The sequence below is a fragment of the Carassius auratus genome, chromosome 45 (assembly GCF_003368295.1).
Source record: "Carassius auratus strain Wakin chromosome 45, ASM336829v1, whole genome shotgun sequence".
Classification (NCBI taxonomy): domain Eukaryota; kingdom Metazoa; phylum Chordata; class Actinopteri; order Cypriniformes; family Cyprinidae; genus Carassius; species Carassius auratus.
The window spans coordinates 2,032,676-2,161,660 of NC_039287.1; the positions used below are offsets into that span (position 1 = coordinate 2,032,676).

Below are 128,985 nucleotides of genomic sequence, written 5' to 3' on the forward strand. Positions count from 1 at the left end.
GTTATGGAAGAAATCATATATATATATTTAAAAAAAAAAAAAAAATCTTTGTGATATGCAGCTCTTACTAAATCTTTAATGAAGCAGAAAGTGTTGACTGCAGTCTGGTGGATCACAGATTGTTGCACCATTATAAGATCTACTGCATGTTACTTTGCAGTACACTACAAACTAAATTAAACTAAACTAACTAAACTTACCTGAAATAAATTTCAGATGAAGTAATAAAGTTACTAACTAAAATAAAACTAAGTAAACTAATAAATCTATGAAAACATTTGTGTTAATTTTGCTGGGAAAAAAGTAAGTATTTAATGAAAAGCTTATATAAATGACAGAAGCACAGAACTAAATGACTAAACATTCAAATTAAAACGAAAACAAAAAATAATCATAATATATAAATATTACTGAAATAACACTGATGTATGGAGGTCAATATAACTCAAACCTCTGGGCTCTTTCAACTACATCTCGCATTATGATAAATTTAATCACAGCAAAGTAATCTCTGAGAAAGTTAAGAACAAGGTTTAGAACAAAATAACTCTTAAATGCAAAAAAAGAGGATCATAACACAGTATAATTTGTATTAATGAAACCTTCTGTTAGTGCAACCTACAGGCTCTGCTAATGCACGATATGTGGGAGTCAGATAATTGCAGATTTGCAACTTAATATACTAAACATAAAGGCTAAAAGTTCCACATATTTTACCAGAAGCTTCCAAATACTGAATTATTGCATTTAAGTACAAACACAGGGTAAAATATACTTCTATAATTGGTTCTTTGTAACTGTGTCTGTGTTCTAGTTTTTGCTGTTTAGTGGAATATTGAACTGTAGATATATTATAGATAAGTGATGAATACCAAGCCTCTCTGTAGGAATGTGCACAGGCTTTTTGAGGAAATTAGTAGTTAATGTGAGTGTCTACAAGCCAGATGTGTCCATGTCATTTCTCATAAAAAGCTATCAATTATAGCTGTGGGTCTCAGCATTGAGACATTAAGCTTCAACAAACATTCACTATCGCCAACACTACAGCAATATACAGGAAACCTCCCTTTATATATTAACCTTATGTGTTTTAATTTCATTTTGTCTTTCATTTTAAGTTTGATTTGTCTATATTTGTGTTTGAATGATATCAGCTCTGCACATAAATCCCAGATGTGTCATCTGGCATTATCAGATGCAGTTTATCTCAGGGAAGAACCTCTCAAACACACCATTCATTCAATCACAAATTGATGCAGTAATGATTCGAAAGCAATTCTAAGCTGCTGAACCACCTGGAGGGATTTCTCTGAAAACAATCAGACATTGTAATAGATCATTTTAATGTATCTGGCTCTGTTGCAGTTTTAGCTGTATCTAATAAATGTAATAGCGAAAAGGTAGAGGCACAGAGACTGATTAAATTAAATTTTAAACCTTGTTGTCAGACATGAGAAAACAACAGAGGGTCAGATAAAACGCGTGGTGATATCTGGCTTTGGGACAGGAGCATGTTCCTTTGTGAGAATTTATTTTGAGTTACGAATTATTTAGAATTTATTATGATTATGAATATCGTTTATTACATTATATCAACCACAAAAAACTAGGTATTATGAAAAATCAGAAAATCTTTCATTCAAAAACACTCAAATGCATAAAACACACGCACATTTACATACATGTATATGTATATATATATATATATATATATATAGTGTTTGCTTAGTCCAGCTGCATCAATGCCTACATAAGTTCCACAATTTGAGCAAAAATAAAGACAACAACCAGTAAAAGATAATAACACAGGCTCATCTGGGTAACAGCAGGTGGAATCTTTGCATTTGTTGCCTTAATTATTTTTGTGGTGAAATGTTGTGTAATATGTGATTTGACTGCACCGCCTCCCTTAAATGTCTGTGTAGTTTGAACTTCCCGCTTGTTCACGGAAGCTTTGCGTTCAAATTTTTCAACTCAAATCAATATTTAGTGTCTAATTATTTATGTATGTGGCAGGCAGCCGTGTAATAATAAGCAGGATAATGTACATCCAGCCGGTTGTTCTCTCAGAATAAACCCCTACAGACTGATACAAGACTGGTTCTCGTCGGGGTCCTGATCACCCTTTTGGGGTTTATTCTGAGAGAACAACTGGCTGGATATGCATTATCCTTTACTTTTTAATGTTAATCATCTCTAGCTGTGTACTTAAATGTTATAGGTGGGGCATGTTGTGTACCATGTGCATTCATTAATGAAGGCAGGACTGCTGAGAATGTATATTGATCTGTATGAGATTCAAATCCCCCACAAATCCTGTTTCACTGTGTAATGCTGTCTTCAAGATTTACTCTCCTGTCAACAGCACAAAATGATCTGGAATGAAATGGCTGTAGAAATATACAATACAGTGACTTGTTGCTATATTTAAGTAGCTGGTTTTAACCCAGAGGGAATTGGTATACTTTTTTAATCAAAACATTCAGCAATGGTGGTCAGTACATGGTGTTCCTGACAGTTGGTTGTTATACAAATGTTGTACAAGTGCAAATTAATGTATTTACTCATATTTCATAAAAACTGGTATTTAATTATTTAATAACTTTAAACAACTCACAATATTATAGATTTCTGAGGGCTAAAGGGGTCATTTACTACTGGCAAAAAGGGGTTTTAATAAAATAAGCTGTCTATGCAGTAGAATCTTTTTTTATGTGCTTTTAATCGAAAACAGAGAAAAAAGGCTGTGGCAAAAAACAAAAACAAACAAAAAAAAAAAGGCAGGAAAACTTTAACAACCACAATTACATGGGCTCAATTAGACCATCCGTGAGTGGGGTTACAGAATGTGGAAGTACGATCTGTAGTTTTCACAAAAGCTTTCAAAAGCCCCGGAGATAAATTCAAGCCGCTGACTTTTTCTGACAAATAAACTGTGATCTTGACTGTGTGATCTTGATCCTAAAATATTGTTACAGACTGACAGAGATGAGAGATATGCAGATCCATAACAGGCATGGGTCAAACAGTGGCAAACAGGTACATATAAGGCAAAACAACGTGTAAACTAGGGTAAGGCAATGTCAACGATCGGCAAACATAATCCAGTGAGCAAGACAAGGAGGTATCCAGATAAATAAGAAATAGTTCAGATGAGGAGCAAACAATTTCCAAACAAGGGGGAGACAAACAAGAGAGGTAATCCATAGCAGGCAATAGAGTCCAGGGCAGGCAGAGATCAGACAAGGTGAGGAAAACAGGCAATAATCAAGACATGAGTAATAAAGGCAAAGAACAAAACTAAACTATGAATTAGGGCAAAAAAGGAATGGCTCCATAAAGTGTTATCGGCTAACTAGCAAGAAATACAAACAATACTTTGCAGTGAGAGGGAAGTCCAGGGATTATGTAGGGTGTGTGATTGGCTGCAGCCATGTGTGTAATCAAAGTTAAATGGATTGTGGGAACTGAAGTATAAATATATTGGCAGCTATATAATTTAAGTATTTTAATTCTTTACTGTAGGAGAAAGATAGTATACATAATATTATAAAAATACCATCCATCCATTTTCCATACTGCTGAACTTCTGCAGGGATGCGCGGGGCTGGAGCCTCTCGGTCTTGGTCCACAGACAGGGTACACCTGAACGGATGCCACACTGTTCCCCAAAAAAATTATAATTGGGTTTATATTGTCACTGTGCTAAAGTCAATGAATATTAACATAATATTACCTGGAGAATATTTTCTTTGCACATTTACATAAAGTTTACCTTACCTTTTTTCATTTACGTCAGATGTAAAAACCTGTTAGATGAATAAACATATTTTTTACTTTTTAGATTTATCCAGGATGCATGAATTAATGTCTAATGTAATCCTTTTTATTTTTATATATTTTATTTTTTGCCAAAACTCCATGTGGTGACACACATGTGGAATATGTCTGGAATTAAGCCAACAAAATTAATATATTATGAGGGAAATCTTGACAAATCATCTTAATGCCTACACTGTTTGTCACTAATATGCAAGAATACAATAATTATGTTGTCATAAAGAAAAATACAACAATAAAATTTAATAATGCAAAATCCTTTGTCAGTGAATATATATTTTTATTAATTTAATCAACATTGGCAGGTTACATTTAAATTACATTTAAATTTAATTAAACAAAAGTACTGTGCAACAAATACAAACAACTAGACAAAATAAAAAAAATATAACAGTAAAAAGGGAAAAAACATGAACTTTTAATTTAGCCTCAGATTAAATCAAAATGTGTTTTGAAAACTTGTTATTTAAAGTAGCAATGATTGACTGACGAATGCTCTCCATTTTTACCCCTCTGTTTAAGGAAGGTAGCAAAGCAAAGCCTCAAATGTAAGACTCATCATTTATATAAAAAAACAACAACATGCAGGCACTTTTAGCATATGTTTGTTATACCCAGAGTTCTGCGGTTTCTGTCTAAATCAGTTGAGGCAAACTGAACATTTCAGGCTTCAGGAAAAAGCCAGAGCAGGAAAGCATTGACTTGTTTTGTGACCTCAGTGGGTTGGGGTCAAATTGTTGATGCACGCTGCATGTCAATGCTTTCTGCACTTTCTTTCTGTATGCCAGCAACCATCTGGGGATGAAGATAAAAACTCAGGTTCATCATGCTGGGCAGCTCATCAACCATAAAAATCGCATAAAAACTAACGAAAAGATGAATAGTTAAGCTTCTAGTGAAAAATAAAATGATACATTAACTATCCTTTTAATTACATTCTAGTCAAATTACTTGATTATGTCCTTCTCTCATAAATCACGACTAAAAACAGGTTTGATGGGGTTTGAGCCTTAGAGAGTCAGGGGTATATCTGATAAACATAAGCTCCTGAGCTGTGATAGTCAAGGATTGGAGAGGAGCATTAGACCAAATATCACACGCACACATAGAAACATTTTTATCCAGTTGTCTAGTGTGGACTGAGTGAAGGCCTATTGCTATGGTAACAGACTATGCATCACATTCTATGAAACCATTTGCTTACTTATTTGCGCTGTCACACCGGTGCTGTCAGGGAACAAGGGCTGACCCATGAATATGCATGAGACGCCACCTGTCCACACTACCAACTGAGCGCTATGGCTGCAATATCCTGTGGATGCATCACACTCATAATTAGCTTCATCATTCCCCTCGCAACAAACATGACTGACAGAGAGACCAGGACTCTGTCACAGCGAGGCCAGAGAAGGGGTTCTTGCTTTACTATTAATGGGGTAATTAAATGGATCAACTCAAGGCAGATGTAAGAGTGTTTTAGCATACCAAGGAGCTGGAAAAGAAATCTAAAGAGTGAGAATGCTTTTATCTGTTCATCTTTTGATCTCTTCTCTGATGGTACATGATATTATTGGTTAACTGTGGGCCCTGAGGCCAAGCCTCTCCTCTAGCAGAAGACAGAAATAAACTTCACAGTTTCAGCAAAGAGCTTGACTGAGTTGAACTCCAACAAATCAATCCTGCTCAGATTAAATCAGAAACAAGTGTGAAAGCAAAAGGTGCTCAAACTGGTTTAGTAAACTGTTCACTCAACACGTTTCATGAGAATAAACTGCTGACATGAAAAGCACAAAATGCAAAATGGCAAGTTTTGTGTGGTACATTGTTGGCTGCGAAGAGCACTGAAATGCAAGAGACATTAAAAAGCTTAAATCTCTAATAACAACAACAGGTGTGTTTTTTAGCTGTTTTCAGGTGTTGTGTGTTTTAATTTTTTTTTTACATTTTAAATATGAATACTAATAAACCAACATGAATTTATAAGTACTTATGAACTTAATAAAAAAAATGAATTAAAAGCAAATAAATATATAGAAATACATATATTTAATTTAATGTTCTGCGTTATGTCAGTTTCGCATACATTGTGTTGAAAGCATATAATTTTTATTAGTAATTTTACCTGGAATCTAGCCTATGATATTGGCATCCACATGCTCTACTGCTGTTCTTCAAGAGAGCACATAGTTTGTTTAAAATGTTAGCACCTTTGCTTAAAATGTAAAAATGCTTTAAAAATAAATAAATAAAAAGTACTGTTAATAATATTCAAAAATTGTAAAGATTAAATTTCTTTGTGAGAGAAGTATTTGTTTTTACCTCATTTAAAAAAAAAAAAATGTTTATGTGTTTGAATTAGATAAATGTATTGTATCCAATCATAAAAAAAATCATACTCAGAATTTTGAACCTAATAGGTGGGCTAGACACATCTAGATCTGGAGCTAGTGAAGAATGTGTAGTACACCAATGATGTTACCCTTTCCGGTGATGAGTGACAGCTGTGACACTCACACACACACACACACACACAAGGGAAAACACCATCAGTCAGTCTTCACCTTCACAGCCCTGGAAGATAGTCATCATCATGCAGAGCATTAAGCCTTTATTCAACTTTTAGCTCATTCCAGTCTCAGAGTCATGCTGGGACAGATTGGGCTAAAATACTGAAAGTGGACAAGGGTTTACACTTAGTGCCAATCAATTTGTGATCAGAAGCCAAGCCTAAGACTGCTCAGTCTTCACATAAGAGGGGTTTAATTTAAATTTTACAGTGTAATTCCATAATGATTTTGGTTCTTCAGGGGGCGCAACCTAGTCTTAAGACTTATGAAGTCGTGGCCTAGTGGTTAGAGGGTTTGAGTCTCGGGCTGTTAATACAACCACTGAGGTGCACAAACCCCCAACTGCTCCCCAGGCGCCGTAGCATAAATGGCTGCCCACTGCTCTGGGTGTGTGTGTGTGTGTGTGCACTTTGATGGGTTAAATCTAGAGCACAAATTCTGAGTATGGGTCACCCATACTTGGCTGTATATCATGTCACTTTTGTATACAATTATAAGACTTTCCTTTGAGGCTACTGGAGGAAATGCTGACAGCTTTTACTGCAGTAACTTATGCTCTCCATTCTGTAAGCTCCTCAGAGAACTGACCTGACATGATGCCTACATTTTCTCTAGAGTGTTTCAACTTCAAATGATTAGTCTCTTTTCATTTTACAAAGCAGGGCCACATGTACCCTGTCAGTGTTGTGCCAGTGTACCATTTTTAACTCATTGCGTGTTTTTTGTGGACCTCCAAATCAAAATAAGAGCTATTCATTTCATCTTATTTCAAAGACCTAGCTACAAATATATATATATATATATATATATATATATATATATATATATATATATATATATATATATATTCATAACACAACATATATGAGATGACAAGTGCATAAATAATATTCCATAAAAAGATGAATTAGTCCAACTTATGCTATCATTTAAACTGTCTATAAGCAGCATAACGTGTCATTATTAAACTTGCAGGTTCTTTCCCAACACTTAGAGTGAAGTTAAGAGTGTTTCACACTCTCAGCAGAGCCTTTTAAAAAACATCACATAATGTATATCTGCCCACACTTAAAGGAATTGAAAAGTGTATTAGCAGCACCCTGGTCTCGTGAAATTTTTTCAGATGTATACTACATACAATACATCCATGGTTTCCATTCTCCACTGAAAAAGTGAATAATTTGTCCATGTTTTGCATTTTTCTCGCCCTATAAATGCTAACAGCAGATGGCTGATCTGATGGCATTAAAATCTGTCCACTCATTACCCATTCTGTGGCATTTATCAAGCAATTGCAGTCAGCCCACAACCAACAGCCTTGCACAAAACATGACGTATGTGGAGTCTTCCACAAGGACAAACCAGGGGCAATCCCGTATATGCTCCACTGTAGCCATGGAAACAAAACACTTGCAGTTAATAATTTCAAATGCCAGGAGAGACTGTCAAATGGCATTCACATCAGTGACTATGCATGACTAGAAATACGTTTGGATGGCTCCCACAACACAACCCTACTCTCCGAGGATATTTTGTGTGGCTGGTGTCAATAGGAAGGTTAATGCTTTCATTAAACAGCAGAATGAAGTGAAGTTTACACATCATCATCACTCAAAAAGGTCACATCACATAAATGCATCCTTAAAATATATCTACTGTACTACTTAATTTCAACCACAAAACATATAAAATGCAGACGTTTCCTGAACACTAAACAGATAAACATGGTCTCGTCCAAAATTCATGGGATTCACAAGCAAATAGTGTTGTTTTGATATTGTCACAATGCTTGTAGTATATTACGTGGGGAAATAGTGTTTTGACAGCATCTTCTTTAAGTCATTTTATTTAATTTAGCTCTTTGAAAAACAATGACAGTCACAAACATTAAAGCATCATTGCTATGGAGCATATGGCATCGAAAACATTTTCTCCATCAAAATTGCAACAGAAATAGACATACGAATGCACTCCAGGTAGAAATTTTCCAATCCATCCTTAGGTCTTTAAGAATATCACAGAACACCCACAATTTACAGTGAAAAATAACGGAATAAAATGTATATACAGTACAGACCAAAAGTTTGGAAACATTACTATTTTTAATGTTTTGGAAAGACGTTTCTTCTGAAGCCTGCATTTATTTGATCAAAAATACAGAAAAAAAATGTAACATTGTGATATATTATTACAATTTAAAATAATTGTTTTTAAATTGATTATACTTTAAATTATCATTTATTTCTGTGATGCAAAGCTGAATTTTTAGGATCATTATCACTTGATCCTTTAGAAATCATTCTAATATGATGATTCATTATCAAAGTTGGAAACCGTTCTGCTGCTTAATATTTTTTCAGAACATGTGATACTTTTTAGGATACTTTGATGAATAAAAAAAAAAAAAAAAAAAAGAAGCTATGTTTTTAAAATAACAATATACACTGGTCAGTAATTTGGGGTCAGTAATTTTTTCTTTCTTTCTTTTTTAAAAATAAAATCAATACTTTTATTGATAAAAAGTGATAGTAAAGAGAATATATTATTAGAATATATATTATTATATTTTTTTCTTTGAATAAATGCAGTTCTTTTGAACCTTTTATTCATCAAATATATTAGACAGCAGAACTGTTTCCAACACTCATAATAAATCAGAATATTAGAATGATTTCTAAATGATCATGTGATAGATGTTACATGTGACACTGAAGGCTGGAGTAATGATACTGAAAATTCAGCTTTGCATCACAGGAATAAATTATTTTTTTTAAGTATATTCAAATAGAAAACTATTATTTTAAGTTGTAATAATATTTCACAATATCACAGTTTTTCCTGTATTTTTGATCAAATAAATGCAGGCTTGATGAGCAGAAGAAACTTCTTTCAAAAACATTAAAAATAGTAATGTTCCCAAACTTTTGTTCTGTACTGTATATATTAGATACTGTATATATATATATATATATATATATATATATATATATATATATATATATATATATATATATATATGACATCTTTCCATGTTTCCATGTAAAATGCATCAAAGCATTTGTACAGCTATTGTGTGAAAGTCGTTTGAGTTCAGTTCACTAGGCAATATCTGCCAAATGCTATTTCTGAGATACAGCCAAATGGTATTGGGGAAGAGCTCTATTAATATCTATGCAAAGCATTCTCTATTCAATTCCCCAGCTGTGCGGCCATGGTCCTGGTCATTATTATGGGATGACAATACCCCCGGAGTGCCATGGCAAGTCCTACAATAATTCTCACTTTACATGTGGATAGCTGCAGTTTGTCCTTTTCTTCCACTTTGTCCTAATGTTCACTCTTTGTCTAACAGCTTTTACTGACTACACACTTACTACACATTTTTACTGCAGCAATGTGTGAGATAAAAATGTTAGTTAAAGAAATAATTCACCCAAAAATGAAAATTTCCTGCAAATTTACTCATCTTTAGGCCATCTAATATGTAGATGAGTTTGTTTCTTCATCAAAATAGATTTGGAGAAATTTCATCATTTGCTCACCAATGGATCATCTGCAGTGAATGGGTGCCATCAGAATAAGAGTCCAAAGAGCTGATAAAAGCATCACAATAATCCACAAGTAATCCACAAGACTCCAGTTCATCAGTTAATATCTTGAGAAGCAAAACGTTGAATGTCTGTAATAAACAAATCCATCATTATGGCATTTTAACCATTGCTTCTATGCAAAATACAAATGCATAATCCATAATAATGCTTCCTCCAGTTGTAAAGTATATCCCCTCACATTAAAATAAAATATTTTATCAGCTCATTTTCTCTCATTCTGACTGCACCTATTCACTGGATCCATTGGTGAGTAATTAATGTAATGCTAAATTTCTAAATCTGTTCTGATTAAGAAACAAACTCATCTTCATCTTGAATGGTCTGAAGGTTGGTACATTTTCAGCAAATGTTCATATTTGGGTGAATAATCCCTTTAATTAACAATGGCAGCTTACTATAAAATCAGTTTTCTTTCAAAAGGAAGTCACTAGAGATGTTATTTAATTAGGATTATAAATCCAAATTCAATACTGCTCATGATAGTTGCTTTAAGGTATTTACAAGTGAATTATATTATATTTTATTAAATGTATTACAAACCTCCTTAGTACAGTAGATTGTCACTGGTTCTGAGGAGAGATAAATGCCAGATGTCACTGTATTTTTTTAATTATTATGGAGATATTTATGCAAATACTCTGATTTCATTAGACTGCTGACTCTTTAGTCTGATGTCAACGTCAAATTTCTGCTCTGGCAATTTGTGAAGCACTGAACTTTTGAAGGTGCAATGTAACAAACGAAACCACTACATGTCAAGCATTTCAGTGCACGTGAACCACTCTGCTCTCACTCTCGCTCTCTGCATGTGAAGTCACGTGTTGATGCAGTAGCTGTGGTCTGAGAGAGCAGGCGTACTGCGAAAAAGAAACATTTTATTGGCTTGCATGTCATTAAACCCCTTTCAAGTCAACACTTACAGAGTAAAATGTGCACAAATTGTAATGTAACAGTTTATGATTCCAATACAAATAATGTACAGAGGTGCATCTCTGAGAGCACTTTCCCAGTGACAAGATAAAGAGCCATTATACAAGTAAAAAAAAAAAAAACAGTATACTGTGTGATCCTACAGTACTTATAATGCCTCTGATGTCAACTTCAGTCCCAGTTACTGCCTTTTGAGTACTCAAACAAAACCAGCTTAAGTTTCTCTGATTTAAACTTTAGATTTACAATTTTTCCCTTTTTGCTAGAAAAAAAAGAGCAAAAGGCTGATCAAAGAAAAGATGAGAAGGAACTTTTAATGAGAATGGATTTTATATAATTTAACAAGACAGAGTGCCAATAATGAGCACCACAAGATTAACTGTCTATACACACACATAAACATCCTATGCAAGTTTTATTTTTATTTTTTTTATGGCTCACACATATTTTATGATTAAGGAAATCAAGCTTCCCATTGGTCCAAGTCCATAAAGTAGTGTACATGGGCTCTGCAATGAATTTTGATGAGATGGATATTAAGGGTGTGACTGTTTGTGTATTATAATAAAGGAAAAACATTCCAGTCATGGCAACAAATCATGTCACATATAGTTTTTACAGCATACCTGTCTACTGACCCATCGGCAAGATGTTTGCAAAAGCACGCACTAAATTGCCTATAAAAATTTTATTGGTAAAGTATGCCTGGAATACAAGGTGTGTTCATTCTGTTTTAAAGGCAACAATTGCTATTAACAAAAAAAAAAAAAAAAAAAAAAAAAACATGGGTCAAATTCACTAAAAAGCTGGACACTAATAAACCACACTATCAGTCAGCACAATTCATCCATCAGTGACCAATTCTCTACACCGCAGACTGAGGATAACTTCACAATGACCGACGCACACTCTCTCTCCTCCTCCTGTTCAACCAGCTCTCTATGATCCTTGTACAGAACAACATCCTGGACAGAAACCAATCTGGCTTCAAAAGTGCCCACTCAACTGAGACTGCTCTGCTCTCGGTTACTGAAGCCCTGCGACTAGCAAGAGCAGCTTCAAAATCCTCAGTACTCATCTTACTGGACCTGTCTGCTGCTTTTGACACCATTTATCACCAGATTCTCCTCTCCACCCTCAGAAAGATAGGCATCTCTGGAACCGCACTCCTGTGGTTGAAGTCCTACCTCTCCGATCTCCTTCAGGGTGTCTTGGAGGGGTGAAGTTTCTAAGTTACAACAACTTGCTACTGGGGTTCCTCAAGGCTCAGTACTTGGACCACTTCTCTTCTCCATCTACATGACGCCATTAGGATCTGTCATTCAGAAGCATGGCTTTTCTTATCACTGCTACGCTGATGACACCCAACTCTACTTATCATTCCAGCCTGATGACCCGACGGCAGCTGCTCGCATTTCAACCTGTCTGAGTAACTTTTCTAGCTGGATGAATGACCATCACCTTCAGCTCAGCCTTACTAAAACAGAACTCCAGGTGGTCCAAGGCTAACACATTGTTTAATCACAACTTCTCTATACAGCTGGGTTCGTCAACCATAACTTCTTCAAGGAGAGCCAGAAACCTTGGAGTTGTGATGGATCATCAGTTAAGCTTCACAGTCCATATTGCTACAACGACCCGGTCCTGCAGATTTGCCTTATACAATATTAGGAAGATTAGACCCTTCCTGTCAGAGCAAGCCACCCAACTTCTTGTCCAAGCTCTTGTTCTCTCCAGACTGGACTATTGTGATGCTCTCCTTGCGGGCCCTCCTGCATGTACTATCAAGCCTATGCAACTGCTCCAGAATGCAGCAGCGAGGGTTGTCTTCAATGAGCTCAAAAAGCTCACATTACTCCTCTACTCATCAGGTTACACTGGCTACCTGTTGCCGCTTGCATCAAATTCAAGGTACTGATGCTTGCCTACAAGACAACCACTGGCACGGCACCAACATACCTAAACTCACTGGTTAAATCTTATGTGCCCTCCAGAAGTTTGCACGCTGCAAGTGAACGATGCCTTGTGGTGCCATCCCAAAGAAGTTCAAAACCACTCTCACAGACCTTTTCCTGGACTGTGCCCAGTTTGTGGAATGACCTCCCAATCTCAATTCGTACAGCTGAGTCTTTACTCATTTTCAAGAAACATCTAAAGACTCATATTTTTCACCAGAACTTAACCAACTAATATGAGGACTTTTCTTGTCTTTCATACAATGTATATATTAAAAAAAAAAAAAAAATGTGACTATGCGTTCTGTACTAAACTACCTGAGACTTGTCATGACACTTATAAGCTGTTGTTGTTCTCTTGTTGATCTGGTTACTTCTATTGTTCTCATTTGTATGTCCCTTTGGATAAAAGCGTCTGCTAAATGATTAAATGTAAATGTAAAATGTAAATCCATTCTTTCTATGGTTTAAGCAAATTATTTGTTCCTTCATTTCAAACTTGAAAATTGCAATTTATTTTTTGGCTTTAGAAACATGCCGGTTTAATCTACTGCTCTACTGGTTGGGTACATTAAGCTCTTGGCTTCACTAAAGGTGTTTGTAATTGTAGCTTAATTTCACCTTCAGAATCCCTGACAGGGTTTGTTAAGCTCCACCACAAGAGAGAAGGACTATAAAACAGTTAAAAAAAAAAAAAACTAAATTAAATTTTCAAAGTATTTTAGTAACAATTTACAATCACATTAAAATAATTACCATTAGTTAATGTATCAGGTATCATCAACTTCCAATGAATGTTACATTATAATAATACATGCTATTTACACGTTTTTTTTTTTTTTTTTTTACACAAACTCATATTTTTAACAAGGTGCATGACCTACAAATGAAAAAATAATATTTTATTTATTTTAAATAGTGAGCGGTTAAAAAAATGTTAGTTGTTAGTTATTAGTTTACCTATAATGCAAAAACCCTTATTATAAAGTGTTACTGTATTTTCAAAAGCAAATAATCACATCTATACTTCACTACTTCACTATACATTGCATTTGGAGGAATCCCACAGCAATTGTATTATTTTCACACTCTTCACTAGAAGCCACTATAAGCACTCACTATACGGCTCACTAAATAAGATTCTATGGGCCTCTGAATGACTGAAATAGACATGGCCGCAGTGGCAGGGCAGTTTTTCCAGATCCTGCACTTGGAGATATTTTGGGATCATGATGAGATATTGATTGTTGGCAGGGTGAGAGCTGATTGGTTGATGGGCTGGACACTCATTGATCTATGGGTCTTGTTTGGGTGCTTGAGTTATGGGCAACGGACAGTCCTGAGGCTCTGGGTTTTTCACACAGATGGGGAACCCCCCTCTAATGGAGTACATGCTCCATAAATTTTAAAATCATTCTTTTTTTTTCCTTTTTTTTTTTTGGAAGAGTAATGGATTCAAGATAATGAAAACTGAAAAAAATGGTTGACTGAACAGAATTACATGTAGGTAAAATACAGGGAAGAAAAATAAGATATTCATGAAGGACCGCATTATGTTTCTACTTAAAACGGTTTTTAAAATAGCAACAAAGCAAAAGCGAATTTAAGAACAATTCTGTTTTCTAGCATTTAAAGCAATAGCGGAGTCAGCTGTGAATCTTTAGCATTAACAGTGCAGACCTACTCCAAACCACTACAGAGCCTGAATGTTGGATAAAAGACCCAGATGGCTAAGCCCTCGCTCTGTGGAGGCCAGGGGCCAATCATCCAGCGTTTGTCAGGGTCAAACAGTGTTAATTTTGACAGCAAATTTGGATTTAGTCTTAGTCTTAGTCTTTTGAATAACACACTATTTAGTTTTAGTCACATTTTAGTCATCTGAAATGTTTTAGTCTTAGTCTAGTTTTAGTCGACTAAATATCATAAGAGTTTTAGTCTTAGTCTAGTCTTAAGTCTTTTAGTCTTAGTCTAGTTTTTTTTTAGTAGAACAAAGTAAACATAGTTGACTTGACTAAATGTTTCTATCAGTCTGTTATGGAATGGTATTTATAAAATAAACATAAGGCCTGCTCTCAATGAAAAATATACATGCTCTCTGAAAAAGATATGCATTCGTCCTGAATGATATGCAATGCATATGACATTCTTTCAAGATGAAGTACAGTATTATTGAAACAGACAACCACCTATATTATATTTGTATTGTATGTTCATTCTATTTCTTTATTTGTGCTATTTACACAAAGTTTACATTTTTTTAAGTTTGCTTTTGTTCATTTAAAATAGCACTGCATAGTCTTCACTGTTAAAATAAAATACACAATCAAACAAAAATGTTTTCAGACACCTTCAACGTTTCTTAAAATATCACAGTTTATTTGCTGTAGTTTAGAAATTGGTAATAAAATATGACAATAACTCAGGATTAAACTGTGTCAGAACAACAAATTCATCTTGATAATGTCTGATGCAATGCTTAATTTGGTTCAGTCTGTGGTGTGAAAAGGTTGCATTAGAAATTAAAGAAAGAAACACTTAAGCAAAACATGCTCAGGTCCCTAATAATTTTTATTATTTTTTTATTTTTTAGTCACTAGTAAAACAATATAATCTATTCTATCTGATTTTCGGATTGACTTTGGATAAATTCTTGTTAAAACTACAAAGTAATTCAATCAAGAGCAGTGAGTGATTTACTTTCATTTTCATACATTAAAGACACTGACAGCAGAGCTAGTAAATTAGGCGCGGTCACTTTAAGAGACAAATGCATCCATTATAAAGATACACATCCGATTTCTTTCCAACGCTTTACTTTCACTGAAGACATAACTACAGACTTTTTCGAACACACTTTCCAAGACGGGTATTTCGACATATTTAGTATGTATTTGTTGTCGGTACAAAAGCAAGAAGACTTTGAGACGCGTCTCTGCTTGCTCCCTGAACACCAGAACACCGCGCTGCTGAATTGAGCTCTTTCACTTTTCGCTCTTTTTCTTGTGTTTATTTAAAATGCGATTTGTATTTTTTCGTTCAGGGTGCAGGAGGACGCAAACGTCCTGAAAGAGAGCTCAGTTCAGTGTTGCGCGAGTAACCAGCTGCTCAGTTCAACTTTCCCGCAGCGCGGGGCTGAAGCCAACTTGATGTGTTGAATGCTTGGAGCACGTTATAAAACGTATTCTTAAAATACACATTTCTGTTTTAATAAATGCTCATATTAAAACATAGCATTACACATAAGTAGGTACAAAAATAATCAGTGATACATTTACGACCCCATAAAAATTTGGGTCGTAATGGCATTTCAAAAGGTTGCAGTGTTGTTCCCTGTGTAAACAACTTAACTGTTATGAAAACGTCCTCGAAACTGTGCCAATTTCTGCAAACTCAACTTTGTTATCTGTTCTGTGTAGCTGCTGCTGCGTTTGTTTAGCTGTTGCGCTTGCATTTGCCGCGGCTTTTTAAAATGGCTCGGCTGCTTCTGCATAGATCAACCTACCCTGAAAGATTCGCTCTGATTGGATCTCTTCTCCATTCGTCCCTCCCATATATTTTCGTCTCATTTTTATTCGTTGACTAAAGTGTCAGTTATATTTCGTCACGTTTTTCGTCATCATATCTGACTTTTTATTTAGTTTTTATTTAGTTTTCGTCCGTGAAAAAGGTTAGTTGACGAATATTTTTCGTCATAGTCTTCGTCAACGAAATTAACACTGGGGTCAAAGAAACAGACTGTGCCCATGACAGCAGCCAGGGTCAGCGTCTCCCCCTCTCCTCCGTTATTGCGCTCTGACATTCTCTGAATTATCTGGGCAGGACGCTCATGGCAAAACAAGTTTTGGCCTTAGTCTGGAGACACAAAACAACTCGCAAACAATAATTTGATGGTCATCTCAGGATACTTTGCTATTTATAGAACTTCCGTTGCCCTGAGCCATCCTGTAATCATTCTGATTTCTATACAGTATGTCTGTCATGTAGATATAATTCCAATTCCAAGTTAAGGCCTCTGAACAAGATGTTATTTATTCTTTTAATTATGTAAACAGGTTGTCTGTAAAATCTTAGAACATAACTGATGGAGCTCAAATTAGATTTTTTTTTTAGTAGTAATGAAGTAATGAATAAATAATTTTGGAATGAATATAGAAACATAATTTATGGTCTAATAGCATTGCAAACTATATGAATTTATATATGAAGGTAAAAAATTATCTAGTTCTAAAAAATATCTAGTTCTCTTGGGGTGGGATTATTAAATAAACCTGTAAACTTCATCTATAAATAAGGTAGCAATAAAATCTAATGACAGTGTCAAAAATGTCAGGGCTTACATAGCTCACACTACGAGATTTAAAATGTGAGGCCATGCCATTTTTTTGATTACAGTGAGAAAAAGCAGCTTTTATTCTACTATCCAGAGACATTTCTGTCTTGAATAAAATAATAAACCAAGGAAAAAACTGAGAGTTAACGTATATAACCCAGGTTCTGGGATCGATACAAACCTTCTCATTTAGGATCGATTTTAAAATTCTTTTTTTAGTTTAGTGCCTTAGGATGTGTCAGAGTGTCACAGTAATTCTCTTCCTAGATACACCTTTAGATCTTAAAATGAAAGACGACAAAATGTTCTAAAAAGAAAGTATGGTGAAGAATGTTTTATATTTCTATTTTATTCGAAATCTGATGTTCGTCCTTTGTGTTTGGAGTTAATTTATTTCTCCAGTATGGCTTTTATTATAATTTATTAAGGGATCTTTGTTATCGTTTTGTTATTACTGATGATTTTTATGATGTTCATAACTGTTATGCTTTATTCAAATAAAAACTACACTCATTTGAATTCCAATTAAGCATGTTGGGTTGCTTACAATGTAGAAAATGTGCTTTTTAAATCATGTTTGTCCTAATCAAGATTTTTCTTTATTTTCATAACTATGAAAATTGTAGAGTCACACTGAAGGCATCAAAACTATGAATTAACATGTGACTCTACAATTATCATAGTCATGAAAATAAAGAAAACTATTTGAATGAGAAGGTGTGTCCAAACTTTTGGTCTGTACTGTATATATAAAAAAGATCAGGCCAGTAGTATTAATTGGTATTTTGCTTCTCCTGTGTATTTATTCATTCACTTATTTAAGTACTTATTTTTTTTTCCTAATAAAACCTCAAAATTCAAAGCGACAAATGAAAATATATATTTTTCTGGCACACCAACCACAAAACTCCATCTGAACACAAACAGTATCTCAAAAAAGTTAAGAGTTACAGTGTGAGTGTAATTATGACCTTCGACTGCTATTACAGAAACCAAACACACATAGTAAATATGGTTTGAAAGCTCAGGTGTTTTCCTTACAGATGGGGAAAAATTTCAAAAAGAAGAAAAAAATTCACGACTGACCTTGCCCTTGTTCAAAAATGTACGGAAACACAACATCAGTACAACAGTAATCCGTTCACTGAAACCTCAAGGTCCTGCTCCTGTCTGAGAGGATTTGATCAGGATTTTTCCACTCTGCTCAGAGAGTTGCTCAGGGAAACGATTAGAAATCCTAAAGACAGAGGAACACGATGAAACCACTGCAGAGCAAAGAGGATAATTAGAGAGACAGCTTAATAATAAAGTTTTGACCACAATCTATCCAGGATAATTTCACTGTTTCATAAATGGTTTAAAGCAGATGACTTACAGATATTTAACAATAATTTCATAATTAACAGTTACTCTACGTACAGCAGGGTAGAATGTTATTCAGCGAACTTATAGTAGATTAGAATACTGAAGTTACGGTCAAAATTCTAAAGATCAACTCCTGTGTCCTGCAAATTACTGTACAAAAATAACCATCACAAAATATTAGAGTGTAATTTTTTTCTCTCATTTGAAGTCACCACTCGGGTGATTAGTGTTGGGAATTGTCTGGGAATTCGGCTCTTATTTACTTTTAATTCAATTACTTTCTTTCCAGCCAGTGTAATACTGTTACAGAACACAACTGATTGTTACATGGGAAAAAATTATCTTAGTGATTGATTCTAGTCCAATCATAACCTGCAATCTAAATGGTATGTGCCAATATTATGTTACAGAACAGAAATAATGAAATAAAACAAATAAAATACAAAATATGATCAACAGAGGACTGAGCTGTGAAATTTATGCTTGTCCGTGACTATGGTACATTAGTCAAGATTAAACTCTTTCAAATACTCTGTGGGCAAGCTCAGCTGGGCCTGGTTCATGGTTGTCATTAATGAGACAGCCTAATACTTCAAACAGAATTAATGTAGAATTTTCTTGCAAGAGAAATGCATGGACTACTCTGACGATATTTATGTGGCATTCTTTATGCGCACACCCTGCCAGTAGTACTAAATCAAATGGTGCAGTTATTCCAGCGAAGCGTAATTTTTCTTAATTTAAAGGTTGGAATAGTAAGCACATTTCATATATCAATTAATAGACAAAAACTGGACAACAACTCTGTCCTATCACATCATATCCAACTTTATAATAACTTACTTTGTGGAACACACACACACAAAAAGATATATTAAAAATGTCTTACTGTTTTTTGTTTAGTTTTTTTTGTCCAAAGTTGTTTAAACCTCAGCAATTTTCAAAAAAGGTTTCAGATGACTTGAGACTTGACTAGAACTTCAAATCAAATAATCATAGACCGCTCACTTGATTCAATTTAACATTCTGCCATTTAATTTTGTGAGTAATCAGCAGTATGAGCCTTCATGGGTCTGTTACAAACAGCAATCTTAATTTCCATATGTCAGGTTTTAAGATGCAGCATGTTGTCATTAAGAATCACCTGCTTTTGAACATTTAGCGGTCAGTCTGTCTGACTCAACAGGACTCATGCGATAACATCTATTATCAGTGTTGCTGAGAAAGCAGCAACACTGCTCCGGGTTGAACCTGTCCTTGTCCATTCTGCTGCTCAGTTCATTAAAACCCTGACAATCTGGCAGTTCCCACTCTCCCATCAGGTATCAGCGAACCAAGCCAGGGCCATGCTGAGAACAACAAAACACAACACCAACGGGTGCCCACTAATACACACACAACCGTATGAGGACAGCGCCCATACCATCTGTTCGCAAAAGAATTAGAGCCTCCATAGTTCCAAACTACACTCAAGAGCTTTTCATAAATATTCTTGATGCCGGCTACCTGTCTAGCATAGATTGCAGTGGTAGAAAGATGTAGAAGTTCACAGGGAAAGATACATGACACGCTGTTCAGTTTATGACCATTAATAGATACATACACATACACCTACATGCATATATAACACTAAGGCTACATTCACATTAATCTTGATAAACTTGAATATGTCTTTTTCTCTGTTTTGGCATTTGGTCCACACTGAGACTGTGTTTTTGTGCAACTGATTTTTGTAGACACTCTCCCAAGTAGATCAATTTGAAAACTAATTTTTGCATTGTAGTGTGGATTGTGAAGACTGAGTTATTAGAAAATTATGACAGGTTTAGTCGTGATGAATATTGCACCCACATATATGTGGTTGTTCCACCACTGTTGCGGCTGCAATTCACTTTAATAATGTTGCTAAAGATAAATGTCATTTTGTACAATCTTCATGTTACATTCCTACAAAGATGATAACTTATACACTCAAAAGTGCTGTCCTATACAGATTATCCTATCCTATCCTATGTAACCTATCAAAAAGTAAAGAAACGTACCATGGTATTATTTCGAGAACACTGCAGTACAATGTAAATGCCATGGTACATGAACAAAATCATCATTCATTAAAGTATCTGATATCACTTTAGTACCAATATAGTGTTGCAATGGAAAAAATAAAATCATAGTGCAAAAACAAACTAAACCGTAAGGCATGGTACTCAACTTTTTATTGCCAAGTGCACATGGGAGCCTGAATTCCCACTGTTGCACAATTCATCTAACAGCTTGCTTGCTGAGTCGTGCCCACAGGTTTGATATTAATGTTTAATTTGTAAACAGAGACCAAAAAAAAACCCATGTTACATTTTCAGAGGGTTATGTAAGGTACTGTTGTAAGGTACTAAGGTAATTAATCAGAGGTTAATATTATACCAACATTGCATGGTGATCATACGAGTGAATCAAAGTTGATGTTAATTAATTCTGTACAAATGTATCACACATTACTCAGTGCAGTCTCAACATGTATCAATTATCCATTGTTGGTGTGTAAGCATGGAGGCATATATTCGATATACACATATATTTGTGTTAATACATCATACACACCCCAGTCTTCAACAATCATCTTCTGTCCTCATCTCAGCACACCGGATCAGACACAAGCTGCAAAGGAACGCCACCGTGACTGTTCAGCTAAGTCTCTGCACAAGATTATCAGCTCATTATCTCACCTGTGATCATTGCTTGCTCCGCTCCTGAAACATTTAATAAAACTCTGCGAGACTGTCATTTACCTGGGTTGTCTCTTTCTGTTTGCTGACAACTACAGGACTTTTATAATCTTTCAGATTTTTCAAAACAGATATGAAAACATTAAGCCTGTGTTATATTTTGTGTGATATTTCTGGTGGTTTTGATACCACGGCTCAAACTCATGATCACTACACTCGGGTTATAAATGACATTATCAGCGCAAGATGATAGCAGCTATTTCTGGGGCATTTTGGCTTCATTTTTCTACAGTGCAAGGAAATATAGAAGAGTTGTCCATCTTTTTTACAGTCTATGATCTATCTTGAAAGGTTTCTACTTTATCATTTAAAAGAGTCTCTCTCTTTTGGGTTTTATGGTTCTGCTGAGGTCGGGCTGGCTAAAGGATCATGCTAAATGTCCCTTGATGTTCCTGGGTTCCTTATGTCCTCGGGTGCTGGAGCTACACAGGCTAGTAAAATGAGAAGAGACAGAATAGAGGGAGGGTAAGAGGAGTGGGGAGGGAGAGAGCTGCTGTCAGGAGAGCAAAAAGAAGAGCTGTGAGGAAGAAGCTAAAGATAGTGAGAGGAGGAAGGGAGGGAGGAGAGTGACTGAAGAAGAGATAGGATGCTGCAAGAGAGGAGATGGAAAGCTATGAAAGGGGAGGAGGAATAGGGATCAAAAGAAGAGAGCAAATGTGTGTAGGGCACAGTAGAAAGACACAGTAGAACAGAACCCTCAACAGAGTGAACAAATACACCCCAACCAAAAAAAAAAAGAGTGAGGGGGAAGCCCTGCAAGTCTACTGGGGAAATTACAGTGGTGAGGATTTATTGCTTCGAGATTAATTGGGTTCAACCCATACTCAGAGAAAATCCATTAAAGTCAGCAGTGTGAGGCTACAGCAGCCATTCAGTGTGCATTGTGCAGGCATGAGGGAGGGATGTTTCAGACAAATACCAGCTCTTAGAAAACAAGAAAGTTAATTCATGCTAATTTGGAAGACATTTCAGACCAGAGTATTGTTAACTTGGAATTGTCATAAAAGCATAGAAAGTAACATTAGATAAAAAGTCCAAACTATGATATAAAAAGCAATAATTATAACATAAAAGTAAAAATGATGACAAAATTAAATTTTTAATCTCAGATCATTTATATTTTTATCTCATAATGATGACTTAGTATCCCAATTTTGACTTTTCATAATTTACTCTTTTTTTGTTGTAATTATGACGTGTCTTATTTTGACTTTATTTTTTCATAATTATAATTTATCATATTTTTCCCCTTTTTTTAATCTTCTAAACATATGCATTAACCTGACAAATTTGGCCTCGAACATATCTTATTCTATATTAAATGTATGTATGTTGCTACATTTTCATAATTTTTGGGGTAAAAATGTCATTTAAATTTATATCAAGCTTTCTTAATATATTTAACGGGTTTACACATATATTGCAAGAGACAAACAAGTCCAGCCCTCATGCAAATATACACTGGCCTTTCAATGCAGCTGTCGGAGCAAAATGATTTTTAAAGTGTACTCTCATGGTAAGACAGACAGATGACTTGGATCATTTCAGACAGGGATTCCCGGCACAGAGCTGTGTGTGTGTGTTTCATGGTATTCCCCTCAACAACTACACACACATACACACACTACTTCTGCCGTATTGCAGTGCCTCTCCCTGACACACACCAGCATTCAGAAACCCACACTGCAGAACATGAACATATGGTGCTGCATACCAATCACAGAGAACTCTGGGATACGGCTGGGAGGCCCATCCCTTCCCACTGCAGTCAGCTGCATGGTGCAGGCCTGACCAGGATCACACTGCAGGGACTTAAACGCCCAGCAGAGACCGCAGTTTACAGATGAATCCATTCCGTCGGATTGTACTGTTGAGATGTGGATAACAAAAAAATGTAGCATGCCCCGTTACGCTATAATGGGCATAATATAGCTATTATGTTTGAAAAATATAATCAATTCAACATGAGAAATATGACAAATTCCCTATGCATCTGAAAAATGATGCGTCATTCCCCTCAGGAAACAGACATGATGGGACCAAAGCCATTGTTAGAGAAAAAATAAGGGATCTGGTTTGTGTCTTAGAAGAGACTGACAAGTGCAGCTAGAAACTGACCTTGATTCAGACAGCGATCTTGGAGGCGGTTGACGTTGTACATCAATAAAATGCTCCCACACATTTCACATGTGCCTACAGTTATAATCTGTCCTTTTGCACGGTTCACTGACAGAGCTGAAATGTAAAGGCAACATCAAAGCTCCAAAAGTATCAAAACATGTATTAAATTGAATAATTAAATTAAAAACCAATTATTTTAAAGCTTAATAGGTTATTAAAATATACAAAACTTGATGTTGGAGATGCCTTTTCTGTAGCTGGTCCTAGATTATATTTAAATCTCGGCTGAAAACATATTTGTATTACTTGGCTTTTGGATGAATGGCATTTTACATATTGTGTACTTTTGTTATGGATTTTTGTCATTCTCTTTGATATTCTTACTTTTTTATAGTATAGTATCCATGTTATTTGTTTATGGACAGCACTTTGGTAGAGACTAGATCCTTTTAAATGTGCTATATAAATAAACTGACTTTGACCAAATTGACCTTGCCCAAAACAATCATCCTACAGAAATGAAAAAATGAACAATGAAAACGCAAAATTGTGAAAATGGTGACGACATGCGCACAAGGCCCAAGCCGTCCTAAGTCCAAAGTATACTTTGTTTTTGTATGCATATGCACTAGAAAGCTTCACCTTTGTCCCATTTACATGCCCTCGAAACACTGTTGTCCAATCAATTAATGGTTAAAACGCATAACATTTTCCATTTTTAGTTGAAAACAGTGTAGTGTAAAGCCTCTTAAAAGTCATAGTGTGAACACTGAGTGTTATGATTGACCGATCAAAATTTAGTAATCTAGAGCTTGATTAATTTGCCACACAAACATTGTTATTCTCTTTTGAGTCTTTAAAAAGTAATTGGTTATGGATACATGCCAAGCATTCACGTGACCTGTATAAGCACATTTAACTAATTTTAGAAAACAAACATCATCTGGAATCAAAATAATTAAACCTGATGCAATTTTCTACACACCTACAGCTAAACGGCGTTTCCATGCAATTAAAATAAATCACTCTACTCAGTGTAATTTAGATTGTTGCAACATGGTCCTTTCTATAAAATAGTATTTTCACACAAACGCCGTGCACCATGTAATTGAGTGATTACGTGGCTGTTACTTCTTTAGAAAACAAATGCAAATCAGCGTGGCCTTACTTTGCCAACCACACAGGGAGCAAGAACTCCAATTATCCGGCATTACGTGACGTTCGGCAGCTGTGGTATGAAAAATCACAGGAATGTGTGGTAGCAGAATGAAAAAAATAAAAGCTGTTTGTTTTAATCAAAGGCAAAGGAGGCCCCAAGGTCTCCGTATAGATCTTGCCAGTTATGCAACATAATTCAAGATGAAATTGGGTATGTATCATTCATCAAGTCACGGCTTACGCAATACACCACACTTCAGATAGAACGCACAATGAACCCTTTCATGTATATTTCAGAAAAAGGAATCTATTATTCAGGAGACGGAGAGAGTTTGTGATCAAGTTCTTCCAAGTTTGTTTCATTGCACAAAGAGCTTTAAGCTTTTTTATAAACTCTTTAAAATAAACAAACCACTTGACTTGAGAAGAAATAAAACGGAATGAGACAAGGACTCCAACTCCAACTAGTCAAGCAGCATGCAGTTCTGATCTTACTGCAGTGCAGATGCTTGTAACATACTATTTTTAGAGTGTACATGTAACAACATACTACAAAAACACAGGCACCAATTCAAATCATACACGGCATAAAGTACACAATAGGAGCTACTTTGCATGAACTGGATTATAGGAGTTTATTTTGCAGTTGTGGGCAGGAACGGATGGATTGAAAATGTATGTGGCTTACGCCCAGAGACCAAAGCTCTAAGCAATGTGCTCTTCCATCCATGGAGAAAACATTTGATCAGCTATTCATGTTGTTTCTATAATCCATATCCCCAGCGGTCGATCATGTGCTGTGAATACTTAAACATTGTATTCAAAACACTCAGAAAGCTCTTCTTTTTTTCCCCCAATTTCTGCACCGTCACGCCCAGCTGCTTTTGCATCAGTTAACTCCCTACAGGCTAAACACGGCATTTGAAACACACACACGGTGTCTTGTTTTGAGTGAAGAGCAGTCCAGTTTCTGCTTATAAAGGGCATTATACACTTGTAGAAGGGGTCCCAAAAGGTTTTTTTTTTTTTTCTCTCAATGATGCTATAAAAGAATCATTTTGGGTTCCCCAAAGAACCTTTCAGTGAACGGTTACATTTTTTTTTTCATCGTACATTTTAATCATCTACAGAACATTCTTCACTATAAAGACACTTTGTGCCAGTGCTCAAGGCCTGCATTACTGTCATCTCTGCTAGAGCACAATGCCAATAATTACATTCTGCCCCGCTGATTGATTGGAACACAAAAGGAAATTGTATTGCCATCAATAACCCTGAAATTCTTTAAGCCTGCAACCTAGGCCATAAATAAATGTTTCTTGCCTTTTTTGAGGCACTAATATGTTCCACTGACATTTAGTAAGGCTCATTTCACTTTCATTTTATTCATATCTCGAGGCTCGTAATCAGGGAAAGATTTTACACATCGCTATAAATATTCGATAAACACATACCACTGGACACACATTACACACTCGCTCGCATTAAACCGTCCTCGTGACAGGATAGTTAACGCCTCTTCACCACAGCCTGGACTGTATTTGAGAGACGGTTATAAAACTGAGTACTTCTAATTGTTCCAGTGGAAGGAAGGTTTTCAGACCGGATCTAAAAGACCAGATAGAGAAACCACTAAGAAAGATGGGATTTCCCATTTCCTGTAGTGATGCATAGAGGACCTGTTTTCATGGCTCTCAGCTCACCCTCTAGTGGCTCAGAGCGACAGTTAGAAAAACACATTAGCACTTCAACTGGTTAGTTATCCAATACATGATGAGTTTCAAAACAAGAATGTGAATCATGCAGATATCATGTAGGCTGAATCTTGTGTAGTGGGATATGTCACGATATTGATGTAACCTATATAAAACAATCAAATCAAATATTACATTTATGCTAAGAAATTTTAGTGATTTTCAGTAATGTTGCTAATGCAGGTATATATATATATATATATATAAGTTACGTTCACTGACTAGGGCTGGGCTGGAGTAATGCTTGCAGCTTTAAAGTACGAGAAGTGAAACACTGCCATCCGGTGCTGAAATCATGGCAATTGCAGTTTATAGTTAAACCACTCAGGAATTGGTATTTTAAATTGAGCTCACACAGCCTTTTGGTTCTCTAGGCAAATACATTACCTTAGTTTTTTTTAAATATATTTTTTCAGTATTCGCTGATGAATAGAATGTTAAGAAGAACAGAATTCTTTTGAAAGTAACTTGTTACTGCCTTTACGGCTCAATTGATCAATTCAGTGCATCCTTGCTTAATTAAAGTAATTTCTCGAAAAATAAAATAAAATAAATCTCTCTTGAATGATATGCATTTTTGTACAACAGACACTGAAGGTGTAAAAACCCACACTTGATTAACCTTACCTGAAATATTACTGTAAGAGTTCTTGGCGAACATTAATCAAAAATATAAAATCACAAATATAATCAAAATGTCAATTTTATTTGAGATTTTAAAGCTGTATTCGATACTCATCAATGTGTTAGAAACAAAGAGGCACAAAGACATGAACAACACACATCACATAATAACAAAAAAGCTGATATCTCCACCTTTAGCCAAACCACAGATTTTTTAAAACAACAGAAAAAGGAAAAGAAAATGGTTACATCACATTATGTTCTTTTTTTTTTTTTTTTAAAGCTGTCTTTTCTCATCATTACCTTATTACAAATACAACAGCACAACTATCCCAACACACTTTACTCATTCAATATTGACTGAATTTCACTGTAACTCGCAACCAGTGCATCAGCTCTTTTGGTTAACATGATGATGGTTATTCATTTGAAAAAAGGATTTCATAAGGATGCTTGGTTTTTATTAATTTATGCTTCTGTCGACAGTATAGGCAATTTGTTTAGAATAAAGGTCTGCTTTCTTTACATTGCAGCAACTTGGAGGGAATGATTATGTAAATAATATTAACATTTACGTCCTTAAATAAATGTAAACATATACATCTTTTGAGGTCAGAATATTGACCCATTTCACTTAAAACCATTACTGGAGCATCGTTCTGATATTTTTTGGAGTGGACTCATCATTCAGGTGTTTTGTGGTGAACCTTTGGAGGACAACAGAAAGATTAAATAACTTCTGAAACTCATTACACAATCTACAGCATCTTTTTTTAAGAACAGGAAGGGGAACTTACTTGAGGGCATTAAGAAGACCTTCAACATTATCTGCTGGCTGATCTTTTAAGACTTTAATGCATCCTTTCATCTAGAGAAAGTGTGTTACATCACATTACATGGGGATAAAAAGTCATTTTAAACTCAAGTCAAAAAAAGATTTGGTTGATTGAGAAAATATGAGAATGTAACCTTACATCAATTTTGGAGGATTTGTTGAAGGCACCGTTTGGATGCACATGGTCATAGAGGATAATAACCCCCACCATCACCCTCATACAGAACAGAAGTGTGTCTTCACTGTTGAATCGACTTGTGTATTCTCTGTTAGCAGAGGAAAAAGATTCAGCATAATGCCACAAAGATGCACTTCAACACAGGCACTCCACAGCTTTTGACAAATTCATTTCCATGATTTTTCCAGTCATCAATAATAAGTTGCAGTGGCGGAGCCAGGGGAGGGGCCATGGGGGCACTGGCCCCTCCTGAAAACTGATTGGCCCCCCAGTGTGCCCCCAACCTTCTACTTGTCTGTCACTCACAAATTCAAATTATAATCTTTCAGTTTAGTAAATAACTCATGATTGCGTCGCGATGCTTCTCAACGAGGACCAAGAATAGCGAGCTGCTGTTTTCCAACGAAAAAAGCACCTATTTTAAATAGCTTATGTTTTTCGATTAGCGAGTTGTTGCAGTGCAAGAAGTGTTTGGTACGAACGTTAACATCTTTCGGTGTTAGACAGTCCAGGTTCGATGACGATGTTATCTCCTAGAGCAGACCAAGATGCTAATCATTATATTTACTATGCTCCTCTGATGCTGAATGTAAAAGGGTTTACTGCGTTACGATTTACTTTTTTTTTTTTTCGGCCGAACGCGCCGATATAGGCAACAACGCAATTTAAAGCAATGGTTTAAAAAAAACTATAATAGCAATTCTAATAAAGTCATTATTAAATCATACAGTCGATTAGCGACTTTTTTCACTCAAGTGAGGTAACGAAACAAATCGTGTAATGCTTATCTAACGTTCCACACTTGAGACTTTTTTTTACAGTCTATGGGTGAGACACATGCAAAAACATCGTTTTTTTTACTGGTCAATTTTGAGATTTGGGGCTGTTTTTCTTCAGTAACATGTCTTCTTTCAGACTTGTGGTGAAAAAAAAGTCCAAAATACACATATAGGTCTTTATTTTTCTACACCTTTAGTCTATTTGCGTCTGTAGATTCCTCATAAATTCAGTTGGTGTTCTAAATCACCATGGTGCTCCGCGATTGCTGTCTGCACCCTGGAAAGCTCTCTCTCTAGCTCTCTCTCCCTCCCTTCACAGAAGTTATTGACAAAACGTCATTTGATGACACCCAGAAACATTCTCAAAAAAATCATACATAATTATTTAATGCATGATTAAATAGCAAAATAAATAACTAATACTAAAATAACACTGGACTAATTAAGCTATTCTAAACTGTTTTATAGGATCCACATATTTTACATGTTAAACTAAAGCTACCTTTTTGAACAAGTAGCTTTCTAACAAAGTATGGATATATGATATTTTTAAATCAATATTCTCAAGATTAATTAGCCTTGACATAAGTTGATTTTGTTTATTCATCAATGCAAATTTATTGCAACTGCTGCTATGCAAATGAATGGGATGTGGATAATAAACAAAAAAATATAATGAAATTATATTAAATTTATATTAGTTATATTAATTAATTAATTGTGTATTTATTTCTATGAATTATTAATGTTATTCTGCATGTATATAAATAAGGCTATTATATATATATATATATATATATATATATATATATATATATATATATATATATATATATATATATATATATATATATATTATATAAGGCTATTATAAATAAATTATATTATTATTTGTGAGTTGTACACTATTCATACATTGGATTATTTTATTTATTACAGTTTTTCTTTCCCTTTTGTAAAGTGAAAAGTTAATACAAATTGTATTTGATTTTTTTTTTTTAGAGCAGTGAATAACTGCTATTAAAATATAATAGGGTATCACTGTTTATTACTGATTTTAAAGGTTACTGAACTCTTGAAATGATTTGGATATACAGTTCAAACAACACAAGATTGGCCCCTCTGTATTAATCGTGGCCCCTCTTGTGCCCCCCAGTTGAAAAAATCCTAGAATCGCCCCTGATTAGTTGATAAAAAGCATACTTGACTGCGTAACAATTAGTGTACAAATGTCTCCATTGAGTCAAAAACATTCTGAAATTTCGGTTAGTTTAGCCCCCATGAGGAAGACCCATGTCCCATAGGAAACCGTTATTACGCTAAGACTCACACGAGTGGTTTCTTTCAGCACACAGACTAATGTTATCGGCCTGTTATTACTGTACACAAGAATGCCCAAATAGCAATGTCTAGCCGTTGAAACACAAATTAAACTACAACATTTCAGAGTAGATTTCCCGTGATTGTTTTTAAGGCATATGTTAAGGCATATATAAAATGATATGTTAATTAAAGCAGTAATACTTAAAAAAAATCAAACAAAAACAAAAACCAGAGTACTTACGGTGTCTCAAGCATGACCTTGCATACACTTGCCATAGTGCTCAGGCAGTCTGTGGTGTTCTCAAGAGGCAATGTCTTATTCTACAGGGAAAGAATTAAAGGAAGAAATCACCTGAAAATTACAATGTATCTACAGTTTATTGATCATTACACACTAGCATTCAAAAGTTTGGGATTGGTAAGATTGTTAATGTTTTTGACATTTCTAATCTTTACTGTTACTTCTGATCATCAATTTAGAGCATTTGCTGTCCCCAAACTTTTTGACCGTAGTGTTGTACAGTATTTGTGATGGGAATTCAACTGCTAAAATTGCGACTGTAGAAAAAAGCATTACTTCTGTCACAAAGTTTGTCGTTGCTGTGCTCAGGGTCTTCAGCATAGGCGTGGCTTCAGCGTAGAACAGAGACATTCGATTTGCCATTTCATTATTGACCTCATTTTCAATATCAAGCTTGACAGAAGAAAAAAAAATATATATACACACACATGAGTATAGTCATTAACACAGCAGTGTACAAAATATTATTTTATCTCATGTCTTCTGCACATTCCTGCACTTACATTCATGTTGTTTAATCGGTTTCGACTGATTGTTCTTCTGTAGTAGCTGAAGTCATTCTGGATAGCTGGAATCCTCATCTAAATAAATAAATAATTAAATGAGGAATTTACCATAACAGTGGCAATCAATGCTTTTCCCTTTATTTTTTTAATTCTCCTAATATGAAATTTGGTGCATGATTTTGTAATCAGTAAAGCAGCTGGCACCTTCAGCTCATCGAAGCGGAGGGTGAAATGCAGGATTTCAGCGAACTGTTTAGCGAGGGCCTGCTCCCTCTCCAGGTGCTGAGTGGGGGTGTATGGTGGACATGTCAGAGACTCCAAAAGGCTCTTCAGTGCTTCCTCTACAAGGAAGACAGAAAGAAGGATCTGATACAGAGCTGACATTATGTGCTAATTAAGGAGAAGTATGTGGATATAGGTAATTATATATGAATAGTGTACCTAGTTTCAATGAAAAAGCATAGAACTTCTTTAGGCGGATGACAAGGGGACACACAGAGTTCCACGCCTTCTCCTGAAGGAGCATGTCACTAGGATTCTGTATTGCCTAAAATGAAAACAAGTCACATGATTTCATCTGGCATGGGAAATATAATCCACAAAATGTGGTTAAATACAACTAATTGACCCACAAAGCCAAATCCGAACTATTAATCAGACGTACATCTCGTATTTCCTGGCCCGCCCCCTTGTAGGCTTGCAGGCCGGACAGGATGCTCTCGGACTCCTGGAGAACAGCATTCACCTGGTTCCACACCTCTCTCTCACAGTCTGTTGGCTGTGCGTCTGATACAAATAAATGACATTATGCACTGCCAAGTACTAGCTTTTACATGCAATTCATTTTACAACATTAGATATCATATCAAACCAAGTGCTTTAGAAGCTTTAGAAAACCAAATTAACTTCCATTTTTCCAAATTAAAGCCTTTTTAACGCCAATCTAATTTTTTGTAGTGAAGTAAAATGCATATATGATGTCATAATTTTAATTAGTTATTCGCCAGTTCACCACCCAACTGCCATCACAACCAGAAAGTGGCCAAGCACTTCAATTTTGATCAGTACATCAGCAATTGTTTTGCGGTTTAAAACCACATGAACCTTGTTTGGTGAAGTGTTTTGCTTCCAACATGTGTTAATGGTATTTTGCTTTAAAATAAATGCCACTTGATTTGATATTTTGTTATCTAATGTAATGTAATGACATGACATTTATAAATTAAATTAAAGTTTAAGAACCCAAATATTTTTAAGAGTAAATCTATAAATCACAAACAAACAGATAAATATATTATTATTTTCTTTCTTTAAACCAGAGGTTCCCTAATATTACAACATTTCATAGAGATGCCCATATCAAAAGAAAAGATTTACTGATTATGAGTTATGGTTGAAATGCCAACAATCAAGCAGTAAAGGAACTACTCAGGAAATGTTGAACATTTTGGGTAAAGCTCTCTTTAAAGTTTCTAGACGAAAAAACTAAGTCCAATGTTTAGTGTAATATAACTGGTATTTAAGTATAAGGTCACAAAGGATTTCTGAGTTTACTGGATACAGAGGTAAAGGATTGAAAGAGCTGAGAATTCAGAATGAGACACACAGAGATCAGAAAATCACAAAACAAGCAGAAGCTGCAAAGAGTAAGGAGATCATTTCCAGAAAAAGTATCATGCTACATAGATATACATAGCCATATTGGACATGTGGTTAGTTATAAACTGAGAAGGTGATATATAAACTGATATACAGACTCATAAGTCATGCACATTTGCCAACAACAAATCAGATTTTCAGGGTTTTACTTCTTTTCTTTCTTTCTTTAGATTTTCAAGAAAAGATTTAAATATCTTTGTATTTGCAATTTCTTAGAATTCGAATTTGCAAGTTCTTAGAATTAAAGATTGCATGTAAAAAAGATCAAATATGCTAACTCAAACTTATTTGCACATGCAAAAGCATTGTGAAGCTCTGTTTTGCTGTTGCGTTGTGACAGGTAGATTTGCAAGGACAATTCTGACAATGATACTTGCAAAATGTTAGTAGTTGGAAAAAAAGTGATAGACACCAGGGCCAGCCAAAAGCTCTGCTCACTTTCAAAGTCAAGGAAAAAGTTTGGCCCCTGATCAAGCTCTGTGCAAGTGAGCACTTTTAACAGATTCCCCATTTGGTTTCTGAAACAGAAAAGCAAGAAGAGAACGAGAAGAAAAAAAAAGGTAGAAAGACACACACAAAAAAAAACACAGGATGTCACACTGAGCGCTAAAGAGTGATTCTGCAAAGTCTAATGCTCCTACACACAGAATTCCCTCAACTTCTCATGGTGAAAATGGTAATCATTTAAAATTTAATCAGATTTTTTTTGCTTTGCTTTTCCCTTTTACTTAAAGAAATCACTGAGAAATCAGCAATTTTCTTCTACTTGATTCACAGGACACACTTTAGACAAAGCGTCAGCTCTGGACAACAAGAAGCATAAACTTTCACCACAAGAAGGCAAAGAGGGAAAGCTGTCTTATAAGAGCTTTGAGACTGTCAGTCTAGCTCCTCCTGCCACTACTGGGGAAAAAACAGCTGGTTATAGAGTCTCGCCAACCCTAGACTCCAACTCTTCTCAAAACTTACTTTCAAAGTCCAGGAAAAAATGTGGATAGTTCTCTATTTCCCTTGTAAGGACTTTTAGAAGATTACCCATTCCAGCAAAACCTAATCAAGATATAATAATAAAAAACAATTGCATGAAATAAAACTCAGAAATGTAAAATCTCTAATAAACAGTGACTTCATTAAGAGTATAGCAAGAATGGTGAGCGCTGCAATTAGAACTGTAATATATTACATGTTTAACAATAACTGATGTGAAAGTTTCAGTAACATGTTCTAGAGAATCTAGGTAATCTAAATTGGCACATAACTAGAAGAGAAAAAGAATATGCTGGTACTCTGAACTACTTTAAAAACAGGTACTCACACAGGAGACACTGGTTCTCTTTGTAGGTCAATTTTACTTATCTCTGCTCATATGCACTTCAGAGAGATAATTGTTGAAATGCTCTAATATACTCTTATTTCAAATGAGATTATAACAGCTGTTTTAAAACACACAGCACAATTGTTACTGAGTAACTGAGCTGCTTTATCTTTATTCTACCAACTGGCTATGCCAAATAATAATTTCAAGTTATAACTGCACTCTATCATCGACTTGATTTTAGGACAGATTGAATTGTTGTATCCCAGAGTGAATTTACATGCACATCGTTAAACAGATTAAACCAATCATTATTTTTAATATGGCAACATTGCATGTGATCATGTAAACATGTTAAACCATAAACTCATCAGAAACAACAAAGTGCAGATGTGTGTACAGTGCAAGACATTAATTTCACAGTGTAAGCAGCTTCAGTGATTTATAATAAGAGTTTTTGAAAGTGAACTCTGGCTAGACTGAAGTCAATGATAAAGTTCTTTGATAATGTAAATGATCTTTGCTCTTTCTTTACATTGGAAGTGTTATAATTAGTAACTTACGTTTTTATTAAATTCACATCATGACACCCATATCAGGTACAAATATGTGTAGTTAATAGATTACACTGACATTAGGCTACTTTGCACATTGCCCATTACAGATCACCTAACATGATCTATAAAGATGCAAAATGCATTTACTTACACTTATTTGAGAATCTATATATTTCATAATATAGTTTCATGATATATGACAGGCAGGTAGGACAGTTTATCATAATCTTCAGACCAAACAATCTGATTGGATGAATATTTTATTACCTACGCCTTCCACAGATGATATAAATACATATAAATACATTTTGATGACATAACTTAGTGACTGATATTTGGATTTGAAGAGACTTTCAACCAGCATAACAAAAATTGTTTTAAACTAAATCACCTACTGTGCCTTTAAGCATAAACTGTTCAACATAGTTCGATTTTTGTCAATTACCCTGATTTTGCTCAGCATGTAAATACCTGTGTAATATACCAGAGGAATCACATCTAACCACGGCAAATGTTTCACGGTACGGGAGGTGGAAATGTACTGCAAACTCCGACTTTATTTATTTTTATTTTTTACCCAAGAAATTGAATAAAAAATGTTCTCATCTCATGCAGCCATAAGACAAGTGGTTCGGGAAGTGGTTAGAAACTTCCAATATGAGAGGAGAATGAGTCTCCCCTGACATTTTTCAATACTTTGAGTTTGTTAATGATTAATGTAACCATCAACAGGAAATAAACAGATTTTTAATAAAGTCTTGCAAACACGGTTTAATCACATTGCTGGGTTATTCATGTAAACCAGTAAAACTGATTATTTCAATGAATAGTTTTTTGGTACTTAGCATATATAAATGTGTGCATGCAAATGTGCCAATTGCTGTTTGCTTATTTCTGCAACCTCATGTGGCAGATGGGCTGAAGAGGAGGGATTTTTTATTTTGGTAAAAAGAATCATGTGCATGGATATTATTATTTATTATAAACACTGCATATTCCACACAAAAAAGGTCAAATTTTGATTTCATGGTGACTTTAAAATACTTGCAGTGCATTGACTCTTCATTGCTCCAGCAGAGGGAGCAAGTGCACACTATAATAATAACACCATCTGGCATTAGCTTTCAACAGCAGCATATATATATATATATATATATATATATATATATATATATATATATATATATATATATATATATATATACTAACAAACTACTACAAACTACTTACTAACAAATTTCACACATTCAATTGTTAAAGACAAGTAAAGAGTCAGTAATAAAATAGGAACAAACAAATCAATTAGCAATATCATAAATAAATACAACTGAACAAATTTCAGATAGGTCTACAGAAATTGAAAACATAAGTCTAAAAACCCTGCAGCTTTCTTTTCATAAATATAGATTAATCCTAATTAAAGTAAGTGAATGATTTTCTTTTGTTCTTTCATTAAAATTCACGACAGGCAGCACGTATATTAGGCTGCTGTCTCTTTTAACACGGAATGCACATGGATCTAAAGTACTGTTAAACGTGTTTTCTTTCTCACCTGTTTACGTTCACCTTAAGGGCCAAAAACGGCTGTGTTTACAAGGATATACTGATGTAATTTTGTACATATTGATTGCAAGGTGTGAAAGAAGTCAATTCCGGCCTGAACTACCTCTTCTGCAGTGGAAAAGCATAGAACGGTTTGAGAATGAGCACAGGCCGAGAACACGCACGGGACTGTGGTTTTCTGTGCTCGCACTTTTCGCGCATACAAAACAGTGTGCAAGTTCTTTACCTTACTGCACTTAAAACAATTAAAATCACATTAAAATGTGAACTCGGGAATAGTTACGTGAAATCGAATTGCACGTGTCTCATCGAATATACAGTTATGGGAAATTTGGAACTGTTTCTCGATGTCCAACCCTATAAAACAGCAACGCAAGGTTACATCCACAAGTCAGTTTGATCCTCCTGATGCTCTTATGTGCAAGAGGATGTGAAGACAATACCGTTTCTGCTGTATGTGGTTAACCGCCACACATGAGTGCAGGCGATTCAAATGAGCTTCCTGTCAAACATAAAGTGCTTCAATCATTGGAACAACTGCACTTTCAAAAGCATGAGAAACTGTCACGCTGGTGGCTGAGAAACAAAGTGGGCACAGGACATTCTGCCCATTTCTAAGCCCAGCTTGTGAGCGTGCATGTGTGTGTCCTTCACTATTAACTCTATTCATTACACAGAATGAATCATCACACCACAGCATGCACAAATCCAGCACACTGCCCACATATTACATATAAAAAAAAAACATTACAAATGCATCTAAAAACACATGAGTACACACAGGCCTTGACCTGCATTTGTAATGAGGTGACCTTATGGTGTAAAAATGCTGGAGGGGCCTTGGCAGTGTGTTTGTGCAGTGTAATGAAAACCTACTTCCTTCACAAACCTTTCACAAGTGCTCTTACATGTTTTTGAGAGCTAGCACGAAAGAAAGTGAAGTGTGATGAGGGACACGAGTTTAAACCAGAGTAACCAGGAAAGTTGGTGAGGGAGTGTCACACAGACCAACTTCCTGTTTAAAGAGACTACAGTAAGACCTAACACAAATTCTTATCATTGGTGCAGGGATTTTTTTTTAGTGATATTAGTACTAGCTGCATGTGTTATATGGTTTTAAAATGTAAACTAACAATACTACTATGAATTAACAAACCATTTTAAATACTTAAGAGGTCCCACTTTATATTAGGTGGCCTTAACTACTATGTACTTACATAAAAAAAATAAGGACAATGTACTTATTGTGTTGATATTGTATTGTAAAACTTTTTTGCTGCTATTGAGGTGGGATAGGGGTAAGGTTAGGGAGAGGGTTGGAGGTATGGGTAAGTTTAAGGGTGGGTTAAGGTGTAAAGTATGGGTCAACAGTGTAATTATAAATGTTATTACAGAAATTAAATACATATGTAGTTTTTTTTTTATATATATATAAGTACAATGTAAAAACAATGTGGATTCTCCCTTTAAGTTAAGCCCTACCCTGGATGGACGTACACTACCATTAAGACCCCCACAGCTTCTGGAATTAGATCAAATCAAAAGCTTCTGTGCTTTGCAATTAAACCATGTATGCTGCAATAAAGGCTATGTGAGCCAAACAATAATCCACTTCATCTGTGGCTGAAAAGACCTCTGTTAGCCTCTGCCTGCTGAGCAGCTCATAAACACAGCAGTCAATGAACTTTTGCATCTCGGCCGGGCTTAAACAGAGATTGTTCTTGCTCAGGTTTTGCATTCAGCCGCAATATTTACAACTTCACAAATTACTGGTTTATTCACTTCCTAATGAGGTTCCCATGGTGACCGTGTTTTTTGTTTATCAAATCCTCATGTTAGGAGAGGCACCGGCCAACACTACAACACTTCCTGCTTTGTGGAATCAGAGTTTACAGAGTCTGGCTGTGTTTCTAAACTCATCTGCTTACACATAAAGGAAATGTTACATACTGTGGCAAGAGGAGCAACGTTACATGGCAAACAAGCCTAATCAAAGGGAGTGATGTAAATGTAAATCTGAATTTATTACCAGGAAATAATTACCAGGATGTCTAAGTGTTACCTTTTCTGGAGGAGAACGAATGCTTCCTTTCAGATCATCCACTTGTTCTTGGTTCTGAAAAATAGAACGCAGAGCCACTAATAAGTTGGGATGGATGAGAAAATCAAACCAACTGAATGGGATTGTAGCCAGTTTCCTAAAAAAAAAATGTCATTAAGAACAATATAAAAAAGCTTAACTGTATCAGTTTTTATTGCTGAAACAAATCACTTTGACAAAAATTGCAAATTGAACTATATGCTTTCAAAAATAGGTTTTGAACAATATTTTGTTTCCCTTCTTACCATATAAATATGGTTATTACTAATGAGTATACACATATAAACAATGACATAGGAAAAAGAGGTTTCAAAGTATTACATTATGGATAAGCTGCGATCAGATTTAAAACGCACTTCACAGCTGTTTCATTTTAACTGAGGTATTAAATATCTAGAGACATTCCAGCCAAATGCAACTAATGGCAACCCAAAAACAAACTGGAGGGCAAGAACCAGAAAATCATACACACATCTATTAACAAATCATAGAGTTCTTACGCCTTCAACCAGACAGACAAGGGGAAAAAAATTCTAACACAGACTAGGCATTCATGCAAGGAATGATCATGACGAAAGCAAAAAACTTGTCACACATGTTGTGAAACACCCTGAAGCTGTCAAACTAAAGATCCATTTGTCAAGGAAAAGCTGCCTTCATAAGAAATTATTCCACAAAGCAGTTCTCTATAGAGCTGTCCTGACAAAAAAAAAGGGCTGATATCAACATGTTGACCTTTATTCCTAAAAGGATTAAAATGAGCTTTCCCCCTTTTTCATCTCACATCCACGGTCCCATCATACAGTGTTCCAGTTACAAACTCTTTCCTTGATTTCCCACCCCACACCCCTTCCCCCTCCAAACCTGAGGACAGGGCATGAACAGACCCCACAGGGACTGTCACGGAGTCACACGCCCTAATATGGGCATACGACTGCTCGTCTTATGCCAGATGAGTGGTCTTCGCTTCCCTCCTCAGTCTCTGCACCTTTCCATCTCTAAAGAAGTCATCACTGTATGCACGTCTTCTCCACGCTCTGCAAAACCAGAGGAATTTAGCTTCCGAATCAACTGCAGATTGGCACTAAGAAGTGCACAGTATCTTTGCAGGATCTCCTTTAGCATGCAATGATCTGGGCCAAAGCAGTATGATGATATTTTATCTGTGGAATCAGGAAAAGAGAATTCCCAGAGAATAAACATGTTTTTCAGAAATCGCAGTGGAATTTTCCAGTGACCCCAATAACACAAGCTGCTCCATGCTGAATAGCAGTTATCATTTGAGATTAAATTAAAAAGGATGAAGAAGTGCCGACACTCTGATTATTTGCATTTAAATGCAATATTTCCTCTCAGTTAATGAAATATGAGAATCTCTGCAACATGCAAAAATCCAAAAATTGCAGAAACTGAAATAACAATATATAAAACTTTTTCCACAAAAGCTGGTCATGTCAAGATGACAATTATCTCCATGAAAACTCAGTTTATTGCACAGCAAAGCACAGATATGAGTAACAGCCTTCCTCCAAGGCAATGACAGTATGGATGATGAACACTACGACCTGACCTAGAATCAAGGAGGGAGCAAAGTCTACAGAGAAGTCACGTCATATTTGGCTGAACCTAGCATGGAAGGTTTTAAGATGATCAAAACTAGATCATACTTTTGGATAAGTACATCATAAATTACATCACATGCTTGGCATTCGTTTTTAGAAAGTAGAAAGTTTCCCATGTACTCAGGAAAAGAAGTTGAAATCTCTATGAAATCAGCTTGGCAGTTTGTTGCTTTTAATTAAGGCTGTCACTTTTGTGAAAAAATCATTTTTGATTTTTAAGACATAAGTGTTCACTGAATCGATTGTAAAATCGATTTTCCATGTCAAAAAAAAAAAAGACGTTTCCTTTTTCAACATCAAATAACGAACGAACGTAAAGAGAGCGCTGGAAATGCACAAGTCAGCAATATTTCTTATTTATTGGCATGAAGTTTCGTGCAGAATAACAAACAGTAACAGGAGTGCAACATTCTCGAAAAAATATATATGCAGAGGGGACGGCTGCCATAACAAGAGAAAAACATCACTACAGGCTTCAACCCGGCTGCATTTATGATTTAGGCAATTCGAAAATCTCCAAGATTATTTTAAATAATGATACAATCCATTTCAAACAACTGTTCAAAAAAATAAAACTTTAAATGGACTTGAGAACAGGCCATGTGTGCTTTTTTATTGAACGTAAGACACTTAGGCTAGGCGGCACTAGGCAGGCATAATTAAAGGCTAGGGACATTACAAATTTATTGGACAGGAAAACAAGTCGATCAACATTTTCGGGGTCCAGAGCAGAGCGTAGATGCGCGAATTAAGCGAATTCGCATCTACCACGCCGCGAGACCTCCAGACGCGCGTAAACGCGTCTTTACATTGACTTAATATTGAAATCATTCGCGCCAGATGCTCTATTAGCATTTGTTGTGAATAATGCATAAGAGGTCGCTTTTGACAGTCACTGGGTCTTATAGGTGCGTAAAATTGCTGGTATTTTCTGTCTAGCTTTCGCAAGGCATACTGCACTTTCGGAATTCTTTATTTTCTTTTTCTGCTTGTTTGTGAGATTTTCTTACATCTATGTTTTTTTTATTGTTTAATTATTTTAAAATTAATCGTGTACATATTTGGTTTAAATTGATTCCCTATTTTCATTTTCGAAACTTTTTTTGGTTAGTCCGATCGATTGTGCAATCGATTTTCGAACTTAAAGTGACAGCCCTACTTTTAATCCACGTCTATTAACTTTGAGGTCTTTTATATGGTAATATAATCTCATTCATCAGATGTACACATCAAAAACATTCAGGTAAAATGATTCAAAAATAGTGATGACTCCCTCAACACCAGACAACAATACACAAATAATGTTTATTCAACTGTAATTGTTAACTAAAACTATTAAAAATGTTTTGATTATTTGAAACAAATAATAATAAAATAAAACATTAAGATTCTTTTTTGATAATAATAGATAAATATATATTAGATGAAAAACCTAAACTTGAAAAAGTTGTCTTGGCAGTGAACTAAAAATCTAATTTGAAGTACTAAAATTACTAAATAGCTAATATTGAAATAACACTGGTATATCCTTTCAAAAGCAGTATATACACCACAAGAGATATATAAAGGAAACCACGCATTTTCAAAAGATCTTTTAAATTAGCTAACTCAGTTCTTGCCATATTTTGTCACAAATAAAAATGCTCAGATATACTCCAAATGACTAAATATCAAGTATTCTGAGGAGAATCTGAGCCCATTTTTTAAAAGTATTAGAGTCTGACCAGCTGCTAACTTCCAGGACAAAACTGTTTGACTGTGAGAGGCAGATGGGCTCTTCAAACGACCCAGGCCAAATACCCGACAGCATGAAATATTCAAGCGATCAACTCCAGTTCCCATTCTCACTTGGCTGGCACACATAACAGTCTAACTACACAAATAAAAGTGTGATTTGTTTAATAGTGTCACAGCAATCATATCAGTGCAAGAACATAACATGACATCTGTTGACAAACTGTGGCTGCTGCCTAAAAGATATATTACTTGACTTGATCATTCTAGTTCGGTTTAGCAGCCGTCAGAAGCAATTGAAACAGATGGTGATTCTCAAAGGCAAAGTCCACTTACATTATTCTGTATGCTTGTGTTTTTCCCCTACAGGTTATTCTTTAATTAAAGAAACCAAAATGTATGGTTGGCATCTGAGGCTTAATGCTATAGAAAAGCCATACATTTTTCAGAAAGAGTGTTTTCAGCTTATTTTCAAATAAAACTATCTTCAAACAATGGTATAAGGCTATTCAAAACATCATTCAATGTAAATTGTGATAAATGTAATTAATATTTGCAATTACAGTTTCAAGGGAATAATCAACAATTATGATTTTTGTCAATCATCCAGTCCTAATTGGTCTAAAAGTTCGGCTTGTAATCCTGAAGCAAGATTATATTTATATAACAATTTCAGATATCCATTCTGCACATGATTAGAGCCGTGGCAAAATGTTTTAACGCAGCCATAAAGGCAACATATCAGCCATTCAAGAAGATCTTAAAGGGGGGGTGAAATGCTCGTTTTCACTCAATATCCTGTTAATCTGGAGTACCTATAGAGTAGTACTGCATCCTTCATAACTCCAAAAAGTCTTTAGTTTTATTATATTCATAAGAGAAACATAGTTTGTACCAATTGTACCGCTAAAGAATCACGAGCTCGTAGGCTTTTGCGTTGAGAGCGTTTGGAAGCTGTGACATTACCGTGAGGAAAAAAACATCCAAAACAAACCATGGCTAACAGTCATATTCAGCGTATATTTATGATCCAGAATCAGATCCAGAGGCTGAAATTTAACAAGAGCAGCATCAGCAACGACGTCTCTATGTGGTATGTACTGAAACTGTATATATTTGCTTAGCGGTTTTGGAAAATGACTAAGTTCCACTTTATGTTGTCTTTTTTTTTTTTTTTAAGCTGTACATGTGGAAAGTGCAGTTTGATGACAACATCGCATGTTGTTTACTTGATGTGCTTAAACGCCGATAGCTAAGTTAACAACACAGAGATATTTGAAGCAATTTTACTCAACGCCTGCGGTTCCAACACACGATCGTGACCCTTTTTCATTGGGACTGCATTATCCTTAAGAAATAAACGATGTGCAAATCCGGCGTCAAACTGGGCCTTGTTTGTAAAACAAGCATCTTCGAAATGCAGGGAACAAACACAAACACTTGCACAACTCCGTTGATGCTCTGTCAAAATAAACTCCATCCACTGGTCCCTTAATGCTGTTTCTCTTTTGGTAATCTGTGTAGGGTTGTCTTGCCCTGGCAACCAAAAACACACTCCTTTTTTGACATTTCGCTCTCGCTCTGATCAGTAAATGTCTCTGCTCTGCTCTGCGGGAGCGGACGCTCTTCCGGGAGAAGTGCCCTCAGGACCCATATAAGGAAATTCCGCTCCATCTAACGTCACACAGAGCCATACTCGAAAAAAACTTTCCGAAACTTGTGACAAACCGGAAGGAGTACTTTTGGAACAAAAATACTCCTTCAAACGTACAACTTAATTTTTGAAACTTTGTCCATGTTTAGCATGGGAATCCAACTCTTTAACAGTGTAAAAAACTCAGTATGCATGAAATAGCATTTCACCCCCACTTTAAGAGCCAGTCCTCTCAGCTCATCCAGAGGTTAAGATGCATGAAGAGTCAACGAAGTGGAAAACTTCAATACCACCATGGAAAACAAATGGAAGAGAAGCTGAAGGAAAGTCAGGGAAATGCAATGGCTTCAGTACAGCAAGAGCAAATATAAACTAGGCCGAAGTCTAATTCCTGCTGTATATATATGTAACGGGTCTTTTCTTCTGTCGAACTAGTAACAAGCCAATGATAACATTTTGAAAACACTGTAAGCACTGCAGTAACAAAACTAGATGTGATGGCTAATGTTGAATATCTCAAGATAATATTACATTAAACACTTTATAAATGAAGTATTTAAATAAATTACAACATGGCTATTTACAATAGAAACAGTTTATACAATATGAATTGTTCTGTGACATATTTCTGTCATACTTGCCATGATTTAATTACCATGATAACGCTTATCCTTTCAACAAACAAAAATGCAAAGTTTAGTGACTTAATGACGTGTCCACAGCAACATTCATTAGAGAGGCCATAAATCACTCTGTCCATCTGCACTTTTGTGAAAATCAAAACAAGTTGCTTCTCTTGTTTTATTTTATTAGTAGAAACAGCTTACAGACAGCAACAAGATGTTGATTTATGACAAGAGTTGGTAGATTAAGACATAAAACCGATCCAGTGTCTAAATATTGTGGTACTTACTGAAACCAATGCCTCAGCTTCACATACACAGACACACTCACACAGCCATGTAATGCTACAGAATATCTGGTGAGAAAGAGAGTTTCTTCTGTGATAACATCCATGGAGAAATGTAGCAAAGTGACCGTACTGCACAATGTGTGGGAGTTCATGACGCTCAGTGCGGTCTTTGACAAACACCGGAGCAGTGCAGAAAACACAGTGAAAGAACACCACACAAAAAGCCTAGCCTAACCAATACCAGTGTAGTAAAAACAACTATTTCCTGTCTGTCTCCACAACAACTCTATTAGCTGTGCAAGTTGCTCATTTCTAGTGTTTTTCTCCATTCTGCCATTGCTGAGATAGCACTGATAATGGAAAAATATCACAGTACTTACTGACCTCATATGGGGGCATCTAAACATAGGCAAAGAAAAATATCAGATAGTGTACCAGTTACGTTGTGAATAAGCATAATACCACCCATCTCAATTCATTACATCAGCAACTTGCTTGCACAATTTCTGAAATAAAAAGATATGCTTATGAGTAATAAATAAATCAAAAGTAGGGCTGTATCTGTAGTATCTAGTGTCTGTAATTATTAATGCATAAAAAGTTTGCCATTTAAATATGAAGTCACATGTCTCTGTGTGAATGAGTGGCATATTTTCATATACCCAAAGAAACTCAGGTCTTGACAAATACTTGTCAAAAGTTATTAAAATATTTTTTTTTTTTTAGGAAATATCACACAATCTTTCACCCATATTTTAATTTTAACAGGAAACCTCTTATGTTCAACATTTTGCATGGCAAAAAATGAAAGGAATCAGTGCATTTTAATTTGATTATCTATTTTAAATGACATATTAAATTTTATGCCTCCATTTGATTACGACCATTAAACTGGAATCCAGAAAAATGTAAATACAATTTTTGGGGGGCGGGGGGAGGGGGATTATATAGATTTTATAGGGCTGTATCTTACTCCTTGTCAAGGACGGTGTGTCTTTAACTTTGCCAGACATGTCTGTTTTAGTTAATTACACACTACACCCTCATACTGTTTGTCAGAACACCTACACAATCTAGACTCCTAAATTAAACAGCATATATATCTTCACATACTGTTAACAAATTGTATCATGTTTTTAAATGATGCTTTTCAACAATTCTGCTCTGTAAGGTAATAAAATACTTAGTTTCAGTACAGTATGCTTAAAACTGCTTCTTAAATGAACGCACCATCAGATCTAATTTTCAGATCATCTGACTAAAAGTCCTGTCATAATTAAAGGCTTTGATTTCTTAGGTAAAAGGCACAAGGGCTGCTCCACCCTATATATCATAACAGAGACACCACAGGGTGAGACCTAATGGTTTCATCCATTTTTAAAGACCTCTGTTTTGACTGTGGAGGATGGCAAACCTAAAATTGGGTTAAGAGAACTGTGCCTCCCTCGGGCTGCAGGAAATGTGACTGAGACTTGAAGGAGGCTGGTTGATTTTTGCCCCTACATGGGCAAAGGTGGGCCTTTATATATATATATAAAAAACACATACCAGTACACATGCCCAAGCAATGTGCATCGTGAATTGATAGGGGACCCCTGTTGGTGGCTTCAATTTATTGTTTCACATTCACAGCACTTTAAATCATCCCACTCTAACTTGATCTGGACAAACTGTGCATCATTAGAAAGATTTATGACTCCAGCTTCGGACGCGAAAGTTGTCGTGTGGTGCTGCGCCACATCAGCTTCTGTCTACACTGGACGCGACAAAGGGACTGTTGAAAATTATTCGAAATTTGTGTCAGGGATTTGTGGGGTCATGTCATGCTACATCCAGTGTAGACAGCATCGCTGATTATAATACGTTCTATAGAATTATCTATATATAATGAATCTCTATTATAGATCAGTGGTTCTATAGTATTTTGTCACACCATGCCGCTTGCATCCAGTGTAGACACGGTGTTAGAAATCGTTAGTTGTTTTCCCTTATAAGGATTCACACATCGGGCACACCTCTCCAAATACCCCCGCCACCCCACGCTCTCCCCCACTGATGTCATTGTCCATCGCGATGTTTAACTGTAGACGTTGTCTGATGCCAAATTTGAAAACGTCGCCCAACCTCAAGTCTCAGTATGTTTTCTCTTTTGCAATCGGTATTCTGACTCATTCGGTGCTCACAAAAGCCAGATAATGACAGAATAATGGCTGAAATAAAACAAAAGAAAAATTCTAAAAGAAAAATGAGGATTATGTTTCATACCTGGCAGAGGTCACAACACAAAAAGGAGAAAATACTGTAGCAATAAGAGCAAGCTCACTGTTCACGATGTGCGAATTATTGGATGAACATTCTAAATACTGAATTGAGGATGGGGTTCTATATCTCCGATTGGCACTGACGGTCTTTAGAAAAGTTACAATTTTCTTTTCATCTTACCTCCAAATTATGCATATTAAAAGTAGAGTTAATAAGCATAGCACTGCTTTGTTTACAGCGGTATCCAAGGAAACACTATGCTTATTCACAGCTGTTACTTAAGTGTCACCTGCTGTCAGAGAGTGAATTTTTCTCATTCCGCCCATCTGCCGCTTTAATTTCATTCAGATGTTTTATGTAGCATAATTTCACAAAACTAAAGTCAGACCATTATGTTAAATTAAAATTAAATAAAATGTATGCATTTAGCAGACGCTTTTATCCAAAGCGACTTACAGTGTATTCAGGATATAAATTTTTACATGTTATGTTATGTAACATTATGTTTTTACTTTAAACTGTGAAATTAAATGATACAATCTAATTTAAATAAAAAACTGCACATGCTACTATACTTGTATTATCTTTGTTTGGATCGTGATTGATCGTGGTTTCATGCATTTTGATTCATATGAAGTCTCAGTTAGGGTAAAAAGAGGGTTAAATCATGAATACACTAGAATCACAAAAAAAAAAAAAAAAAAAAAAAGAAATGCAGATTTTTGGTCAAACCGTACAGCACTAACTGTGCTCAATAGGGTTATGAGGGGTGGAGCAACACAAAACAAAACATCCCATTCAAATACCATATATAAACCTTGAGTCCTAACAGTATGAATGTTTAAACTTTATAGTATCTCAAGACATTTAGATCATTCAGATAATGGCTTCTCTTCACTTAAGTAGGAAAAACATTTTGGATTATCATTCACAGGAAAAGAGCGTAGAAAACACAACAGCCTCAGTGCGTAAACTGATGGGGGTTTGGTATTCCGAGACATTCTCCGCAGCTCGTCAGAAAACTGTGTAGGACTCGGAGCATACAATTCTTCTTACAGCCTGCTTTTGGTCTGAATAGCACTTCTGTTCTGTGATCTCAGCACCCAAGATGCAAAGATCAATGTTGCAGAGTGCAGGGTCTTCACTGCCCATCAAACATTATTTAAGCCTGTACTGACGGTTTGCACTGGTTGCCCTGGTTACACTTTTTTCTTAGGTGCACCAGCACAAAAGTTAGGTGCACCCAAATTTTCGACCGCATCGCAATTAACACAGTTTTACAAGTTTTACATACAGTACAGACCAAAAGTTTGGACACACCTTCTTATTCAAAGAGTTTTCTTTATTTTCATGACTATGAAAATTGTAGAGTCACACTGAAGGCATCAAGGGCTATTTGAGCAAGAAGGAGAGTGATGGGGTGCTGCGCCAGATGACCTGGCCTCCACAGTCACCGGACCTGAACCCAATCGAGATGGTTTAGGGGTGAGCTGGACCGCAGACTGAAGGCAAAAGGGCCAACAAGTGCTAAGCATCTCTTGGGGAACTCCTTCAAGACTGATGGAAGAGCATTTCAGGTGACTACCTCTTGAAGATATATATATATATATATATCTTCTATATATAAGCTGTAAGTTTGGACAAATACATAAACTTTTTGAGCTCATCTTTATTATATATATCTTTATTATAATAAAATCGCTATCCATATAGGCAATATTGACTTATTATACAATATTGTATACAATATATATATACAATATTGATATTAGCCTAAACGATTAACAATCTGGTCAACAAATTCTTTATTTGAAGCACAATTCTACAAGAAAGGTAACTTACTGAAAAAGGGTACTTAAAGTGCTTCACTGAGCTGAAATTTAAACTTAAAACATCTCAAGATAAGTGAAGAAAAATTAAATTGAAGTGTTTTAAGGGCTTCAAACGGAACATCTCAGGGCTCAAAGTCTTATGGACTATCCTCAATTGCAGTCACATGCCCCTCGGATGGCCAACTCCTGTAGTTTGGCCTTCTTGATCTTGAATCTTTATTTTATAAAATAAGGAAAACATACATGATGCACTTTCTGCCATCTCGCCTTTAACAGGACTACAAAAATGAACCGAAACTCAGTGAAAGCATTCCTCACAGACATGATAAATATATCTTTAGAAAGCTTTAAAAATGTCTATTTAACGAAGTAAAACAAAATAAAAAACAAAAACTCTTCATTATAATTATAATCCATAAAGATGCACTTCTCTCTAAAGGCACGTCTAACGAGATGGCGAGTCAGGATCGGAAACTTCATCCTTGTGACACAGACTCAGAAAACACTAGTTTATTAGTAAATAATTAAAGTATCTGCTTACTATTTCCCCCTGTCACAATAATGGTAATTCATTTTGTTGGTGCTTTTTGGCAAATTTTAGCCTATTGCGCGCATTTAAACGCATAACTTTGCAGCTGCCCCAATGGCACGTACAATAAACACTGTCGAGTTGCTCTTGACAGTCGTGGTAGCAGGGTCTTGTGTTGTTTCCACCATTGTGCCCTGTGTAGAACTGATTAAATCAAAATAAAACCAAAAAATTTCAATTTCTTTTAACATGATGATAAATCGCAGAGGCTATTATTTCAAGAAATATATGTGAAGTGTGTTTAAGATGAAAGTATGAAAGTATGTTTTTTTTCACACGAGCAGCTTATAATCCAGTGTCTTCAGTGTCTCAGAGCAGCTCAGTTCACAGTAAATGCCACATAAATTCATCTCTGCATCTACTCTTAGTTTGGGTTTTTTATAATGTTTATTTTAAGAATAATTAATGAGAAGTACTTATTATAAAGCACTTATAAACCAGCTGTTGTCAACCAAAATAAAAGCGTGATGGCTTGAAAAAACAAAACATCATAATCATCATTATTGTTGTTATTTTATGGTTATATTGACATAATCACAAATTTCTAGGCCAAATTCTGCAGCCCTAAATAGCATTTTATTTTTCTCCCAAATTGTGCAGCCCAACTTACAAGGAAAAGCTGTAAGTTTGGACAAATACATAAACTTTTTGAGCTCATTATGGGCCCATATCTAATTGTCATAGCTCTATGGTAGGTTAAAAAAGCACTAGCTTAACAAAAAAATACTAATAATAATTTTACCCTAGTGCACCAGCATTTGTTGCAAAAAACAAAAAAAAAACAAAGATTCAATCCTGCCATTAGCTTTGTATTTATTTTTGGATTCCTCACTGAATATCAGAAGAAGAAAAAAAGCATTTGTTATTTGGCTAAATTCCTGTCCAGATAAATAGATAGCAAAAAATAAACAGTGTATCAAAGACCAGGTTACATACATTTTAAACAAGTGAGTCCAAATGAAAGACAGAAAGAGAAAAAAAATATCTAGGCTATAATTCATTTTATTCACAGTGCTTTCACTGACTGTTACCATGGACAAAAACACCATCAATCTAAATTCCAAGCAGCTGTTCAATTGAATGAAAAAGTAGCATCACTTGAGAAGAGCCAGACAACTCAGGCGGCCAAGGATACAGTCAAGTTCAAATGCCAGCTGAGGAGTCAGGTCTGGTACCACTCCAACTCACAGTACGCAGCTCGACACAAGAGTTATCACCTACACGATCGCCTGCAGCTAGTAAAACCATGCTTCAGTTCTCAGGCACAACAGTAAGAATACAAACTTTCACAAACATCCTACTTAATATATTATGTAAAAATATTACCAGTGGTTTATTCAATCATTGCATTTCAAATAAGCTACTTCCCTCGTGATCATCCTCAGCATTGTTGACTCTCAGACACAAGGAGAAAGTAAAAGTGTAAAACTAGCAGGAAGTTTGTCGTAAGTGAACAACAGAAAACATCACAATGGTGTTGCACAATATAGCATATTTCAGAACATCAAAGAACCAGGCAAGCAATTCATCTACTTGCATACCGAACTACAGAAGTGCAAATCAGGAATTTTATTTTTTTTGAATTAGTTAAATCTCCCAGCTGCAATTTGCTGATTAATACACAGAAATACTTATTAAAGCTCGGTTACTAAGCACATTAATTTATGAGTCTAAGAGTCCGTCTGTTTCAACCCAACAAATCCAGTAATTGAACTGCAGATCCAGCTGTACAAAAACAATTAGTCAGATGATACCAAACTCAGTTGGTCTCATATTTGATTATAAGTGCTTTTAAAGAATTAAGTGACATTTTTTAGAGAGCAGCAAATGTAATCTAAATGTAAAAACATAGGAAATGAGGCCCTCCTTAAAAATATTCTTGTTTGCCGTAACCCGACCAGCTCGACACCGCTTTAACTTGGCATGAAGTTCTGGAAAAACTGTGCCCAGAACTTTCCCCATCCCTTCTCCCGTCGAGTCTAAAACCTTGACCGTGTCGAATGTCACTTTATGTTCGAAAATCTATTGCACGAATCGACTGGACCAACCAAAACAAGTAAATAGGTTTTTAACTACCTTTTTGAGGTTTGCAATGGTGTGTGCCCGAAGGCACGGGTTGAAGACCCAGTCAGTGACGTCACAATATGCTAATTTGTTTGAATCCATATCTACTCAATCACCATCACCAAAATTTACTTTTTTTTTTTACATTGAAAAAAAAAGACCTACCTACCGACCCTTTTTAAAAAAAACAATTTATTGTTAGCTGCAAACCAAAATATTTTTGCGAATGGCCCGAGCAAGGAAAATTAAACGCCTAATACATCCAATTACAAAATCTCTTACAATAACCAATATGATATAGTGATAACAATGTACTGTTATAATAGTGTAATCAGCTTTGAAAGCTTGACAAATCATGAGTAGACTAATCCCATCAAACGTAGAAAACCCTGGACAGCTAAAACAACTGAAAGTGTGTCCTGTTCTGCTGTAACACATGTATTATACTGAACAGACAAACAACCTCTGTGGATTAACAAGTGATTTTACACATGCCTTGTTGCCAGCTGGATGAGGCAGCGGAGGCCTTTTGGACTACACAGAATGCATTTACAAACTGTCAAAATGCTCCACATTCACTACAACCATTTGCACGCCCTTTTCGCGATCTTTCACATGCTTTGCCATCATGCTCGTCATGGCATGAGATGCCTATCCAAGCCTGAAAAACAAAAATGACTCAGACCAATCAATTAGCTACTCAGCACGGATGGGCTTGAAAACAGAGGCAGTGGAATGCACACTAATTTAGGCCTGAAATATTGTTCTGTTCAGTTCAGAATCAGATGCAGACTGATCAATCTAAGGGCAAAATGCTTCAGCCAACAGTCTATATAAAAAAAGGAATTTCATGCAGTTTTGCATGTGTAATATTACTGAAAGAGGAAGAACTTGTCCACATTGTCATTATCAATCTCCAGGTGCTTTTGTGCTTTTCTAACCACAACGAAAACTCGCCAGGATGGGAGCCTAATCAAACTATCCTGAAATAAGATCCTTGTCATTTCAAAAGATATCATGCAAAGCCATACCCAGAGGCAGAGCACCGCAGCTGTCGCCATCCGTCTGGCAGCAGGCAGCATTTCACAATTGATCTGGGAAAACAATAATAACATCTAGAAACCATCTGGCTGTCCAGAGAAGCACAAAAAACTGAAGCACTGAAGAAAATGTGAGAAGTATCTCAACAATTCAGAGATACACTTCAAACTATGGGGGTGTCCTCATAACTGGCGCTCCATCCATCCCTGTACAGGATCCAATGAGTGGGATTTAAGTTTCCCAGCTCTCCTGAGTGTCAGTAAAGGAACAGCTGTTGTGGCCTGAGGTTGACAATAACAAACTGGAACCTCTCTTCCCCAGCTTAACACTTTCAAAGAAGCTTTATCCTGAGAAATGCAATTGTATAGACTTACATTTAGTGGATGACTGGAACGCTATTTTAAATGTCCAAAAACAGAGGAAATGAAAACCATGCAAAGTAAAACAATCTTCCATTTAGCAAACTCATTTAGTTTAAAGTAACCTAAGATAACGTTAAGTGCTTTACTGTACGATGATATTACTGCTCATTTAACTCAACTGTGACGTTAGTTCGATTATTAGCGGTCTATATCCTACTACATCCTTGACAAAACACACATGAATTATATATTACTTTTAGATGTAACGCTTTTGAAATCCCAATTTCCATTTAAAAGCATTTGAGATGTAAAATCAGATAACATACAAACGTGCTTCTGAATAAACAGCAAGCAGACAAACCGTTGACAGTTAAACACCGTTGTTTGCATGAGACTACCAACTGACAACTCGGGTGGACTTCACTGTAAAACACCATCAAGCTCGTCAACCAAACCGACGAAAAAGTACACAAAGTTAGTACAGGTAAAGTACATAATAAATCTGTGACGTTTGAACGTCCTTTAAAACTTGTGGTTTTCATAACAGTTGTCGCAGAAACAAGCACCGAATAAGTAACTGAAAACTACTAACGTTACTAACGCTTTTTCTCTTCGATAAAAATTGTTGTTACTGAGGTTTGCTGAAACAAGGCTAAGAGTTTGAGACGTACTTTTTCTACAGTAAACTGGAGTCACACTTCCTGCGGATTGGGGAATATCGAGACGTTTGACAGAGAGCTAGAGCGCGAGCTAACGCAACCTTTTGGCTCACGCGCTGATTATTGTGAACACAAGCTTATAAACGAATTATAGAGTTCCCCCACTATGTTAAATAAGCTAGAAACCATTAAATAGTCGAGGTATGCTTACCAGTATTATATAGCAAAGGTTTTTTTCCAGGGAGTTTACTCCTTTCAATTCTGCCGACTCAGTCAGTCAACGGAGTCTAACGTTACTAGATATTACAGCCAGAGCGAGCCCCCGCGTGAACACAGCGACAGGCGCTCCCATTCAAACTGACAACCTGAGAGGCAAGTCTTCATAATAAAGGTCCTGGTCCAACACCGTTTATGCACAAGCAGGATTTTTTAAATTATACTTATTTAAAAATATGTTTTGTTTACCACAACTGAGAATGATTATTCAAAAACAAATTTGAGATAATAATATACAAATTAAGTACAGCCAGATGAGTACAGGTTTATGTCTCATATATTAATATGAATTAAATGTCATATAATTGTTTAACATATTCATATTATTTTCCATAAAACGCATAAACAGGTTATATTTGAGAATACAGAGAAAGCAAGATGATAAACGATAAAAAATACATTTAAATCATTTGCTCACTCAGACATTCTGAGCAGACAGGGACATCTAGTGGACAATAAGACATGTAAGGGACTCGGGGAAAAAATAATCATATAAAACAGTATGAATGTACAATAATGTGCTTTTCCTGTCAACATAATGTTATTACGTTATTACATTATTATTAATTAAAGACATTATAATAAATTAACTTTGTATGAATCACTTCAAGTCGTTCATGTTGCTATCACAACATCATCCAGAAGATGGCCTTGTGTGTCAAGCTTCAGACATTTGATTCTTCATACGTTCTCCTTCACCGGCTGTCCTTCGAAAAGAGACACAGCTGGAACAGAATAATGTTTATTAAACCAGTTCATATAACAAATTGTGTTACACTGTATCATGTTATTAATAGTTAATTAGGATGATTAAATCTTTTCTGCTGCAACTTCACAGAGAGTATTTTAGTTTCTTGGTCAGGTTAGTTTATTATAAAAGCACAATATCTTACTTAAGATTGAACATGTGGGCTTACTTGGTGTGCTTCTATGGGATCTCTGTGATGCACGGAGCCCCTCCTTACTCAGTCTGGGCACTGGAGGCCTTACAGGACCAGGACGTATCCCTGCATTCCATTGGGAGGTCTGGGAAAGTCTCTTTATGGAGTCCTTGTTAGACGGAAGTGCTTCTAAGTTCTGTGCTGCCCATTGCGGCCTGTTTTGGTTTTGCTTTGCTGCTGCACTGAGATCCAAGGATAAAAACATCTGGGAAAATATACAAATGAAAGCCTTGATTTCTCTTATATTTTTAAACAGAGAAAGTACATATGTTTTGTTCAATAAAATCGCTGTTTTCTTCCCCCAGCAACACAGTGCCCTCCTTTTGCTCTGCAGTACATGTCTATGATATCCCACATACACAGTCTGATCAGTATTCATGATGCCTCTGGGTTATGACGGCTCTGGAGAATTCTTAGCATGCTGCTGCTGCTGATTTGTATAAGAATCAACAGCACAGTCACATGACAATTATATTAGCTTACCAAAGATTTGGCCTTGCGCAGCTTGTATGTTGAGCGAGATGGTGCTTTCATAGTGTCTTCCTGTCTTATTGTAGCACTTTTCCCCTTTATGAGTCTGCAGAGATAAAGATAGCAGAGCATTTTCTGCTGAAGTTGCACTTATACTTTCAACGTGCACAATTTCAGATCACAAATTGCCCTAAATAATGCAGCATATCTGTTTTTTGTAATTTTGGGATATTTTATATAATCTAAGGACTCAAGAGTAATACATACTGTGTATATATGTTTACAATTTTGGAGTTGGTAAAAAAAAAAATGTTTTTGGAAGGTTAATGATAACTGTTTTATGCTCACCAAGGGTGGATTTATTTCAAAACAGTAGAGAATAGTAAAATAGTAAAAAAGTTTAAATTTCTTTAAAAAAAAAAGTTTTACTGACATGTATTTATGTGTGTGCAAAACAAAATAAGTTGTTTACTTACACTTTTCTTGCATGCTCAATGTGGTCAAGGTTATCCAAGTAGTTAAAGCGTATTATGTCAGTGGGATGCCTGTCTGAGTCTCTCCAAGGTGGAAGACCTTTGGCTGATTTCACCAAGCTATTCCCATCTTTACTCTTCCCATGAAGACTTGAGAGGACAGGAAGTGAACCCTCTATCCCACTGCCAATTACGTTCACCTCAGGGATAATAAACTCTTCTTTCACAGGCGCCTGGAGAATGTGGAAAATGTGCATCACAAAAAATTACATTTATTCCAGTAGATTGGACTCTAAAACAGACTTTCAGTGACATCTTACCCTGGGCCTGCTAACGTGAAGCTCCTGCACTGTCTCTATGTAATGCCTCTTCCATACACCTTGTTCAAATGGTGTTGGAGTAAAGGTTATGCACCAGCCTAGTTTCAGACATTTAGGCATCCACAGCTGGTCAAGCTCACCCAGGTTTTTCCAGTGCCAGCTTACCTGCAAATGAATTAATTACTGTGACCAGAGAATACACAAATGTTATACACATAGTACTGTTTAAAAGTTTAGGGTCAGTATCAGTAAGATGCTTACTTGAATACGCTAAATTTATATTTTAATTCAGCATCAGCACAGATGCAGTAAACTGATCAAAAGTGACAGTAAAGACATGCATGATTTTACCAAAATAATTTTTTTGTTCAAATTAATGCTTTCTGTCAGTCAAAGAATTATGAAAAATATGCATTCGAACATAAGTGATATTTGCACACAGTATGTATATAATATATTTGAGTGAATTAAAATATTCAGGCAATTCCAATAATGTTTTACTTATTTGGTCAATTTAACAATAACACATACCTGAGCACATCTACAGAGGCTTCGGGGGTCAAGGAATGAAAATATATAAAGTGATATGACCCTGGGAAGGACCCTAGTGAAGTCGAGTGCTTCCTCTGGTACCCAGCTGCTCAGAGTTTGTCTGAGATGTTTCAGCTGGCTAGCAGAGCATCTAGAGAAAAAATCTTGCAGCACCTGCTTCCGCTGACTATCTGTCCACTTCTCAAACTGGGGTAAAGAGGAAGAGGGTTCGAGCATATAATCAACAGAGCAAAGAACAAAAACAAGAAACTGTAAACATTGTTACAGTAAGTGCATTACTTACCCACTTTCTAAGCAAATTTCTTCTCTCTTCAAAAACCTGCAAAAGTGTTTACATTTGACATGAAACATTGTACGCTGTAATATCACTAATATCACTGTTTTGGTAGCTGAAAAAATACACCTGAAGTCAACATACTGAAACTGCGATTCTCATGTTAGACAAAGCAGAAGATCATATACTATATTTTTGTTGCACGTACATGAGCATTGGAGAGCTGATGATTTAGAGGTGTCCAGGTACTCAGTTTGGTCTGCATTTTTGTTCTGCCAGTATGGGGCATCTTTCCGTGAAGTTCAGACGTTTGAGTTCCAGCTCCTGCATAAACCTCAATCATATTAGGCACCACAACATTAAGAGCACTTTATCAAAATTACATTCCCATGTTAAGGCCAACGAATGTGCTGTGATTTTCATACTAGCAACAACAAAACGGCCTAGTCGTACAGTGCAATTCAGTACAAAAGAGAAAAAAAAATCTAACCTAAAATTTGTAGTAATGTCAACCGGAAATGTTAGCTATCATAACGAAACCATTAAATGTTTAATTGTCCGATATAGATTGTTTTGCTCATCCTGCTCTGTACAGTTTACCAGTCTCCATAGCAATCACACTCCCTTCTCCCTCTGTCCCGCCTCTTTCCAAACGCTGGCTGTGTTCGATTCGCAAACGGTTCGTTCTTTTGAATCGGATCTTTTAAATGAATCGGTTTAAAATGAAACGATTCAGAAAACCGACGCTGTAGTCTAAGTGGACATAATATTTCACTGATGGGACAAAAGTAAATTAATTTAACCGAATAGAACAAATTTATTATTAAATAAAATATTTATTATTTTGTAGTATACAGTTTTACTTTAATTTGGTTGTATGAAAGTTTTATCAACATATGTGTTGACTTTATTAAACATAATTTTATTAATATGTGCAAACACTTTTTTATTTGAGAGATGTAAATTAATTTTAGTATTGTTTAATATAAATGCTAATTAAATGTAGGTTATAATTGAATTCATATTTTTATTAGCAGCATTGTGGCGGCAACAAACTGGTTTGGGACTGGTGAACATACTATTATAATTAATCGGGGAAATAAATGCATCAAACAACTTTTACAACATATTGTAAATATTCCACGCTTCCAGAAGCGACCGCGATATGACGTAATAATGTCGTCACGTAAAGGAATTAATGACTCGTTTCGAACCGATTCTTCTAAATAAAATGCCCAAAAGAACCGAATCGCAACTTCAAACCACTAAACACACCGCCCCTTATTCGTCATTCCGGGCAAACACAAATCAACAGCACTGACTTCATTTCATTAAAGTGCGGAGACGCTCCTCGTTCCCAGAGGACCCCTGGTCATTGCAGCTATGATGTCCGTGGATAAACCCAAGCCATTCTATGTTTGCATACTAAATGTGTTTTTTTTTCACCTTCAATCCAGTGACAGAAGTTCTAATGTGCTTTAATATTGAGTGAGAGCAATATTCGTCGGCGCATCGTCGTGAAATGCGCGCGCCCGTGCGAAATCCTCAAAACCCGCAGAAAGACACACAAGGCTCTTATTGTTACAGAAACAGAGTGGAGTGCCAAACGTGAATGATCTCCACTGGAGAGGTAAAAAGGACTTCTTATCATTATCAAAATAAATTTCGTCTTTTAGCATGAGAAAAATAGCAGCAGAAAACCTATTTTGAAGGTAGTTTAATTACAGCAAAGCTGTACGATAGACAGGGTCTCGTGTTAATAAAGGAAAGGGTTATCTGTTCGCTTTTATTTTGAAAAAAAAAAACGAGTTTTTAAATGTTATCGCATTTAAGTTAAAATCAATAAAAAAATATCAAATAAAAAATCTGTAATTTTAACGTAGGACGTTTGTAATAGCAAAATCCTCGTTCTGCATGATTCCGGTTTTTCTTTATGTTCTGAGGTAGGTGTCAATCATATAAACCGGACCAAGAACATAATTAAAATGATTTTGTGTAAACCGCGTCTCTTGCTGTGAACATCACTGAGAACATGTTCTGTGTTGACAGACATTCTTGAAATAATCACAGCTGTGACAATCACATGTGTCCACACATGGACTACAAAATATGTTAAAACTAAAACAATGATTGTCTGTTTTAAAGTTATCGTATTCCAGTTATTAATCAATATTAAAATTTTTCATATTTTTTTAAATGATCATTTATGGTTCAGTTTAGTCTGAAATCATGGAACATAATTTGGTTCTGAATAGGTTAATACTGTGTTCCTGAGATTGTTCAGTTTTCTTTGCACTGAATACATAGTTACATTGAAGTTTCCCCTAGGTAATACGCTTATAAAGCATCTTTTATTTACTGGCAGTATAATATGGCAGTGCTTTTGATCATACATTGTCCGCTTTGAAAACATTTCCTTCACCTTGAGTGATCTCCAGCCAGATTTTTCATGTTTGAATAAAATGTTGCCCCATTCATTTATAATTCATATTAGCCTGTTCACTTCAAATGTGACATTTCATGCACTTTCTCCCACAGATGTAACCACAGTCACACCTACACTGGATACTGGAAATGCATTGAAAAGTCCTGGAATCTGGCACAGCAAAATGGAGAAGCTCAGATTTTCTTGATACAACCCATCCTTTGCGGGTCACAGCACAGACGGACACACCATGGATCTCCTTTGGGTTCTGTACTCCACGCTGACTGTATGTATGGCCATCAATATGGAAGCTACTGGAAGCCATAGCCTGTTTACCTGTGAGCCTATCACATTAAGGATGTGCCAGGGTCTCTCCTACAATACCACCTTCATGCCCAACCTTCTAAACCACTATGATCAGCAGACCGCTGCTCTCGCCATGGAGGTAAACCACATTACACAGGCTTACTGCTCAAACGATGTGATCAAACTGCATTACGTTAACCTAGGACTAGTTCTAATCATCATGCTCTATTAACGGCATGACCTCAACAGGAGTCTCATATATATATACCATTTTTTGGTTCTCTTTCGCATGTGGCCGTGATGAAATAAGCATCATGTAACTATTCATCTAACAATGTTGCTTTACAGCGGCTTGCTAGTGTATTTCACAGTGGTTGCTGTTATGAGCAGTTAATGGTGCTCGGACGCATTGTTTATTTTGATTGCTCTGTAATCTTTGTATCTTCAGCTATAACGCCTGGATTGATTCGAGCCGTTGGTTAATCCTCTTTTCCCGGGCCACAGTATTCAGCTGAGCCCAACTGAAAACAGCTGCATTGGCTTGTTACAGCAGCCAGTCTATCTGTTGAACACACACAGTAAACGTTATCTAAAACCCACTGTCCTCAGTCACAAGGTTTGATTGAACTTGTTCACTCCAGTCCTGCCTTAGTATAAAAGAGGGATGGGACAGGAAATTAAAGAGATAAAAAGAAGAAAGAATGGATGGAGTTGAGCTGAGGCAACCCATCTGCTCATCCTCTTGTACGTTTGTGTAGAAATGTGGAGTTACATAACCTTTTGCACTGTAGCCAGCACAAACACACACATAAAGTGATGATACTTTTTAAACCCACTACTGAACGAAGGATTACAAGATCAGTGTTGAAATATATTCAGATGCATTTGAACAATAATCACAATTCACGTGTAATACTGCAGATATATTGTCTTAGCATTATATATACAAAAAATTATTAAAATATTTATTTTGTAATATATATATATATTATATATTATTATTTAATTTTATAATTATTTTAAACTATTGTTCTTTGCATTTACTTAATAGGTCTGAACCTCTTTTGCATTTAAGCATAAAACAAACAGAAAAAGAAAAGCCAAGTGAAGATTTACATGTGATTTTCAAAGGGAATGAAGTCTGCTGAATAACCAGAATTTGGTTGATGAATAGATTTTACTATTTTTGCAAACAACTGACATCAGTGATTAGAAGTTGACAGTTTAAGCACCAATTAGTCTACTCAAGATGATAAAAAAAAAGGACTAAATCTTTCATATCATCAGCTCCATACAATTTATTTCATTCTTAAGGGACACATTAATCGTCCTTGCTTTCAGATTCAAGAACACTGTGGGGCAGTGATCTGAACTCTTGGCAACCTCAGTTGTGAAGTGGGACAGTTGCCTAAAGGGATGATTTCTGGGATTTGTTTTGGTTGCATACAGTAATGGGAAGGTTCAGGGAGCATTTGAACTGAGCATACAAAGAGAATGCTGGGTAACGCTAACAATATGAGGCATTGCAGGTGCACTGATTGATGTAGCTTGACATCTAGTTAATTTAAACTTCGTCCCCAATATGCCAGACATGTGAAGATACATGACCTTGTCCTCATGTTATTTCTACCCTGGCGTGATTATTAAGGACATCCTGAAGTTGTAATGCAATCTGGCAACTCAAAATTATATCAGTTATATAATTGCTTGAAAATATATATTTTTTTAGATATTTATGAGGGGGCTGTGACTTTTTTGATCTGACAAAAAAATAAATAAAAAATCATAGATATTAATTTGCATGTATGAAAGGGTTAAACAGGATTGTTTATACTCTAAATTTAAATATATATGTTAGCATGTAGCAGTTATGGAGATTTATTAATGCATAACCATTAGGACAGTCGATATCGGAATGGAAGGGTTAACCATTATTTTCAATGCAATCCAGATCTTCTTCTTCTTTGTCCCCTCCTCTTCTGTCTGTTTCTCTTCTCTTCTTCACTCCCTCCTCTCTTTTCATCCCTCCCCCCACACAAGGTACTGTGGTTGCCGGGGTAACGGATCCCAATTGTATTGTAACAAAAGAGCAGGCTTTCTCTCTCAGGAGGTGTTCGTCACTCGCACTCTGACCTCTCTCCCCATTACACCCCTCCCTCAAACCGGCCCGTTTATGCATCACTGGTCACCATGGTAGTGCAGTTGAATTCACTGGACACTGCCTTAAGTTAAATAGTGACCGGTGGAAAGGGGAAAATTATATATTTGTGTGTTTGCCCTGTACTTAACACATTGTCACATTCTTTACTTTCATAAAAAAAAAAAAAAATAATAACTAGAAGGGAATATGAGAATTCATCAAAATTATGTACTCTGGTTTTACGGGTGACGGAAGGAACTAAACCTATTTACTTGTGAATGGACACAGATTTGTAGACTTTCTTCAGTATGCCTTGTTTTTTTTTAATTTTCTTTATCTTTATGCAACTCTTTTTGCTGCACAAGTGTCTTGGAGTTTTAAAATCATTTAATTATAACCATATATATATCTATTTTGTTGGTTTTGATTGCTTCCATTGTCTTCATTTGTAAGTCGCTTTGGATAAAAGCGTCTGCTAAATGACTAAATGTAAATATATGTGAAGCACACAGATCCAGCCATATTACAAAAGACTTTATCACGTTAACTTCCTGTATTTGCTGTCAGATTGTACAGAGTGCTTCCACATCTCTCTTATATAGCATATCAGCTGTATGGAGTATTTAGTCATATTATATCATGCTTTGAATCACATGCTCACTGCCCAAACAAGAAGAAACAGCCATCGTGCCTCTTCTGTCTTCTGCATGTTTACATGCCTGCCATCACAGTATGTTTTGAATACCCCTAAATAACCTTCCTGAATGCCCTTAAGAGCCTCCAAGGCACTGGAATGGAAGTGTATGTTTGGAAGTGTATGTTTGCCCTTAGGACAGTAGTGAACGAGATAAACACATTTGAGTTCCTCAGATCACACCATTGATGTAATGTAGCCTGACAGATAATGTTTTTCACCAGATCAGCAAATAATGGAACTAGCTTTATTTTTATCTTGCTTAAAAGCCAGAGTGTGTCCACTCAATTGAGCTCAGAATCGTGTAAGGCATGTCATAAGACCTTCTGGACCCACTACAGCCACAGATGCCACCCTCACCAGCCACAAAGCTGCAACGAGAAGTCAGGCACATTTAGGTTTTATATAATTTTCTATAACCTTTTATAATCTTTATAAACAAAAGTTCATTTGGCCAGTATATGTTTAGAAGCTACAGGCATTTTTTCACCTGTTTTTATGGTCTGATGGTTAAAGCCAGTGCTCTTTCTCATGTCATGTTAGCGACACATCTCAGTGGTATGCATTATGCTGCGTTAAATATGGATTAGGTACTTGGAAATGATTCCTGGATTTAGATGCTTTGTGTCAAAATGGGCAAGCATAATATCCATCCTAATCCCTTTTTACAGACCTTTTGGGTGGTAGCCTAGTGTGCTGGCAGTGGCTGAATGCTCTCATTATGGATATGTATTATACAGCCAGTATATCATATATGTGTTGGACCATTGCTATAGGCTGGATGGTTTTGTTTGCAATAGTAAATAATGGTAATACTGTGATTAGCGCATTAGATCATCTCATTGGATTTAGCCTGAACGCTTGGTTAATTTTCTACATATTAAGTGAATTATTGGCTGTTTAGGAACATAATTAAAGTCAACATTGCTTGTAGCTTTTTGAATAGCCAAACATATTTGTATATAATAATCAGTAATTTTAGCATTTTTAACAACCAAACACTAGGAGTTATATTTTTAATGATGTAATTTATTTCAACATTTTAAGTCACTAAGCAATATTATTATTTTGTAGTATTATTAGCATTTTTTTACAGCCAAACAGTAGGAGTTCTATTTCTTTATATAACAATTATCTACATTATTATAGCATTTTAATCACCAAACCTAGGAGCAATGTTGTAACATTTGTTTTTAAAATTTTTTTATAATTTATTAGCTATTTTTAACAGCTATTTATTTAATATATTTTATAATCATTTCAATTATTATAGGATTTTAATAGCCAACCAATAGGAGCAATTGTATTACTTTTTATATAGTAATTGGTTAAACTGGTAACATTTTTAAACTACCAAAAAATTGAGTTATATTTCTTTCTACTGCAATTATATATATTATTATAGAATTTTTAATAACCAACCCCTAGGAGGGAAATTAATTAATTTAAATCTTTTAACATTGACATGAACATTTTTTTGGCATTATTTTCTTCTCACCGTTAGTAATTGCATAAAATGCTTAAAAAATACATAGCATGTACATAGCATGTATATATATATATATATATATATATATATATATATATATATATGTATATGTATATATTTATTTATTTATATTTATTTATTTATTTAATTAAATTTTTTTTTTTTTTTTTTTTTTTTTTTTAGGCTGTGTTTGTGTGTTTTGGTTCATTTTTCAACACAAGGGATGTCAGAACCCCCACCCGACCATCACAAAGGCCCTTACTCTGCAGGGGTGGAGGCTTTATTGTCTGTCAGGTCCTGGGTGGAGGCTTTTTTCTTTCTCCCCCATGGGATTTGCATATTTATGTCCGACCCTAAAGCTGGTACTACTCCTAGACTGCCTCATTGAGTAAGTGGGCCTCAGCAATAAACAGCATGTCTCCTGCCCCAAAATAAAGGCCTCCTCAGAGAGGTTTCATTACAGATCCAATTTAATTTTCATTTTACATAAGGGTGACCAAATGACTGTGATTCAAAATGGGGAAGGGTCCATTTAAAATTTTTTTTAAATGGCATTAGCATATGTGAGTTTATTATTATTATTATTATTATTATTATTATTAATAACACTGTTTTTCTTGTCTGAAAGCCCTTTCATCCCATGGTGAACTTGGAGTGTTCTACTGAAATACGTCCGTTCCTGTGTGCCCTGTATGCACCCGTGTGCACCGAGTACGGCCGCGTGACACTGCCATGTCGGCGCCTGTGCCAGCATGCCAAGAGCGATTGCTACAAGCTGATGGACATGTTTGGGGTCACCTGGCCAGATGAGATGGATTGTAGCAGGTACAGGATCACATTCATTAAGTTCAACAATACATCTTTAATATTAATATGATATCATATTCTGAAAATAAACTCTGTCTCTTAGGTTTCCAGACTGTGATGAGTCTTACCCCAGAGCAATAGACCTGCTCCCGAGCCGTGACGAGACGGAGGAATCTCCCACATCAGTTCAGCGCGACTACGGCTTCTGGTGCCCACGAGAGCTGAAGATTGAACCTGACTTGGGCTACTCGTTCATGGGCGTGCGTGACTGCTCGCCTCCCTGCCCGAACATGTACTTCCGCAAAGACGAGCTCATCTTCGCCCGCTATTTCATTGGCGTTGTCTCCATAGTCTGCCTGTCGGCGACGCTCTTCACTTTCCTGACCTTCCTCATCGACGTCGGGCGCTTCCGTTACCCAGAACGGCCCATCATTTTCTACGCGGTCTGCTACATGATGGTATCCCTGGTCTTCTTCCTGGGCTTCCTGCTGGAGGATCGCGTGTCATGCAACGCAGCAAGCCCGGGTCGTTTCCGCGCCTCCACCATCACCCAGGGCTCCCACAACAAGGCCTGCACGCTGCTCTTCATGACGCTCTACTTCTTCACCATGGCTGGAAGCGTTTGGTGGGTCATCCTCACCATCACCTGGTTCCTGGCGGCCGTTCCCAAATGGGGAAGTGAAGCTATCGAGAAGAAGGCTTTGCTGTTCCACGCGGTGGCTTGGGGCATCCCGGGAGCCCTTACCATCACCCTCATGGCTATGAACAAAATAGAAGGCGACAGCATTAGCGGCGTTTGTTTTGTAGGGCTCTATGACCTCATGGCCTTGCGCTGGTTTCTCTTGGTGCCGCTGGCATTAGATGTGGTCGTAGGCGTAGTGCTGCTGTTAGCGGGTATTGCAGCGCTGAATAGGGTCCGGATGGAGATTCCCCTGGAGAAGGAGAACCAGGACAAACTGGTGAAGTTCATGATCCGGATCGGGGTGTTCTCCGTCCTGTATCTGGTGCCTCTGCTGACAGTCATTGGGTGCTATCTGTATGAGCAGAGCCACAGATCAGTTTGGGAGACCACCTGGGTACAGGAGCGCTGTAGAGAGTATCACATCCCTTGCCCGTTTAAGGTGAGAAGAAATGACGTGAAATAATTTCACAACCATTGAAAAATGTTTGGGGTTAGTTAGAATTTTTTTTTATGTTTTTGAAAGTATCTTATGTTCACCAAGACTGCATTTTTGGAAAGAAAAATACAGATAACTGTAAATGCAGATAACCGTTTTCTATTTTAATATATTGTAAAATGAAATTTATTCCTGTGATGGCAAAGCTGAATTTTCAGCATTGCTACTCCAGTCTTCGGTGTCACATGATTCTTCAGAAATCTTTCTAATATGTTGATTTGTTGCAAAAAATTTTTTTAAATTTAATCAGTTCATACTTTCCTAAAAATAAGCAATTGTTTTGGCATTTGTAATGACAGATTTTTAGTGTGACCTTATTATGGTGTTAATAATCAAAGGCCTCCACAGTATCCTGCCAATTCTGTCATCACTCTATATTAGAAAAAGGTTAAGTGTTTAAAAGTGTATTGTTGTAACTAAGTGGTCACTGTAAGATGCAAAAAAACGAAACAAAAAAAAGTCACTCCTGCTGATGTGAGCTTCATCCAGGGTTCGAAATGAATGGAAGCTCTGGGTAAAAATGCCCTCTCAGATGTGACAAATGCAAGAGAAATCGAAATATTTCATTTTAGTTTTGTGGTGACGTAATGTTTTCCTTATTTACACTTATTCATATTATTTCGATTTATTTATTTGAATGAAATTACTAAATTGAAGCGTTTGACATAAAAGAATGTCATGAGGGTATAAAATGTCCCTGATATGCATATTTTTTGCATTTTCTGACACTGGGTTCATTCGACATTTTTCAGCTGCATATACAGTATCAGTAAAACCTACAGCAACAGCTGCCTGTGAATATATCTGGTGTCTAATATGATGCAAACTGAAGCATAACTAAAAACTAAAGACTGTCATGGAAAGTTTCAGCGTCAGCTCAGTAAAAATCTCAGTAATGATGTTTATCCATATGTGTGTGTGTGTGTGTGTGTACATGCCTGAGGCAGCATGGGATTGCAGGATTGGTTTTAATGAGGCCTTGTTTACTGCCGCAACTTCTGTTCTGTCGTGGTAGAGCGAAAAGGACAGTCATGTGTCATTTTAACTCTATAGCTGTACTTCATGAAGTGCATTGCTATAAATAGCAGATCTCTAGTCACATGGCAGTAAGTCATGATGACATATAATGGAAAAGTGTTTGGATACAATAAAAATGTCACTATATAAACCTATATGCATTATATAAAATACCAAGACAAAAATGTATATGGATATGTAAAGGCAGACTGACAGCATTCAGAGCAGAAGAAACGCTCTATTTAAAGCAGTGAGAGAGAGAGAGAAGGGTGTGCATTAGGTAAAGAAGAGGACAGACATTTGTGTTGACTGCAGCTATGTTTATGCCGTTGGCAATTGTGCAGTGAGCTGAGATAAAGCACTTCCCATCCACACAATCGCATACACACAACCCAGGGCTAAACCAACATACAGAAATGCACTCACGCACACACTGCATGAGGTTATGAGCAAACGCCGAGATCCACAAGGGAGGAATGTTCCTACATGTTCTGATTACAAATCAGGTTTCACCTGTTCTTATGTTGCATACTAAGCAAATGTGTGAAAAACACCCAATTGCTGTTGTCTTCACAGGTGGAACAGACAAGCAGGCCAGATATCGCCTTGTTCCTCATCAAGTACCTGATGATGCTGGTGGTGGGAATCCCGTCAGTGTTTTGGGTCGGTAGTAAAAAGACCTGCTTCGAGTGGGCCAGTTTCTTCAATGGGCATCGCAGAAAAGAGTGAGTTCCGATTAATGCTTGGAGAATTTATCCCATTATGGTTTATATTGTTATAGCTGTTGAACATTCTATTCCTCAAAGAATCCATGACAAAAAATATGATTTTACCATTGATAAGAAATGTTTCTTGAGCACCAAATTAACATATTAGAAGGATTCTTTTAGGCTCATGTGAAATTGAAGACTGGAGTAATGGCTGCTGAAAATTCAGCTTTGCCATCACAGGAATAAATTACATTTTAAAATATATTGATATAGAAAATATATATATTTTAATATTTAACAATTTAACTGTTTTTTTTATGTATTATTATGAAATAAATGCAGCCATTATGAGACTTCTTATAAAACATTTGAAAATCTTTCTGACCTTAAATTTGTGAATGGTAGTATACTTATTTTATTTATTAGTTATGGCCAATATTAAAATTCTAAATTGTCAACAACAAAAAAATCGTTAAAATGGTACAAGTGACTTTAGGCATCAGAGCATTACCATTTATAGTATGAAAAGCTGATATTCATTTTGAGAATTGTTTAAGGTTACATTTAATAAATTACTTATGTTTTTAAATGATGGCAAAGGTAATCTAAAATTAACAGAAATGGTACAGATATGTTGTGCATCTGCCACATGATTAAAGACAGTCGTTGTGCATTTTGATACATTTCTAACATTTGTGCATAGAACTGGAGTGCAACAAAGATATTTAATGAGGACATGAGGTAGCCACAGGAAATAATTCAGTAAGTGTGTGTTGTCTCATAGGAGTTAGTGTAAAGACTTCCTCTCTGCACAACCCGTCCCTTATTTCAGAGCATTAACCTCCTCTCCCTCCCCTTGTCCCACCCCCTCTTCTTTTGTTGATTTTGACTCCTTTATGCCCTCTGTCTTCCCCCTCTCTCTTCCTTCGCTCCTCTGTCACTCCCTCCCCACTTTGCCGTCCTCTTCCCCCGTCTCTGCCACCCTCAGCAGCGCAGTGCACGAAAGCAGGCAGGTGCTGCAGGAGCCCGACTTCACCCAGCTCCTCCTCAGGGATCCCAACACCCCAGTGGTGAGGAAGTCTAGAGGCACCTCAACGCAGGGCACCTCCACCCATGCCTCCTCCACGCACCTCGCCATGTTGGACGAGCCCCCCAGTGCCAGCACCAGCCGCGCAGGCAGCATGCGAAGCAAATCAAGCAGCTTCCACGGCAGCCTGCACCGCTCCAGAGATGGCAGGTGAGGAATCCGAATTATAGTTCAATCTCTGGGAAAAATGTTTAGCATATTTTTGGGGGATTTGCGAAACGTCAGTTAGAGTATTTAATAAACAGACATGCAAAACATTTTGCAAATGAAAGTTGTTTTAAAAAATAAAATATTCCAATAATGTCTACAATTGTTTTGCTTGGTGGGCTTTGAACCCACAACCTAGCCAAGAGACCCAATATCTGGGTTGCCATGAAATAACAGATCTTTGTTACTTTATTGCGACATACATCCCAATGATATTGTGGAGACTTGGTTTCTTTCCATCAGTTGTTGATTGGACTTTGAGATGTGGGCATTGCACTCAAAAAAAAAAAACCCCACTATTGATTGAATTTTGCACTGATTTCTGCGATATGCCAGTAAATGTTAATTCGACTTTTTTTTTAAAAAAGTCAAACAAAAAATGGGTGATGCGTAATCATTTGTGAAAGAAAGTTGTTCCACGAATACCTATACAAAAAAAGTACACCGTGATCATGCACCGTGGGCTTTGAACCTATAACCTTTCAATTACAAGCCTATAAGTTGCGGTGAAAAAGAAATCATGACAAACATTTGAGTGAAACAGTTTTTTTGAAAAAAAAAGAAAAAACTGTGGGGCAAAGACTTGATTCTATGCATCGGTTGTAAAAAAAAAAAAATGCGAACAGAATAAATTGTGAAGTGGCAGTTAAAATACAGTTTAAACATTATAAGTTCAAAACCAAATTTAAAATAAAATATAAGTTCATGAATCATTCAAAATTATATCTATACAATAATTTTCACATATTTTGCATTCTGCACAGCTGGCCGAAACCTACATCTGCCTCCCTGATCAAAGATCTAAACATCACTGAATCTATTTAATTCTCTGTCCCATCAGGTACACAGCTTGCAGTTATCGTGGTGTCGAGGAACGCACCCTGCGCCTTGATGATCCGCTCCAGCACTGCGGCGTCAACCGTCTCAACAGCCATTCACGGCACGGCAGTCTGCAGCGCCTGGAGAGCCAATCACGGCACAGTAGTGTGCGAGACCTCACCATCACAGCACAGGCCATCCAAAGCAGCCCTGGCAATGGCATTCACCGCGTTGTAGGGGAGGATGCGACCATGGCATGAACTTTAACGTGGCAGCAAATAAGAGCCCAAATGAGTAAAGAGAACATGGACTCTTGGAACAAACTCCTCATGATGGATGGCACAAATACGAGAGAGTTCAAACAGAGAGCCATGTGTGTTCCCGGGGAATTGAACCTTGCAGATAGTTGAGCTACATGAACAAAATGGACTTATTGAATTCAGAGGTTGTAAAGTTGAGTTATGGATTATACCAAACACTTGAAATCTTTTGACGTACACTACCATTCAAAGGTTTGGGGTCAGTACTTTGTATGTACCGTTATCTTTTCTCAAGTAATGTTTGTGTGGAACCTCATAATCAAGGGTTCCTACTTTAACAGGGTCAAGCGTAAGGGCTTTTGATACGTTATCATTCTGTGATGTTTAGGCTCTTGCTGTTTTATACTCACATGATATAATGAGTTGTTCCACTGCGGATGTGGTTTTGAATGTTTCTTTCCATTGTTTATTGCACTTTTGACCATTTTGTAGAACAGAACTAGTGATGAATGCTGACATATCTGCTCATTGGGGTTAAATTTAAATGGACGGTTCACCCAAAAATGAAAATTTGGTCAGATTTACTCACCATTGTGACATTTCAAACATGTATAATTTTCTTTTTTTCCTGTGGAAGACAAAATTAGAAGTTTAGCAGAATGTGCAAGCTTCTCTTTTCCATACAGTGATAGTGAATAGTGGCCAAAAGCTACTAAAAAATTATACATAAAAATATAAACAACTTATGTGAATTTTTTTCCAAGTCATCTGATATGTGTGGAGGGGGGGGGGGGATGAAAGAAAAAATATAAGTCATTAGTTAATCAATAATCATTTCCAGTGCCAGTGTCCTGAAGCATAAAGAGCTGAATTTAAAAAGCATAAAACTAAAAAAAACTTTTAAAAAAATAACGTAGAATAGATATTGTAGGCATTTTACGAATGGAAATTGGCTTCTCTTTTCCAACCAATCTCTTCTCTGTTGAGTTTTAGCACTAATAATAATAGTCAAGTCATTTTCGTGACATTTACCGAAAACTGTGAAAAGCTTTTTGTTAACATGCTGAGATCCTGAGTGCTTTATGTAGAAAATAAAACATCACTCTCAAAACTTTCATATCTGTGTGTCCTTTCCCTCCATTTATTGAATTACATCAGCATCAGGTTACTAGAGTAACGTCTCCATATATGCATAGTGGCCAGTTTATCCAGTCTTTGATCGGCCTTCCAGCTTAAATACATCTGTGTAAAATGATTCCTCATTGCTTGAAGTGATTTCCACCTTTGTCAAGTGAGTGAGTAACATACAGGTGCATCTCATTAAATTAGAATGTCCTGGAAAAGTTCATTTATTTCAGTAATTCAACTCAAGAGACTCGTGTATTAAATAAATTCAATGCACACAGACTGAAGTAGTTTAGTTATTTTAATTGTGATGATTTTGGCTCACATTTAACAAAATCAGTCAGCTAATCAACTCAAAACACCTGCAAAGGTTTTCTGACCCTTCAAAATGGTCTCTCAGTTTGGTTCACTAGGCTACACAATCATGGGGAAGACATCTGATCTGAAAGTTGTCCAGAATACATTCATTGACATCTTTCACAAGGAGGGTAAGCTACAAACATTCATTGCCAAAGAAGTTGGCTGTTCACAGAGTGCTGTATCCAAACATGTTAACAGAAAGTTGAGTGGAAGGAAAAAGTGTTGAAAAAAAGATGCACAACCAACCTGCAGCCTTATGAGGATTGTCAAGCAAATTCGATTCAAGAATTTGAGTGAACTTCACAAGGAATGGACTGAGGCTGGGGTCAAGGCATCAAGAGCCACCAAACACAGATGTGTCAAGGAATTTGCTCAGTGCCCAGTGGTCTAAAGTCCTCTTTTCAGATGAGAACAAGTTTTGTATTTCATTTGGAAACCAAGGTCCTATAGTCTGGAGGAAGGGTGGAGAAGTTCATAGCCCAAGTTGCTTGAAGTACAGTGTAAAGTTTCCAGTCTGTGATGATTTGGGATGCAATGTCATCTGCTAGTGTTGGTCCATTGTGTTTTTTAAAAACCAAAGTCACTGCAACCGTTTACCAAGTAATTTTGGAGCACTTCATGCTTGCTTCTTCTGCTGACCAACTTTTGAAGATGCTGATTTCATTTTCCAGCAGGATTTGGCACCTGCCCACACTGCCAAAATCACGACCATGGTGTTGGTGTGCTTGACTGGCCAGCAAACTCACCAGACCTGAACCCAAGAGGGAATCTATGCGCTATTGTCAAGAGGAAAGTGAGAAAAAGGAGACCAAAAAATGCAGTTGAGCTGAAGGCCACTGTCAAAGAAACCTTGGCTTTCATACCACCTCAGCAGTGCACCTCCATGCCATGCTGAATTGAGGCAGTAATTAAAGCAAAAGGAGCCCCTACCAAGTATTGAGTACATGTACAGTAAACTAACATACTTTCCAAAAGGCCAACAATTCACTAAAAATTTATATTCACAATACTTATGAAGTATTCTAATTTGTTGAGATAGTAAATTGGTGGGGTTTTGTATAATGTGAGCTAAAATCATCACAATTAAAAGAACCAAAGACTTACGTCAGTCTATGTGCACTGAATTTATTTAATACACGAGTTTCACAATTTGAGTTGAATTATTGAAAACTTTTCCACAACATTCTTATTTATTGAGATGCACCTGTAATACAACCATGAAACACGGAATTATCATTTATGAGATGCAAAACTGTTCAAATGATATTTTCATCCTGAAAAAAAATAAAGAACTGAGATGAGAATGAGCACATATAAATGTAAAGTCGAAGGTTTCTGTCCAAATGTCTTTTTTCCATTGCGGTTGCTTACTACAGACTGGAACGATAATACAAAATGAAGACCCAAATTTCTGGAAAACCTTTAATGAATTAATCAAATTAAAAGTTTCCCGACTTTATGGAATTTAAGGAACAGAATCTGAGCACCAAACAGAAGCCTGCATGAGGTGGGCGACTCACTTTTTTGTGTAACTAATGATTAAATCAGCTGCAAAGTGAATATGGAACAGAGTGAAGCCTGTGTCGCTTATTAGACGTGTAACTTCTGAGGAGTTTTAAACATTTATTTTTCCTCGGATGGGCTAAATGCCTTTGAAACCAAAAGAAATGCAATCTGACAACTAAGTAATGACAAATACATGCTGGCATTGTGGGAGCAGATTCTTGTTATAGATTTTAATGGCACATTTAATTATGGTGTGAACGTTTTAACACTTAACGGGATTATGTTACGGAATTATCCAATGAAAAGATAGAAAGAGCCAAACTATATGGGTGAAGCGATTTCCCATACTGATACATTAAGATGAAACCATCCAGGAACAAAACACATTATCATTTGTCTGTCTGCAAATCTCAAATTACACGTTGGACCAGTTCCACAATTTGGATTTAAAGGTTCCAGATTGCAGAAATATGATATTTGTATGCCACCTTGCTGATATTTGTACAGTTTTGGTCAAGTCAATGCATGTATTGTCATCTAATAAAGCACAACTTAACCCAGACATGATGCAAATTTTATAGTTTAAGCACATTTGTAGTGTCTCACAAAAATCTTTAAAAAAAAAAAGAAACAACAAAGAAATAAAAATACACAAGGCAATATTTATCATAAACAAAAAAAAAAAAAATTAAGTCTAAAGGAACTGACAGAACTTTTTAATTGGTCTCAGCACGAGTATATTAAAATAATTTTTAAAAAATAAAAGCAATGAGGTTTTTTTCACATAGTTTATCTCTTCAATATTTCCTTATTATATATTATACTATACTTTTAACCTATGTACATTAATGTGGTGTTTTCACAGGTCATGTTGGTTCACGGAAGGTTTGGATTATGTGGAGATTGGCGAAGATGACAGTAACAGATTCCACGTCATCGCCTCTATAAATTCCTACAAATCTAGGACAGGAAGCGATAGATGAGGTCGTCTCTCATCCATTTAGCCAAAGTAACAAACGAATCACAGCACACATCACTTTTAAAAGCAAAAAATATATATATACATCATTGCATTTTTTCCCCCAGGTAAATTAGAGAGATTCTATAATGGAATCATCATTCCATTACATGAGAGGGACGGGACAGTATTTTCCACTTTGAAATGGCTAAATGATAAATAAATAAAAGTTTAACCCTAACCCATTCTATGTACAAACACCAGTCACATTAAAATCCAGAACCGAACTTCGACTTTTTCCTCCAATCAGCTTTTGCAGGTCATGCGCGTCCTGGTCGCTCAAACATACACACGCTTGTGTTGGTGTGGTTTCTCCTTTGTACGTTCCCCAGTGGTGATGCTTTATGCAAATTAATTGGAAGGGGCCTGTAGTGCCTGGATGCGACTGGATGGAAGGGGACGGAGCACTGTGACTGGCAGACTCAAAGTTTGTTGTGATTGGCTCGTTGTTGAGTCCATCATGTGTCCCACACTGTGCGGTCTGTGCTCTCCAGGGAGAGGGACTTTGTTTTGTGCGGGGAGGCGGGGCTCGGCGGGCTGCTGAAGGTGGAGCTGTTGGAGGCGGTGGAGTGCCGAGGTGAATCAGAGTCCTGACAAACAGAAAAACAAATAATATTGTAACAACAGAGGCGCTACCAACAGAATTTGTGGATCATAGAAAGTAGCCATTATGATTATCTAGCCCAAGGTTTTCCTTTAAAAGCACACATGAACAAGACAAGTAATGATGGACATATATCATTCACAGGTTTGGGCTCAGTAAAATTTTTATGTTTAACTAAAATAGTTCAAACCGTTATATTACAATATATTATTACAATTTAATTGTTTTCTGTTTAAATTATAATAATTTATTTATATGTCTCTGCTGTCATTTTTTTTTAAAAATAAATCAATTACTGACCCCAAACTTTTGTACGATAGTGGACACATGCAATGATACAAAATACTGTGCAAAAAATTATTAGAATATTGAATCTAACTTTTAGCAAGTTTGTAACAGAAGTTGGCATGTAAACATGGAACATGAACAGAAAAGTCGCTGTTCCACATGATGATCTTAACGGAATAGTAATCAGGATAGTTCACCCAAATATTACAATTTAAATTTACTCACCTTCATTCCAAACCTTTAAAACTAACTTACTCCCATGGAACCCAAAAGAAGGTATTCTGGAAAATGTCGTTTTGGGGAATATATATATATATATATATATATATATTTTTTTTTTTTTTTATGAACAAGGTTAAAACATTCTTCTGCAAAAGAAAGAAACTTACAGGTTTGGAATGACATGAGTAAATGATGACCGAATATTAACTAACCATTTAACTTGTGCAAAATGTAGAAACTACAAAATTGCAGATATGCTAAACTACTCAAATTTAGCATTTTGTTTTGAATGTTTTCGTTCTAGAATATTGCACTGGTCTTCCTGATTGGGCTCTGCCATGTCTACAAAGCATAAAACCGATGAAGGTCCTTTAATCAAGCTGCATTTTTGAAAACAAAGCACTGCAAAGTAAATAAAATGAATTACATAGACATACAACACACAAAGACAAGTACTCATCCTCAAAACACTCATAGCCAATGGTTCGCAGCTAGCAAATCAATAGAGTCGCTTCAAAGCTGATTCCACACTCTAAATGTTAGAATCACACTCTTTGCAAGTATGTGAACGCAAACGCTTTGACCTAAACAAGCTTGTAAACTTTGCCACAAGGGGCTCTACAGCACATCAGTGTAGTCTTATTCCACAACTTGATATGTTTATCAATGATTACCTGAAAAAACATACATTTTACTCTAGCGCCCCCTTGAGTACATTTGTTTACTTGCACAGAGCATTTTTCTAGTCCAACTCTCTTTTCTTCACATAAAGGCCTTTGTTTTCTCTAGTGGACACAGGGGGTGGCCAGCAAGAGCGGTATGAAGGCGAGACATGCGGATGGATGCTTGCTATTCCTAATCGAAGCTCCCTGCTTCCCCACAATCACTTGTGGGTTGTGAGCTTCAAAAATGGGCAGTGGATACTTGAGAAGCGCTCTGCAGGGCTGCCTGAGTGTGCAGATGACAGCAGTCGTGTGTGTGGGTGTGTATGTTTCACTGCAAATGTATGACGTTTACCTTCATCTTACTAAGCAGGGTCCTTAAAGCCCTTTTCAGATCAGGGGTCTTCTCCGAGGGCGATACTGCTTGCCACTGAGAAGGAAAGGGCAGACTGAGTGCCAGAATGGCTTCCAAACTTGCTGTAGGAGAATGAAGCAGCCGGGAGGTACGAAGCGCAGCTTTATGGGGTGATGACGGGTGAGATAAGGGCACGGGTGGGTGGGTTGCTAAGGATTCTGTTGGATGTAGTGGAATGGGGCGGCAGGCATAAAGTGGCGTAAGCATTGACAAAGCTAGGAGGGGGCGAACAGAGGGCTAAGGCTCAATTGCATTCAAGTGCTTTGGGGCAAATTAAATTATAGGTGTTCCACCTTTACAGGCCTAATGGGAAGGGATGGGACAAGCTGATTTTATAAGTCAGAAGATGTGTAGAAGAATCATACGGGTTTTAGAACGACATGAATGTGAATACATTTTTTTTGTTTGTTTTTTGGAGTAACATCATCACTAAGAATACACCTTGAGAGGCTATTAATATCCAATTTCTAACTAGGAATCGCATATTTACAATAATTCTGATAGCACATGAAGACAGCATAAGGCTCAAATTTAATCATCATGAATACCGAGGCTTGCTGGTCATGTGCCTTGATGTCCCTGCATAGTGCAAATTTGGCTTCGATGTGATGAGGTGATATAGATACCACTGTCCCGATTCCTCCTACATCACGACTCACCTCTCTATCGAACTGAGAGAGCGGCGCTTCGCCCACGTCCATCCCGCCTCCTGACGACAGCGAGCTCTCGGAGGGTGACGTCATGGTCTGGCGTTTAGAGCTGTAGCTTCCACCCGAAAACTCCCTCCTCAGAGCGCTGCCATTCTGGGAGGACGATCCTGATAGAGAGGAGAAGCAAGAAACTGGTTGGGAATGAAATCCACGGAATATGATAAATATAAGAGCAGACAACTTGTGTGTACGTACGCATTCCTAGGCTACTGCTGGCGCTCATGGATCGCCCAGGTTCGGCACGGTTTTTGGTGATTGATGGGATGCTGATGGAACCGCTGAATACGGCTCGATTGTCCTGAGCACGTACATTCTACAGGTTACGCAGAGAAACACCACACACACACACAGAGCAGGGACACAAAAACATGCAATGAATGCGACAAACATGACACAAACCAAGCAGTGGCTTTGATAAATAACCAGAAAAATACAAATCAAAACGAGGTTGTAAAGCATTAGAGGGATATTCTGAGTTCGACAAAAGTTAAGCTCAATCGACAGCATTTGTGTAGCAGAATGTACCATCAAGAAAAAAAAGAAGACTCCCTCATTTCCTCCTTTTCTTATAAAGAAAGTAAAAACCAAGGTTACAGTGAGGCACTTACAGTATAAGTGAAGGGGGACAATATTTGGAGGATTTAAAAGCTAAAGATACTTTTTTGTTTTGTTTTACACTTTCTATTCACTATTCTACTAAAACATATGTATTAATAGTTACATATTAAATGTAACCTTCCATTCAAAAGATTAGTGAGCAATTTTTTTGCACACTCAAATCATGTTAACAAGCATATTGTTTACGTCTTGTGGTAATACTATTAACACAATAATCCACATTTTGACTGAACTTGTGTGCACTGAACACAGAATATTCTTTTAAAGATGAGCCTCTCACCATTGGCAGATCTCTGAGGATCTGCTTTCCATCTCCAGGACCCATATGAGCCACGTGGTTAAAATTCATAGGACTGGAGATCAACTTGTTCCTTTTCTCTGGATCTTTCAACATGTCTCTGCAATCACACACACCAGTATGTTAATATAATAACACAATAATGACTAAGTTCCAAAAAGTGCATAATAAATCCAGACCTAACAAAGTGTGCTTTGAAAATGCTCAGCTTGTCTTTTTAGCATGGTAGTACACAAATGTGAGAATGCATGTGTGTGTGTGTGAGAGAGAGAGAGAGAGAGAGAGAGAGAGACATTCACCTCCTCTGCTGCAGTCTCTCCTCCTCAGGAATACGGAACGAGAATCGTCTCTTGTTGCTCATGCTGCGTACCATCTGCTTCCTGCTGTTATCACACACCTCAGGCACCACCAGTTCGTCCCCCTCTAAAACACACACATTATGCATTATCAGACAAATTATTCAAATCTGAATGATTCATTATTTCAAACAGCACTACTAATCAAAAAACGTAAGCGACTTGAGCTATGATCATTGCATTTCAATGAATTACAGAGACAGCGCCGTTACCTGCAGTCTTGTTTCTAAAGTAGATGAGTCTGACCGTCTCCAGGCCCAAGAGATTCAAAGAACCCTCCATGTTCAGCGGCCGGACCTGCACAGAGCCAGTGAAAGTTTATTTATTCATTTATAAGATGATTCACGTACTGGTCGTTTTACAATAGTGTGTGGATGTGCAAGAGTTAGTTATTTATTATAATTACTAGGGATGCACCGAAATGAAAATTCTTGGCCGAAACCGAAAACCGAAAAAGAGAAAACCAAGGCCGAAAACCGAAACCGAAACACCGAAATAAATTATCCCAATTATTAGTACCATTGCATTTATTGCTATGACCGTGTACTAACTTTACTAAAATTAAGACATTGCAATTGCATAAATTAATATTAAAGTTTCAAAGATAATTACAATTACATAACTTATTAAAAAAAACATAAAAATACATAATTACAAATGATGTAAATATTTATTAAGCACATTGCAACAATGCACAGTATAAAATAAAATTCAAACTAAAAATTTATCCCACTCATGTGTATATTTAATAATAATGTACAGGCCTACTGGCCTGCAGAAAGGTTTTAAAATGAACAGTTCTCTCATAAAAACAAAGTGCATTTAGGTGAAGTGCATTTGAAATTTTTCTGTGTAGGACTAGAAAGTGCATTACTTCTCCAGTTGGCAAGACTGTTATCACTTCTGGGGATGGGGACTTCAGACAGATAACCATCTAGCTGTTGAGCAGTTGAGCTTGTCATCTGCCTGACATTTGAGAAATATTTGAGAGAGTGTATTTAAATAGGGCCAGGGCATAAATAAACATTTTTATCAAATTAAAGCAGAAATCTAGCAGAAAATCTAGCATAAATATGGCTACAATCTGATATTGTGTATGTATATATGTTTGTGTGTGTGTATAAGAACAAAATAGCCAACGTATTATTATTATTTGAGGCACTTTCTTGCAGAATTCCACTGAACATATCAGACAACGATGATGGTGCAGAGACGAGTCTTTTTTTTTTTTCTGCGCTCTGATCTGTCTCCTGCGCTTGGCGCTTCTCCGTCTCCACCCGGGTTCTCCGCATCCAGCGCGGCCTGGATCATTTCTCGTGCGCGCTGCCTTATTTCCGCATCCAAGTAATGGTCTTTATAACGCGGATCAAGCACATTCGCGATGAAGTGCAGAGGATCCGAAAATATCTCAGTGAGACGTGTGCTAAGAGACTCTATAAGACTGTACTTTTCTTTGTTTTCACTTCGTGGTCCGTCTTAATCTCTTTGTTAGGAGACGCTTTAGTGCTGCGAATAAAGGAATACGAAGAGAGAGAATGTTCTCACTGGTGTTAAGTGTATGTCGCGGGGAGCTCGTGGTCTTTGCTATGCAGGTGCACGTGCAGGTCGCGGTTTCTGTTTGCGTCATCACAACATTTCGGCCGTGTTGTTTCGGTGATAAAAGTCTATCGGCCGGAAACCGGAAAGGCCATTTTCGGCCGAAAATTTTCGGTGGCCGAAATTTCGGTGCATCCCTAATAATTACGTTTTCGAAAGACTTCTGAAACTGAAATAAGCAAACCTTTTTGAGAGGAATGGTCTGTATCCATTCCATAGTGTTCACATCAAACACATCCACTGCATTTTCACTGTAGACCGACAGGTAGGGGGCGTTGTAGCCTGCGAGGTATAAAACATCCACAAGGTCAAAATAACAAATCTTTTTCACAGCCACACCTCGACCCTTGTCTTTAACCTTTAAGTGTAAAAAGACGGTTAACTTGTCTCTACTCACAGCAGGCGGTGGGCGTCGCGGGCCACATTAGCTCTTGCTGGCGCGAGCGTCTCCCGTGTGTGTCTACATACACTGCAATTTTGCTGAAGCAGAGCAGCAGTTCTTTATTGGAGATATCCACTGCACAAAGGGCATCCAAGTTCTCTGCCTTAATAAACGCCAATGTTGGGTCATCTGGGTGGAGCATGCTGACCGGAGGGGTATCTTCATGCAAACTGTAGCGCATAAAGCACGCTTGGTATCCTACACATAACTGTTGGCCAAAGAACGCCATCCACTGGACAGTTCCTGGAGCCTGAGACACAGAAAGGGCTGTTGATGTTGCTGATCTTTGTGATCTAATGAGGATGTTCACTAATTACATTTAGACTGCATTTACTTGATTTGAAAAAAAATGACAAGAGGTTTTGAATACTGTACTTGTATGTCCACCAGATGGCAATAGCGAGACTTGCTCTTGTTAATTTCGTAGCAGGAGATCTGCCGTTTAATGGCGAGGCAGAAGCAGGTGTTATTGCGCACCACACCAGACACCAGTGCCTGGCAGTTTTTAGTATCTGCCACCTTATTCTTGTCAATCTCTCTCCCATCAAACCCAGCCATGGGGATCAGACACACTTGTCGGTTCCTGCCCGAGATCACGGCCATTAGATGCTCTTTGGGCATCAGTTCTATGTGATGGACCTTCTTAATGTCACCCACACGAACAATTTCTATTAGACAGAACAAAAATGTTTAATGAATGTTGGTCTTGCATTAGTTATTTCAGATTTAATGGGCACATGGTTCAGCAATGGTAGTGCACTTTTTAAAGTAAAAAAAAAAAAGGAACTGTTAAATCTTACAAACCATAAACATTTGAGTTTGAGTTTACAACCTTTAATTGATTTGTAATATGTCTGCTCTGATAAACAGGAAAAACAAAACATTGATTTAGCTGCTTTTATGCAAAGAAAAGTAATTTACAATCAGAGATTGTACTAACAATAACCATTTTTTATGGTTTTCCATCATGCTTTTTTTTTATCAATCGTTCTTTTCATTTTCCTGAAAATTTAATAAACGTCCGGTATTCCAATGCAATAGACCCATTTTTAGACAGATGGAGAGCATGTCAGTGTTTTTAACATTTGGGAATTACAGAAATTTTACCTCAACTACCCTGAAGTGCCCTGGTAGCTCATACATCAGACTTTCCAAGGTTTAAACCAACAAACTTTAAGTTACCAGTTACCAGTCTAGTTTTCTGACCAACAAGCCACAAACCTTAATGCTTATTTACCAATGAAGAAATAGGAGGATTAATGAAGGAAATTTACCATCTTTGGTGACGTGGATTACAAACAGGCCTTCCTCGTTCCCCAAAGCAACCCGTTCATGGTCTAAACAGAAATTGTGACAATCAAACATCTTGGTAAGGGTATAAGTATTTGCTCTTTCTTTTTTGTGTGTGTCTCTGTACCAATAATAGCAGCAGTCTGGGTGGTTTTGATGAGAGGAAGGCTGCTGTCATACGCTTCTTTAGGCACATACACGAAACGCTCCTTCAGCTTGTTTTTCCTCAGAATGCGGTGCAGTTCATTCAGTGCAGACACCCACTTTGTCCTCTCGTGCTCATTGTCGGCCAGCATCAGGATGCACGTCTTCTGACTGGAGGAGGTGGACAGCTGAGATGCTGTTACCTGTGGAATGAATTAAAGAACAATGTATAAAAAGCAATTCAATAATGTCTTGAAATGAATTGAGTAATGACTGCCTAAAGCTATAGTTAGTTCAGTCATGATTATCACATAATGGCCTGATCGCTATTATTTGATCTGTGATATTGTGATGGTTTTTCATTACAGAAAGTTAATCAAAAACAAGTTTTGTAATAACAATTATTTCGGACCTCCTCTACAGTATGAAGTTACAAATCGCCTGTATGTTCTTACCCTAAAAATACAGGGGATATCCCTCCTGTTAGCATGGATGACATCAGACTCCAGAACAAAGCTGGCGGAAAACTCTTCATCCCTGCTCAGGATAAAACCGAGTCAAGCACGATATATGAAATATTTGACTTCAATATTTGAGCATCACTTTTGAACGAAGATGTCCTTCACCTCATGGCGATGACCTGGTTAACTATGACACCAGGCTGGGCACCCTTCCCTTCTCCAAGCTCATACAGGAAAAGTTTGAAGTCACATACCACTGCCCAGACCCTCTGCCAACCCTTTTTCACCCCTGTGGGCTTTGGTATCTGGAGAAGACAGTCAAAGCCCCATTACAAGACAACTAGCATAGTTTGTAGCCAAAAAATGTGGAAAAGACATAGTATGAAGACAGACTGTGCAATAGTGAACTAAATATGAAAAGCAGAACATATTTGGCAAATCTTACCCTAAGATGGCCCTCATATGCAGTCCCTATGCCTCTCTGAGTGTCGATTCCCAATTTGCCCTTGGTTTGGTCTGGTGCAACGGGGCACACAGAGGGTGCTTTATCAGCACAGGTGACATGACAGGAGAAGTTGCAGACTGTAGGAAGAGATGGAGGAAAACGGCATTGAGTATTACTGAGGATTCTACAAATAAGGCATCCTTGGATTTAATAAAGTTTCACCCTTATTTTGTTCCAAACTGACATGACTTTATTTCTTTTGTGGAACATACTGGTAAAAAAAAACCAAGTATAGCCTGAATGCACTGTAAGTCGCTTTGGATAAAAGCGTCTGCCCAATGCATAAATGTAAATGTACAGTAAATGGAACACAATAAAGAAAATAATTAAGATTCATGCTGGTTGTCCTTGTGTGTTCCTAAGAAGAAATAAAGTCATACAGGTTTGATCATCTTGAAAACTATATCATATTCACTGTTGTCTCAAATACTTCAACCACACAGATTCCTTTCTCTTCTGCTGTCTCACCTTCACAGGCGCAGCCCTGACGGATAAGTCCCACCATCAGAGAGGTGCACTGGTTACATTTGGTGGGAACGCTGAAGGTCTTCACACTAAGCTGGTGCGCCTTGGGCTGTGCAGCAGAGAACATCAGCAACATTATTAAACACAACCATTTCCATAATTAAGACAATAAGAGTACTGGACAAAATTCGTACAGCACAATACAATATTATAGCACTATACTGATTTTTTATAGAAATTCATAAAAGATGGTTCAAGAAAACAACCACATGGTAGATATATAAATTTATTAAAAAAAATATATAGAAATGTTCAGCACAGTACAGCAATATACTTCAGTAAAAAAATCTTTATTTTATTCAGCAAGGAAGCAAATAATCTGCATAAAATGCATGTATAGAAAGCTATGCAAGTAAATACTGTTTATTAATAAAATACATATTTACAAGAGACAAGAGACATATTTCTATTTCTTCAGCTTAGTTGAATGATTTCTGAAGGATCACGTGACACTTAATACTGGAGTAATGACTACTGAAAATTCAGGTTTGCTCTAACAGAAATAAATTACATTTAAAATTTTCACAATATTGTTTTACTGTATTTTGTGACCCTAGGGCCTAGACCACAAAACCAGTCATAAGTGTCAATTTCCCGAAATTGAGATTTATACATCATCTGAAAGCTGAATAAATATGCTTTGTGATGGATGATTTGTTATGATAGGACAATATTTGTCCGAGATACAACAATTTTTGAAAATCTGGAAAATACTGAGAAAATCACCTTTAAATGAATATTTTAGCACTGTATATTACTAATCAAAAATTTGGTTTTAATATATTTACAGTAGGTAATTTACAAAATATCTTCATGGAACATGCTCTGTACTTAAAACCTTAATGGTTTTTGGCATAAAATAAAAATCTATCATTTTGACCCATACAATGTTTTTTTGGCTATTGCTAAAAATATACCCCAGTGACTTAAGACTGGTTTTGTGGTCTAGGGTCACTTTTTATGAAATAAATGCAGCCTTCTTTCAAAAACATTTCCAAATCTTACATATTTGAATGGCAGTGTAATCTCTACAGATTGAAACATTCCTACAGTTATGATGTAAATAGTTACCTTCGGTGAAGAGTGTCCCAAGCTCCCATAGCCTGATCTTCCTGTTGGCGTCTGCAGACTACGTGACGTGTGGTCAATCAACTAGGAGGCGGACACACCAACACAAGTACATTTTATTACATTTCATTTAACTCTTGGTAAGAGCTAAAGGAAAAACGGAATCAAAATGAAAATTCTGCAATTATTTTAAACCTGGTTTTCTTTCTTCTGTGAAACACAAAAACAAAAAATCTGAAATGATGGACCCAAGCTGGATCACTTTAATTATATGGAAAAGAGTGGTCAGTACATCTGCTTTTGTGCTTCATTGAAAAAAAAAATGCATATGAGATGGAAATAATATATGGGTGATTAAATAGTAACACTATTTTCATTTCTAGGTGGACTTATCCTTTAAGAGTCCAAAGGATACCTCTATAGGCTCCATGTCACTGGCAGATGACGGAGAGCGCGAGCGTGATATACGACGAGATCTTGCATCTTCATCTCGTGATGGAGTGTTAGAGGGAGTGAAATCTGCCGAGTCAAGCTAAGAAACAAAAAGATGGTAATTATTTTTTCAAAATGTGTCATGCGGCCAGACTGTGATGCATCCATGCAGAGTGAAACGCACTCACAGCGAAATATATCAAGACCATAAAGCTTATCATGACAATAATATTTTTACTGGAATTACACCCTCTAAGCAGAACAAAGCATGTGCTCCCAGGCACTGAGCCAATAAGTAAAGGCACAATACATCCACTACACAGAGACCACACACCACATGCAAGACGAAATGAATGTTAGGAACCGCATGAAAAAAAAAAAAAAAAAAACACCATGGACCTACTTGGAAAACAATAAAGTGAAGTATATCCACAATTTATGAGGCTCTTACATTGAAGTGATCTGTAAAGGATTAGTTTACTTAAACATGAAAATTCTGTCACCATTTGCTCACCGTCATGTCTTTCCATACCTGTCCTGTAAGACTTCTGTATAACTTTTCATCAAATAACTACACTACTGTTAAAAAATTTGGGGTCGGTAAGATTTTTTTAATGATTTAAAATGAAGCCTGCATTTAGTTGATCAAAAATACAACAAAATCAGTAATATTGTAAAACATTATTACAATGCAAAATCATATATATTTATATATTTTCAAATGTAATTTATTCCTGTGATGGTAAAACTGAATTTTCAGCAGCCATTACGCCAGTCTTCAGTGTCACATGATCCTTCAGAAATCATTCGTTTTGCTGCTCAAGAAACATTTCTCATTATTTTGTGGTTAAACTGTTACGGTTAAATATTTTTGTGGAAACCATGCTAAGTTTTTTCAGCATTCTTTCGTGAACAGAAAGATCCAAAGAACAACATTTGTTTGAAATAGAAATCTACTGCACCATAATAAATGTCTATGAAAGTTGACCGTCTTTGATCGAAAAAGAAGAGAGTTCCAATTCTTCCCAACTTATTCTGTGCACCATGCGGGAATACAAGACATTTAGGTTTGGATCGACATAAGGGTCTGTAAATGATGAGAAAGTGTTCAGTTAAAACAAACAACTTATTTTCATCCTTTTAACCTAAGCAAAAGTTCAAATTAGATCCAAATATTAAGGCAAGAATTTTATATCTTTCCATTTAAATGGTCTTTTAAAATGTATCATAAAAGCAGATAGTATGGAAAGTAAACCACCAATTTTAATTAGCTAAGCCATATATGGTTCATATGCTTTTCAATAGATGAAAAAGGTTCCCAAATACATTTCAGATGCATTTCAGCAATGAAGGTATCATGCACTACAGATATCGCCACAATCTGAGCTGCCACTCATGCAATTTGCAAAACAGGCCGTCACAACCAAAGCAAAAAAATATGATGGTGGGGGGATTTTACTGTTACACAGGACAAAAGCGGATCTTACACGTCTGGTTTTGCTGCCGGGACCAAAAGAGGGTGACCGCTTCATAAGAAGAGAGAGAACAAAGATGAGAGTTGTACTTTGTACTTAATGTACAAATGTCAGCTGGATACGATCATGTTGGAGAAAGAGGGGAAGGGAATGAGGTTGGATCTCTGGGCATAATTTACACGCACAAAGGATTCACTACTACTAGGACACTGGAGTGGATGTAGGATCAGAAAAGTAAAATGTAACCATGAACTATATTGCTGGTAGAATGTAAAACCAATTCAATATTGAATTCAATACAGAAAAGGGTAACACTTTAGAATAAGGTTCCATTAGTTAATGTTAGTTAATGTATTAATTAACATGAACAAACAATGAATAATACATTTATTACTGTATTTATTCATCTTTGTTAATGTTAGTTAATGAAAATACAGTTATTCATTGTTAGTTCATGGTAATTCACAGTGCATTAACTAATGTTAACAAGCACAACTTTTGATTTAAATAATGCATTAGTAAATGTTGAAATTAACATGAACTAAGACTTATAAATGCTGTAGAAGGATTGTTCTTGCTTAGTTCATGTTAACGAAAGTAGTTAACTAACATTAAATAATGGAACCTTATTCTAAAGTGTTACCCAGAAAAGTATGAATAGAAAGGATTAGTGTAGTGAAAATGTATTTTGTTACCCTTTATTTGTCTGTGGTATATATTTTTATACTTATTTGAATGTTGTGCTATTAGCTTAGCAACATGCTAACATCAAACTGTATTAGAATCAATTGCGAGTTGAGATTCCTTTGGTATTCTGTTAAATGTGTAAAATGAGTGATGCAAAAAGACATTCCATTACAACATGGCTGAAGAAGAACTTACATCTTCCCAAAATTCTACTAAAGAAGACGAAGAGGAAGAAAATGAGTCCTGATGGACAACAGAATGAAAAAACAAAACAATAACCAAATACATTATGACAGGAACAAAATAACAGAATACTAAAAATAAAACGGATTAGGATGTATCAGAAGAATACAGAAAACAAGTTAAAAAATAAAAATGTAAATAAGAATGATGAAAAATCGTTCTTTGGGAATCAGGGTGAACCTATGTGCAGATGTCTGGGATCGTACACTTACATCAAACTGATCCAGAGCAGAAGTGGGGGCATTGAGGAATGCCAAGAAAGAATTCTGGGAATCCTGGTGCTTCACACCTAAAAGTGACAGAATCTTATTAAAACACATCCTTATTTAAATCTCATCAAATTAGACTGGAACAGAGACAGAATTGCTTTTTTTTAAATCTAAAGCAATGCTGAGTAGGTTGGATATTTTGAAGTTATTGTTGTTGTTATTTTTTTTGTTCATTGAAACAAACCTGATATAAAATAAAATGTAAAAAAATAAGGATGAAAAACTTAAACTTACAAAGCTTAAGCAAAATGGGAAAAAGTTGTCTTGGCAATTAACTAAAATTAGTCTAAGTACTAACATTACTCAAATTAAATGGAAATACAAATAAATTACAGCAATAAATAAATAAAAAGAAATAATAAAAAAAAGAAAATAAATTAATTAAAATAACTGATCATATAAAAATACCAAAAGTATTAAGAAATGCTACAAAATATATAAATAACAATAAAAAAATAACACTGATGGCCACCTCTCCTCAGTCTCAGCTCCTCTGTCTCTTTCCTCAGCCTCTCAATTTCTGCAAGCAGCTCCTGGTTTCTACTTTCGGACTCTTGCAATTTGCTGTAAGACAAAAATAACACAGGGAAAACTGTGTCACTATTTAAATTCACCTCATTTGAAAAGAGAGAGTGAACAGAAACTTAGCTAAAAAAAAACTTTAGCTAAACTTAGCAAAAGCTCTATTGACTAAAACAAAACGAGAAGCGAATTTCAAAACTATTCACATAAAGAGTGAAATGAATGTTCATTGACCTGAAAAACAAAAAACATTAGACCTTTATATGAAATCAGCAAACCAGAACTCTGAGCAGAGCTATGTTGATATGTGTGGTCTTACCATTCTGTGGCAATGTTGGATGCTTTGACTTTGTTAAACTCGTCCTGGATGGACTGTTTGGCTCTGATCTCCGCATCCAGCGCAGACTGCAGTTCTAGACGCGCAGACATGTCCAGCTTAGCAAAGCGCCTTATCTTCCACGGCATGTCCTAACAAAACGAGATAGCGACCCACCACATCAGACATTCAGGAAGATATATGAATATGTGTAGAATATGTGGAAGAATATGTGTTTCATCCTCATCTGCTGTGTGCATGTCTCACCGTTCCTCTGGCTCCCAAGCTGGTGTTCCTGAGCCCTTCAAGCTCCTCTGTCATTTTTGTGGCTAGAGCTTGGAGGTAACCACGAGCATCTTTCTCATCGCTCACCCTGCACAGATTAGCTTAGTTCAGCTTTACCTTGACAATGCAAAACTTCTGTAAATCCGAAAAACTGCAACTGCATTTAAGTGATGAATGGCAAAATGATCTGGATCCATACATGGGTAAAGGTCATCATTATCATGTATTTCTTGGCAAGTGTGATGCCACACGGCTGCAAGTAGGGGGCTCCACTCACCACTGTATGATCTCAGTGATCTGGGCCTCCCAATGGGCAATGCTCTCCTTCTTATCAGCCAACTCTCTCATCTCCTCGTCCTTCTGCTTGTGACTACTGTTGAGCTGGTCATACATAGAGCTCAGCTGAAAAGACAAAAAAGACCATGAGTAAAGAACAATTTGTGTTAAGGTGGTTCTTAGCATGTTTCTACCAGTGCTGTCATGGTTAACTACTACTAAAAACAACAACAAATAATTTTCATTAATTAAAAAAGGCAGATCAACTTTACTAGCTTCCATTGTTCTTCTGTTCAATAGGAAAGTGAATGTTGCACGAAAGACAGGAAGCACACATAATATGTTACGGCGAGTCTGTGCAAAACCTCTGCAGCGCTCTTTGACAGGAATGTGAATTTATTCAGGCATTGCACATCCTGGTTCTATTCCTTCCAAATGCCATCATTCTTGCTTATGTTTCTAAGCCTCATCCAATCTGGCACTTGACACGACAGGTCTGGCTGGCTGCGCTATTGTTTCAAGCTGCCTTTGTGTTTTGGGTTTCCAGGTATGTTTACGAAATGAATAATGTTTAATATCCATGCCACTAAAAATAAGGAGCCCTTTAATATCTGATACGTCCAAACTTGCAGAACTATTTGACTGGCTGATCCTGATTTTACCCTGCAGTCCAAAGTAAACAGTGGCTGAGCCAAGAAGCAATTTTGGGTAAGAGTGTGTGGTTACGATCTCTCTCTAGGAATGTTAGCAGATTTGGGAAAAGACTGCCAGAGAAGAAGAGGGAATTTCAGGGGTCTGATGTATACTTTTTGTGATGAAAGCGACATAGGTTAATGAATATCATGAGCAATGGCACACGTGTTTCTGAAAGCGATAGAGATCTCACTTTCTCCACTTCACTTGCGAGCTTCCTGTTTTCATCCATCAGATGGGCTCTCTCCCTCTCGTACTTCTGCTTGTACTCCGTCTCAAACTCCTCTCGCTCAGTTTGGCTGTTACAAACACAACAATGAACACGATAAAATTTACAGTAAAGAGACATTCTGCTACCATGGAAATTCAATGTAAATAAACACATCTGCCGGTTCACCTTGGTGGCCCAACAAGCTGGTGGTCTCATTATGACCATGTGCCATTCGCAGACGATAGTTATTATATTCAATATATTCAATTTCAGATGAATGCTTCTAAAGTCACATAAAAACAAACCGAGGGGCATCCGATTGGCCCTTTCTGTCAAAGTGGGCGGCAGACAAGAAAAGCTGTAGCTATGTAAAGGCTGAATGTGATGATTACCTGATGCTTTCACTGAAAATGTAAAGAAGCTGCACAAAACCCTGGGCAGGTATGATCACACACATACCTTTCTCTGCGGGTTTTCTCCAGTTTGTCTTTGAGCATGAGAATCTCTTTCTGGAGTGTGAGGTGTTGACCCTCAGCATCGTGGAGCTCCTTCTTGAGGCCCTTCAGCTCGCTGGTGTGGAGTGTCTCCCGGCGGCACAACTCCTCCTCGTACTGCACGTTCTTCTTCTCCAGCTCCGCTCGTATGCGCATCAGCTCCTGCTGTTGATCTGAGCTCGCCTCTGAGTGATGCGGCCCAGCCTGCTTCAACTGCTGCAGGAAGATCGAGACATATGAGAGTGTAAAGTTGGTTAAAGGACTTAGAGAATGAGAGAAAAGGGGGGGGGGGATGGGAGCAAACAAGATCTAATATATATACACACACAGCTATATATTATATTATATATTTTTATAACTATTAATATACTCATGCATTGTCACCTTCATCTCTTCCAGGTCCTCCTCTAACTGTCGGCTGTACTGTTCGGTTCTCTCTCGTAGCTTCTTCTCCTTCTGAGCTTCTGCTGCTTGCTCCTCAGCCTGGGCCTCTAACTGAGACGAAAACACCACAAACATCAGATACACAGCCAACAAATCCACAAAAATGACTGATGCACTGATGATAAAAATCGTACCATGCTGACTTGGCTTATATAAAGTCAAACACCAGTAAGTTGATGCGTATACCTCTTTGCGCATTCTCTCAGCTTTGCGAATCTCTAGCCGTAGAGCCTCTAGTTTCTGTGACACTCCTTCCATCTCCTCCTCTTTGTCTCTGAACTGTCGGCTCAGCCGCTGCTTTTGTGAGAGCAGATCGCTCAGTTGCTCGTTCAGCTCAGAGAACTCCTTCATGGCCATCTTCTTTTGACTGTGAGCCTCCTTTAGCTCCTTCCCCTGAGCCTTCACCTTCTCTGCCAACTCCAGCAGCTCCTTCACATATTCATTACAGAATCAAAGTTAACATAACTTAAGTCTGGAATACACTATACAACTTTTGTCCAGATTTTGCCCCACTTTGCAGACTGGAAGGATCAATGCCAGATGCTAATATTCAGAGTCGGTTTGCAGATTTTGTGCAGTCAGTTTTGACAGATTTTAAAATTAATTTAAAATATAAAATTTAAAATTTAAAATTTAAAATTTAAAATTTAAAATTTAAAAGTTTAAATTTTAAATTTTAAATTTTAAATCACATCTTGTATGATAGACAGCTTCAGACTATGATTGAATCCAGTCGGAAAATATAAATAGTTTGATTATTTTGAGCCAGTTTTTGAACAAATACTGTTTTCATTTGTCATGTGTCTTCCTACCAATGTGACACATTTCTGCATTATTTGTTATGTTATTGAAAGTCTGGTAGTTCGTGATTCTAAGTCTTTTAATGCATGATGCCCAATTTTTCTCTGTAACTATTTACAAAGTCAGGAGGTGTATGATCCATAGTGTTTTAAAGTATATTCAGATTGTCATGTCAAGTCATTTAGTGTATCCCAGCCTTTATCCTTGTCACTGAACTAAACAGTAATCTGTTTAACAGAACGGTTAAAGATTAAAGTCAAAGCTCAGGTCAGTTGGACCTTTACGCCAGCAGTCACAAAAAACAGTTGGTAATTTATGGCAATAATCTTGAAAAAACACAGCATAGACAAGCTTAAAGTGGCTAGCTGGTCGCTCAGTCTAGCCAATCTTGTCTATTTTGATGGCTTTAGAGGGGACTGCGCATATTCATCTGATCAACAAGCTAAACATCAGCTTGGTCAAGCTGGGAGACCAGTTTAAACCAACTAAGACCAGCAAATCTTAGACTAGTTAGAGCTGCACTTCAGAAGCCTGATTTTTGGATTTAAGGCCAACATGACTGGAGTTGGTAAACCACCTTGGCTCACCTGGTGGGTCGTGGTTGAGCTAGTTAACCATACTCCAAAAAACTTGACCGAATTGACTAGCTACAGCACCCTAGACTGCTGTAGAAAACTAGCTAACAGTATGAACTTTTACAGATTTCTTAAAATACAATGGAATAGGTACCTTGTGCAGATCATCTCTTTCTTGCATGACACTCTTCAGCTGTTTCTCAAAGCTCCTGATTATTTTAGACGAGTCTTCCGGGTCTCTTCGAACTATGGTGGCCTCCTCCAATTGCTGTTCCAGTTGTCCAGAGTCTGACATGATGAAACATTATAGATTCTTTGTCTGGAGATGTCACTACTCTCATTGGGTAATCAATAAAGTACAAAAAGACCCAAGACCAGGACTGTGCCCTTGACTCGTGCGTTCTAACTCAATATTGAGCTCTTACCTGCTATCTGTTTCTTCAGGATGTCGATCTCACTTCTTAAACTCCGGATTTCTACCTCTTTATTAGCATTCACTGGGGCATCTGAATCAGTGTACTGCAGTGCCTGCACTGTTTGCGTGGACTCTAAGAGAAAAGGGATGTTTCAGAGAGACAGAAAGATCAAATATGATTCAGTGTGGATGTGTTAGTGCCCTCACCCTGTAGTTTCCGGGTAAGCTCGGTCTTCTCCTGTTCTAGACGTCGGATCCTTCTCTCATAGGCCTCTGAGGCCAGGCTCTCCTCCAGGCTACGCTGAAGCTCAGCATCTACCTGTGGTGGTCCCATGGACTCCCGCAGACACCCTCGATCTGACAGAGTACTACAGAACCAAACCACACAAGAAACTGCAGTTCAAATTATGTGATATGCAGAATTAATACAAATATTTAAAGCGCACTACAATCTACACTACTGTTCAAAAGTTTGGGGTTGTGAAGATTTTGTATATATTTTTTTAACAAAGTATCAACAAGGTTACAATTATTTCATCAAAAACTATAATATTGTGAAATATTATTACAATTTAAAACAATTGTTCTCTACTTGAATATACTTTAAAATGTAATATTTTCCTGTGATGGCAAAGCCGTATTTTCAGCAGTCATGTGATCCTTCAGAAATCATTCTTAGATGCTGATTTGGTGCTCAAGAAACATTTATTATTATCTATGTTTTAAAAATGGTTGTGCTCCTCAGTATTTTTCGGTAAGCTGTGATGGATTTTTAAGGAATCTTTGATGAACAGTAAATTCAAAAGAACAGCATTTAACAATGTAAAAGTCTTTACTCTCATACTTTTTTACATATTTAAACCAGGCATGATGAATAAACACCTGACTCACCATTTGCTTGTGTAGGTGAAGCCTACAAATGGGAGGTGGTGTCCAGAAAACGTTGTGTGTGAAGGTGGGGGCAACGTCTCCTAAAATATTTCAGAAAAACTCAAATATTCATTAAAATGATCCAGTTCTACATAGTGGCAAATTTAAGAGAAAATGTGTCTCTGGAACCACACATTAAGCATTTATGTGAAATAAATACATCAGCTCCAGGATAAAATTAGAAAGAAAGGAGAGGCATACACAGTTTTTGAGGCAATCATCATCCACGTCAAAGTTGGAGGTGTCAGTGGGGCTGCTGACTTCGGGGATATAGGGGGCTTCACATGTGCGGATATTGTCCCAGTCGATGCCTGTGAAAAAGGGGTGCTGTTTGAAGTCGTCGATGCCGTTCTGGCCTAACCGGTGTTCTCTGCTGCAGATCAGCCGCCGGATGAGATCTTTAGCCTCCTCGGACACATCTGTCATCTGAAGTGGGAACTGGAAGCGCTCCTGAAAATGAATGAGTGCAAATATACTCGAGTGTTGCGCATTGAGACTCTCTCAGATATCTCTGCCTATCTACGCTAATAACGGTGGTCTAAGATGTGCTCCATTAATTAAATCCCACTAAACGAACCTTGATGTATAGGCAAATTTTTACCTCATTGTTAGGTTGAGATGACTAATCCAGAATAAAATAGTGAAGAAAAGACAAAAAGAACATCCGCTCATGACTATTTGTTTTATACCAAGACAGAGGCACAAACAAATTTTCCTGGTGAACTAAAACAGGAAAGGGTTACCTAGAAATTAAGATACTCTACTGCAGATTTCAGAAGGGAATTTATTTAGGGGTATCAACCAATACAATGCAAACGAACCTTATGGTTCATGATCTTTCCATAGGTCTCCACCAGGGATTCAGCATAAAAGGGAGTCTCTCCATACAGCATCTCATACATGCACACACCCAGAGACCACCAGTCACACTCCGGCCCGTACTTCCCCTTCCCGTCTTCCATAGCCTGCAAGATCTCTGGAGAAATGTAGTCCGGGGTCCCAACTGCCACAGAGGACTGGACCTGAGAGAAAACAGGAACAAGAAGACAGGAAGTTATAACACAAGGCTAACTGAGCAAGAAATCGTGTGCTCGACAATTCAGGATTGAGGATCCAACTCACTGTCCCATCTTCCATGAGCTTGAGGCAGGAGCCAAAGTCAGCCAGCCGGATGTGACCGTTCATGTCCATCAAGATATTGTCCGGCTTAATATCCCTGATTATACATAAAACACAATCATAAACATACATTTTCTAAACCAAAAGGAAACATAACACAAAAAGTAAAAATATTCTATAGTGGTTTCAGTGACGCAGTTAGTTTTGAAGCAGCCATGTCAGGGAGATGCTGTGTGTTTCTAGGCAAAAGCAAAAACACTTTATGTAGTCTTCCCAAAGTAGATGCAATAAGGAATCTTAAAGGGGGGGTGAAATGCTATTTCATGCATACTGAGTTTTTTACACTGTTAAAGAGTTGGATTCCCATGCTAAACATGGACAAAGTTTGAAAAATTAAGTTGTACGTTTGAAGGAGTATTTTTGTTCCAAAAATACTCCTTCCGGTTTGTCACAAGTTTCGGAAAGTTTTTTTCGAGTATGGCTCTGTGTGACATTAGATGGAGCGGAATTTCCTTATATGGGTCCTGAGGGCACTTCTGCCGGAAGAGCGCGCTCCCATAGAGCAGAGCAGAGACATTCACTGATCAGAGCGAGAGCGTCGCGAAATGTCACAAAAGGAGTGTGTTTTTGGTTGCCAGGGCAAGACAACCCTGCACAGATTACCAAAAAAACAACAAAAAAAACAGCATTAACCAGTGGATGGAGTTTATTTTTACAGAGCATCAACGGAGTTGTGCAAGTGTTTGTGTTTGTTCCCTGCATTTCGAAGATGCTTGTTTTACAAACAAGGCCCAGTTTGACGCCGGATTTGCATATCGTTTATTTCTTAAGGATAATGCAGTCCCAATGAAAAAGGGTCACGATTGTGTGTTGGAACCGCAGGCGGTGAGTAAAACTGCTTCAAATATCTCTGTGTTGTTAACTTAGCTATCGGCGCGTAAGCACATCAAGTAAACAACATGCGACGTTGTCATCAAACTGCACTTTCCACATGTACACCTTAAAAAAAAATGACATAAAGTGGAACTTATTCATTTTCCAAAACCGCTAAGCAAATAAATACAGTTTCAATACATACTACATAGAGACGTCCTGCTGTAGTCGTTGATGCTGCTGCTCTTGTTAAATTTCAGCCTCTGGATCTGATTCTGGATCATAGATAAACGGCTGAATCTGACTGTTAGCCATGGTTTGTTTTGGATGATGTTTTTTTCCTCACGGTAATGTCACAGTTTCCAGATGCCCTCAACGCAAAAGCCTACTGGCGCTCGTGATTTTTTAGCTCTGCCCACACGTCACGCCTCCAGTCGCTCTGGTTTTTCCGGGAAAAATCGGTACAGACTATCTTTCTCTTATAAATATAATAAAACTAAAGACTTTTTGGAGTTATGAAGGATGCAGTACTACTCTATAGGTACTCAAGATTAACAGGATATTGAGTGAAAATGAGCATTTCACCCCCCTTTAAAGATCACTTACAACAGAACAGCAATGCATTTTATGGACGAATGTTTCATGAACCTAGGAGAGGAGGTCATTCTCACTTTACTACGACAATCTGGCGCTTCTGGACCAGCTACTGGAAGTATGTTTTGTTATTAAGAACTAAAACTTTAATGTTCAAATGCAGAGTTTTGCACGTTGCAAGTCCACACGCGCGTGTGTGCACGCTGTGTGTGTGAGAGAGAGAGAGAGAGAGAGACAGGGTCATATCACAGTGGAGTCAGCTATCTCAACTGTCCGTGGCTTGTGTACTCTAAACACATAAGAGCTTCATCAGTGTGTCTGTCACTCCACTCTGTTCCCCTTTCGGGCTGTCAGCATCAGCACATCATTAATCATAACAGCTCATAAACCCTAAAACTCAGCACTACTGACATTTTTGTTGCAATTTACAGCCAACATCTCAAATAAGACATTGCAAGCTTGTGTGAGTGTGCGTGTGCTTGGCAGAATGCTGGTACATTAAGTGGGTAGATTAGTGGAAAGCAGAGATTTTTTGTCGAAGTGTTGATTGTTAAAATGTCAGCAACATGCAAGATATGAAGATATATCTCCCCCCACCCCCCTCCGCTGTCAAGCAGCTGAACAGAAGGCCTAAATGAACCATGAATGAAGGCTCTAACACAAAGAGGTCTGTCTGAGATTGTGTGAGGAACACAGTGGGTGGTGGAACTCTATTCATGATGGCTTGACCTCATCCACTCCGAATAATGAAGCGATATTGTCAATACTACAATGTTTATCATACACAGCACTCCTGTTTTGGGTGTCATACTCCATAAGTAATTTACACATAATAAAATCAAACACAATAATTACCTCCCAAAACAAGGCAAAACGATTTTAAAAATGCAACAAGATTTGATTAAAAATCTACTGAATTGAATCATTATATATAGATTCGTGGACAATAGGCTGCATTTATTTAATAAAAATACATAAAACACAGTACTATTGTATGTTACCATTTAAAATAACAGTTTTAAATATTTCATTATAGTTTAAAATAATAAGAAAAATCATATGATTGCAAAGTGGAATTTTCAGCAGCTATTACTCCAGTTTTCAGTGTCACATGATCATTCAGAAATAGTTTGAATATGCTGATTCGGTGCTCAAAAAACATTTCTTATTATCAATTTTCAAAATAGTTGGGCTGCCTTATATTTTTCGAAAATATAATATTGATTCTTTTTAAAAGATGAAGATAGAAGCTCAAAAGAACAGCACGTATTTGAAATTTGAAATGTCTTTGTCACTTTTGATCCATTTAAAGTTATCCCTGATGAATAAAAGTACTTTATAAAGATTTCTTTATAAATTAAATCTTACTGACCCCAAACTTCTGAATAGTAGTTTACCTGTGTGTGTGTGTGTGTGTGTGTGTGTGTGTATATACAGCACCCCAAAAAAATTATAATTCAGATGCATTATTATTCCATTATTGTGGCAGATGAAAGAATTGTTTTACTTTTAATAAAAAATTACAAATTGATGCATTAACTGTTCAGAAAGAAAATCATTACAGAATTGATGTACAGCTCTGGGGACACAATTAATTAGGTTAATTTTATGGTTTAATTAAACTTAATTTAACAAAAAAATTGTAATTAAACATTTAAACATTTTTTTTAAATCAAAACGACTGCACAGCAGATCTCTCAACAGCCATGATCCATGACCAATTCTGCAGACCATAAACGCCCCTCATTTTGCTGAATCTGTCGCTGAGATCTTAAACATTTTTTTCTTTCTAAGAGGTTTTTGGCTAGACTGGATCATTCTCACGTCACAGTCCTGTGCCACGGAGCAAACAGCAGAAAGCAGAGGCGGACATTCTAAACCAATTTAAAAAGTAGAGAAACTCTGAGCCAAACAAATATGCTCTACCGTGTCCATAGATTAACACTATGGGCTAACAAGGTTTCCCACAGATAATGTGGAAATATTCATGACATAGCCATTGATGATGGCTCTACAGCTACTCGTTGCTAAGTTTACTTTATACTGTTAAACTTGGCTTGTCTTAAATCTACATTAGATTTGGTTAACCTGGCTGTGTGCCTCCTGCTAGGGTAAAAGCCATTTACATTGTAATGGTGCATTAAGGGGTCCGGTCTGTTAGCAGGGGTTGTAGTGTAGGTGATAATTGGGAGGCTCTGTCCCGGGCTGCTGTCTTAAGGAGCAGTGGACTGCAAGCAGAGGGAGGTAATCCCAATTTAAGACCACAATAACCATCTGTGAACACCATCTGGCCCGGCCTCATGCCTACCACAGGGAAAGCTGGTCAGGGAGAAAGAAAGGGGGTGGGACTCAATGCATGGGGATGTTGGGTACATTTCAGCAATTCATTCCATCCTTTTTTTGCTTGATAAATGAGCTCAATAATTAATAAAAAAAATAAAAAAAATTGGAGTATGTGGAAATTCAACTTGTAGGTCAAGCCCGTTGTAAAAAAAAACAACTGTTCTACAAGCACTAAGACAGCCGTCAATGTCGCCCAACAAAGCTCTTCATAAGGTCATCCAATCACCTGTGCCGTTTCAGATGAATGTGGCTTTATCCTCAGGCAACGACTGTGCATCATTCTCTTCGATAAAGGATCTTACAGGTAACAAGAGATTCCCTCTTGGCTTTTGATGTGTCAAGCCATGTTTTGATGGCGAATGAAATTCCAGCTTCCTTAGAAATACGCTGAGACATCACACACATTGCTTTGATCAATAGCAAGACACACATATGGCCCTGATCAATAACCAAGTATAATGCAATGGTCACGCATAACAAAAACACACAGATGCTAGCTCGTCCGGTTGGCTCTCAGTCTGTGACATGGGCCAGTCCTTTTCAGTGGAAGAATCAGAGCACACACTATGCAAATATCTGGCCGAGAGCAACCGTGCACTTAACACCACTTACAAGCACAAGCTCTAAAAATCCTCCACTTTAACACAACAGCTTGCCCACTTAGTCTAATGAGGACTGGGTGAAAGCAAGAGCTCCAAGCTTTTCCTGGGGCAGAAACTGACTAATGTAATCTGGAGACTAGAAACAAAGTGTGAAGGCTGCATTTAAAATGTAAATGTGAATTGATGAAGAGACATTAGAAATGAGAGATCTAATAAATCCATTTAAAGACATAGTTTATATGTTATAATTAGCATTTATTGCTCGCCATTTCATTCTAAACCTTTTTCCATAAGGATGCATCATGTCAGGTTTGATGTCAGTGATGAATGATAGTCACTGTCATTCAGCCTTAGGATCATTTTAGAGTTGTATCAAGTAGGGCGGCACAGTTAAGTGAAAGAAAATTGAATATTGCAATATGGCACAGTGCAATTATTAAATTGCAAAAGCTGCGATTTGATCAAATAAATGTATTGAGTATTTCAGATCCAAATTAAATAATAAATGTTTAAATTATAGTATAATATAATATAATATAATATAATATAATAATTTAATACTTTATTTTTTTATATCTATATTACAATATATTTCTTATTTTGTTTAATATTTTTGTTTATCTTTAATAATAATTATAATAATTAATCATATACATATATCACAACACTTTGACCAAATTGAGCAGCCCTACAAACAAGCACAAAACCTGGAGCTCTTCTTTTCAAATAAAGTGAAATACCCCTTTAATTCAATTTTTTTTTTTAGAGGGTGCACTACTATTTATAATAAACCCATCACTATGCACTCATTCAAACTATAGTGTCTCAACTTTTTTCACACACCCTCATACATCCACCCTCAAAAATACAGATGCACTTTTTCCCAAATGCACACCCTTTAACACGGCTTGGTCATACACACCCACGCCAGCCCCATCCCTGGAGACCAATCCACTCTGTCCCCACCCTCCACAAACCAGGCGTACCAAACTTTCATGAGAGAGGAGTTGACCACACCTCTAACCCCATGATTACTGCCTATAACTTTCGCCGGCCTGTCCCTCTGGGAGCCCCAAAAGCAGCGACTAAAAGAGCTGTATATAAGTTTGTGAGGCAGACAACATGAGTACTTTGTTTGTACCCAAATGATGTTTTGGTGGGACTGTTGAAGCACACCCAATGTCCCAGTACAAACACATTCATCAAACTGAGGGCTCTATGCAACTGGTGCCTGTCAGTATGCAAATGTTGACACTTCCTGTGTGATAGCCGAAGATGGGTTCCAATCCAGCCTGCCCTCAGACTAACTAAACATAGCCTTTTTCCGACTCATTGCTCTTGCTTTCAGTGCATGCTTAGCTGATTAAAATCAAAATGGGTGTTTTGTGGCTTTTAACCCATGGGCACTAGTTTTGAGGTTATCTATATGCTAATATACACAAAAAAATAATATTGTGATTATTATTATTAAAATTGTAATATAATTTAAAATTTAAAATTATTCCTGTGATGGCAAAACTGAATTCTCGGCAGTAATTACATCAGTTTTCAGTGTCACTTGATCATTTACTGACACTTTTGATAAATTTAATGCATATTCACAGAATTTATTTTTTTAATTTCCATAAAAAAAATCTTGCTGTCCCAAAACCTTGAATAGTACTGTCCTCCTAAAGCTTATTATTGACTTAAAGCTGATTTTTCTCATTTACAATCTTTTGTGAAAACAGACCAAAATACTGATGACTCGTGTTGCACTACACAGATTTTCAGCCAATCAAATTCTCTCTGTAATGAGAATGTCCCTCCCTCTAATTGCATTAACTATTTAATACACCTCACCCAAACATCTGGTTTCAAACAAAAGTCCTGTTTTGGCTGGTTAACAAGGCATCTGCTTTCAAATGTCATAAAAAAAAAAAGAAAAGAAAAAAAAAAAAGAGTTTTACAAGCAAACCAGGTTACAAAATGGATTGCTGTGTACAGTAACTCAGTGAAAGGATTATACATTTTTTGATATGGAAACAAAAAAGTAATAAATTGACTTCTAAAGCCACTTTTTAATATCTATTCAATGCTTATGCCTGCCACAATGATATCTTTAAATTATCATAATTTGGGGGTTCAGCAAATACTGACATGTCATTAATTTGATTAAACAGTGAGCATTTAATTCAGTCACATTTTTAACTGATTAACAACCCTAGTTTAAAGAGTTGAGACTCACCTGTGAACATAATGTAGCTTATGCACAGAGTCAACAGCCAAGACCATTTCGGCCAGATAGAACTTGGCCATGTCCTCAGGCAAACGATCTTCAAATTTACTGAGCAGAGTCAACAGGTCTCCCCCTACATAGTAGTCCATCACCAGGTACTGGGAGGAGAGAAAAACAGGAAGTGAATAAGACAGAAGAAAAGAAACAAAAATAATAGGAAACAAGGATATCAATCACGGGCAGTCTACATCTTTTAAATTTCCTTTACCCTTGGATTAACCCATCCCATCTCAATTATCCATGACATTCTTCAATTCAAAACCTCGTTAGCGTTCTCTTCCTCCAGTTTCATTCCTTCACACTCCCACTCATGAAGCTGAACTCAAAATGATAATTCATATTAGAGCCCCTCTTCTCCAGTCACACTATATACAGCACGGCACAGATAAATATATAGTCTGCTATACAACAGTGTCCCTTGAAACTCGGTAAGCAGTGATTACTGATCATTACATTATCTCCTTCTCAGAACCTTATCAAGTGAACGTGAATCAGACCCAATGTGAGCTTGAGAGTTCTCACACACCAAGTTGTTCTCATCCTGGAAAGCATAGTGTAACGTCGTGATCCACTGACTGTTCCCGTTCACCAGCACGTCCCGTTCCTCCCGAAAACATGCAGTCTGAAAGAAAAGGGGTAAAATGTCAAAGAAAACCACTTTTTGGAGTCAGCGGTCAAAAATGTGCTTCACATATTCAGAATGACTCCAACCAAGGGGTCTATTTCCACTGTGAGCAATGGTTTCTGAATCATATAGAGCGAAGACTGTTTGTTTTCAAGTGGTTCCTCATGTAATGGGTAAAGACAGAGGGAGTAACACTCTCCTAGGACGCTAAAGAATGATACGCCAGGGAAGAAATGCCTGCATCATCTGAATGATAGAGACTGATGCTGCTAACTGGATCAAGAGTTGTACATTACATAAAAATCAGTCTTGAGAAAACCATTACTGTTATTTGCAACTAAAGCAGTTTGGTTTGAACCAAATCTGCTGAATAAAAGGAAGGGATGTCTGTAAAAACATCAGCTCACCTCAGCCCTTTTAAGCATTTCCCATTTGTTGAGAATCTTCATGGCAAATACTTTGTCTGCATTTTTCACCTTTACTACTGCAACCTGTAAGGAGGACGAGAACATCGGTCCTGATGAACATCATTTGACCTGGAAACAGTGTTTTTATTGGCATTCATAAAAGTGTTACTTAGCTCGCTTAAAGGCATTGCTATTCATTCTTTGAAAAAAAGTAAAGCAGATTATGAGAAGATTTGGTATTATATATATATATATATTCATTCTTTGAAAAAAAGTAAAGCAGATTATGAGAAGATTTGGTATTATATATATATATATATTCATTCTTTGAAAAAAAGTAAAGCAGATTATGAGAAGATTTGGTATTATATATATATATATATATTCATTCTTTGAAAAAAAGTAAAGCAGATTATGAGAAGATTTGGTATTTTATATATATATATATATATATATATATATATATATATATATATATATATATATATATATATAAATAATACCAGATTTGTACATCTCTGCTGGGGTCAAGTCTGCAGAATCTTATTGCAAGTAAAACCTAATTAAATAATATTTTTTTCAGGATTTTTTGATAAACAGCATTTAGGGAACAGCATCTATTAAAATAATAATAATAATAATAACATTATAAATGTCAGTCTGACAGTTTTTTCCTAATTTGGCAATTATTTGTAACAGTAAATGTCAAATTCAATCTCAGTAAAGTTCAAATACAAATATAAATCAGATGCGTGTGAATGTCATGAAATTACAGTGCTAGGAAAGTGAACTTCTTATGACCTTATCTAGCATCTGCCTTGATGTGTGATGTCTTCGCTCTATTAAATGATGATCAGAGAACATAACAATGTTCTGGCAATGTTTAGTGACTTGATCCAGAAGGAGCGCACTGTTTTTGGCTCTGACACTAATGATAGAAGAGGCTCCTTCAAAGTTCTTTGCTCTTCGCTTGCTGTCATCAAGCATGTGATGACATCTTCAGAGATTCCCCTTTTCTGCACCCTACACATCAACTCACACACTACAAGACCAGGAAAACTACTGAGACATGCAGCACTCTCATAGAAATGTGTGGGTCTGTTCATAATAAAAAAATATACACAACTCTACGGGAGGGCTACATGTCTCAGAACTTGAATGGTCTCTTATTTATGAGACAGATCTTTCTTTCTTTCTTTCTTTCTTTGTTTTTTTCTATTTATTTATAGGACCATTGTAATATTTGTTATGACAGTCACACATTTTCCTTTAAATGTGACAATGCAAATGCAACATGCAAAAAAAAAAAAAGTAATTATGTTAAAATATAAGGACAGCTGTTTTTTTTATTTATTTGAAATTGAGTAGCAGCTACTGGCTCAGCAGTCTCCACAGGAAATGTTGTCATCTGCCCTTCTTCTCCTCGCCCAAGCCTATCCTGATCCATCAGGAGATGAAAGTGTGTGACCTATCCTCAGTCTGTTCCTTTGCACGTTTTCTCACAGCTGCTTGGCTTCCTTTCTGGTGTTATTTTGGAAACGGGCGCACATCAAGCAGAACAGACTTTCTGCTAGCTTTCCATGAGCTGTTGATTCCAGTTGGACTGAAGTGAGCAGACGCTAGGCTGGAAACCCTGTCGAGTGGTGTGTCAGACGAAAACGTTCCCATTGAGCACGGTGCAGATGAATCATAGCTCACCAGACATTGACAAATGCAGAAAAACCGACGGACTGACACATTGCCCTTTAAAATCTACTTTAATCTCTAGGATCTTTGATGTATTTCCATACACCCAGTCTAATAAATGTGTTGCCTTTTTTATAACTCAAACATATCCGTTTAAACTGTCTTTTTTACAGACACAGCTGTTTAAAGCAGATCTGTATGTTAAAAGATTAGCTAAAGGAAAATTTGGTCATCATTTACTCACTATCCTGTCGCTCCCAAAACCATATGACTTTCTTTTTTTTATGGAAAACATAAGGATAAACGTCTAATAATTCCTGAATGTGTACTAAAGCTTTCAAGATAAAAAAAAGGGGGGGGGGGGGGTACCACAAAACAATCAGAAAATCTTCATCAGTCTGTACAACTTGTACACAATGTTTCAAGTCATGGCCTAAGAGAGTCAGACTTGTAACCCAAAGGTTGCGGGTTCGAGTCTCTGTTAAGACAGGAATTGTCGGTGGGGGGATTGAATGACCAGCGCTCTTTTCCACCCTCAATACCACGACCCCAAAATAGTGTAACCCCAAAATGTTCCCTGGTTTCCACAAAAAAAAAATCTGCCCACTGCTCCGTGTGTGTGTTCACAGTGTTTGTGTTTGTGGGTGTTTGTTCTCTCCTCACTCCTGTGTGTGTGCACTTTGGATGGGTTAAATGCAGAGAACACATTCCGAGTATGGGTCACAATACTTGGCTACACATCACTCACTTTCACTTTTTCACTTTCACAGTCAAAGCTGCAAAGATATTCCTTGAATATTCACTTTTTGTATTCTGTGGAAGAAAAGGAGCTGCACTGGTTACAAAAAGGGTGAGTATTTTTATTTTTGGGTGAACTATTCCTTCAACTCAATTGGAAACGTCCAAGAGCTCAGTCACTGTGACAATAAAACCTAAATACAAATTTCATAAACCATTTGCTGGGGATTTTAAACATGGCTCCAATCCAATATTCCCACTTCATGTAGCATTCTGAACAGCCAAGCCTCACCGAGTAACCTAAGGTTTCCTGGCCTACCTTTACACCACACATTCCCCAGTGACTACATCACACATCTGTCAATATAAAAGAACATTAACTGCCCCGGGCTCTCAGAAATACAGCATGAAGAATGTCCTTACCCTGCAACATACCTGTGCTAACGGGTTAAGCAGTATATTAACTAATAATGCAAAGGGGCTCTTATATGATCAAAAAAAAACAAAACAATAGAATGCACCAAATGTGGTGAAAACAATAAATACCTCTCCAAATGCTCCCCGTCCAATCACCTTCAGGATCTCGAAATCTTCCTTGTGCAAGCGCATCTGTTTCACCTTGGATGTAAAAGGTTTGGCTGTAGATATTAAAAGGGACAAAATCAGTAAAACAGAAATAAATAAATAAAACAATAATAAAAAGAAATAGTCAAAACCTAAAAGCCAATTACACCACAAAAGGTTGGGGTCAGAAAGATTTTAAAAGAAATATTATACTTTTATTCAGCATTGAATTAATCAAAAGTGACAGTTAAAGGTATTCATAAAGTTACAAAATTATTTCTCTTTTCAGATCAGTTATGAAATAGAAAGTTCCTTTGAACTTTCCATTCATTAAATAATACTGAAAAATTTATCACAAAAATATTTTGTGATTTCAACACTAAATCAGCATTTTAGAATGATTTTCTAAATGATCATATGAGACTGATTAATTGAGTAATGGATGCTGAAAATTCAGATTTGCCATCAGAGAAATAAATTATAGTTTTAGTTTTATTAAAATAGAATAATAATAATAATAGTAGTAGTAGTAGTATTTCACAGTATTACTCTTTTTAAAAAATAAAATAAATGGATCCCTGATGAGCATAAAAAACTTTCAAAAATCTTAACATTTTGAACAGTTATTGCCAATTTATTTATTTATGAAAAAACAATGCTGGAAAAAATGATTTGTGATGAACAAATACATTTTCAAATGGACTATTATTTGAAACATTCTTTTGTAAATATTACGTAAATATTACATAAAATAATGAATTCTTCCACTGCAGCAATGTGGTGCATGTGTTATTCCCAGGGTGGGAGAACATGGGAACAGAAGAGGGGATGATCTCAACCGCAGTGCGATAAGGATAAAAGTCTGCCATGTTTATTCTGAACAAGAGTATAAACACGCCTCCCACACCTGCCATCATCAGAGTCTATGCAGCTCTAAACCTAACATCTCAGAATGACCTTCCTAAAACATCTTTTACAAAGTTCGACCTCATCTAATGGCTCTCATACACATCACTGAGGTGTTCTGTTGCAAACTTTTTCCATGGAACCACCCCAGTGACAGCTTGGGGTGAAAACTTTTTACCAACAAAAATTACAAAAGTTTTCATTAAAGGGCTCATATGATGCTTTTTAAAAGATCATTATTTTGAGTATTTGGTGTAACATAATATGTTGACATGCTTTCACATTCTTTTTCAAATACTGTACATTATTTTAGGTCCTCTCTTAAACGAGTTGTTTTCTACAAAGTCCCTCCTTCCGACAAGCGCAGTCTGCTCTGATTGGCCAACTGACCCAGTGCATACTGGTGATTGACCGAACACCGTAAGAACTCCTTGGAAATGTACAATATCACAATATTTGACTTAGTATTGTTATTAAAGGTGTTAAGGCAACAACCATCCAGAACATGAAAGCACTTTAGTTAGCACTTTGCAATTTCTTTCTTAAAAAATCTAGTTATTTTCACTATCTAATAATATAAACTAACAATAAATAAAATGTTTCCACACAATATTCTAATTCTATTTAAGGGGTCATTACTCTGTTGTAGCTACAGCATCTGACTTTCAGAGCAAATAAGTTGGTAGATCACCAAGGTACAATTGGTAGCTCCAAGGCATTTTGTTCCCAGCAGGGCTTCATTACCCAGCCAGGTCATTACGTATCGTCACAACTGCTCCACATTACTACTGTAATTACACTTAAGCACTGACCCTCTGCTAATCTAACAGTTGTCACAGTCTCATATCAGCAGCAGCTACTCTATCACACACCCTGCTGACAGCTAAAAACATGCTAATAATACCAGCAAAGTGTAAACACTATTGAGGAGGTACTATGAACAAAGTGTTACAGCACAATACGAGTCCTTTCATAAATAAATAAAACTATTTTATATTATAAGTTTATACTTATTCGTTTTTTGCTGGAAATATGATTTATAAAAATAAATCACATATACATTAATTAATAAACAAAGAATAATAGTACTATATAATTTTTAATTAATTAATTAATATATAATTATAATTAATACTATATAATTAAACTTTATTTAGTTATCTAAATCTTATATGAATCATATTGAAATTAAGATTAAATAGACACATTCCAATGGCAATTTTTGGATAACCTATTTAAATAAAAATACTTATAAAAGGTATACTTATAAAGACATAATTAATTTGATTGATTTTTATTTCTTTTTTTTTTTTTCTTTTTTTTGGAACTTGATGGTTTACAAGCCTATAGATAATTGTAAGTCTGTCATCGGATAAAAAATTTGAACATTATGAAACATTATGCAAAACATATATATTAAATAGAAAACCATATAATTCATATGCTAAATTCTGACTGGATGTATCAAGTTCATACAGCCCTAACTACTGAGAAAGAGTAAAAATAACCTCAGACATCCCTGGACAGAATCAGCCACGCTTGACCCCTAAGAAACAGTTTTGACATGAGTAAGCGGCGGCCACATGTTAAAATAATTGTGACACCGCAGTGGAAGTCGTGCTTTACGTCATACACACCATTGACTACATACATACATAGAGTCCTAAAAGACGCCTCTGTTCCACAGGCAGCATGGACTGCAGAACAACCACTGAATAAAACACTTCACAAGAATGAATCGCCACTACCCACTTCATAATGGGACCTGCAAGGCTCTTTAGAGAGTAAAAACTAATAAACATAGGCCGAGCGAGGGGCCCGTGCATGTAGAAATCCATGCGATACCTGTGCATTATCATAAAGCCAGCTCAACCCTTTGTATCTAAGTATCAGTTGGTTAACAATATTAGCTTTAGCGATGCTTCTCTTGTTCAATTTCGTTAGCAGAACAATAGCTATACAGTATCACTCACCTGAAAACCTAATAAAAGAACACGGGCATGCCAAACATAGCAACAGTTGCCATGACAAATGAGAGTGAGGTAATCTGCAGTGCTGTAAATGTAAACTTCTTCGCCACATTGTTCACTGTATGGCTGTTTATGATCCTTTCAAAGAATAGTTGGTATTAGTGAGGTTCTACAAATCAGTGGTTTTTTTGTATCATCTGCTCAGTTACTATTATTTTTTTAATCAAGTTTTTTATATTACGAATTAGATTTTGAGGTTTTAGTAATTTGGGTATTTTCATAATTTTTAATATCTCTCTTTAGTTTTTATAAATCTTATTTTATTTTTTTATAAAAATGCATTTAAATAATACTAACAACTTTTTAATGAAGTACTAAAATTAATTAAATTAAGTTTATATGCATATATATATATATATATATATATATATATATATATATATATATATATATATATATAAATATATATATATATATATATATATATATATAAATATATATACACACATATTACAAGTACATACATACATACATATTTTATTTTTGTGTTAATACATATAATAATAATAATAATAATAATAATAATAATACATTTTTTTTTTTTTTTTGTAGCGAAAGTTTTAGTTTCAGTTCTTAAGCCTGGTACAAAGGGACAACATATAAGCAAAATAAGAATACTGAGGTTTTAAAAGAAAGTGTCAACCTAAACTTATTGGCATTGTGAGACTGGAAAAACATGTCCCGTCTTTGCGTCTCATACCAGACTGGTTAAGGGTGTGCGTGACAAAGTGCTTGTGAGAATCTGTGCGTGCTTGTGTACATCTGCTGTATGTGGGGGACAGGCATGTCTGCGAAGAAAGATGCAAAGAGGAATACTAGGCCTTGAGTTTGTTCTCACATCCACTCCTCTGGCAGGGGGACATCTGGAAGCCATAAGAGAGATTATTTACGGCCACGGTGAGGTAACAACGCAAAAATGCTGCTTCCAGAAGAACACGTCTCAGCTCCTGGAGCTAAAAGACCTGAGGATGGCCTTCCTCTGCCGTAACCAGAGAGGCTAATAAGGCATTGAGAGCATTAACACAATTGCACAGTTCTGACAATCACAATGTGCTCAGGCCTGAGCAACTTTAAGAAGCACAGGCTATGCTAATGCAAACAGTGAAGATCATGATGAAATTCTACTTTACAACATAGGTGTCATGTGAATTGTGCTTCAATATTTACATTCAATAAGAACACAGCAGACACTTTTGTAGCCCTCTCTGACACGCACACACACAAAGGTTTTAACCAAGTCAACCGGAATTTTCTAAACATTTTATTTCAATAACTTTATTAACTTTGGAAATTGGTCTTTGGAAATCCTACAAAAATTGTATCTTCAGGTCACATTGTCACTCACATGGTGTGAACAAAAAAAAAAAAAAAAAAAAAAAAAAAAACATTTTATATTTATAATAATATTTATCTATAACTTTTTAATTCAATTGAATGTTGTCTTCCTTTCCCATTGTCTCTCACATGGTCTCTATGAATAAAAATTGTGAAAGCCCTAAAATAAATAGAAAAAAATGAAACACAATTACAATGTCTAAATTATTGAATACTCAAGAACATTTTTTATTATTATTAGTTTAAACCATATTTCAGGCAAAAAAAATTATAAAAGAAAATACAAAACTATTCATATAATATAATCTACAACACAAACATAATATAGAAATTGAGTTTAATATGAAAATTTTATGTGCTCTGACAATATCAGATTTCCACTCTTCGATTATCATGACCAAAAGAATTCACATTAACTACATTATTGTAAAATTTATAGAAAAAAATAAAATAAAAATTGAACAGAATTTTGAAAAATAAAGTAATAATTTATTTGCCTAAAAGAATATATTTACTACTAATAATAAAACCATAATTTATTTGTTTTTGTTCTTTTTTTACTTACTATATGACCTGCCAATTCCTTAATATTTTGCTTAATCTGAAATCCCCAGCACATCAAAACTGCTACAGCTAATAACAGCCATAAATAAGACGAGTCCCAACAGACTGAATAAATTACATTTACAGAATGAAGGATCCAGAAGAGGGGATCCCTTTCATACATTCAATGGCAGCCTGTGTTATTAAACAAGGTGGCAGGATATCAAATTAATAAAATAAAGTCATGGGTGCTTTCAATCCCTAAGGCAAAGTCATGGCTCATAGTACCATGTAGTTAGCAGGGGGTGATATATGAAACTCTCCATGAGGACAGGAAAAAGCATTAAATCATTAATAAGTACCAAACATACATAAACATGCCTGAGAATCACTTTCATACTGCATAAACATGCAATGGGGCGATAAATTGTGTTTAATGCTAGAGTGAGCGCCCACGATGCCCAAACTCCCAAAGCAATATACACCACCCCTAAAGCATCCCCTATTGCCATTGAAGAATGATGGCTTGGCTTGTGTCAGACAGGACATTTGTCTAAACCACTGCAACGCACAAACAGGATATCCCCCAAATACAATAAAGCCAGAAGAAGAGCTCTCAGGATGAACAAAGCTCTTGGATGTTTCAGGGCTCCTGTGCTAATGTTCATCAAAAAACAAAAGTAAACAGACGAGGTAGATGAAGAATCGGCCATTAGACACAGAAAATGATGCATCATGCTGTACTTGCATTAATAGAGCAAGAGTGCAAAACACACGGGCCTTTAAGCACAGGCAGCTATTGAAAAAATGTACTGAATGCAGGAAGGTTATGTGACAAATGACATAAACCGAAACTGCACACAAAAGCTGGAGATGACATGTGATGCTAAACACGTCAAAAACGTGTGTTACCCTTTACTGCATTCCTGGTCCCTGCAGCTCTCTGTGCACCAGCAATCGCATCACCCATTTTGTAGCATGGTCCAGCACAAATACAAGAAGATTTTAATACAGATTGTAAGTATAAGCAACCCAAACCAAGCAAAGTGAGTTTGTGTGGAGCAGATTTCAATGCAACCCCATCTAGGATGTTGTACACACTAAAACATGTTTTGAGATACCATTTTTTTTTCAATTTGTGCTACCCTACTTAATAAAATAATTATAACCTTAAAGCATCATAGTCCAAGTCTTCTGAAACCGAAAGACTGATTTCTGTGAAGAACAGTTGCTATTCACTGAAAATCTTGGTTGCCATTCACCTTCATTAAATGGAAAAAAGCAGATGGGACATTCAGCGATAAATATTGGCATTCCACAGATGCTGGATGTGTCAACAAAATAAGGGTAGTGTATGATATTGTTTCATGTGAGGCTCAAGGTGATTAAAAATAGCTTTGCCATTTCTCAGAACCTACAGTTATACAGACAACTTAGCAGGAAAGCAGAACGGTCATATCCCTCAGAGAAGATCCATAGTCGTCCAACAACATGACATTGACACAAGAGCTGTGAACGTTTTCTACAGACTGCCTGCTCTTACGCTCAATTGGCAGGGACTTAAAAATACAGCATTAGTTTTTCAGTCAACATAATACCACCGAGTCGCCTCCCTTTGGCAAAATATGTCATGGTAGATGTAACTCTATCCTACTGCATTCTCTCAGAACAGAGGAGTGAATGAAATCTTGCTGGACGTTTCCTACCACGACTGACTGACTGAAAACCCTGGAGGCAGTCAGGGAACTTCACCACCCATGTAATATGTTCAAATTATCATCACTGTCATCATAATCGTTTTTATCTTAATTGCTAATCAACTTCGCTGTAACATGCCACTGTGAAATTTTAATTTAGGCTAGACACTGTCTGTCAAACTTGAAGCAAACATCAAACCCTATTATTAACCTGCAATTTGTAACTTGATCCATAGACAAATGCTTCTCACTGTATTGTTCACAGGAGAATAAATGGATAGTTCACTTTTAATTTAATTAGTCATCATTTACTCACCCTCACGTTGTTTCAAAACAGCATGACTATCAAAAGGATAGTTTTAAAGAATGTACAAGGCATTTTTATTTATTGTTTCATTTACAAAACAAAATCAGATCTGAATGTGAGCTTGCAGTCAACTGTAAGAAAGTGGCAGGTTTTATGCAAATTAAATTCTTCAAGAAGCCACCAGAGAGAAGTCAGTCATTTCACCAAAAGGTTTATGACATTTTAATTTAGGGCTGTGACAAACGGTTGTTTTGAAAATCGATTAATCTAATTATTATTGAAGCGATTAGTCGACTACTCGTTGATTATTTCACAGATTAATCCATAGGCTAAACCCCTAACAGCATCTTTTTGTTTGTTTGTAGTTTTATACAACTTTCCCACACTACTGCTTTGGCTTCATTTGCACTTCCCATATGTCTTCTTCTATTGGCCAACAGCTGGGAGGGCTGAATTACAGTCTTGCACTACAGCACCTCACTGGTCGAACTTTGTTACTGCAGGCCCTTACATTATTAGTTATATGACAAATGACTTTTCGACCATAAATATATTTGTCAATAATAGTTTATTGTTGACGTTGTCAATAATGTTGACTAATCATTTTAGCCCTATTTTGAATACAAATATGAGAATGTAAAAAAAGAAAATTATATGTGCAGGGTTTCATTTTTTGTAATAAAATAAATGACAAGTATTAAGAAAATATACCTTTATATTGTACATTTTATAAATGGTATATTTATAAATATATATTTAGTTTTTCTGAGGCACTTAAAAGTAAGATAAATCTATGCACATATTGCACGTATTCCCAGTGTTCTCTGTACAATCATTCACGGAAAGCGGCACGTGTTTACTGTTTTTCCACAACAAAATATTATTATAGTATAATCTATTTTTGGTCAAAAGAAAAAAACCTGTGTTTGGTCTCTTTACGTGTGAGTCAGATGGTCTTTTCTTATTTAAGTGGGCAGCTCGTGGCCAGAATAAGCTTTGGACTAGTGTTGGCCATTTACTCATAGTCTGGCTTAGCAAGACACAAGTCATAGACATAAGTTAAAACAAAATTCATGTTGAGAATCAAATATTGGAACTCTGACTCAAGTGAACTCTTTATACAATGACACAAAGCAGTCATGGTCTAAAGCTGCCACAAACCCCCATTTTTCAGCAGCAAGAATAAATGAAAGGGACAAAATGGCTATATATACATTGCAGTACTCCAGTGAAGACACTTTCTAGGCCACAGTCAATCCCTTAGGTTGGAAACAACTACTAAACACAACCTACAAAGGAAAGGTGTCAGCGCTAGGACTTGAGACCGTAAGTATCCCAAAAATATGCATTTGGCGAAACATGTTCCAACAAGACTCGAAACAAATGCACACAAGAGTTCAAAAAGTGGATCGGCTCTCAAAGAAAGATGTTGCAAAACACGTTGACTGATGACAGCCAGGTGGGGGGAGGCAAACCATGTTCTTTCAGCTCTACTGAACAGCCGACACGCAAATACCGCCTCAACCGCAAAGCCCTCTGAGAACACACTTTGTTTGGATGTGTATTATGGAACAGAATTATTGAACAACCAAACCAGAAGCATAACTGGAATTAAATTCAAACTGGTACCTTCCTCCTACAACAACATGAATTATATATGGAGTCATGTATGTGAAAACCCCCCATCTTTAAAAAAAAAAAAAACTTCCCCCATCCATGGAGCATCCCCTCGCACACATTCCCTTCGTTGTAACCCCCCACAGCAGGCCAGATACATGCTGACAGCACTCATAATGAGAGGACTTATCTCTGACCTTGATATATTTGACATGTGACAGCCATCAACATTGCCTTTAATATAGTCTACTGCCTGAGTGCCAAACACACCCACAAGAACCCCTATGTTTAGGCCTGGAATGTAAGATGGGGCATTTGTTGAGACGTAAAGAATCAGAAACACTCTTCAATTCTGTTACCAGACTGGGCTTTATCTCTCTGCTATTTTCCATGCCTATGGGCCTTGGATGATGAAGAATCACAAGCTCATGTTTCAAAACCTAGTCAGCTATCTTGCTGACGCAGCATCCCAACAGCAATGTAACCTCAAAACAGAAATTACAATAGATTATAACGGTGTTTGATGAAGCAGCATGTTGCTAAGCTAACAGCAATGATATAAGTTTAGGGATGCACGATATATCAGCAGCCATATCGGTATCGGCCGATAAATGTTCAGTTTCCCCGCTATGTTATCGACATGATAAGAAAATTTGGCCAATATATTAAAGCTGATAAATAACGCATTATTTTTTGCAGAGACACTTCAAGATAAACACTGTTCACCACAATGGTTTTGAATTGCTTGAAATATGACTGGAAACATTTCGGAAAAAAGGACAAGGGTTAATCTGTCACACAGGCTACCTAAAATTCTAATTTCACTCTATTAAAATGTCTGTTTAATTGTCTGTATTTTTTTATCTTAGAAACCTAACTAAACCGTGCACACTGTTTTACAGCCAAGCAGCTATTACAGCGATTCAGCTTAACTATTCATCTCAGGGGTGCAGCATTTTCAGCGTGCAGGAGTAATTACCTAAAATACTTGGCATTTACAATTTGGAAAGCTTGTGAAATCTCCATCAAGTTTAGGTCATGCGTGATAGTTACTGAAGTGTGAGGGTATTTTTGTCATTTGGAAATCTCATGAGGTAGATTGGACCGATTCGTGGCCTGACGTGCATGTGATGTTTAAGGCTAACAACAAGTACAGCGGCCATGTTTATGGGGTCAGCCAAGATAACCAACAGACAAAAATCACTACAACCACAGGATTTCCTCATTGTGTGTCACTCGAAGCTGTTTCATCATGCTGCATGGCTAGCAAGAGCTTTCCGTGATCCTCGAGGACTGGAATCTATGATGCAAAACAAAAATGCATGCCAATTGAAAGAGAAACCAAACCAAAACCGCTGAACCCGCAAATCACTGTGCAAATCATTCAGTGTCTACACTGAAAACACTTCAGGAGAAAAAACCTATGTGCTGTTTGCTCTTCATTTGAGACTAAAATTTCATGCGAGTAATCCTATATTCAAGAAGCTACTATTGCTAGTGTTTTTTGTCATTTTACAATGGCTTTGGAAGTCACTCATCCAATCAGAATTTAGAGTCGGAATGGTTTTAGAAGTCATATTTTTAGTCTTTATTGAATGTTGAGGTCAGAACTCTGGCTCACTTTGTGTCACAGCTTACTAATGCATTTAGTAGCATTCTGATAGGATGGTCTACTGTTCCAGTGCATCAAAGCTCAAGGGCACACACCAAAAACACACACACACACACAAAGTATTCAGGCACATAAATCAGGAAGCAACACAGGCTAAGTCCAAGTGATAACCGTCCATGCAACATTACAGCCGATCTGCCATCCTTTTTATATATCACAAACCTGGCACATATTTAATTTATTTATTTATAAGATATTTTTTGATTTTCTTTTTATTTTCTCATACATTAAAAGTCAAAAGAGTCCAATGTTGTTTTGCAATGGTGTTGCAAGTTTTCATTTTTGGGTGAATTATTCCTTTAAAGTAACGGAATTGGGCTCTAAAATCAAATTTGCCAATTTTATAAAAAGAACCAACTTACCCTGTATTTAAAGGTGTATAGTTAGTCACAAAAAAATGCTATCAGACATGTACACCTTTCTTTTGTAGAACACAAAATATATATTTTTAAAAGGTTCCCATTTTCTTTTACTTTCTTTTTTTTTTTTTTTGCTGTAGTTGTTGTTGTTTTTTTATCCATACAATGAAAGTAAATGGGGTCCAATATTGTTTTCAATGCTGATGAGTAAATGATACAATTTTAATTTTTTGGGTGAACTACACTTTAAATATTACAGACTTGAGTTACATATTAAATCTATCCACTTTATATATACACATATACAGCTGCAGAAATACAAAAGCATTTGGCTTTTGTTCACAACACGGTCTGCCACAAATGGTTTACTTAGATCTCAAATGGCGAATGAAACTGAGTGTCCAATATTTTGCTCTGCCAAAGCTGGTACACAGAAGTCACTGATAAAGAGACTGGCCAGTCAAGAACTGTGATGCATAGAGAGGAAAACCGACAACACAGCGTAGGCATCATACAGCTGACAAATGAGCCTCTTCACCCTGCACATCGGAGCAGCAAAGACCTAGAGCTCTGAGTCAGCACTTCCATGCAAATCTGGCCTTAGTATAAGCAGAGTGCAGCAATTCCTCATATACAGTGTGCAAGGAGGGTCTCAGAGCACCGATGCACTGCAGCATTACATATACAATACATATACAATGATAAAAAACATTTACTTTTCCCATATTTCTGTGTGCTGTTACAGCTCCAGGCATGGGCGGGTGTTTAAGTGTGTAATGTTAGCTCTAAATAAGACGTTCCAGTTTGACTGCTGGAGGGTTTGCTGGAATGAGGGACCGGAGTGGGAATGGAGACAGATGAGGGAGAAGAGGTGAATTCTTTGGCTTTAAACCATACTATTACAGCCGAGCGATCCGAGCCAAGCCCTCCACAGGAGAAACATCATGTGACAGGGAGGAACAATGCATCCAGATCTCTACATTGCTGAGGCGTTATTTTGGAATTTTGGCATTGCTCTCGCACCTCAGTGTAGCGCAGCTCAATGTCTGGCATGCTTTACATTTTAGCATTATAGCATTATATATTTTTAATAGTTTTTCATATTTGCTAACAATAAAAACACTGTGTATCATGTGACAAAATTACTACCATAATCACATACATTGTAAAAATATAAAATAATAATAATTATATATATATATAATTATTATAATTATAATAATTATATTTATATACAGTACAGACCAAAAGTTTGGACACACCTTCTCATTCAAAGAGTTTTCTTTATTTTCATGACTATGAAAATTGTAGATTCACACTGAAGGCATCAGAACTATGAATTAACACATGTGGAATTATATATGTAATTATATACATAACAAAAAACTGTGAAAAACGAAAATATGTCATATTGTAGGTTCTTCAAAGCAGCCACCTTTTGCTTTGATTACTGCTTTGCACACTCTTGGCATTCTCTTGATGAGCTTCAAGAGGTAGTCACCTGAAATGGTCTTCCAACAGTCTTGAAGGAGTTCCCCAAGAGATGCTTAGCCTTTATTGGCCCTTTTGCCTTCTGTCTGCTGTCCAGCTCACCCCTAAACCATCTCCATTGGGTTCAGGTCCGGTGACTGTGGAGGCCAGGTCATCTGGCGTAGCACCCCATCACTCTCCTTCTTGCTCAAATAGCCCTTGATGCCTTCAGTGTGACTCTACAATTTTCATAGTCATGAAAATAAAGAAAACTCTTTGAATGAGAAGGTGTGTCAAAACTTTTGGTCTCTACTGTATATATATATATATATATATATATATATATATATATATATACAATGTTGGAGGACGTTTTACAAGAAAAAACCATTTCAGTCTTTCTACTTAAGAATTTCATGTTTCATATAATGTGTTATTTGCCTTTTTTGTAATTATTTGTGAAATGTACTAGCAATTTCTGGGTGAAATTTCAGCTTACCATTGCAGTTACACTATACACACCAATAAAATTAACTAAATAAAATAATATTATCAGAGCAACATGTCCAAAAACTGTGGTATGTACTTTTTTGCAAATAAAAACGTCTGAACAATATTTCCACCGGTCAAAGGCTCCCATGCAGACAGTAAGCCAATTTGGTTTTGTACTGACAGTGCAAAATACTCTATATTCTTGTAGGTTTTGGAACAAAGCTGAAGGAATACCTGTTTAACATACTGCACTGCTTAATAAATGTATCATATGGGAAACACTGTCAAACAGTTCCCCCAAGCTACCGCCAATCTTCTTCAGGGTCATTCAAGGGAAAACGAATGAAAAGCTGAAGTATGTACACCTCTTTGCCAACTGGCCCAAGATCCATTTCAGTGAAAAGCCCAGGGAGTCTGCATGAATTCACTCTTTCACAATGAAAATAATCAGAACAATACAATATGGCTCTGGGTCACTGGTCTAGACTTGGTTGGCGATGGAAGCACAGGAAATATGAATGATTCATTCATTATGTGTCTTGCACGGTTATGCATACATTTCTCTGGAGGACTGGGACATTCCAGGGGGTTTCGCATATAATTGCTTAGCGGCCTTGTCCCAACATACATGTGATTCTCATTATGTTGCAGTACAATGTGACTGCCTCAAGGCTTCAATTACGATCTATCAACCATGAATGTGGAATCCTCACCTACTTCTTACCTAAATCATCAGTGGCTGATGGGTTCTCTGAAATTGTGTTTATGAACTGTCAACAGATGCTGAGGAAAACCAGAGCACCCAGCCAAATTTATCCCCTTATTGCCTTTCACTTACAAAGTAACGCTGGACTTCCAGCCTCCTTTTTGAAATACAAACGGCATAAAAATGTGTTAGTGTGTCATAAAGAAGCAAGACACGCAGTCCTGTGTGAGGCTAAATTTGACCTCTGTGACAATTAAACTGTGACTTTGGTCAACCATGCCAATGAATGTCACAGCAGTGAACACTGATATGTGAATGAATGAGTGAGCTAATGAGCTCATGAGTGAGTGGCCTATCCAGTCGGTCTTTAAATAGTCAAGTCCACAAAAGGGGACAAACACAATGCACTGTCATTTCCCCATATGACATCATGTGTCCAGCGGCTCAGTAGAGTTTCCTGACGCTGCCCCAAAGAGACTCCCCAGTGGAAAAGAACATTTTAATTTTTTCGCATAAGCACACATGCACAATGACGCACAATAGCTCTATCTCAAATCATCCTGACCTGAGTACAACAACATGAGTCTAACTAAGTCACTAGAAGGCATTTTTGATTTGCATTTTCATTAAAATCCCAGTAGCAGAAGATTGTAAACAAAACCCCAAACTACAGACGGACTGTGCTGTGAATTAGCACTGCACTCAGATGATGGTCAAGGAATTGAAATGCTGTTTGTTACATTCTATTCATTTCACAGAAAGTTACATAACAAGACAGCTGGTTATGCCAAAGTATTCAGAAGAGCATTCATTCTGTTCCATTTTAAACTGGCAATTAGATCATTTACAGATGGAGGATGAACTCTGCTGCTTAAAAGTTTGCCTATTTGTCTTAATCATTCACATCTTATTTGTTTCAATAGTGCTCAAGGTTTTGGAAATGATACAGACACATATCAGCCTGGATATAAGAAGTTTGTTGTTCTAGAACAGGTCTCCAAACTCAAAGAGGGCTGGTGTCCTGCAGTGTTTAGCTCCAACTTACCTCAACACACCTGCCCAGAAGTTAGTATGCCAAGTAAGACTTGATTAGCTGGTTCAGGTATGTTTAATTAGGGTTGGAGCTAAACTCTGCAAGACACCGGCCCTCTGGGGACCCCTGGTCTTGATGCCATTCTGTATTATCACTCTGAATTATGCTGCCGACTCAGGCTATGTTAGGCAAGGCAAAGGCAACTTTATTAACATAGCACATTTCGTATGCAGTGGTAATTCAAAGTGCTTTAAAGGGGTCATATGACATTGCTAAAAAGCACATTGTTTTATGCATTTAGTGTAATGCAATGTGTTTATGCGGTTTACATTATTTTCCACATAAGGAACATTATTGTTGCTTCTCTAAGTCAAATGCAGAATTCTTCAAGCTTGTGATGGAAAAGTTACACCTGTTACCATACTGTGATGCTGTGTCCCAGCATGACAAGACAAAAACAACAAAACCCATTAAACACGAGGCATTTGTTACATGCAGTGGGGGTATAATTACTGATTATAATGACTTATACTGTCTTTTAACGCATTGTTTTGCATATGACGCTGCACAAACATAAAACCATGTCTGCATTTGTGATCGGAGAAACGATAAACAACAAGCTCTACTATACACTGTTCAAAACTCGGTTTTGAATCATCAGTGGCAAAATCTTTAAATATGAAAACATACTTTACGGACTGTGAGTCAGAAGCGTCAGACTTTCCTTGCAAAGTTGGAATTGCCCACATTATAAAAACAGACACCAGCATTGCAGGTTGCTCTCACAGAAAACAGTCCTCGTCCTCAATAAAATGTGCTGCACACATCTGAATATTTGGGTTGACTGTTCTGGAACAGTGTTGTAAATACAACTTAACTACTGATTTCTAGTTGTGTCCTCTTTTGGAAGACCAAACAAAGTAGTTTCACTTTCACAACGAAACACACAGCGTCTCCAAAACATGGCAGCAGAGGCAACAGCGAGAATAAAAGTTACGTCTTCTATCTTTGCGTGAACATGTGGCCGGAATTATGCAAATCTTCCCACATCGTGATGTAGAGACGTGGGGGCGTGTTAGAATGAGCCATTTTAGGGGGGCGTGGTTGACTCTTAACTTTTATAAAGAATTTCTTTTTGGATTTGAGACTTTAGTCTTTGCAACTTTACAGATCTTCTTTATGCACCAATAGCGTGTAATACTCCAAAGAGAAAGGAAAAATTTAAATTGCATCATATGACCCCTTTAAGGTAATTTAACATTTAACAAAAATGTAAATAGTAACCAAAAAAGGTTCATAATCAATAAAAATAAAATAAAAAGCAAAAGAATAAAGAAATAAACTAAATTGACGTTTTTTTTTTTTTGGCTTAGATGAACATGTTTTGTGAGGTGAATTCAGTGCTGGCTGAAAACTGTATATAAAGTAAACATTATTATTATTAATAGTAACAGTCAGTTGCGTGACACAGCTGGTCATGTGATCTCAACATGCCGGCGCCCATGAGGGGCAGACCCGAGTCATGTACAATAAAACCATTTTTTCTCTAAGACTGATTGCTCTGGAGTCTTCATCATTACCGAGTGCGCCTGTAGCTACTGCCCAAGAATTAACTAAACACATTAAACACCAAAATAAACACGAACAATAATATCTAAAGAACTGTCAAGCCATCAAAAATATGCATGCTAATCGCGTGAAAGACAATTCGTGCAGTGCATGAAATATGTCTTACCCCAGTCAAGGAACTCCAGGATGTTTTTCTCTCTTCTTAGGGGAGAATTATTGCATTCATCATACAGACAAACAAGAATATCCAACAAGGTCTCCACGCTGAAGCACTGGCCGCTGGACTGAGACGGGCCATCAAGAATCAGCTTCTCCAGCTTCTTCAAACGCACCTCACCAGACATGGTTTCAGTTGCTGCTGGTGTCTCACAGTATGGTCAGTTTTTGCTCCCACTGTAGCAAATGGGACGCTCCAAAAAACGTAATGTCTCAAAAAATATTGTAAAGCCTTATCATGGTCCCTCTCACACCGATCCGTCCCTATCAATCCACAACATCACAATTTCGCAGTCCTTGGATGCAGAGAACTTACAGCCATCGACCCTGCCCTGGCCGATGGGTTTGACGTATAACCTAGGCTTATGTATTCCCGATTTCAGCTTCTCCTATAAAGGACACTTTTCACTAAACAAGTCACTAAATAAGTTAAAAGCAATCCCTTGTGATATGGTGATATCTGTGGTTATCCATTATGCAGTAACAAAAGCGCATCAGCAGCACGGGATCTGCATTGCTACAAAGCCCCATATGCCCCTCCTCTGGCAGGACTGCGAAAGCCCTAGCAAGCTGTTTTCCCTTTAAATCCCTCTCTTAAAACGCTGGCAGAAGGAGCAAGCCTTGCTTTCGAAAACTGTTATGCACTTGACGACAGAAGCTTTTGCTGGATATATGTGTCCTCGTTTATGTCGGCTCGGTTGGAGGGCTCCGCTCGCGCTCGCGGTGTGTGTGTCTCTCACTGCTCGCTGCTGCTGCTGCTGCAGGCGAAACCCGACAGCATCATGGCGACCGTCACAGCATCTGCTGCAGGGGATGGAGGGGTATGCTGGAGGGAACGAGCAGAGAGTGGTGTATACTAGTGAAGAGTGTGCGAATTATCCCACAGTTATTCGTTGACCTTCAAGGGGGGTCGACCATTTAAGGGATTTCTGTTAGTGATTTGGTGTTGAGGTTCGTTTCGTGAAAGCCAAATTGTTTTCTAGCGCAGTGCGCTAATGGTCAACTGTTTTAAAAATGACCAAATACTTTTTTTTAATTATTTTGGTAAATAATTAATAATGTGAAAATGACAGGACTTTTTTGTTGACGTGCGTCAGCTGGCGACGGAAAGAGCTCGAGCGACGTACTGTTGCTATGGTTACCAATGCAGGCGAACGCGACTTCAGTTGTTGAGCGTCTATTTATCGCACTATTTGTACGCTAACTTTTTTATTCATATCTTAGAAAATGCTCTTTAATTGGGTATTATATGAGCATACCTACTTTTACATACATTGTTTTAAGTTCATTGTTTTGTTGGTAATTCGCACCTTGAGAGTAATGTTACTTGAAATTCCTACATACACACACATATTATATATGAAGTCGCTGAAAAACAGTCACGCCTATAAAGGAAAAGAATTAAGTTTTTCCTCACATTTTCTTTTCGTATGCATCTTATCTTATTTTGTAAAGGTCTCTTGTGCAGAACTTACTAATTATTATGAAAAACGAGCACGTTCGCCCTCTTGTGTCCGATATTCTGCATTGCAATTGAAGTATGTAATTTAATCAAGTGCGTCTGAACTCCTCGTTTGCATTTATATGTCCGTGGTTTTATGTAACTTTTTCAGCGAAGCGGATATGCTTATAAATGTTACATTACATTTTGTGTTTTAAAATATCTTAGATATTAACTTAACTTAAAACTGTGACTACTATACCTAGAACTAAATATATGCTAATCGTAAAAAGTAGTAACATTGATTTTAATATAATATTTAGACTTCCTTTTATATATCCCAAACAAGCAAGTTTATGCAGCAAAACATATTTGTAAGATCAAACGAAAGTGTCATAGCACCGCTGTTACTTTGTAACAAACGTTTGTCGTTGGAGAACATCACATCTTCTCTTCTCATAACAATTCTTCTATAAATCTGAATCCGACAATTGCCACACCAGGCCTAATAAGGTGCTAATCGTCTCTTTCAAGTCAAAACATTTGAGGTTAGGACCAAACTGTGACAGGATGTAGGGAATTTTGAACAGGAAGTTCACGTTCAATTATTAGTTTCTGTAGACCATGAGAATTTGTTTAAACATCCTTAACCAAATGAGCGGTTTTCGTAAATATGATCTGCATTATGATTCCTAATCGCTGAGAGAAGAACACTGAGTTTTTAACGCAGTAATATTTACAGTCGTTACCTTAATGACGAACTGTTTGTTGTTTTATCAAACCGAGGCGGCACCCGTTTGAATAGAGCTGTCTGTCTTTCGTATGTAATAGAGAGAGGTGTTAATTAGCGCGTGCTTTGTTGATTGGCGTGTACCTCCATCCTTTGATTAAAGGCTACTACCTGTGAGAATTAGATGGTACTTATATTGACAAAGGGACTCAAAATAATCGACAAGGGAAGGAAAGAAGACTGACAGAACTCACACAAGAATCCAGGACTTCAGTTTTGCGTGGATCATGTGTATTGTACAAAATGAGTCAAGCAGGGCCCTAGACTGAGGATCGTTGCCAATTAATTTCAAATCTAAAAAATTTATTTAAAAGTTTTAAATAAAATATGCTAAATATAGCATTTGTGTTATTTATATTTTTTATGTGGGTTTATTTGTTCAGATTTAACATCCAGACTTGCAGGATGGTTCAAAAAACTATTTCTAAAATATTCAGAGAAACATGCCTGTTTTTAGTTACCGTCTTTCTGATGTATTCTATTTATATATTAATTTTTCATAATAATAATAATTATTATTATTCAGATATAAATTTATCTGAATCTCTTGTTGCAGATATGGTGATACTCTTCTGGGCTCAAACAGTGAGCTCTTTAGTCTGATTCTGCATTTGTACTGCATTAATCTCCAGCGGCCAGCCAGTCATTCGTCATCTGTTCTTCCTGTGAGCTACTTTAGTCTGTCTGACATCTTAGAGCAAATAGAGAGGCCAATACACATACTCAGACACTGGGCCCTCAATGCCACTAGCCCTCTTCTAATGTTAGTGTGACCAAACAAGGCATGGTAAATCTGGCAATGGAATCAGATAATCACCAACCTGTGAAGAGCCCCCCAATCCACATCCATACCACAACCCTGGATTAAACAGTCTGTTTGCCTAATAATTTTAATCTGTGCATAAAGCAGAAGGATGGTGGTCTTCGAATAAACATCTAATCCCTCCCAATGATGATGGGCCCACAGCGAAGGTGACCAACAGAAAGGTGCATAGACAGAGGGATTGATACTCCGTATTGACAGACTCTTGCCAGACTAGGAATGTTTTACCATTTCCAGGGGAATGTACACACGAGGAACAAGGGTGCTGCATCAACGTGCACATGCAAACTAGAAAAGAGGGTGCATTCTAGGTTCACTATGTCTGGAAGCTCATCAGTAAATCCATACAAGAACATCATGTGTCAGCAATAAACATAATTTTACATTAACAACAATTACAACATATAATACATTCACACATAATTATGTTTTTTTTAAATCATAATTATGTAACCATAAGGAGATTTTGTGACCCGTTTTGGTATTACATAATGTTACAAATCTATCTATCTATCTATCTATCTATCTATCTATCTATCTATCTATCTATCTATCTATCTATCTATCTATCTATCTATCTATCTATATATATATATATATATATATATATATATATATTAATATATTTATTTACATATCTGTTTATCTAATTACATGCTTTTCAATCATCTATCTATCTATCTATCTATCTATCTATCTATCTATCTATCTATCTATCTATCTATCTATCTATCTATCTATCTATCTACATGTTTATAGCTGTCATCTATTTTTTACACACATGTCTATCTGTCTAACTATCTTAGAAATGTCTTCTATTTGAATGAAAGGAGGTTATCTGAATTCTTATTCTTGTTTAAAGTGTACATTTTGCGTTAATTTCTTTCGATGAATCGCGGCTTTCATGTATCATCATCCTTCTGATGTCAGTCACCACCCCCTTGTCAAAGTGCGAACAATGGGGGTCTCATGGGCGCATTTAAGGACGAGCCGCTGTCAAAGCAGATTCATCTCAGCCCGAGAACAGCAGCTCAGAGTCAGAACCTCTCCAGCATTTTCACGTGGAAGATGTCGTCAATCCGTGCCGCGTGCTTCCTTTTCGCAGCACTTTTCGCAATGGTGAGGGGTTTCACCCACGAAGACATGAAAGACGCTCTGCTGAAGACACTGGGACTTAGTGAAGTTCCGAGAATTCACAAGCGGGATCTGGAGAACCTTGTGATTCCAACGCACATTAAGAACAAATATATTTCAATGCTGAAACTGCACCACGCAAGAAGACGCCGCTCGCTTCCCAGTTTAGCCGGCATACTGAGGGGAATCCCTGGCAATGCAGGTAAGATTAATATACAGAATGAAAATGCACGATATGAATTAAATACTACAATTTAGTAAAGGAAATATGGGGATGGAAATGAACAATTACTGCTGCTATATTAACAAAATAATTTTAAATAAGCAAAATTTAAATATAGTTTATTCATCAATCGCTCTCGTCTATTCCAGACATCTCTGGTGAATTTGTATATTCTGACACGACACGTCAACGCGTGATGTTTGAGATGACATCAAGGATTCCGGAGAACAGTGAAGTGACCATGGCAGAACTGAAACTGTTCAAGAAAGCCCCACACAAGCGCTCCATACCAGAGAGAAAGGGCCACAGACCCGTCAACAACGCCCGGGTGAGCATCTACTGGGTGGAACCTCTGGAAGACGGGTCGAACCGAACATCACTAGTGGATTCCAGGTAAGCAGAGACGGCCACAGACGGTTAATATTCTTTCTTAATTATGCTAATTTAACTGCTGATTGGCGTTACGGAACAAGCATGCTAATTGTCACAACCATCACCTCTTCAGGTTGATTCCCATTCACGAAACCGGCTGGAAGAGCTTTGATGTGACCCAGGCGGTGCACTATTGGTCGAAGAGGCGAATGGAGATGCCCATGCACCTGGAGGTGTGGATCGAGGGCGAGAGACCCGGCAGTTACGCGGCAGAAATGGCCAAGTGTGTCCGTTTCACTACTCAAGGTCCAAACGACAACACTCTGGGAAAACCTGAGCTTGTTCTTTACACCCTCAACCTCGAGGAGTTTGGGTAAGCGTGGCTTCATTTCAAAGCAGTAGGCTATAATGCCAATAAACAATATTAACTCAATTTCTTACACATGCAGCCTTTATCTGACTTAATTACATTTTATATATGATTACATTTAAATAGTCAAATAGCTAATTAATAGCAATGCCGATAATTTTTTTAAAAATTATACAAAATAATTACTTTATTTTAATTATTGATTAATTTAAAAATATATATATGATAGCTAGGCCTATGTACATGTAAAAAAAAGTTAATTTTAGTGAAAGTTTTCTAAAAGTAGAGTAGCCTACTCAAAAGAATCACTCTCTTGTTATTCTAATTATATATGGGCCTGTTTAATGTGATTTAATGTGTAATATGGGCTCCCTAGTGTAAAGTGTTAGCTACGGGAGAAACTTTCCCAAAATAAAAATGTGTTACATTTCAAACGTACAATGTACTAATATGCTTTTATTTTTTGCGTTGCAGGTCTAGCGGAGACTGTGAAACCAACAAAGACAGTGACATGTGCTGCAGGGAAAAATACTTCATCAATTTCCGAGCCTTGACTTGGACCCAGTACTGGATCATCGAACCATCCGGGTATCAGGCGTTCCGGTGTAACGGCGGCTGCCGGCAGCCCAAGCGCAACTACGGTTACGGAGAGAGGAAGTGCGCGGTTGTAGAGAGCGCGCCGCTACCGATGATGTATTTAGTGAAAAAGGGAGATTATACTGAAATAGAGGTAGCCGAATTCCCAAATATGATTGTAGAAAAGTGTGGATGCGCAATGGATAATATTTCAGTTGTATGAACATGGTATTTGCCATTGACCACATGACAAAATGTACTTAAAAGCTATTAGGATAAAAAAGGGTGTTGGCAACTTAAGCCTTATTGAGACTATAGCTCAAGCACTTTGTATAAATGTGTAAATATTGCTAAATTGATATGCATTTATTTTTGCATTTGTATATGATGCCTTATGAAGTGAAAAAGATTGATTTGTAGATGTTATATTTTCAGCAGTAAATAGAATGGGTTTGTTGCATATGTCAACCTGTGATTGAATATAAATTAAACTATTTTTCATTTAAACTTTCTCAACTTATTCACTGATTTTTTGGTCAACCAAATAAATATTAGCATATTCCAGTATTTGCAGTCAATGATGGCAAAAATAAAAATTTTGGGTGAACTATCCCTTTAAACAGTTAGTAAACAGTTTCAGTAATTACTAGACTTAATATTATAAAACTATTTTGCATTTAGAGAACAATTCAGTGAGAAGACAATGATTTATCTCAGAGGTTTATTACATTATTTAATGACACATTTCCTTACATTGAAACACTTTTAACATTCATCGCTGAAAAATCAAAGCCAAAATACAAACAACATCCCACCTGCAGTCTCTCAAGAACACACAATGCCACATTTTTAGCACAGTTTAGTAAATACATTTTTCATCCTCAAATAGCGTATTTTGCACAAGCAACGTCTGTGTAGTAAAAGAGTATCATCACAAATCTCTCATGCCATGCTATCCAGTTAAAAACCAAATATTCTATTAAAAACCATTACCCACTGGAAATCATTTACAGAAAAAAAACAATGCTTCCTGAAATAAGTTACTTTTACATCAATTTAAATGGTATATAGTTAAAATATTCCACTTCAACTATTGCATCATGATAAAATACACCAATTTTAAGTCAAAAATAGCTGCCCTTTTCTTTGGCCAGTTGGCGCTTTATAAGAAATGGATTAATTCAGACAAATCAAGGGCCTGGATCGATGAAAATCCGAATTTATCACTGATGGGATTATGGGGTGTATGTGATATTATTGTGGTTTCAAAGATGAGTATCAATAAGCAGGTGATGCAATTCGAGAAAATCCTTATCAGTTAGTAAATCCAGTCGACTCGCCAGTATTTTACCGCTCTCTCCATGTAATGCATCTGAGAATTTAACATAAGAGAACTTGCTTATTTGCTGGTTGTTACATCTAAACCGCTTTCAAGGCCACCATTTTACAAATTAATCCCAAAGGAAACCTTTTAGGACATTTCTTGTAAAATGGTCTAAATATTGTTGTATAATGTAATTTTAAATGTACACCTGAAACAAGTTAGTTGCAATATTACATAGATCAATGTAGCGATTACGCAGTTAAAACTAAAAAAGGGTTGCATTAAATATTTTGCTAAGCCATTTAAAAAGTGTTGCTATAAAATGTTAATCAGAATGAACAGTATTAGCAAGTTTAGTGCAGTTTTTATAATGAAGCTATAAATCAACAAAAGCTTTGCTGAATTGTGTAAATCAATAAGCAAAATCAAGTGCTTAACTTCAGATGAACGTATGTTTCATTGTGGCTTCTCTTGGTTTCTTAGATGACACAAATGCATAAAATTATGCAGTGCAAAAGAAACAAATCAAAGTAACTGGCTTAACTGATTTAAAATCTTCCAGTGTACGCCCTACAAAAACAAGACAATAGAGTCTGATGGTCCTGAATTTAGAGACAAATCTGATTGCCATTCAAAGACTCTTGAAATGGGTTGTCAAGATATCAGTCAAAAGCCATAAAATGTCGTAGAAAAGCAAGCACATCATTTATTGCAAACATATGATGTAACCGTTACAGCCTGGGGCTAACAAAGAAAAACTTGGATCTATAAGAAGTAAATAGAGGACAATATGTTCACTCCTTCACCGAACATGAAGGGCAGAGATGTTGCGTAAATATTAATGATTATTGTCAAAAGATTCTAAAAGATTAACGTTGACAGGGATTCTTAAACACTATAACTCTTACACACACACACACACAAAGAAAAACCCTGAAAAATAATAATTTACATTGAGTAAAAATGACATTTTACAGAATAAAATTCACAACCCTGAAATTCAAAGCATCCCTTGCACAAGACAAGTGCTGGGATTCCTGATATAACAATATATCAAAGCTGTGATACAAAATAAAAGGGGGAGGAAATACATTTTACAAAGATTTAAGAGTGAAGCAAGCACACATCTATGTAGAACGTAGACTGTTTACTTCAGTAGGCGGAATGTTTGTTTGCCACTTGCTTCTCTTATTTAAAAATGGACTTCTTTTAAAAAAAAAATAAACAAGGACCATAAAAGTGGATGGTTATTCAGTGGCTGTGCATTCCAGTGCACAAGAGGCCAAGAGTCTTTAATACAAACGCGCATTTAGTAATATCCTGGGTGGTACTGTTGATTCCATGGCTTCTGGTTCCAGAACTAAAGGGTCAAAGAAAGTTTAATCAGTCAGATGGACTACAATTTGGTTTCATATATAATACTTTGGAAATCACAGACACAATCTAAATTTTTTGAATAAGTTAGATTTCTCATTGGAAGTTTATACAATGTATGGCTTATCGGTGACCCTATTAAATATTAGCTTTCTCAATGGGA

The 128,985-nt window shown here is 36.7% G+C and overlaps 5 protein-coding genes across 14 annotated transcripts; 2 read left to right on the top strand and 3 right to left on the bottom strand.

Annotated features, from left to right (window-relative positions):
- Positions 1-27,101: 27,101 nt before the first annotated feature.
- LOC113062860 (protein FAM49A-like) lies at positions 27,102-53,254 on the bottom strand. 5 transcript variants are annotated; one of them, XM_026232889.1, is made up of 13 exons: positions 53,099-53,254; positions 38,117-38,170; positions 33,589-33,669; positions 33,058-33,137; positions 31,625-31,746; positions 31,402-31,507; positions 31,165-31,301; positions 30,958-31,035; positions 30,731-30,847; positions 30,395-30,474; positions 28,013-28,139; positions 27,836-27,906; positions 27,102-27,745 (listed from the first exon to the last, which is right to left on the bottom strand). In XM_026232889.1, the coding sequence occupies exons 4-13, from the start codon at positions 33,128-33,130 to the stop codon at positions 27,682-27,684; spliced, it is 975 nt and encodes a 324-aa protein (XP_026088674.1). In that variant the 5' UTR covers positions 33,131-33,137; positions 33,589-33,669; positions 38,117-38,170; positions 53,099-53,254; the 3' UTR covers positions 27,102-27,681. The 5 variants fall into 5 exon arrangements, with proteins under 5 accessions (XP_026088674.1, XP_026088675.1, XP_026088676.1 ...); XM_026232890.1 differs by lacking the exon at positions 33,589-33,669; XM_026232891.1 differs by lacking the exon at positions 33,058-33,137.
- Positions 53,255-53,455: 201 nt separating this feature from the next.
- Positions 53,456-56,944, bottom strand: LOC113062859 (F-box only protein 16-like). Its single transcript, XM_026232888.1, has 9 exons — positions 56,685-56,944; positions 56,403-56,518; positions 56,204-56,239; positions 55,900-56,106; positions 55,369-55,533; positions 55,052-55,281; positions 54,588-54,681; positions 54,081-54,309; positions 53,456-53,888 (listed from the first exon to the last, which is right to left on the bottom strand). Exons 2-9 carry the CDS (start codon positions 56,481-56,483, stop codon positions 53,845-53,847), a joined length of 1,086 nt encoding a protein of 361 aa, XP_026088673.1. The 5' UTR covers positions 56,484-56,518; positions 56,685-56,944; the 3' UTR covers positions 53,456-53,844.
- A 558-nt stretch (positions 56,945-57,502) lies between these two features.
- LOC113062858 (frizzled-3) lies at positions 57,503-70,452 on the top strand. Of its 2 annotated transcripts, none has more exons than XM_026232886.1 (7): positions 57,503-57,824; positions 58,733-59,064; positions 63,877-64,073; positions 64,159-65,176; positions 66,827-66,975; positions 67,949-68,197; positions 69,096-70,452. In XM_026232886.1, exons 2-7 carry the CDS (start codon positions 58,870-58,872, stop codon positions 69,331-69,333), a joined length of 2,046 nt encoding a protein of 681 aa, XP_026088671.1. In that variant the 5' UTR covers positions 57,503-57,824; positions 58,733-58,869; the 3' UTR covers positions 69,334-70,452. The 2 variants fall into 2 exon arrangements, with proteins under 2 accessions (XP_026088671.1, XP_026088672.1); XM_026232887.1 differs by having other exon boundaries at positions 67,952-68,197.
- A 1,804-nt stretch (positions 70,453-72,256) lies between these two features.
- Positions 72,257-121,466, bottom strand: LOC113062862 (serine/threonine-protein kinase MRCK alpha-like). Of its 5 annotated transcripts, none has more exons than XM_026232894.1 (40): positions 120,346-121,466; positions 104,426-104,517; positions 101,456-101,539; positions 100,950-101,045; positions 100,373-100,521; positions 93,737-93,830; positions 93,436-93,636; positions 92,816-93,064; positions 92,576-92,655; positions 91,892-92,052; positions 91,695-91,817; positions 91,424-91,557; positions 90,080-90,322; positions 89,834-89,944; positions 89,415-89,665; positions 88,938-89,043; positions 88,053-88,177; positions 87,758-87,863; positions 87,494-87,642; positions 87,125-87,216; positions 86,596-86,672; positions 85,466-85,504; positions 83,962-84,078; positions 83,550-83,630; positions 82,422-82,527; positions 81,894-82,030; positions 81,614-81,753; positions 81,443-81,524; positions 80,971-81,190; positions 80,828-80,890; positions 79,929-80,221; positions 79,509-79,803; positions 79,296-79,393; positions 77,728-77,812; positions 77,459-77,582; positions 77,142-77,259; positions 76,439-76,556; positions 76,193-76,350; positions 75,474-75,548; positions 72,257-73,932 (listed from the first exon to the last, which is right to left on the bottom strand). In XM_026232894.1, exons 1-40 carry the CDS (start codon positions 120,521-120,523, stop codon positions 73,801-73,803), a joined length of 5,382 nt encoding a protein of 1,793 aa, XP_026088679.1. In that variant the 5' UTR covers positions 120,524-121,466; the 3' UTR covers positions 72,257-73,800. The 5 variants fall into 5 exon arrangements, with proteins under 5 accessions (XP_026088679.1, XP_026088681.1, XP_026088684.1 ...); XM_026232895.1 differs by having other exon boundaries at positions 73,801-73,932; positions 89,415-89,662; positions 120,346-120,523; XM_026232896.1 differs by lacking the exon at positions 85,466-85,504.
- Positions 121,467-124,399: 2,933 nt separating this feature from the next.
- On the top strand, positions 124,400-126,565 carry LOC113062731 (left-right determination factor 2-like). Its single transcript, XM_026232693.1, has 4 exons — positions 124,400-124,785; positions 124,956-125,199; positions 125,312-125,551; positions 126,023-126,565. The coding sequence occupies exons 1-4, from the start codon at positions 124,419-124,421 to the stop codon at positions 126,345-126,347; spliced, it is 1,176 nt and encodes a 391-aa protein (XP_026088478.1). The 5' UTR covers positions 124,400-124,418; the 3' UTR covers positions 126,348-126,565.
- The last annotated feature ends 2,420 nt before the right edge of the window (positions 126,566-128,985 follow it).

What these genes read in the sequence shown, in the direction of transcription:
- LOC113062862 (XM_026232894.1), bottom strand. Translation starts at nt 120,523, where the DNA reads ATGTCTGGTGAGGTGCGTTTGAAGAAGCTGGAGAAGCTGATTCTTGAT. An exon ending in ATATCCCCTGTATTTTTAGG is followed by an intron (nt 81,191 to 81,442) that starts GTAAGAACATAC and finishes TTCATTCCACAG; the next exon opens with GTAACAGCATCTCAGCTGTC. An exon ending in GAGAGACTGCAGCAGAGGAG is followed by an intron (nt 77,260 to 77,458) that starts GTGAATGTCTCT and finishes GTGTGATTGCAG; the next exon opens with AGACATGTTGAAAGATCCAG.
- LOC113062858 (XM_026232886.1), top strand. Translation starts at nt 58,870, where the DNA reads ATGGATCTCCTTTGGGTTCTGTACTCCACGCTGACTGTATGTATGGCC. An exon ending in GATGAGATGGATTGTAGCAG is followed by an intron (nt 64,074 to 64,158) that starts GTACAGGATCAC and finishes TCTGTCTCTTAG; the next exon opens with GTTTCCAGACTGTGATGAGT. An exon ending in ACATCCCTTGCCCGTTTAAG is followed by an intron (nt 65,177 to 66,826) that starts GTGAGAAGAAAT and finishes TTGTCTTCACAG; the next exon opens with GTGGAACAGACAAGCAGGCC.
- LOC113062860 (XM_026232890.1), bottom strand. Translation starts at nt 33,130, where the DNA reads ATGGGGAATCTGTTAAAAGTGCTCACTTGCACAGAGCTTGATCAGGGG. An exon ending in TGCTTTTTCATTGAAACTAG is followed by an intron (nt 31,302 to 31,401) that starts GTACACTATTCA and finishes TCTTCCTTGTAG; the next exon opens with AGGAAGCACTGAAGAGCCTT. An exon ending in GGTCTTCTTAATGCCCTCAA is followed by an intron (nt 27,746 to 27,835) that starts GTAAGTTCCCCT and finishes TGTCCTCCAAAG; the next exon opens with GTTCACCACAAAACACCTGA.
- LOC113062859 (XM_026232888.1), bottom strand. Translation starts at nt 56,483, where the DNA reads ATGCCCCATACTGGCAGAACAAAAATGCAGACCAAACTGAGTACCTGG. An exon ending in ATTGAGCATGCAAGAAAAGT is followed by an intron (nt 54,682 to 55,051) that starts GTAAGTAAACAA and finishes TTATCTCTGCAG; the next exon opens with ACTCATAAAGGGGAAAAGTG. An exon ending in TGCGCAAGGCCAAATCTTTG is followed by an intron (nt 54,310 to 54,587) that starts GTAAGCTAATAT and finishes ATATTTTCCCAG; the next exon opens with ATGTTTTTATCCTTGGATCT.
- LOC113062731 (XM_026232693.1), top strand. Translation starts at nt 124,419, where the DNA reads ATGGGCGCATTTAAGGACGAGCCGCTGTCAAAGCAGATTCATCTCAGC. An exon ending in ACATCACTAGTGGATTCCAG is followed by an intron (nt 125,200 to 125,311) that starts GTAAGCAGAGAC and finishes TCACCTCTTCAG; the next exon opens with GTTGATTCCCATTCACGAAA. An exon ending in CTCAACCTCGAGGAGTTTGG is followed by an intron (nt 125,552 to 126,022) that starts GTAAGCGTGGCT and finishes TTTGCGTTGCAG; the next exon opens with GTCTAGCGGAGACTGTGAAA.